Source organism: Odontesthes bonariensis, chromosome 24 (assembly GCF_027942865.1).
Source record: "Odontesthes bonariensis isolate fOdoBon6 chromosome 24, fOdoBon6.hap1, whole genome shotgun sequence".
In the NCBI taxonomy this organism is placed as follows: domain Eukaryota; kingdom Metazoa; phylum Chordata; class Actinopteri; order Atheriniformes; family Atherinopsidae; genus Odontesthes; species Odontesthes bonariensis.
Genome location: NC_134529.1, coordinates 3,653,559 through 3,761,121, shown reverse-complemented (window position 1 = coordinate 3,761,121; position 107,563 = coordinate 3,653,559). Strand labels below are relative to the sequence as shown.

General features: G+C 40.4%; 5 protein-coding genes across 6 annotated transcripts; 3 read left to right on the top strand and 2 right to left on the bottom strand.

Moving 5' to 3' along the window:
- Window positions 1-1,787: 1,787 nt before the first annotated feature.
- Window positions 1,788-28,676, bottom strand: cd109 (CD109 molecule). The gene is made up of 32 exons (XM_075459780.1): window positions 28,549-28,676; window positions 27,483-27,678; window positions 27,044-27,280; window positions 26,615-26,740; window positions 24,951-24,990; window positions 24,785-24,869; window positions 24,611-24,704; window positions 24,319-24,442; window positions 22,643-22,752; window positions 22,237-22,506; window positions 21,685-21,786; window positions 21,068-21,130; window positions 20,063-20,236; window positions 19,828-19,980; window positions 18,198-18,278; window positions 17,175-17,244; window positions 16,980-17,097; window positions 15,541-15,658; window positions 15,299-15,412; window positions 13,731-13,949; window positions 12,381-12,522; window positions 11,032-11,208; window positions 10,737-10,818; window positions 10,432-10,660; window positions 8,819-8,990; window positions 7,060-7,250; window positions 6,443-6,598; window positions 5,745-5,810; window positions 5,494-5,630; window positions 3,920-4,076; window positions 3,728-3,830; window positions 1,788-2,052 (listed from the first exon to the last, which is right to left on the bottom strand). The coding sequence occupies exons 1-32, from the start codon at window positions 28,674-28,676 to the stop codon at window positions 1,856-1,858; spliced, it is 4,431 nt and encodes a 1,476-aa protein (XP_075315895.1). The 3' UTR covers window positions 1,788-1,855.
- A 1,239-nt stretch (window positions 28,677-29,915) lies between these two features.
- On the top strand, window positions 29,916-33,249 carry naa20 (N-alpha-acetyltransferase 20, NatB catalytic subunit). The gene is made up of 6 exons (XM_075458765.1): window positions 29,916-30,036; window positions 30,445-30,469; window positions 30,792-30,882; window positions 31,070-31,205; window positions 31,294-31,439; window positions 32,948-33,249. The coding sequence occupies exons 1-6, from the start codon at window positions 29,984-29,986 to the stop codon at window positions 33,031-33,033; spliced, it is 537 nt and encodes a 178-aa protein (XP_075314880.1). The 5' UTR covers window positions 29,916-29,983; the 3' UTR covers window positions 33,034-33,249.
- Window positions 33,167-42,383, bottom strand: crnkl1 (crooked neck pre-mRNA splicing factor 1). The gene is made up of 14 exons (XM_075458764.1): window positions 42,211-42,383; window positions 40,658-40,810; window positions 40,398-40,489; window positions 40,105-40,263; window positions 39,502-39,668; window positions 38,787-38,965; window positions 38,521-38,691; window positions 37,562-37,753; window positions 37,419-37,478; window positions 37,026-37,106; window positions 36,647-36,886; window positions 35,520-35,621; window positions 35,074-35,322; window positions 33,167-33,745 (listed from the first exon to the last, which is right to left on the bottom strand). The coding sequence occupies exons 1-14, from the start codon at window positions 42,256-42,258 to the stop codon at window positions 33,338-33,340; spliced, it is 2,301 nt and encodes a 766-aa protein (XP_075314879.1). The 5' UTR covers window positions 42,259-42,383; the 3' UTR covers window positions 33,167-33,337.
- A 78-nt stretch (window positions 42,384-42,461) lies between these two features.
- Window positions 42,462-90,206, top strand: cfap61 (cilia and flagella associated protein 61). 2 transcript variants are annotated; one of them, XM_075459590.1, is made up of 25 exons: window positions 42,462-42,549; window positions 42,889-43,032; window positions 43,885-44,035; window positions 44,196-44,272; window positions 44,408-44,475; window positions 44,615-44,735; window positions 45,640-45,772; window positions 46,777-46,974; window positions 47,896-47,984; window positions 49,543-49,582; window positions 51,032-51,168; window positions 51,404-51,530; window positions 55,233-55,310; window positions 56,486-56,692; window positions 58,810-58,938; window positions 63,338-63,465; window positions 67,524-67,616; window positions 68,614-68,782; window positions 70,556-70,727; window positions 75,113-75,405; window positions 76,237-76,561; window positions 77,328-77,410; window positions 78,163-78,374; window positions 88,579-88,672; window positions 89,563-90,206. In XM_075459590.1, coding segments are annotated over exons 1-25 (3,432 nt in total). In that variant the 5' UTR covers window positions 42,462-42,547; the 3' UTR covers window positions 89,725-90,206. The 2 variants fall into 2 exon arrangements, with proteins under 2 accessions (XP_075315705.1, XP_075315704.1); XM_075459589.1 differs by having other exon boundaries at window positions 47,893-47,984.
- A 3,814-nt stretch (window positions 90,207-94,020) lies between these two features.
- insm1a (insulinoma-associated 1a) lies at window positions 94,021-97,145 on the top strand. The gene has a single exon (XM_075459511.1). The coding sequence runs from the start codon at window positions 94,616-94,618 to the stop codon at window positions 95,942-95,944; it is 1,329 nt and encodes a 442-aa protein (XP_075315626.1). The 5' UTR covers window positions 94,021-94,615; the 3' UTR covers window positions 95,945-97,145.
- The last annotated feature ends 10,418 nt before the right edge of the window (window positions 97,146-107,563 follow it).

The following is a 107,563-nucleotide window of genomic DNA, read 5'->3' as shown; positions in this document are numbered from 1 at the left end:
TTTTCTTGTTGTTTACTTGTTTTTTTTTGTTAGGATTTGCGTTTGTAGGTGTTTAGCTCCACTCACTCACCTGTGTTCAGTCTTCTTCTCAGCTGCTACCGTTCACCAATCGGCTCTCTGTTTTCTCACAGTCGTCGTCAGTTCTTTACCATTTGTCGCTTCATGTTTCTCCGGTCGGTTCCAGTTCAAATTCTTAGTCACAGTCAGGTTTTTGTTGTGTGTTGTCCATTTTATGTTGAATTTCTTGTATTTTAAATAATACTCATAAGCAAACATTTGATTCATGTTAACAACTAAACCAACATGTAAAAAGCTCATGTTCAGCAAACAAGCTTTACAAGTAGAGCCACAAAATTTGCTTCGTTACTTGGAAAATAATGATGAAGGGGGTTAGGGTTAGGGTTGACCTAAGGATTAACTACTTATCATGTGTTATTAAAAGGCTAATGATTAGTTTAGTGTTAGTTAATAGCTAGTTATATGAAATAAGTGAAGAACAAATCAGGGATGACTTAATTGTAACAGCTTTTAACTCCTTCAGTTGAGGTGTCAGAATAAAATCCTAATTAATGGGCAGGTGATGATAAAGTAACAACTGTGTGTCATTATTCTGATGATAAAAACTGTAACAAAGGAGTTACTCATTTTTGTTCACCACTCATGGTGAAAGTGGTCGCAGATAATCATTAACAAATCATTACTAGGGCTGGGCGAGTTAACTCGTTATTATCGTGTTAACTCAACTATTTAACGCCGACAAATATTTAATCGCGCATTAACGCAGGTTTTATTATTAATTTTATTTTGTAAAAGTCTGTTGCTCACAGGCTTTTATTTTGTAAAAGTCTGCTGCTGTCTGCTGTGGAACAGGAAAAGAAAGTAATCGGCGGATCCACCAAACACGGAGAAGGGTACGGAACTTTTACTCGGCCATTTTCATGTTAAAGTTCTTCCAGACGGCGGAGTCGACAGAACCAAAGTCATCTGTAAACACTGCCAAGTTGAATTGTCTTCTCAGCGTAGTAGTTCCAGTCTAAAATATCACTTAAAGGCAAAACACACAACTGATAGCAGCAAGTCATTCAAGGAAACAGACAGTGGAGCGAGGCTTCTACATAAAAACTACAGAAAGATGCTGATGTTAAAAGTGTGTTTGCACAACTAATGTTATGGCACTTTCATTCATATGGCAGCACATTTAAAATAAAGCTAAATGCTAAAAGCTATATGCTACTTTTGGATTCATTTTTGGATTCTGCGTACAAATGCGATTAATCGTGATTAATCAGGGAAATCATGTGATTAATTAGATTAAACATTTTAATCGTTGCCCAGGCCTAATCATTACCCAATGATTCTTTAGTACAGGATATTTTCATGTGTTCTCCTCAAACTCATCGATGTGGTTTTTCCATCTAACTGATCCTGAGCTAATTAACCATTAGCTGTTTCAGAAAATAATCAAACTGAATTCTGACAGCTGTCCTGACTTGCATCTTTTAGTTGACTTTACTTGGTTATTAGTACATCTACTCAGTATTAAACTTTACTAAGTTATAGTTGATTGTATTTGTTAGTACAGCATAAAGTTTCACATACAGGCTTTTTTCTAAGTAAGGCCAACAAATGTGATTTTACTCTGAAGCATTACTGGAGAAATAAAGGCAAGAAATCCTCCAACAGAGGGTGAAAAAAAAGTCCCAGAAGTCACAATTTCTCAGTTGCATTTAATGTTTGGCATCACTCGGTTACACAGAAGAGTCCAGTTGCTTCATAAATTTTTCAGGATGATTTAAACTGTTTGAAAATATCTCAGTGGAGTTCATCTGAAGCCAAAACTAGCTCTTAATTGTATTTACATGGAAAAGAAGATGGAGAGGAGGAGCAGAGCAGGTGGTAAACAGGTCACCGGGAGGAGGCAGCCGCCCCCTGACACCATGATGGAGTCGGAGTCGTGGTTTGGGCGGCACTGACTGCAGTCGTCTCCACAGAAGGAGCAGGTGGACATGTCGCTCCTCCACGTGGATTTATACATCCTGGCTGTCCTCCTCCCTGCAGGAGTCAGAACGGGTCACAAATGTCTCTTCGAAAACATTTAGTTTAATGTGCTAAGTTGGATATCCTCGTAAAAATGACATTTAATTACGATAAAAACAGGAAGACAAGGACGCCGATTTAACCAGCTGAGCCACACGTTGCTCCAGAAATGCTTCTTTATTGGTTCACCAGCTCCTGGTCCTATAGTTTATTATTGTTTTTATATTGTTCTTATGTTTTATTATGTTTTAACTCTTCAAATCTAGGCTAAAAATCTACTTATTTAGGATTGCTTTTAATACCCAGTAGTATGATGACACTTTTATCTTATTCGATTTTGTTGTATTTTATTGCTTTCGCTGTTCTTTTATTGTTTTTACTTCTTCTTCTCTTTATTTATTACCTGCTGTAAAGCACTTTGGTACACCATAAGGTTTGTCTGTAAAGGGCTGTATAGATAAAATACATTTACATTTACATTTATGTCTTATACTTCGTGTTGTTATTCATGTACAGCACTTTGTTTCAGCCACGGCTGTTTTTAAAGGGCTTTATAAATAAAGTTGAGTTGAAAATCAGTGCCTCAAGTTGAGATATTATAAAGGACGAATGTTTTAACTGTATTATCTAATCAAGATGAAATAAGGAGTAATAATCAGAAATAATACTTCAGATGGCAGCAAAATGGTTCTTGTAGTTTACTCCAAACCTAACAGAGGTAACGATTCAACCCGACTAACTTTTCCTGAGAAAACTGAGGAAAGCATTGTCAGAACCAGCTGTGTCAGCTTCAGTGTGTTTATAAGGATATTAAGGATCTGATACTCAGACTCAGACCGTCCTGCATCTTTAGGTACGAAAAGACTAGGGCTGGGTGAGTTAACTCGTTATTAAATATTTTATCACGCATTAACGCAGGTTTTTATTATTTATTTTATTATTGTAAAAGTATGTCGCTCACAGGCTTTTATTTTGTAAAAGTCTGCTGCTCACAGGCTTTTATTTTGTAAAAGTCTGTTGCTGTCTGCTGTGGAACAGGAAAAGAAAGTAATCGGCGGATCCACCAAACATGGAGAAGGGTACGGAACTTTTACTCGGCCATTTTCATTTTAAAGTTCTTCCAGACGGCGGAGTCGACAGAACCAAAGTCATCTGTAAACACTGCCAAGTTGAATTGTCTTCTCAGCGTAGTAGTTCCAGTCTAAAATATCACTTAAAGGCAAAACACACAACTAATAGCAGCAAGTCATTCAAGGAAACAGACAGTGGAGCGAGGCTTCTACATAAAAACTACAGAAAGATGCTGATGTTAAAAGTGTGTTTGCACAACAAATGTTATGGCACTTTCATTCATATGGCAGCACATTTAAAATAAAGCTAAATGCTAAAAGCTATACGCTACTTTTGGATTCATTTTTGGATTCTGCGTACAAATGCGATTAATCGTGATTAATCAGGGAAATCATGTGATTAATTAGATTAAACATTTTAATCGTTGCCCAGCCCTAGATTCAGGACAATGGGACTACAACCCCTCACAACCACTTGTGTCCACACGAGTAGATACCAAGACAGAAATATACCTTTAATCTCTTCATCAAATCAAACGGATGCAGGTTCACTAACTCTCGTGTGTCTGCAGGTGTTCTGTAAGCGATGAATTATAGCATAAAAGTGCAAACAGCCTTACTTGGTTCATAGTAATCGTAGATGAGAACGGTTGCTTCCTGGACTTTGGCCACTTTAAACTCTATGACCAGAGGAATGAGCAGACAGAACTCCTTTGTCGTCAGCTGGAAACACATCAACAGTTTCTCAGTCAGTCAAACAGTCGCGCTCAGAGCCGTGCGTCTACGTTTCATGGTGTTTCAGTGCAGCTCACAGAGTCCAGGTACAGGACGACTTTCCCCGGCTGCGTCTCCACTTTCTTCACGACGCTGTCGGACACGATGCCGTGCTGCTGCAGCCTGAAGCCGCTCAGCAGGCCCACCTCCATGATGGCCATGCCCGTCGCGTTCAGGCCCAGTTTCCACGACAGACTGAAGAAACATCACAACATAAAGAAAACTCATCTTCTTCTTAAAGGGATAGTTCGCCTCTTTAAAGGGACAGTTGGCCTCTTCTGACATGAAGCTGTGTAACATCCCATATCAGCAGCATCATTTCTGAACATCTTCTTACCCCCTGCTGCGTCCTGAGAGCAGAGTTCCAGCCTCGTTTTGGTGTTGATGAAGGTAGTCCGGCTAGTTGGCTGGGGTTTAAAAAATAAAGTGTTTTGCTTCTCAAAACAATATGCGTTCAACAGAGTAATACATTTGCATCACTAAATGGTTCTCCAGGAAAAAGTCAGACCTCACAATCTCTTGGCCCTATTTTCTCTCCCTTCGTATCACTGCCTGCTGTGCAGACCGAGCAGCAAACACCATAACAGGCTCGGCTGTCAGCAGGCATCTTTCCTTTCCTTCTCTTTCCTTTCCTTTTGTTTCCTTTCGTTTAGTTTCCTTTCCTTTCATTTCCTTTCCTTTTGTTTCCTTTCATTTAATTTCCTTTTGTTTCCTTTCCTTTCCTTTTGTTTTGTTTTGTTTTGTTTTGTTTTGTTTTGTTTTGTTTCCTTTCCTTTCCTTTCCTTTCCTTTCCTTTCCTTTCCTTTCCTTTCCTTTCCTTTCCTTTCCTTTCCTTTAGTTTCCTTTAGTTTCCTTTAGTTTCCTTTAGTTTCCTTTCCTTTAGTTTCCTTTCCTTTTCTTTTCTTTTGTTTATGTGCTGTGTAGACCGTGCAGACCGTGCAGATCGAAGTGCAGACCGAGCAGTCCCCTGCTTCCGAGCAGCAAACACTGTAACAGGCGCGGCTGTCGGCAGGCGGCAGCAGGCAGTGATACGAAGGGAGAGAAAATAGGGCCAAGAGATTGTGAGGTCTGACTTTTTCCTGGAGAACCATTTTGTGATGCAAATGTATTACTCTGTTGAACGCATATTGTTCTGAGAAGCAAGATGCTTTATTTTTTAAACCCCAGCCAACTAGCCGGACTACTTTTGTCAACACCAAAACGAGGCTGGAACTCTGCTCACAGGACGCAGCAGGGGGTAAGAAGATGTTCAGAAATGATGTTGCTGATATGGGATGTTACACAGCTTCATGTCAAAAGAGGCGAACTGTCCCTTTAAGATATTTTCAGATATTTTCTGACACCCCAGTGCCTGCTTTTAAAACTCACTCATGGTTAAGTCTGTGTTCTGCCCCTGTTTGTGTGATGTACTGTGATTTCCCTTCACTTTGTTACACTTTCTCCAACATGAGTGTGTTTTTAGGGGCTAATAATGATCAGGATGTTCGATGCACATCTTAAGATAAGATTCTGTTGTTTTTCTCACATCTTTGTTGCCGCCGTTTGCTGTGATTTGGGCCTATTTAAATAAATAAAGCCGAGTTTAACTGAACTCAACTGGGAAACTTCTCACCTGCTGCAGATGAACAGATCCCCATAGTTCATGTCGGTGTCGTGCAGCTCGATGTGCAGATCAAAAGCTTCGTGCTCGCTGACGTCTCGCGTCCTCCTCATCAGCTCCTCGTTCCTGATGTTGTAAAACACGTTCAGCTGAAAGAGAGGGTTTAGGAGAAGAGAAATCAGGGTGAGATTAACACTGACCAGCAGGTCAGTGACAAACAGCATGTGGTTTAGTATTTAACTCCAATAGTTCAGTCCCGTTACCTGAAACAGAGCAAGTCCGTGACCTTCTGCCGTCACCCAGAGCTTCAGCTCATCTTCTGGCTCAATCTGAAACACAAGAACCAAAATGGCCGTGTTCTTACAGATAATTTGTTGGTTGTTGAAACCTGACTGACCGCCATCAAACATCAGAATGTCTTAAAACGCCCAACAGCAATTAATTTAGCTGCTAACTCAGTTTTCTATGAACTCTTTATATCTAATCAGCAGAAAACGATGCAGCTCTTCACAGAATTAATCCACACTGTGATGCACATGCACGTCTATTCCTATAACCATAACATCTGTTGTTTGGGTCCGTTAACGTGGCTTTGAGGTCCACAGAACCTTAACCCGACTCCCTGGGATGGTTTGTTTCTCCAAACCGGACTACAGGAAATTCACATTTTCACTGAAGGAACATTTCCCTGAACTTTTCCTGACATTTGGATAAAAACACTGCTTACGAAATATGAAGAAAGAGAGCTCTACGAGCTATTTATTGCAATTTAGTGACAAGATCCTTCTACAAGATGCCGTGTCTGTCGCAGCTTTAAGGAAGCAACAGTTTCAATCAAAGATGTTTGTGGACTTTAAATTCAAAACGACTGCTGGTCATAGTAGGAAACAGCCGCTAAATAATCTTTGAAATGTCATTTTCAGTTAGCTGAAGCAGCTAAATCGTGGAAATGGATCCATACCTGCCGACTCTGGTGGAGCAGGTAGTTGTCCTGGTTGATGTCGAAGGAGGCGACGGCGGTTAAAGTGCTGCTGGTCACTCTGATGGTGACGTCAGAGTGGTCAGACCCCCCGAGAGCTGCGACTGTGGACAAAGCCTGCAGAGCCACGACTGTGTCCTGAGAGAAAGTGAGAGTCAGATGGTGTAAATAAACGAGGAAACAGCTGCTTTCTATGTGAAGATTAAGATTTACCAGTCAAAACGATCACTTTCTCTCTGTTTAACTCTTTAATGCTGATAAATCACAACCTAAAGCACAGAAAATGTTCCACAGGTGGAAATAAAGCAAAAAGCCCTTTAAAGAAAAAGGCTTCACATGGATTAAAGTGCAACATTTCTTTAGATTTAAAAAAAAAAAAAAGAATAATTTGAACTTCTCAACTCTGTGGCTTATTTATCTTCATCTTTCCAGCGAACCAAAAGTCAGTTAAAATGAAATGAGTGTGTTTGGCATCCATCACAAACTCATAAAAAAATACACATTATTTACACATGACGTGTGACTCTTTAATGTTTATTTATGAGAAAATATTAGTGTAGGAGTTGATTTAAATGATGGATTTATGAGTAAGATCTGACCTGAGTGCTTCCAAATCCCCCCCTGTGGTTTCTCTGCTGGCTGAGCCACTTCATGAGCCCGAGGCCCTCTGAGACCTGGTTCAGCCGGTGTAGAGACAGCAGCACGTAGGACGCCAGCTCGATGTCTGCGGAGGGAGGCTGCCACGACCCCGCCAGGCCGCCGTGCGGGGACGACCACGTCGGCACGCCGTCTGCTCACAGAAACAGGAAGGTGTTGGTGAGACTGAGTCAGAGTACGGATCAGACAGCTTAATTACAGCTTAGTCTTCTGCAAACCAGAAACCATCAGTTTTTCCTGTCAGCATGTAAAAGTAGACAAACAGAAGGTGCGATACCTACGGAGCCCCTAAAGGGATATGGAGGGATTTTTTTTTTTTTGCGAGATCTCGCAAAAGTATTACAAAATTAATCAGGAAAGCCCACAGTTGCAAATATGCAACATTGCATAAAATGATCAAAAATAGCCCAATTCCAAAAATTCCAAAAATATTGGTTTATTCCCAAAAATGCAAGAAGAGCCAAAATGATTTTTTTCAATGATTATTCATATGCTTGGGTGCTACAAGGTTAAGTTGATAAAAGGCTGATTATGTGACTGATTACTGATTATGTTCTGAAGGCGCTACTAGAACCTTTTTGTAACTCGGTTGATTTTGGAAGAGTTCCTGTGTTTCGGTTTTATGTTATTTTAACTAAAACTGGTTTTGAAGCCTCTTGGTTTGTTTGATTTTGTTTTGCCTTCATTTTGAGTTTTGTTAGGAGTTTTGAATTCCCTCCCTAACTTAAAGATGTAATTATTTGTTTTGGAGTTTTGTTTTATTTAGGGTGTCGTTTTAAGACCCCTCTTTTGACTTGTAGATTATTGTAAAATTTCAGCTTTAATTCCACGAAAAAGAAAACTAAACAATAAACACTTAACTATTTTTACCTTTAAAACATCTGGGTTTTTTTATTACTATTTTTTTTCTTTAATCAGCTTCTCCTGATCTGTTTGGGACATGAAACCCTTCATTCTGGATATGTTGATAGAAATGATAGAGATCATGTTCCAGCTACTGATATTACGAGCCAGGGTGGTGGGAAATAACCCCAACTCAGCAACAGCCCCATTAAACAGAGGCCGATAACCAGAGTGGGACTTAAAAATCAGCCAAAGTTCAGGTCTGAGCAGCTGTCTCTAACTTTTGAGGGCGTCTCCATTAAATTCTTTAAGGGAAATGCAGAAAATGATGCAGAATAAGCAGCAATGCAGGATCAGGATCAGTGTTTATTCCATCTAATCAGTCTCACTTCTGTGTCGTGCATGTGCTTGTGTGTGTTGATGGCGTCTTCATTTGGAAGCTGGATGTCACCTTATATGTGTAATCGAGCTACATTTAGCGAATCCAACACAATTTTTCATTAGCTTGGTTTCTCACTCCTCTGGCCAGTAAAATTCCCAGCATTCATTCTATAACAATTGTCCTTGTAAAGTGGGAAAAAGACAGAATAAGGTTACTGATGATGCATAGCCTCCCTTACCACAAAGACGTTTCAGTTCCATCCAGTTTATTTAGAGTCTCAAAGGGTTAAGAGTCAGAAAAACAGTAGATGTTGTTGTGGTTTTACTGGGAAAATGACTGACTGAGCCAGAGTTATTACTCTAAATGGTATTATTCACAAGGAGTGAAAGGTAGAGAGTACATCAGGAGTGGTATGAGCCTTTTACTCCCTATTTCTCCACATCAATCCTTTAAAATGCTCTCGGCTGTTGTCGTACCTCTGATGTTCGCCCGTCCCATTAGATCGCTGAGTGCCATTTGGGCGGTGGAGCTTTCTGCCAGAGCCAGAGCGTAGCTGACCAAGCCCAGGCTGTAGTTGCTGGAGACGCCCAGAGCCAGCCGGCTCTCCAGGTACATCAGTGCTGCTGAGACCTGGGTCGCATACTGAGCCTGACAGACAAAAAGCAGGGATTATGAGACCAGATCATCTGTAGTTTCATCTCTCCTCAGCTATAAACAGACTGATTATCAAACAGCAGAAACAGGGTTTTAGGTTTTAAGTTTTAGGCAACATCCCTTTCAACCAGGGCTGGGCAACGATTAAAATCTTTAATCTAATTAATCACATGATTTCCCTGATTAATCACGATTAATCGCATTTGTACGCAGAATCCAAAAATGAATCCAAAAGTAGCGTATAGCTTTTAGCATTTAGCTTTATTTTAAATGTGCTGCCATATGAATGAAAGTGCCATAACATTTGTTGTGCAAACACACTTTTAACATCAGCATCTTTCTGTAGTTTTTATGTAGAAGCCTCGCTCCACTGTCTGTTTCCTTGAATGACTTGCTGCTATCAGTTGTGTGTTTTGCCTTTAAGTGATATTTTAGACTGGAACTACTACGCTGAGAAGACAATTCAACTTGGCAGTGTTTACAGATGACTTTGGTTCTGTCGACTCCGCCGTCTGGAAGAACTTTAACATGAAAATGGCCGAGTAAAAGTTCCGTACCCTTCTCCATGTTTGGTGGATCCGCCGATTACTTTCTTTTCCTGTTCCACAGCAGACAGCAACAGACTTTTACAGAATAAAAGCCTGTGGGCAACAGACTTTTACAAAATAAAAGCCCTGTGAGCAACAGACTTTTACAAAATAAAAGCCTGTGAGCAACAGACTTTTACAAAATAAAAGCCTGTGAGCAACAGACTTTTACAAAATAAAAGCCCTGTGAGCAACAGACTTTTACAAAACAAAAGCCTGTGAGCAGTTGACTTTTACAAAATAAAATAAATAATAAAACCTGCGTTAATGCGCGATAAAATATTTTTAGGCGTTAAATAATTAACGGATTAACGCGATAATAACGAGTTAACTTGCCCAGCCCTAGTTTCAACACCTGTTGACTCAACATGCTGAACAGAAAACACAGACACTGCATTAACAACACGAGAGGCAGATGTTTGCTGATGCTCCTGCTCCAGTAAAGTGACATGTAAGGAAACCTTGACCGTTGGATGAGTTCGGTGGCGTCTCCTCGGTGTTATGAGGCCGTTAATCCAACTTATCCCATTTCTAAAACGGGGTTTGAAACTTGAAATAGGATATTTTTAACACTTTTAAGCCCCAAACACGAGCCCATGAGTCTGGTTACCCAGCAACCAAAGGCATTGATTACCCATATATTGCCTTTCAAGACCAAATAGATAATGTCAAGATTATTGGTATTTGAATACAAATAAAAGAAGACATATGACAAACACGAGTTATAGCATTTGTGCTACCTGTCAAGCCTTTTCGGAGGGCTAAATTGTGAAGATCCGAACAGATAATTAAAGGAAAACAGGAACGTTTTGACCTGAAGATTGGAATACAGTTTATCTGGTGCTCACCCTGATGTCAGAATCCTCCAGCAGAGCGATGAGGACGTAAGCTGTGAGGGAAACGGGCCCGTCCAAACCTCCCTGGAGTTCGGTATGAATGACCCTGCCGGGCTCCAGGAACCTGCCGTCGGCCCCCTGCTGAGCTGCGATCCATGCCGCCACCTGATCCAGCACGCCGGTTTCGATGGCGATGAACGGCCGCGCCTGCAGGAAACACCTCAGCACGAAGGCAGAAAGCCTGTGCAGAGGGAGCGTCTCCCATCAGCGTTTCGCAGAGATTTCCCGTCCACATTTGAAGCTGTTTTTACACGTACCAGGTGCTGCCAGACGAGTCCTGCTCTCCGAAGGCACTGAAGGAGCCGTCTGCTCTCTGGAAGGACAGCTCCTGCTCGTAACCTGATGAAAAAAACACAAATTCATGTCCCAAATCGACACATTTTACTAAGCTGAAGCAGAAGTTATATCCAAAATAAATCCACCTGTTTCAAGAGTTCCAGCAAAGCAAGTTTTACACTCTTAATACTACACAATCTCAGCATCTTAATAAGATCTTCTGATAGTTATAAGCCTTCCCGGATTGATGAGTTTGTGGATGATCTGCTGGTGTACCTCTCATCATGTAGCCCGTGGCCCTCTCAGTGGCGTCCGAGTCGGCCTGTCCTGTGGCGCTCAGATACTGCAGGACGAAGATATTTGGAGCAAAGTGGATCATGTTCTGCTCCCCACAACCGTACGGCATCTGGATCAGCGAGTCCAAACCACTGATGGACGGTCCAAGGATGTCCCCTGGATTAAGATATGGCACATTAACAACACTTATTTTCCCACTGTGTTGAACTGTATGTTACACGCACCAGGTGTCCCTGCAGAGATAAGCTAACCTCACACCTTAAAGCAGGGCTGCAGAGGTGCAACTCCAACCTTTTTCCACAGTAAAAAGGGAAATAGGTACTTAAAGGGATAGTTCGCCTCTTCTGACATGAAGCTGTATGACATCCCATATCAGCAGCATCATTTCTGAACATCTTCTTACCCCCTGCTGCGTCCTGTGAGCAGAGTTCCAGCCTCGTTTTGGTGCTGATGAAGGTAGTCCGGCTAGTTGGCTGGGGTTTAAAAAATAAAGCGTTTTGCTTCTCAGAACAATATGCGTTCAACAGAGTAATACATTTGCATCACAAAATGGTTCTCCAGGAAAAAGTCAGACCTCACAATCTCTTGGCCCCATTTTCTCTCCCTTCGTATCACTGCCTGCTGTGCAGACCGAGCAGCAAACACCGTAACAGGCGCGGCTATCGCTAGGTGGTTGAATGCAGTGATACGAAGGGAGGCAAAACTAGGGCCAAGAGATTGTGAGGTCTGACTTTTTCCTGGAGAACCATTTTGTGATGCAAATGTATTACTCTGTTGAACGCATATTGTTTTGAGAAGCAAAACGCTTTATTTTTTAAACCCCAGCCAACTAGCCGGACTACCTTCATCAACACCAAAACGAGGCTGGAACTCTGCTCACAGGACGCAGCAGGGGGTAAGAAGATGTTCAGAAATGATGTTGCTGATATGGGATGTTACACAGCTTCATGTCAGAAGAGGCGAACTGTCCCTTTAAACACGCGCCGGTTGTGTCCGTGTCGTATGAGGAAACATTTCAGCCTGACAACATGACAAGGGGCGGAGCTACCGGCCACCAAACACCTCCGTCAGATGTGTTGCTATGGAAACCAGAACAGACCCAGCTGAGGAGAAGGAGCTGAAATGGTTCCAGGAACTGAGGGCCGTGGTCCCGAGTTCCTGTATGTGCGAATGAGGGAAAAAACGGCCCCGTTCCTGAAAAGGTTCTAGGAACTGCTGAAGGTTCCTACAGTGGGAATGAGGCATGAGGCTAATGTTTCAAATGAATGAGTTCTGAAGTTCACTGTTTGCTGATTGTTATTTGGGGACATGTGGTGAAGTTCACGTACCGACGGCCGTCACTGAGACTCTCTGGCTGCCCTCGACAACATCTGGCGGGAAGGTGAAAGTCACGTTTCTGGAGAGGCTCATCTGGGATGCATGAAGCTCGAGCAGCATCGAGGAGGAGAACGACTGCTCGAGTCCTTCGGCCTGCGGGACGCACAGCCGGGAAAGAACGGACACAAACAGAGCAGGTGAGAGATGATTCTGCTAAAGAGCAGAACTTTACAGGCAGAGCAGGATGTGGAGCAGCAGGCGAGGCTCCGGTCTGATAGGCTCAGCTTTCATCGTCACCTGTAGTTATTAGGGCAACGATTAAAATGTTTAATCTAGTTAATCACATGATTTCCCTGATTAATCACGATTAATCGCATTTGTACGCAGAATCCAAAAATGAATCCAAAAGTAGCGTATAGCTTTTAGCATTTAGCTTTATTTTAAATGTGCTGCCATATGAATGAAAGTGCCATAACATTTGTTGTGCAAACACACTTTTAACATCAGCATCTTTCTGTAGTTTTTATGTAGAAGCCTCGCTCCACTGTCTGTTTCCTTGAATGACTTGCTGCTATCAGTTGTGTGTTTTGCCTTTAAGTGATATTTTAGACTGGAACTACTACGCTGAGAAGACAATTCAACTTGGCAGTGTTTACAGATGACTTTGGTTCTGTCGACTCCGCCGTCTGGAAGAACTTTAAAATGAAAATGGCCGAGTAAAAGTTCCGTACCCTTCTCCATGTTTGGTGGATCCGCCGATTACTTTCTTTTCCTGTTCCACAGCAGACAGCAGCAGACTTTTACAAAATAAAAGCCTGAGAGCAACAGACTTTTACAAAATAAAAGCCTGTGAGCAACAGACTTTTACAGAATAAAAGCCTGTGAGCAACATACTTTTACAATAATAAAATAAATAATAAAACGGGGGTGGTTTGTGGCGTAGTGGGTTGAGCAGGCGCCCCATGTACAGAGGCTACAGTCCTCGCTGCATGTACATGCATATGTTCGAGTCTCGCATCGGACGGCCCTGTGCTGTCCTATCCATTAAAGGCACAAAAGTCCCAAAAAAATAGAATAAATTGAATAATTTTTTTTTAAACTGCGTTAATGCGTGAAAAAATATCTATCGGCGTTAAATAATTAGCGAGTTAACGCGATAATAACGAGTTAACTCGCCCAGCCCTAGTAGTTATCAAATATGATGTCGCTGAAGAATAATGTGTTCCTTATAGCTTTATGTTCATAATCAGATATTTTACAGTTAATTTGTCATGCTGACGTTTGAGTTCACATCGTTGGAAAATGGCCAAATTAAAAACATGAAACCCTGTTTGTAATGCAAACATTTTTTTTCACAGCACCTTGACGAGCACCGTCCTGCGGACGAAGTCGGACGCCGCAGACGACATGGCTTTCACAGAGATGGGGATCTCTCCGAGGACCAGCGGCCTGATGGGAATGAGGACAGTGGCTCCGCTGTCACTCTCGACGTAAACCTGACGAACGCTGGGCATGGAGAGCAACTCGTTGTCTGGGAGGACGAACTCGAAGCCCTCGCTGTCTGCAACAATAACAGTGACCTGCAGACAAAGACACGGAGAGTCGCCCAGATCGAGTTTAACGCGACACAAAAAGCGTGCCGGGGGAAACAAAGAGCAGATTTGATGAGCTCTTTTTTTGTGCTGAAGGATTTGAAGAATAACAATGTTCTTGTATGGCATCATGTCTTCACAGTAAAGCTATAAAAGCACGAATGTCACATTAAATTACAGCAATCTGATGCCCAGAACAACCGCACATTCACCACAGCTGTAATCAAACACCTGCAATGTTCTCGTGTTTCTAAACGGTGATATATAAGCAGATCTATACACACTGATAAACACTTGTATCTTCTATGCTTGTAATGGTATTTCATCTCTTCTCTCCAGCGCTGATGATGCTGTGTTTGGTTTCCTCCAAACGTGCTGCTGTGCATTCTGAGCAAACATCTCCACTTTGGTCTGGTCTGTCCAAAGGACATTGTTCCAGAAGTCTTGTGGTTTGTTCAGATGCAGCTTTGCAAACCTAAGCTGTGCTGCCATGTTCTTTTTAGAGAGAAGAGGCTTTCTCCTGCAGCCCTTCCACACAAGCCATACCTGTTCAGTCTGTTTCTAACTGTGCTGTCACGGCCTTTAACCTTTAACATGCTAGCTGAGGCCTGCAGAGTCTGAGATGTAGCTCTTTGTGTTTCTGACCTTGGGGTGACCTTTAACCTTTAACATGCTAACTGAGGCCTGCAGAGTCTGAGATGTGGCTCTTTGGGTTTCTGACCTTGGGGTGACCTTTAACCTTTAACATGCTAGCTGAGGCCTGCAGAGTCTGAGATGTAGCTCTTTGGGTTTCTGACCTTGGGGTGACCTTTAACCTTTAACATGCTAACTGAGGCCTGCAGAGTCTGAGATGTGGCTCTTTGGGTTTCTGACCTTGGGGTGACCTTTAACCTTTAACATGCTAACTGAGGCCTGCAGAGTCTGAGATGTGGCTCTTTGGGTTTCTGACCTTGGGGTGACCTTTAACCTTTAACATGCTAACTGAGGCCTGCAGAGTCTGAGATGTGGCTCTTTGGGTTTCTGACCTTGGGGTGACCTTTAACCTTTAACATGCTAACTGAGGCCTGCAGAGTCTGAGACGTAGCTCTTGGGTTTTTAACCTTGGGGTGACCTTTAACCTTTAACATGCTAACTGAGGCCTGCAGAGTCTGAGATGTAGCTCTTTGGGTTTCTGACCTTGGGGTGACCTTTAACCTTATGGATGTATGTGAGCTGTCACACATTTTCAACCAAAGACACATACTGAGTCCTGATTGGTCCAGGAGCCCCAGCATTTCAACACACACATTTTTTACTACCAAAAAAAAGTGTTAAATTCCTAAACGAAGCAGACTGACCTCCTGGTCCTGCTGGAGGTAGTTGAACAGAATCACCTCCAGCACCAGCTCCTCTCCTCGGATGATGTAGGCTGGAATATTCAAGGCCAGGAAGAAGTCCTGGAACACTACCAGCTACAGAACGGGAAAACTACGTCACATATCCTCCTAACAACTGAAGGCAGATACAGGAGTTTAAATCAAAAGCAATAAATGAACAAGAAGCACTATAGAAGGGGAGGTGATGGAGGCGGTGTGAATACCTCTGCTGGTAGTTCGACTACACCCAGACCCAGTTTTTCAGACAGGACAAAGGCGGTGGCGCTCCATGTTGTGATGCTGTCTGGCACCGTCAGAGGGATCCTTTTTGTGTCTGAATCACTGTAGAAAAAACTTTTAATGTCAGTTAAATGAACCAGAAGTCCCACAGAGACAGAATCACAACTTTAAAGGGACAGTTCGCCTCTTCTGACATGAAGCTGTGTAACATCCCATATCAGCAGCATCATTTCTGAACATCTTCTTACCCCCTGCTGCGTCCTGTGAGCAGAGTTCCAGCCTCGTTTTGGTGTTGATGAAGGTAGTCCGGCTAGTTGGCTGGGGTTTAAAAAATAAAGCGTTTTGCTTCTCAGAACAATATGCGTTCAACAGAGTAATACATTTGCATCACAAAATGGTTCTCCAGGAAAAAGTCCGACCGCGTCTTTCCTTTCCTTTTGTTTCCTTTCCTTTCCTTTCCTTTCCTTTCCTTTCCTTTCCTTTCCTTTCCTTTCCTTTCCTTTCCTTTTATTTCCCTGCTGTGCAGACCGAGCAGTCCCCTGCTTCCGAGATGCAAACAGCGTAACAGGCGCGGCTGTCGGCAGGCGGCAGCAGGCAGTGATACGAAGGGAGAGAAAATAGGGCCAAGAGATTGTGAGGTCTGACTTTTTCCTGGAGAACCATTTTGTGATGCAAATGTATTACTCTGTTGAACGCATATTGTTCTGAGAAGCAAGACGCTTTATTTTTTAAACCCCAGCCAACTAGCCGGACTACCTTCATCAACACCAAAACGAGGCTGGAACTCTGCTCACAGGACGCAGCAGGGGGTAAGAAGATGTTCAGAAATGATGTTGCTGATATGGGATGTTACACAGCTTCATGTCAGAAGAGGCGAACTGTCCCTTTAACCAACACAGGAGGCGATAAATCAAACCTTTATTCAGTGTGATACGTAATTTAGACAAGATTAAGTTCAATTTGAACAAAGTTGAAGCCTCAGAGTTCACTGAGTGGTGGAAGGATCAGAATATTAAGCTTGCTGTGTCTGTCATGTGTTTGTAATTCTGTGTAAAATACGCATTATGTCCTCTGGTGTTCCATGAAACTAAGACGCTTTACCATAGAGACAGGAAAGAGACTCCTTTTATCATATTTTCCATCCAGTTTTAGGAAATATTTACCCGTTGTTTGAGAAAACTCTGATTTTATGGACGAAATGGTAAAGGATTTAGTATGACGACATCTCGGAGAGAAGAAGTATTAATTCTGTAACACCTGCAGTAAAAAGGCTCCAAATTCAGATTCAGTTTATGAACGAACCTGCTCACACTGCCATCTTCCACAAAGAGGCTTTACATCTGGTCTTAAGTTGACTTTTAACTCAAACTGAGTGAGGTTTTTTTAGTAAATCTACGCAGAAAAGGCAGCAATGATGTGTCACCCTGTGTTGATATCCATCCAGATCCAAGTCTCTGGGAAATTCTGACGCTCGTGCGGCTCCTGTTGTTGCTCCATCGATGCATCATCTGTGTGGTCAAAGGCAACGATTCCCTCCCCAACTATTAAGAGGAGCAGTGTTAGTTCCATCATTGCACATTTGAAAACAGCAGAAAGGGAGCTTCTGTTTAACACTTACAGAATTCAGCGTGGACTAAATGCTCCGTCGTGTGTAAACTCGCATCGGTCATCACCACAAGATCACAAGTCTGCACAAAAAAAAGCAGATATTTCATCCCTGAGTGAGCGACAACAGCCTCAGAAGCTGCTGAAACTGCTCGAGTAAAGAGTTGATTTACAAAGAAATGTAAATGTAAATGTACTTTATTCATACAGCCCTTCACAGACAATCATTTTGATGTACAAAAGTGCTTTACAGCAGGTAATAAATAAAGAGAAGAAGAAGTAAAAACAATAAAAGAACAGTGAAAGCAATAAAATACAACAAAATCAAATAACATAAAAGTGTCATCATACTACTGGGTATTAAAGCCATCCTAAATAAGCAGGTTTTTAGCCTGGATCTGAAGAGGCCCAGGTCAGAAATAAGACACAGCTGGGCGGGGAGCTTATTTTTTATTTATTTATTTCTTTATTTAATATTTAATATTTAATATTTAATATTTAATATTTAATATTTATTATTTTTATTTTTTTGTCACCCCCTTTTTTGTTTTTATTTTCTTTGTGATTCCATTTTCTTGTTCTTCTTTTAATGTACCGCTCTTTGCCCTTCTAATTGCCCTTCAGGGATAAATAAAGTTTTTTCCTGATTCTGATATTCCAGAGCCTGGGGGCAGCTTTGGGAAAAGGCTCGCTCACCCCAGGGTTTGTATTCTGACCTGGGTACTTCCAGCAGAAACTGATCTGTTGACCTCAGAGCTCTACCAGGACTGTTAAAAGCTCAGATAAATACGACAGGAGCTTTAAAAACCAACATTAAAAGTTTAAAATCAGTTTTATAAACGACAGGAAGCCGATGGAGGGAGTTAAGAACAGGAGTGATGTGCACACGTCTGTTGGCAGTGAAAGGGAAGGAAAAAGTTTTTAAATTGCACAGGATTCAAAGAGCTTCACAAAGAACGGAAAATGCATTCAGACGAACAAAGAGGGAAGTTAATCACAGGACAAACAGATGAGGTTTATCACTGGGGAGACGCACCTTGAAGATGGAGTGTGGATCTCCCATTCTCATGGTTTCAGAGTGGGCGTCGGCCGGGGATACTCCGAGCTCCTTCAGCACCTGTGAGAGCAGCGCCGTCAGCCTCAGAGCTGCTACTGTTACAGTCCCCAGAGACCAGCAAAACCAGCACTTATTGTTTAAAACCAGTTCCACCGAGCAGAGCCAACACAGGGCCTGCTGCTTTGGTCCATGTTGAACTGATACTGGGGTGTGGAGGCAGACTGGGTTTCACCGGCCCGCCCGAGGGCAACGATGTGCCGGGAAACGTTCAGGAATAAATGCAGAGAACATAAAGCTGGGAAACTGTTACTCTGGAGGTTTATGGTATTCATCAAAACACAGGGTGGAGTGCTGTAAAAGCAACAAAGCATGTTATGGAAGGACGTTTTGTCTCGTTAACTCAATCTAACAAGTAAATGTAGATGCATTTCTGCCTTTAAACACTGAAATTCACCCAGATTTTTAAATAGTTGAATGATATTCTGCACGGTGGACGTGGAAATAAGGATTCTTTGAGGAACATTGTTTAAGTTCAATGATGTTTTCACGCATTTGTTAACAAACTGGAGACTGTCGACCCATCTTTGCTCTTTGTAGCAAAAAAATAATCTCACTCCCTGCTGACATCAGCCGTTTGAAATGAGTCTACCTCATTATTAGCTTTGAATTCAGCCCTAACAAAGGTTTATTACAATGTGAAAAAGTGGATGTACAATAAAAAACGAGATGCAGTAGTGTACCATACAGTTAAAGAGGTAAAGAGGAACAAAATAACTCTCAGTTCTGTGCATTGGAGTGTAATAGCTATTAGGAATATACTCAGAGAGCATTTGGTAAATTCATTTCAATTAAATTTAATTTATAAAGCGCCAAATACAACAAATGTCATCTCAAGGCATTTAAACAATAAAGTCCAATTCAAGCCAATTGGAATTCAATTCATAATAATCATAATTATTTACAAAATAATCCAATTCATTCATATGGAGCCCATTCAACAACAGTTTCCTACACTGCAAAAAGTGAAATCTAAGTAAAAAGAAATATCTTAGATCAAAGGGATATATGCTTATTTTTTGTCCGATAAGATAGTTCTTCTTAGTAAGCAGTTTTTATGTTAGACTGTTTCACTTGTTTTAATTGTTTCTGTCCTTAATTATCTAAATAAGATATTACAACTTGTTACTGAGATGTTAGGACCTGTTTTGAGTAAGTACATGCTTGAAGCTGGAATATCAACAGTTTCCAAGCTGGTTTCAAGAAATATAAGGCCCAGTGCATACCACTATGTCAAGATAATGGCTCTAGCATTTACTTAATTTGAGAATATTTTTCAATATATTGAGAAAATAGGCCACGTGTATTTAATTAGAATCAAGAAAAATGTACTTGTTATTAGTTAAAATACACTAATTCTAAGGTATTTGTGGGTTAATTGAGATTAGATATTTTTACTTGTTTTGAAAAATCTTGACAAGCCACATTTTCTTGTTCCATTGGCAGATAATTTTGCTATTTTTAAGCAAAATACACCTAAGTTTTGTACTTTTTCTTCTTGTTTTTGAAAGCTGGCTTTTTGCAGTGTAGCTAAATGAGAACAGCCTCTAACCGTTTCCTTGGTGATGTCATTGTGCGATCCCGCCCAATGCGTCGCCTTGTCGACCACCAGAATCCCGACCAGTGAGCCGGGCTCCGACACAGACACCTGCAGGGTGACCTCCTCAGCTGGCCTCCTCTGGGCGTCGCTCCAGCTCAGAGACACCTGCCAATCACAGGCTGATCAGTTCATTTTGAAATGTACTCATTTGTCCATAAGATCTGCCCAGTAAAGATCAGGAAATCACCTTGTTTTGTAGAAACTGGGCGACAGGCAGCTCCAACACGTCGTTGACGATCTCTCCGCTGGGATGTACGCAGAAGGCGATGATGCAGGCCAGAGGAGCCCAGGAGGCTTCTGGGACCAGAGCCAGATCTCCTGAGCTCCTCCCAGCAGAAACAACCTGACCTCTGGACTTCACCTGAAGTAAAAGTAAATGTACTTTATTTATACAGCCCTTCACAGACGATCCTTCCGGTGTACCAAAGTGCTTTACAGCAGGTAATAAATAAAGAGAAGAAGAAGTGAAAACAAATAAAAACAATAAAAGAACAGTGAAAGCAATAAATTCAACTAAATCGATTAAGATAAAATAAGATAAAAGTGTTATCATACTACTGGGTATTAAAGCCATCCTAAATAAGCAGGTTTTTAGCCTGGATCTGAAGAGGCCCGGGTCAGAAATAAGCTTTGGGAAAAGGCTCGCTCACCCCAGGGTTTGTATTCTGACCTGGGCACTTCCAGCAGAAACTGATCTGCACTGGAAAAAATGCCCCTCCAAAAATAAGTAAAAAAAAACAACAAATAAAAGACGTTTTTGCTTGAAATAAGCAAAAAAATCTGCCAATGGAACTAGTGAAAATCGGCTTGTCAAGATTTCTTGAAATAAAATGTGATATTTAGGACTTTTGAGATAAAAGTGATCTTGAAATTAGCTTAAAAACCTCTTCAAATGAAAAAAAAAGCTTGTTTCATATGATATGTGACTCAAAACAATTTGTTTTCAAGACTTTTTCATTTAACAAGATATTCCAGATGTATTGTCTTCAAACAAGTCCCTATATCTGGCTGAAATGGTGCTTGTTAGGCAGTTGTGTCTTATATTAAGTGTAATGAGATATTTTGACTAGAAATGAGACAAATATACTTGTAAGACTTTGATTTTTTCCAGTGTGTTGACCTCAGAGCTCTACCAGGACTGTTAAAAGCTCAGCTAAGTGCCCCAATGAAGCTATTTCTATACGTCCCTTACCAAGTAGTGAACCTCAGCCATCGGAAAATTTCTCTTGATCTGCAGCCGGAGGAGTGAACCAACCTGCACGGAGGGGAAGATGGTGATTTAAGTGGTTGCATATGTGCACGGAGGTAATTATAGATCTTTATCAAGGTCTGAAAAAGCCTGCAGCTTCGCTTTAAGACACACACAAAGTCCTCTTTGCTGTCGGTGTCCTGATGCACCAGAAGCTGCAATATTAGACGCTGATATTAAATGCTCCAATATCATTTTTCACAGTTTACTTAGAAAGAAATGAAATGAAACGGTGCTCATCAGAGGACGGAGAGTTGGGATCACAACATTAAACTGAGTTTCAGTTTCATGAGCTGGTTTAAGAAGAAAAAACTCTAAGAAAAGTCTGTGGTTTAGTCTGAAATGCACAGCTTTGCAGCATTAGTCTTCGAGCTTGGATGAAGACTTACAAACACACTGTTTTACTACGTTTAATGCATGAAAACTGACCCCAGAGGACTCCGTCTGTGATGATTTTAACACCGAAGGGACAGAGTGAGAGCGGGGCGGCGTTTTTTACTGCTTTTAACCAAAAATATCTGTAAAATTCTAACATGTAGAATGTATTTTATATGCGTTACCTGTGCAGGATCGGAGGGTTTCTGAATCTGCAGGTAGGTGTGACTGGGAGAAGTGTAGCTTACGTAGAGCGGAAGCGTGCTTTGGCAGTCTTCAAAAGAAACCTGAAAAGGGAAAAAAGAAGATAAAACTGTCAAGAAGCCTTAAAACTATTCATTTTTTGGCTTGGTGTTAGTGAATCTCCCACCCTAGTTCCATTCATATTCTAAATGCCTCCAGTTTGCTTTTAAAATCTGTTAACACAACATTTTATTCCATCTATATGTAGACGACACACCACTTTACATTTCAACTGATTCTATTAAAAAAGAAGCTAAACTGAGCACGAGTTCAAAAGGATTTGTGGGTGTTATTCGCTATATGGTGCAGAATGGTCCAAGTCCAAGAAAACTTCCTGGAAAAATGTGAAACTAAAAAAATAACAGACCTTTAGAGGAAAGAAACACCAGGTTTTCACGTAAATAACCCCCCAAAAATACCGTCTTTTAATTAAATTGACATTTTAAAGTCTACTTTGTTATGTTTAAAGCATAAATTTAACATCTGTAACTTACGTCAATGGTCAGTACTTGTGTTGCATTCATGACCTCTATGTAGAGAGGTATGACTCCGTCTGCAGGGACCAGAAGCTCCATGTATTTTGGTGGAATCTCCTCCGGACTGGTCCACAAAGGACCTGAAGAGTTTGATGGATCACGCATCACTTCTTCCTGTTTCATCATCCAACCCCACTGACTTTCCTTCTGCTGCATCACAGACACTTTGACCGTCTTCTGCTGATCCTCCGGCGACAGCGGCTGACCGTTGTACGTTGATATTTTCAGCTAGAAAATCAAGAAAAAAACCCAACTGTATGAGAACGTATACTCCAAACATGTCCCAATAATTCTTAAAAACACAAGTAAAAACAGACGGATCTAAGGAAGTACTTAAAGCAGCAAATAATGCTGCTTTTCTTACCCTCGCAGTGAAGCTTAAAGAGGGCCTCAGGATTTTGGGAAAGTCCTCAAAGGACACTTTATATTCGGTTTTTGCCATAGAAACCGTCTTTGAGGTGTTATATGTGAGACCTGAAAAACGAGTCAGGAATACACAACATGGTGAAATGTCAAGGACAAACTGATTGTCATGCAAAGGTCACAGATATTAAAAACCACCACTCCATTGGTGATTAATTCAGATCACCTAATAATCCTCAGAGTTGTCCCCGCACAGGTTCTACGTCGGCATTACTGACCATCTGTGGCTGTTTCGTATAAACACTGACATGAGATGTATATTTGCTCGTCAAATTAAGTAAACAGAACTTCCTTCCAAACCCCCCCTGTGGTTACAGATGTTGGTAGAGACTGAAACAACGAGGTCGTGGATTCAAGCGGCTGAAATGAGTGTCCTTCAGAGGGGGCGGGGCCTTAGAGATGGGGGGAGGAGCTCCACCATCAGGAGGGAGCCACTGCTCTTCAGCATAGAAAGGAGTCAGCTAAGTTAGTTTGGCCATATCCAGTTCGGAGGAAGCCCCGAGGCTATACATCCCATCTGGCCTGGGAACGCCTCGGGATCCCCCAGGAGGAGCTGGAGAGTGTCGCTGAGGAGAGGGATGTCGGGGTGTCCCTCCTGGACCTGTTGCCTCCACGATCTGACCTCAGATCAACGGAAGATAATGAATGGATGGATGGATATATGAATTTTCCTCATCTCTTTTTGAGTGCTCCCTCTTTTTTGGAGGCTAATATCCGGAGCCCTTTAGGTAGGGATGGGAATTGATAAGATTTTTACGATTCCAATTCCATTTTCGATTCTGCTTAACGATTCGGTTCTTTGTCGGTTCCCTTATCGATTAACTTTGCATTAACTTTGTTTAGTTTAGCCGAGGACATGCTAACGTTGCTAACGTTGCTAACGTTGCTGGGTTCAGAGTTACCGACGTTAATCATTCATTCATAGTTATTGCATGTTGGTAGTATTTCCTCCCTTTGGTGAAATATTCACTTTGCAAGTTGCCCTGTTGTCGTCTTTTTTAGGGATGTGTAACCAAACTTTCGAGCGTTTGTACCGCTTGGGCGCCATGTTTACTGTTGGCTGCTGGCTGCGCTGGACTCGCCACGCAACGTTGCGTGGTGACGTCATTCGCGCCCACTGGAATCGATGAGGAATTGAAACACTGGGTTCTCAACAAGATCTCGATTCCCATCCCTACCTTTAGGCCACTACGCCTGAGCCGGTTGCCCCTCAGCATAACATCCATGGCTGACATTTTGTATTTCAGTTGGATGTTTGGTTTTGTGTCACCAACACTCGTTAGCAGAGAGGCAAAACTCTTCTCTTGGTAAATCAAGGAGATTTTTCATGTAGCACAAAAAAGATTTTGATCTGGTAAAGTATTAGCATCCGTTTTCCCAAACCTAACCACATTGTTTTTACGCCTAAACCTAACCGTGTAGTTTTTTACAATCTAAACCCTACGAAACAGTGACTGAAAGGAGCAGGAAACGGCATCTGAAAACAAGTTGTGTGTGTAGCTCGACCACCAAACCCTCCAGATGTTTTCCACTATCAGATGTGATAAAAGCTTCTTTTCTGGGAGTTCCACAAGAAATATGTTGTCACATTAATCTATAAAATCTAAACTGAATTACCTGTCAAGTTTTCCATCACATCAACCACAATTGTTAGAAACTCCACGTGCTCATCGTAGAGCATCATTCCGTCAGAGTGATGATAGTCGGGAATATAAAATGTGAACTCTTCAGTGCCGTCAATCTGAATAAAAACAACATTTATTTTAGGTTATTTTCACAATAATGCACTGAAAAGTGTAAAAGGGGAACATTTAGACTCTACAACCAGTAAATAATTAGGATTTTATGCAATTAATTTAGATTTTATAGTAATTGTAGAAGAATCTGTTGCTTCAGCACAGTTACAGACCTCCCTGCCTTCACTGTAAGCTTCATCTGTGCCGTAAAAATGATGAATGAACGTTATGTTCATGTGTCCCACAACAGGTTTGCCGTACATGTACCTGAGGATGCAAAACACACAGCGAATGATTATCAGGTTCATGGCGGTTAGAAAACAAAGCGGGTGAAACAAAGGTCTGACTTTGCAGTGACGAAGCCCTGCAGAGCGTCTTCGTGATGATGAATGACGTCCGGAGCTTTTATCACCACCTCAAACTTTGGCAACACTGCAACCAAAGACACCATGAATGCATTTAAGTTTGTTTTGGACGTTTTTAAATGTGTTTTATGTTGGGGGGGGGACTTACCGTAATGAGCCACAGTGAAATGCTTCATACTGGAAACGCCCTGTGCAACAGACAGAAGATTAAAATCTTTTAATAACAGGAACAATATGATTTCCTCTTTTTTTTGCCTCGCCAGCAGGGAGGAAGGCAAATTACTACATTTTTATCCATCTGGCAGTTACGTGGTATTAACTATTAACATTTAAAACTCCTTTAGCTGCTGGCATGTTAGACATGCTCCTGTGATTTCCCTCGAGTCTATCTTCCTCCCACGGCCCAAAAACATGCACGTTAGGTTAATAGGTGATTCCAAATTGACCGTCGGAGAAGAGTGAGTGTGCAGGGCTGTTTGTCTCTGTGTTGGCCCTGTGATGGAACCCGTTACTACCCAAGGTGTGCCCTGATTAATCACGATTAATCGCATTTGTACGCAGAATCCAAAAATGAATCCAAAAGTAGCGTATAGCTTTTAGCATTTAGTTTTATTTTAAATGTGCTGCCATATGAATGAAAGTGCCATAACATTTGTTGTGCAAACACACTTTTAACATCAGCATCTTTCTGTAGTTTTTATGTAGAAGCCTCGCTCCACTGTCTGTTTCCTTGAATGACTTGCTGCTATCAGTTGTGTGTTTTGCCTTTAAGTGATATTTTAGACTGGAACTACTACGCTGAGAAGACAATTCAACTTGGCAGTGTTTACAGATGACTTTGGTTCTGTCGACTCCGCCGTCTGGAAGAACTTTAAAATGAAAATGGCCGAGTAAAAGTTCCGTACCCTTCTCCATGTTTGGTGGATCCGCCGATCCACTTTCTTTTCCTGTTCCACAGCAGACAGCAGCAGACTTTTACAAAATAAAAGCCTGTGAGCAACAGACTTTTACAAAATAAAAGCCTGTGAGCAACAGACTTTTACAATAATAAAATAAATAATAAAACAGGGGGGTCCGTGGCGTAGTGGCTTGAGCAGGCGCCCCATGTACAGAGGCTATAATCCTCGCTGCAGCTGGCCCCGGTTTGAGTCCCGCATCGGACGGCCCTGTGCTGCGTGTTGTTCCCCCTCTCTCTGCCCCCTGCTTCCTGTCTCTCTGAACTTTCCTATTCCTATTTTTTTTTAAATAAATAAATAAATAAATAAAACCTGCGTTAATGCCCGATAAAATATTTATCTGCGTTAAATAAGTAACGAGTTAACTCGCCCAGCCCTAATAAAAATTTATATATATGTAGTTATTTACAGTCCTAGTTGCTTTAATATCTCTGAACTTTTAACGGCCAACAACAGAAACGAAGCTCCGTGAAATCTTTTACATCCTGAACCTCGACTCGGTTTTTTTCTTGTTTTGGCCCTGTGCTGCGTGTTGTTCCCCCTCTCTCTGCCCCCTGCTTCCTGTCTCTCTGAACTTTCCTATCCATTAAAGCCACAAAAGCCCCCCCAATTTTTCAAAATTTCAAAAATTAAATAAATAAAAAAATTAAAACCTGCGTTAATGCGCGATAAAATATCTATCGGCGTTAAATAATTAACGAGTTAACGCAATAATAATGAGTTAACTCGCACAGCCCTAATTATATATATATATATATATATATATATATATATATATATATATATATATATATAACCGAGGAGCTCATGCATTCTTTCGTAAGGGCCTCTTGTTGGTCACATGAAGCCAACTTACTTTGACTTCAGTCTCGATGGTCCATTGACCCAGAGGAGGGTTTTCAGACAGCTGGAACTCTTTGGACACAACGCCAAGGACGCCGTCTTCATCCAACCACTGCCTGAGCAGGTTCCCTCGCGGATCCTTTATCAGATGGAGAAACGAATGAAAGGGTGATCTAATTTATCACTGAAACCACGTTAAGCGGCAGTGTGGTGTCGGAGCACGTGTTTCCTGTGTTTTTCACAGAATAATTCATTAATATTGAGAATATGCGACACATCGGCCTCTTTAGGAGCTCTTCTCGTATCTCAGTGCTTCTTTCAATCGTTCATGAAAATGCTAAAATATTTCAGATTGTGCCATCAGTTATATTGTGTAAAACGCTGTAAAAATGCAGCATTTTACGGTGTGAATCATATGTGTGCAGGATGGTGTCAGACTCACTCTGATGAGGATATCCACCGGGCTGACGTACGGCCTCCCATCGGAGCGGACGCACACGGCTCTGATCTTCACGTCCTGCCCGGGCAGGTAGTTCAGTTTGTCGGTCTGAATGAGGGTGGAGATGCCTTTACGGTCGAAGTGCAGCTCTGTGGAGTTGGAGAAGAACAGGACTCCGCCTACGTGACCTCTGACCTCCAGCCTGTAAGAGCGGCGGTGGCTGTCCTCGGCCTCATTGATCTGCAGGGGGGGCAGATCAATGAGGGCGACATTACCAACAAGTAGAGAAACAAACTAGTTCTAGCAGACAGTTATGAACTGCTCATGTCGGTTGACTGAAGATAAAATGCTTCTTGTACGACAAAAGATGAGGGACGATGGGAATAAAGCTTTATTTTTTGCTTTTAATGCAACAACAGGGATGAGATGGAAGCATACTTACAGGTGGCAGAGTCAGCAGCCTGGTCGAACCTCCTTTGACCGTAGCCGAGTTTGAGGCCAGTGTCTGTTTGTCATGAAGAATGTGGGCGGAGACATCGACGGGTGAGGGGCTCAGGATGGTGACCGACACCGATGTCGGGACTCCAGCTTGGAGCGCTTTGGGAGCCAGCAGCAGGTAGGAGGGCTGAGGGTCGGGCCTGAAAAACACACAGCGTGGGCAGCCATGAGTCAAACACACCTGAGCTGAACACCTGGGGGAGGGAACAGACCAAAACTCCCAACAGGAAACACCTTCAGCACCAGCAGGTCTTACTGTATCAACATTAGGGGTGTGCAAAATAATCGTCATGACGATGCATCGCAATTTTAATTTTCGCAATCTACTGCATTGATTCTTGACGCCAATTATTGATTTATTTATTGATTTATTTTATTTTTTTTATGCCTTTAATGATAGGACACATGCAATTGATGCATTTCGCTGCAAGGGATGTTTGCAATATTTTTTTTTTTATATAGTTTTATAAAGCCTATGCACTTTTTTTTGTCTGTACTGATCATCCCTATTTTGTTATTTTAAGTTTTATAAAACTTAATCACTTTTTGTGATGAGTGTGTCCAGTAATAGTAATATTTGTGTCCAGTAATATTTGTTTTAATGGCAATACCTCCAAAAGTTGTTTCAACAAATACAGTTATGAATTGATTTGCTTTGAGTTATGTATCAATTGAAGACACTATCCAGATCACACACAGCCAGTCAGCCACTGGTAATGGCTGTATTTTTTGTTAAAAGTATGTTCAGTGAAAATATCGCAATGCATCGCGATGCATCACAATAATTCAAGTATCGTGATAGTATCGCATCGTGGCATGTGAATCGTGATTCGAATCGAATCGTGACTTCTTTGCCAATACCCACCCCTAATCAACATGCAGATTTTTCTACATTTCACCTCCTAAAACATGTTCAACTTTGATTAAAGAATGAAAACTAAACAGATGACAATGGAGCAAGATCTCAGATGGCCCCTTTAAGCTGTCCAGGTGAGTCCCCGGCTCTTTACCTGCGGGTGGAGCGCTGAGCGGCGGAGAGGACGACGAGGCCAAAGATTCCCAACAGCTGAAGACGATCCATTTGGATGAGGGAACTTCTCACTGTGCTGGAGCCGGTGATGTCGGTGGTTACCTTCATATAGCGACCGCGCCCTCCTGCTCCTCCTCCTCCTCATACTGGATCACCTGATGAGCTGAACTGGTCTCAGCTTACCTGAATCCCCAGGAGAACGGCTGCATTTCTGGGTGTTTCTACTGTGATTCAGATCAACTTTACCAAAGTAAAAACAAACAAAAAACCCAGAAAACTGTAACTAAGATATTCAAAGTTAAAGTATTCACTGAGGTAGAATGCCCCCTGTGTCAGATATATATGTATATATATATATATATATATATATATATATATATGTGTGTGTGTGTATGTGTGTACTTTTTCCTTTATGCATGAGTGTGAAAGCAGATTTGCATAATTTGATTTGTAGATGGTCATTTATTCTGTCTATAAAACTTCACCTAATGATCATTTCTATCATGAGTGATTGATTATTGGTTTGTAAACATTCAAGTAATCTCAAATGTCAACACAGACACCCTCACAATGCTTCTTTTGAATGTAAATGTGGAGATTAGTGAATATATATATATATATATGTATATGTGTGTGTGTATGTGTGTACTTTTTCCTTTATGCATGAGTGTGAAAGCAGATTTGCATAATTTGAGTTGAAGATGGTCATTTATTCTGTCTATAAAACTCCACCTAATGATCATTTCTATCATGAGTGATTGATTATTGGTTTGTAAACATTCAAGTAATCTCAAATGTCAACACAGACACCCTCACAATGCTTCTTTTGAATGTAAATGTGGAGATTAGTGAATATAAATATATATATATATCTGCACTATATACTAAAATGAATTTAGAGAATTTATGATAATCTTATTATCTTTTTGGCCATTGTATTTTTTTTGGTAAACTCTAATGAAAAGAAAAATGTAACCCTTGATATAGCTATGACTATATTCTATTCCTAGTATAAAAAAAGTTTTACACAAGGAGTTTTATCCTTATGAGATAAGATATTAAGAAATTGAACTTAATTTAAGAAACAAGAATTTTAAGTAAACCACTAGCAAAACTGGGCAGTAAAAAAGTATTAAACAGTTTTTAAAAAAGCATAAATAATTGTAATTGTATGCATGTACACATATAAATCACAACGCATTCACAAAACCTCAATTTACTGCACTCACACTCCAGCCCGGTAGGCGGCGGAAATGCGCATAAAAGTGCATTACAACCACTTTAAAAGAAGAAGAGAGAACGTAGTACGTGCCGCTACCGACAGGGGGCACTACTCGGTTTTTGTTTGCCTTTTGAAGTGACCTGCTCTTCTTTTACTGTGTTGGGTTGAGAGGATACAGCAGCAGTAAGCTAAAATGACAACTCTACGGCCGTTTACCTGCGATGATCTATTTAAATTCAACAATATGTGAGTAAAATCCTGTCGGTTTTAAACACACAACTCATGTTGTTTTAATGTTATTGCTCAGATCTCCGGAGTTTTTACGACATGTAGGTGTACGGCTCGTGGTTTCGGTGCTAGGCAACGTTAGCAGGCACATAGACTTCTTGTGATGCTAATGAAATCCTTTAATACAGGACAAAGTTTTTGTGTCATTGTATACATAAAATCAGCCGTTTTGGTCAGAAAGTTATGCCGATTTGTCCGGTGTACTTAAAAGAAAATATAGATAATGTTTTGTTGGATTTTTTTTCTTTCTCTACTTAAATATTCGTAGAAGGAACATAAAAATGTGTTATTTTGCGCTATTTGTCTCTTCATACGACGGAAACTGAAATGTATGGGTCAATTTATCAGTTTGTTTTTCTCCAACAGAAACCTGGATCCTTTGACTGAAACTGTATCCTTAAAAACAATGATATATATATATATATATATTCATTTCCTCATTGATTTGATTGAATTATATATAAATTAATGAAAATATACCACACCAAGAAGGAAATTAGAGTGATCTTACAATTCTTACTAGTTTTCTTGTTCTTTTACAGCTATTTTTTTTTCTTTTGATGCTGGGCCTTAAACTATATTTAAGCATAACATTGTGAATTTTATTTGGTTTGACTAATCAAACCATAAATCCTCCCTTAATGATAATTCTCAAGGGAAAGTAGGACATGTGTAATAGGAGTGTGTAGTTTTCTTTAACCTTTGACCTCCAGTATGGGATCCCATTTTACCTCCAGTACCTTGCTCACTGGCCCGAGTACTTCATCGTTGCTGAAGCTCCTGGTGGTGAACTGATGGGATACAGTAAGTCCTCCTGTTTTATCACAATATTTAATGTTAATTTGACTTATTTTGACTCAAATGTGGTATCTATTATTTATTTCAAAATGAATTGGTTGGAGCACTGAGCCTTAAAAGGCAAAAATATCCAGAAATTGATGGTTTCAGTCTGTGTGAAGCCACATTTGACCTTTTGACTCTTTTCTGGCAGTAATGGGGAAGGCGGAAGGATCTGTGGCGCGGGAGGAGTGGCACGGTCACGTCACAGCTCTGTCCGTTGCGCCGGAGTTCAGAAGGCTCGGCCTCGCTGCCAAACTGATGGAGATGCTGGAGGAGATCTCAGAGAGGTTTGTACCTTTGAACAGATTAAATTTGTCCGTCTGTAATGTTTCACCTCACAGTGAAGTAAATACTGTCATTTCCAATGTCTCACAGGAAGGGAGGATTCTTTGTGGATCTGTTCGTGCGGGTTTCCAACCAAGTGGCGGTGAACATGTATAAACGCCTGGGCTACAGCGTCTACAGGACGGTGATAGAGTATTACTCAGCCAGCAACGGAGAGCCGGATGAAGACGCTTACGGTACGACTCAGTAGTGCCCAAAACTGGAAGTTACACAACAGCCAACTGATTTAACGGGTGTTTTTAAAGATGTTTTACTTTAAACAAACAGATGTAAATGTTAACAAGAAGTAGAATAACAAGCATCACTGATCTTCAGCTCATGTTTCCTGCTGACATTTTGGAAGTGCGACAGATCAGCTGTGAGCATTTCCAGTTTGAGGGTTAAATTCTCCAACAGTTTTTTTTTTCATCTTTCTCTCTCTCTGTCGCCTCGGGTTTATTCTTCCAAAGAGCTTGTAAAAATCTGTTGTTTTAGGCTGAATTACAGGAATAATCGTTACTGTTTATGAGCACAGTATTCAATCTGGGACATTCGTGCCCAGTTGAATGAGCTAATGGGATCCCATCAGTAGCATGACCTCAGTTTGAACGAGCCAAGCTGTGACTGTGAGAACAAAGCAGCACATCTGACACATTGGTTCGATTCCCACAACAGTTACTATTAAAAGCAAGAATAAAAACACATCGTAAACGTTAAATAAAGCTGACACATTGATGATTTTCGATACTGTAGCTTCTCTGCTCCCCACTGACACACTCAGTGGGGTCACATGGCTCTGAAAGGATCAGATTATTGGCTAAATTACAATCAGAATGAGTAATTAAAGGGTAATTCTCCTTGGTTATGTGGCGGTGAATGAATGGGATCAGAGGCACAAAGCGTGTCATACCCCGGTATGATAGGTGGCGCTGTACCCATTCCAGCTGTTGCTAATAGAGCCACTTCCTGTTGACCTCTTCACCACCAACAACAACAACAAACTCAGGCGTTGGAGAAAGATGGAGAACGCAGAGCCAGATGAAGCTACGTCCCTCTACATTTGCTCTGTGATGAGCTGCTTGTTGCACAAACTCGATGCCCAACGGAGCATTCTCCATCGCGTTGTTTGTTTCTTTCTGACGGCGACAACAACAGGAATATCGTCTCCTTTGACTTCCGGGTCACGACCCCGGGAAAACATCTGGAGCATGCGCAGAACGCAAAGTCTGATTCACCACGTGCTTCAGCGTCTACAAGCAGGTTTAGAGTGACTTTCAGCCCAGTTATCTCGGGGTCTGAATCCCATCCGATCCAATTCTTAGTCAGATTAAGGTGTCTACATGCACTTAATAACTCAGTCTGATTGTAATTTAGCCAATAATCCGATCCTTTCAGAGCCATGTGACCCCACTGAGTGAGGGTTTTTAGCTTTGTTTTATTATTTGTATTTGTCGGGCAGCATTTCCTCCACTGTGACCCCAAACTTCTATAAGCACGATGGAAACTGTTTAGATCAAACCAGGTTGTAATTACGTGAAGTCTATCCTGATTCCATCTAATGAAATGTAACAGCTGTAACTGAGGAACAGTATTAAGCGCACGTGGCATCTTTCTGTGACAGCCTGTTGCTCAGATCTGCCAAAGGAGCGAGCGAGCGGTTCTGCAGGGCAGCTTTAAAGCCATTTCTCTCTTTGTCTTCCTGCAGATATGCGAAAAGCTCTGTCCAGAGACGCAGAGAAGAAGTCCATCATCCCGCTGCCGCACCCCGTCAGACCAGAGGACATCGAATAACCGCAGCCGGTGGCTCCTGACCATCAGAAGCGATGCGCAGTGACACTGTACAGACTTTAACCGTCACCCCGGCTGCTTCCCCTTCCTCCTCCTGCTGCTGCTTCACGCTCAGAGCCACTGAACGTACAAAGTGTTGCAAATCGTTTGAAAATTTTAATCTTCCTGTAAATTCTTAATGAACACTTTCTTTAGAAATAAATCAATCAGTGAGTCTGAGTGGATGTGTGAATAACAGAGAAAAACCATGAAGAAGACGGCTCACGGACAGGTTTTGTAAAAAAAAAAAGAAAGAAAACCGGGGAAACTAATCTTTCTCCTCCTCACTGCTCCTTTTCTCCTGCTGCTTCTCCTTCTCTCCACCATCAGCAGCAGCTTTATCATCATCGCTCTCGCTGCTGCTGCTCTCGCTGCTGCTGTCGTCGTCGTCGTCGTCGTCTCGCCCGTTGTTCTCCTGCTCCGTCTCAGTCTTTCTGCCGGACTCTTTCTCCGGCTGCTTTTCAGAAGGAGCTGCAGGCTCCTCGGACGCTGCCGACGGCCCCTTTTCCACCGTTTCCTCTTCAAACCGACTATTTTCTGGAGACATGTCGACGTCATCATCGACCACCTGCTGCTTCTTCCACATCTTGGCCATGGCGAGCAGCTTGAGATTAGGCTGGTTGGCGGCGTCCTCGGGGAAGATGTAGTCGTAGTACTCCTCCCAGCCTGCGTCCGACTGATGGGACCAGGAAGAGGCAGAAAATCAACAACACGGGCTTATAATAAGGCATCTTCATTTGTCACGGTTTTACTGATTATCAACATTTTCTGTAGAGGTGGGGGAAATTTCCGATTTTTAGATTAATCTAGATTCGGCCGTGGAAGAATTGAGAACGATTCACAAACATCCAAATTCCGATTATTCGAATATGCCAAGTAAAGCAGAACTAATACAGCAAGTGCGGTCTTCGAGATACTAAAGGGAACGGACCGAGAGCACACATCCACCGCACACGCCCCCAGAAAACAAAAACAAGCATGGCTGAGCTAACCAACCCACCTCGTCGTGAGATCCGACCTGCTCCTAAACATTTAAAAGCAGATGTGTGGAATAATTTCGGATTCTACAACGTTGATGGAGGAAAAGAATTGGACAAAAGCTACGCTGTGTGCAAGATTTGTCGCGCTAAAATAAAATACTTTACGATTCCACCCGACGGAGGAGGTGGGAAAGCCGGCTGCTGTTGCTACTAGCAGCCAGAGAACAATTGAGGACGCTCTGAGTAAGCTGCCACCCACATCGGAAAAGGCCAAGCGAATTACGAAAGGCACCGCGGAATTCATAGCCATGGGTTTGCAACCTTACTCGGTTGTAGAAAATTGGGGATTTCGGCGAATGATGGAAGCAACGGAGCCGAGGTACGTCATCTGTTCTCGATTCTTCCACGGCCGAATCTAGATTAATCTAAAAATCGGAAATTTCCCCCACCTCTATTTGTAACTAACATTTGCAACAGTAAAAGCAGCAAAAAGCACCTTGAGCTGTGCACTAAGGTTCAAATGTTCATGAATTTCCATTGGATATTTCCATAAAGGTTAATAAAATATAATGGAAATGAATTCGACTCTTTGTTTCTTATTACAAATGCACTGTTTTTTGAACTGCAATTGATGAATGCTCATTCAGTGAGACAAAAAGAAATGTGGAAAAAGTGCATCAATATACATAAATTAAAAATGCATCAATAATCGTAATCGAATCGTGAGGTGCCCCAAGATTCCCACCCCTAATTTTCTGAGATGTTTTTTTATCCAAGTCAAAGCTAAAAAGTTTGCGCATACAGCTGGAACAACAGCACAGCAGCATCTCCTCTCAGCGTGGACAAACGTTAGAGTCCTCGACAGGAACGAGCCCGACTCAGGCTCGTTATTGTGGGAGCTATAAAAGCTTTGTGGAAGAATCCGGCATGTCTGAAACGGCTCATTTGTATTCTAAGATTGAATGATCAGTCCTATCCAAACATGTTTAACTTTAAAGGGGAGAAAACGCCTCTCGGTTCTTACCCCGTCCTCTGCCGTCAGCTTCCTCCTCTTCTTCACCTTCTCGGGCAGCAGCTTCCTGACTCGCTCCATGGTGTCGTCGGAGCCGAACTCCCTCTCGAAGTCCCTCCAGGACTCCAGCAGCATCAGCCGCTCCTCCTTCTCCTCGCAGTTGCGCATGCCTTTGTTGGCCTCCTCGTAGATCTGCCGGCACTTCTGCAGCCGGTCCGGCCCGTCGATGGACAGCTCAAACTTGGCATAACTTATCCAAACCTGCAGGACGAACAGATCATTTATGGATTTTCTGGCTTGTTTACAGTGTAAACTGTGTCACCTGCATGAATTTAACATAAAGAATGTTGCCTAAATGCAGCAGAGTTGCATTGATGAATCTGATATTTTAGTATCTCACAGACTTAGTCGTGGTATGAAATGAAGGTTGATGTTTCCAGCAGAAGGGCAGCTGTTACCTTGACGTGTTGCGTGCGCTGCAGAAGCCTCTTATAAAGGTTTCTTGTGTTTTCAAATTCTTCTTGCTCGATCTCAAAGTCGATGTAGGACTTCCACAGAACCTGTGAAGATGACAGACAAACGGATGAAAGGAGGACACAGAAGCAAAGAATAAAAACTCAATTCTTTCACTTTCAAATCTTATCCCAGTTTCACAACGTGTTTCTGATTCACCCTTTTACAGATGCGTGTCCTATCCTACAGCATGATGCTGATGATTGAACAGGAGATATTATAAAGTGCTCTCAGGATCTCACCTATCTCCACCTTTGGCTTGTCCCATTACTTCGACTGAAACAATTAGTATTAGAAATACTCTAAGCCACATTTAAAGACCTGAAACTCCTGGTCAGCTGTTGCTCTCTCCTTACTTTTAAAGGATGGATTCAGTTTAAAGGATCTTCATGATCCAACCAGGGGGACGGAGGAAGGGGAAGAAGGCTCATTTGAATCTATGCTACTTTTTACTAGGGCTGGGCGCGTTAACTCGTTATTATTTAACGCTGATAAATATTTTATTGCAGGTATTATTATTTATTTTATTCTGTAAAAGTCTGTTGCTGTCTGCTGTGGAACAGGAAAAGAAAGTAATCGGCGGATCCACCAAACATGGAGAAGGGTACGGAACTTTTACTCGGCCATTTTCATTTTAAAGTTCTTCCAGACGGCGGAGTCGACAGAACCAAAGTCATCTGTAAACACTGCCAAGTTGAATTGTCTTCTCAGCGTAGTAGTTCCAGTCTAAAATATCACTTAAAGGCAAAACACACAACTGATAGCAGCAAGTCATTCAAGGAAACAGACAGTGGAGCGAGGCTTCTACATAAAAACTACAGAAAGATGCTGATGTTAAAAGTGTGTTTGCACAACAAATGTTATGGCACTTTCATTCATATGGCAGCACATTTAAAATAAAACTAAATGCTAAAAGCTATACACTACTTTTGGATTCATTTTTGGATTCTGCGTACAAATGCGATTAATCGTGATTAATCAGGGAAATCATGTGATTAATTAGATTAAACATTTTAATCGTTGCCCAGCCCTACTTTTTACCCAAAGCGCTCATCAGTGTATGGATCAATACCTCGGGCATGTCCAGCCGCGGCTGTCCGATGGCGAGTTCAAAGATGGCGCGAGCTCTCTCCACGTCTCCGAGTATGGTCTCGAGCTCGGCGAACTTGATCCAGGTGGTGCAGTTCTCTGGACTGAACTCGAGGTACTTCTCGTACAGCTTCCTGCAGCGGTCGAACTCTCGCAGCTGGAGCTCCAGCTCGATGTAGCCTTTCAGCAGTTTGTTCTTCGGGCATTTCCCGATAGCCGTGCCCTGAGAGAAGAAAGGAGGATCAGTGGAGAGCAGACGCACCGACGCAGACACGGCATAACACGTCTACACATTTATAATATCAGCAGTCAAATTACAACAAACTGCATCATTTATTCAGAATGAAACAGGGGGATCTCACCATGGTCTTTCTTGCTCCCTGCAGGTTCTTCTGTCGAATCTCAAACTGGGCGAAGAGCAGCCAAATCTTTGCAAATGTGAACTGAAACCACAGAAAGTCATTATCATCAATACCATCTTAAACTCCAAAACGAGCAATAAACATATAAAAAAACCATAAACTTAAATCATCAATAACATATTTATACCCAAATCATGTTGGAATATATTTTTGAACACACTTATTATGACGTTTTTAAGATTTAACTCATATAACCAACATAAGCTGCCCTCTAGTGGACGAAATGAGAAACAGCATTTCACAAAACCAAAAGGTGGTCTGCTACACTGTTGCTGTTAGACAGTTTTTTACACAGCAAAGAGACTGATGCTGTACGCCGTCTTTAAAACGCACCTTCTTGTGAGGTATCAGATCCAGACACGCCTGGTAAACCTGCCTCGTTCTCTCAGGATCCTGCCAAAGAGAGACACCGTTACACTTCTGTGTGGCAGATTATCTGCCGGTCGCCCTTCTGAGGCGGAATGAAGGTAACCGACCTTGACCTCCAGCTCCTCGTACAGAGAGTAGTTGATCCACAGGTAGATGTATCGCCTCCAGTGTCTCTTCTCCTGGATGGGGGGTGTGTTGGCGATGGCTCTCTCGTAAACCTCCCGGACTGTGTCCGTGTCTGTGTCGCTCTCCACCAGGCGGAGGTAATCAAACCAAGCGTCGTAGTTGTGTGGGTTCGCCTGCATGGAAACAGGAGACGAACATCACGAGGAGTCACACAGACCGCAAACCTCCAATTCACCAGCCGGATTTGGAGATTTTCACTTTATTATCACTGTACAGAACCAGTGGTTCAGGGGCGGCGAGTTCCAGACTTTTGTTTTAACGGTTACAGGAGGGCAGAAGGTTGGTAGAATATCCCTTTAAACTGTGCAGCCAGTCTGGGTCCAGCTTTCAATAGCATTTCTGTAACATGTAATACACCTGGTGTGGTCACAGCTCCTCAGCACATTGTGTGAAATGGCTAAATAGAATAGAATAAAAAAATACTTTATTCATCCCCCAATGGGGGAAATTCAAATTAGTCAAGTAGCTCAAAAAATTATTAATATTTACAATGATTGTATATTAACAACCACAATAATAATACAAATTCTAATAAAATACTACTACTAACTAATAATAATCATAATAAATGACTAAATAAATAAAAAAATTACATAAATAAAACAATAAAAAAAATAAAAATAAATAAATGTAATCACAGTAAAATGATAAGCATTGGGCCATATCATTTACTTATCATTTACTTATCATTTACTTATCATTTACGAGAGCGGTGTCCAGAAAGGCCTTTTAAAACAGGGTTTTTACCATGCTGTCACAAACTAAAGTGGAAGAATTATACGATTATTTTTCGTACTATTTTAGCAAATTTCTTTTTTGTTCCGACCCGTAATTTTCTAATTTTTCTAATATCCAGAGCCCGTTCCTCCACAGCTGTTACCTTGACTTCCTCTTCATACTGGAATCTTCTTTTGTTGACAATCACATCCTCGATCCCCCTTCGGTCTCCGAACTTCTTCTCAAACATGGTGTAGTTCTTAAAGAGCTCCTGCGCCTCATGCTTTGGGATTCTGTCCAAAGCGTATTTGTAGATGACCCGAACACGCTCAAACTGTGGGGACAAAACAAGGAAATCACTATTTCATTCCTAAAACCTTTAAATATCTTTAAAAGCTGTGTATTATTGAGTTTGTAAAAGCCACTTGCCTCCTTCTGCGTTTCCTCGAACCGGGCAAAGGCGACAAAGAGGTTTTCATTCACATACTCCTCTCCGAAAAACTCCACCGCCCTCTCGAACACCTTCCTGCTGTGAGCAATGTAGCCGTGCTTCTCCTCGAAGCGAGCGTACTTGATCCAGTTCTTCACTTCGGGGTGAACGATGACGAGTGCAGAGGAGTCAAAGAACTCTTACGTGACAAATAGATGTTATCTAAAGGCTGAAAAATCCAGCTGCTCAGACGTGAAGAACACAACTCAGCAGAGAACCGGACATGGAACAGAGCGGTCTGCAGGATGTGTTGAACTAGACCCTGAAGTTGACATATTACCTTTCATTAACACTGTATTACCGTACGGTGTAAGAGTAAAACCATCATTTTAACTCTTGTGGCAGTTAGTTACGGGTGAAAATGTTTGATTTCCTCTCTAATCTTTTGAAAAATTAACTGAACTACTCTGCCATAAAAGTGATAAATCTTGTGATCCGAATTAAAACATTCCTCTGGGCTCTGATCCAAACAAGCGAGAACATAATTCACAAATCAATCAACAGCAGAGGTACTCGTTTCCTCTCGAAATAACCAAATTATCAAATGTTCTTTGCTAAAAGAGCATCATGTGTCATCATCAGACAAGCTTCTGCCACGGAGTAACATCTGTACTGTTTTCTGTGGGGGCAAACCAAACTCCAACAGAAGGATATATCGCTCATAAGTGCTGCGGGCTTTGTCCACTTCCTTGTAGCGCAGCTCAAAGTTGATGTACGAGTGCCAGGCCTGTTCTTCAGGCTCCCACTCCATCCAACGCTCGAAGGCCAGCCTGCAGCCGGCGACGTTCCCCAACATCTCCTCCATGTAGGTGTACTTGTACCTGTGGAGACGACCAACGTACAAACATTAAAAATCTGAACTACTCTTTGGTGGACACAGAAAAATCAAGTTCTAAACAATTTAATCCAATAATAATAAAACTGCCAATACTTCCAATTTCTTTCTCCAACATTTTCTGTCTGTAAGCACAGAAAGTTGGCAACAAATACAGATATGATTCAATCAAAGTAACCTTGTAGAGGTGTAGTTATTAGTTGTCCAATAAAAAAAAGAGATCAGCAATAATTCTGAAAATAAATAAACTGTTTTCTCAACTCATGTCGACTTTTTCAGGACAGAACGAACCATCAAAATCAAACAGAAGTAAAAGGATCGGAATTGTTAAATGAGACACTTTTAATAAACATTTCCCAGCATGCATTTGAGCACCAGTACAACAGAACATCCATCCAGATGCGACTATGAGGCGGTCGTACCAGAACTGGTTGACTCGTGGGAGGATGGTGATGGCTCTGTCCCAGATGTTGCGGGCATGGTTCACCTGCCGGCTCTTCATCTCCATCTCGGCATACTTCAGCCACAGAGTTATGTTGCGGTGATCGACGTCCAGCGCTCGCTCGTAAATGGACCGAGCCCTAAAACGAGACATGACAGATGTGTCTGGGTTAAATTTAGCTGAAATGTCAAATGGGAAGATTTATTCTCATTAATTCAACAATCAAAACATCGCTGCAAAAGTAAATAAAAAGTATTTGACAAAGCAAAATACCTCTGTATCTCCTTCAAGCTCTCTTCCCATTGTGCGTATTTAATCCAGTTACTGATCACGGTGCGATTCTTCCTGATGTTGTCCTCAAATGCCTTCAAACGCAGTTCAGAAACCAAAAGCTCAATGTTTGCTATCAGAAAATCTTCTTTTGTCTTATTAAACTGGACATGAGAATGAATTTCTGATCAACTCAAACAAACAAATTCTCAAAACTTCATTTGGAAAACACTGTTACGACAGAACACGAGGGTTAGACGCACCTTTCTTTTCCTCAGTTTGTAATCATTCAGCTCCTCCTGATCGGTGATCTTCTGTTTTGGTGGTGGTGGCAGAAGTTCGAGCTCCCTCTCTTTGGCTTCTCTGAGCAGCTGCTCGGCAGTGATTTGCACCTCTGCGGGAGCTTTATTCTTCACCTAAAACACGACACAAAATCATTTAGAATGTGGCACCAGTCGTTTTGTAATCTTCTTTGATCAACAGTTTATAACTGTTGTACTTCACCAGGTGTAAAACTAGTCAATAAAACACTTCCTTAATCATTCTTTATATGAGCATAATCACTTGGTTCCTGAGGATGAATAGAGAATATACAAAAACAGGTATATCACTTAATTTGACTGCGCGTGATATATACACATCTGAAAGTGTTTTTCAACGAGAGTATATTATAAACATATGATACCGCTTTGTTTATAATGAATCATATGAATCTGGAAATAATCCAAAAGTTTTGGAATGTAAAACACTTCAAAACTATCCAAGTCCTAAACACAAACACAACGACAGTATGCTGTAAAGCCTCGTATGATGGGAAACTTCAGTCAGGACTTTATTTGGCGATTAAATTTGGTTGCAATATCATTATCCATTAGCCTATAAACTGTTTTAACGGTTGCAGTAAAATGGCAAAGCATTTGTTGTTGTACAGTACAAGAAAAATGGAAAAATAAATTCCAACCTCGTGTTTTAGTACTCACAAAAAAAAAAAAATCTCAAGACAAATACCTGTGGATCACAATGCAGAATGTGTGGGCAGTGAATAGGAAGCTGTCTGCTTTCTGTTTGTGATCATAGTACATATATTTCAGCCAGCTTGGGTTAGATTTACATTCACAATTATCATCAAACAATAATTTAGCTTGTTCTTAGCTTTTTAATATCTATCTGCAATCTGCATTCAAAAATGAAGGTTTTGAACCAAATGTCTGCAATAAAGATAACTGCTGGCTATTTCAATCAAACAGCTGCAATAAGTAAATAGACTAAAAACTAATGTGCAACTTCTGTGAACATCCAACTATCAATTACTTGCTGGTTCTAATCCTCACATTTCAAGATTTGATGCTTTTCTTTGTCAAACTGTTTTCGAGTTTATGTAAATATACTTGAGACTTTTTAATAGAGTGAGACTTCCAGCATGTTTATAGTTACATTATAGAGTTAAAAAACAACAACAACGAATGTTTAACGAGAATTTTAACTCCAAAAAAAACTTTCTGAACTCTGTTAACTATAACAAACGGAAACCTAAAAAGTAAAACATCATGAAAACAACAGCTTCCAATTAGCATTGACACGAGATGTTAACTTGCTTGTGAGGTTTGCGTCAAACTAGCCACTTAAAGTATTATTCATAAACATATCTTATCATACTTAAAAGTTATAAATTTAATATCTGGACTTGTATATGTATATGTATATGTATAGGAGAACTATTAAGCGACTCTCCACAACTTTAAAGTTTTGCGCTCCTGTTAGCATTAGCTTGAAAGCATTTAGCGTGCAGCTTTGATATTGCATTTGTTTTACGTACCTTCGCCACCTTCGGTATCCGCTGTTTTCCCGCAGCCGTGGAGGCCATGATTCCGATAAAGTTTGACCAAAATTTCTTTAGAAAATTAACCTTAAAGAGTTCCAATAGCAACTACAGCTAAAAGGCGACAAAACGTTTCGCTCCCATCCAGTGCAAACCACCATGACAGTACCCACAATACCTTGCGGTTTCCCATCAACCCCTGCGGTCTCGCAGTTTTGTTGCTATAGTAACAGAGTTTTTCAGTTGGTATAGACTCCGACGGAAAGCTGCCGTATTGGGGAGTTAAAATAGAATATTATTTATTGTTTTCACCCGCAAACAACAAGGAACAAGCATGTAAGATTAGTTTAATGGTTTTCTTGATAAATTATTATCATATGAGTAATTATTTTACTAGCTAACGTAGGAAATCCAGTGCGTTAGGGTTAGGTCTAATACGATATCTTTTAACTGTTGCTTGTTTTTAAATTCATTTAAATGATTTTATTTGTTTCTCTTTATATTCTTTTTTGTATTTTAATGCTTCTTCCACTCCCTGCTGCAATGCTTTTATTTTATGTAAAGCACTTTGAACTGTTTGTACATGAAATGTGCTATATAAATACATTTGATTTGATTTGATTTGATTTGAGTTAATATCATTAATGTTTTGCGTTTACAATCAAATCTGAAAAGGATCAGGACGTTAACGTCAGCCGACGGCCACGAAGAAACTGTGACCATCAGAAGAAGTGAATCGGCTGATGCTCCAGGGATAGATGGCCTCATAAGCTCCTCAACACCGCTGGTTTTTGGAAAGATCGATGTCATCCGTAGTCTGTGAGAGAAATATCACCTTTTTCATGTTTTGATATTAGACCTCAGGCCTAAGACCACCTTAAGGTGTATTGTAAAAATGGAAGATGGACCTGAAGCGGATTCTCATGGTGGATTTTAAAATAAAAACACACCAAGAAGTCTGTTTCTACTGAAACCTCTGTTGTAACCTCACACTGGAAAAAAATCTAAATATTACCAAGTATATTTTTCTCATTGAGTATCTCATTACACTTAATATAAGACACAATTGCCTAACAAGTACCATTTCAGCCAGATATAGGGACTTGTTTTAATACAATACATCTTGTTAAGTGAAAAAGTCTTGAAAACATCTTGTTTTGAGTCATGTTTCACATGAAATAAGCTTTTTTTTTCATTTGAAGAGATTTTTAAGCTAATTTCAAGATCACTTTTAACTCAAAAGTCCCAAATATCACATCTTATTTCAAGAAATCTTGACAAGCCGATTTTCACTAGTTCCATTGGCAGTTTTATTTTGCTTATTTCAAGCAAAAACGTCTTGTATTTGTTGTTTTTTTACTTATTTTTGGAGGGGCATTTTTTTCCAGTGCATCCACGTCTTCTCAGTCTGTTCAGTTTTCTAAATGCTTGCTCAGGCAGAAATAAAGAAGAGTTGATGTTGCAGCTTTGGACATAACTCCATTACCATGTATACTGGGACAAGGACCAGTCCAGTGGTCCAGTTTAATGGCTGTTGTGAGCTTTAACTGTAGCTCTACTCAGCTGTGCATCATCAATGATAATGATACAATACCTATTTTTTTACATAAATCATGCAAGTTTTAATACCATGTAGATATAATTCTTATTTCCGTCTCCTCCACTTTTCAGAGAGAAAGTAAACCTGGCCCTGACTGTGGCCGATGAAAGGGACGACATCCTGGCTCATGCCTCCTTCTCTGATTATCCCATTGGAGACTTGGTGGATCAGGCTCAATGGGAACCCTTCCTGCACAAACACTTCAACACTGAAACATGCACAGTGTGTATTAACAATCAATTCATTTTTCAAGATACAATATCACACAAATCTTTGATCCCAACTGAACAAACATGATATTATACCAAGACTTTGTTTTTGCGGTTGTATACTGATGTAAATCTTTGATCAGTGAACTAATGGCTACGTCTTCTCTGTGCAGCCCCTGAACACACTTTTCCTCCACCTTTTTGTGGCACAGGCGGGCTTTGCCTCAGCTTGTGCAAAGGAGATAATGAGGTCTGAAAACACTTAACGTTTTAACAGTAACATTCCACACAGTTTGCAACTACAGAATTTTTATAGAATTCTCTACAGTATCTGAAAACTAATCATTTATTCCCAGCGATGCTTTCTTTTCTTTTTTTTTTACAGAACCGTCTTTAATTATTTTGCTGAACTTGAACACGTCTGCCTGATCAGCCCAAACGTTGGTGATTTAGGTGACGAACGACTTCAGCATCCAAATGAAATTCATCATTCCATTCAATCATTATGTTTGAACAGACTCAGTTTCTTGACCTGTGTGTGTGTGTGTGTGTGTGTGTGTGTGTGTGTGTGTGTGTGTGTGTGTGTGTGAAGATCCAGCACTGGATGCGATGTTTGAGCCATTGATATGTCAGACTGACCCTGGGCCTCAGTGCTTGGCATTGATCTGCCACAGAGACGAGCACTGTCCACAACTTTATATCCGTCTCGCCAGGTGAGTTGAGCAGAGTCACGCAGTGTTTGGCCAGGTAAAACATCGGTGACAGGAGTAGGAAATCGTAAATGGATATCTATATAGAATGTATTTTATTGTGTAATACTGAGGCCACAATCCATTAGAAATAGAATAGCACAGGATACCCTTAAAAACACACTCCTTTACCCTGCATTTATTAACTTTATGTCCACTAGGGGGCAGAATAGTCTCACATTCCTCACATCTTTTTAGCTTCCCAGACAGACATTATCATCACCTTAAATATTTGTTTATTGTATGAATCTGCACTTTATTTATTCTCCCTTTTAGCTCACATTTGGTCTCCACCAGCTCCTGAGAAAATATCTTTCTTCATCCAGATATAATTGTTTTACTAACCTGTTGCTAGTTTTGACTGTTAGGTTTCATTTAATTCCATTAATCTTCTTAAGATAGATACATTTTTAACTGAAGCTTACAGCCACTTCATTTAGAGGAAGGGTGAGGTGTGAGTGTGCACTGGAAAAAATCAAAGTCTTACCAAGTATATTTGTCTCATTTCTAGTCAAAATATCTCATTACACTTAATATAAGACACAACTGCGTAACAAGCACTATTTCAGCCAGATATAGGGACTTGTTTGAAGACAATCTGGAATATCTTGTTAAATGAAAAAGTCTTGAAAACAAATTGTTTTGAGTCACATATCATATGAAACAAGCTTTTTTTGACATCTTATTTCAAGAAATCTTGACAAGCCGATTTTCACTAGTTCCATTGGCAGATTTATTTTGCTTATTTCAAGCAAAAACGTCTTTTATTTGCTGTTTTTTTTACTTATTTTTGGAGGGGCATTTTTTCCAGTGTGGTATTTAGTTTATTGTATTAACACGAAGCTACTCCTGTTTTTCTGCGTTGCAGGGTAGAGGATCACGATGACATTTTGCCTATAATTGAGGAGCAGTCCAATCTGTTGTCTCTCACAGACCGGCCGTACCATATAGTAGACGTCATCGAGTCCCAGAATGAGCGCTTTCTCGTTGCTGTTTGTGAGGTGCGTTCCAACTTCTTTCTCACTGATCTGGTGACCATCAGCAGATGTTACAGTGAGAAAGCATTCATTTAATCTCCTTCAGGTGTGTGTTCTCATGTGAGCCGTTTGCCTTGTGTGTCACCGTTCCTGTCTAAAAATGGTGTCATAGCAGCTTGCTGATGATTCTTTGACTGAATTCAGACCCCCCGCTGGGGTTCGCTTCCTCGGGACCTGGGAGACAACAGACCTCCCCTCTCCCGTCAGGCACACTGACATGTGTTCGTGGCGGCATATGGCAGATACGAGCTGATACTTGGCCAAGACATGCTCTCACTGAACATCCTGTGTTTAGACATCTGAAGCATTTTGGGCTTTTTGTCTGATTATTTTGAGCACCCCAGTGAACAATCCATTATTGTTCCGGAGGGTTTGGTTGTTTGATTGCCACAAACTATCATGGAGCAAATCAAATGATTGAATTAAATCCTCAAATTAAAACTCCATGAAGCCCTTTTAGAGGGCTTTGGTTTTATAAAGCGTCTCTAGAATTTTTTTTATCAGCTGTTCTTTGTAAAGCAGACTTCAAAATGTGCCAAATTTAGTGTAAACTCGTGATTTCTGCAGTTCACTTTGCAGAGATCATCTACAAAATGCAGCTTAGACACTTTATTCTCCAGACTGACTGCTGAGACAGGTTAAGTCTCTGTAGATAATGAGCACTAAGCTTTCTCTGTGGTTTTGTTTTTGTTTTATCTGCTTCAAATCTAGGCTAAAAACCTACTTATTTAGGATTGCTTTTAATACCCAGTAGTATGATGACACTTTTATCTTATTCGATTTTGTTGTATTTTATTGCTTTCACTGTTCTTTTATTGTTTTTATTTGTTTTTACATCTTCTTCTCTTTATTTATTACCTGCTGTAAAGCACTTTGGTACACCGGAAGGATTGTCTGTAAAGGGCTGTAGAAATAAAGCACATTTACTTTTACATCCGCTGATTAAGCCAGTTTTTTTCTCTCCACAGGATGACGGAGTTATCGTTGGCTTCATCACTGCTACTGCTCGGGTGGATTTGAAGAAGCTTTGTAGTAACTATGATGTCAGTGACTTTGAGGGTTTGAACGTCGAGCAGCAACAGAAGCACGAAGAACCTGCAGCTCAGCTTGAGCAAAGCAGAGATGAAGATGAGCAGAGACAAACTCAAAGGTCCAGGGCACCAGAGGTAACTGAAGTTACACCTCGTTTCAGATTACTTTTTAATTCACTTTATCACAGAGGAGGCACTTCACTTCCCCTCTAAAGTGGCTCAGGCTGTGTTCCGTGGATGGGTGCTTGTGCATTTCACGAATTATTAGAATAAAGTCAAATCAAAGAACTGCTAAAATAAATCAAATCAAATCAAAATCAAATCAAATTTATTTGTAGCACATTTCATGTACAAACAGTTCAAAGTGCTTTCCATAAAATAAAAGCATTGCAGCAGGGAGTGGAAGAAGCATTAAAAATACATAAAAGAATATAAAGAGAAACAAATAAAATCATTTAAATGAATTTAAAAACAGGCAACAGTCTAGATAAGTTAAAAGATATTTCATGCATAGACACATGAGAACAGAAATGTCTTTAACCTGGATTTAAAAATGTCTCCATCTGGTGAAAGTTTAATCTCCACTGGCAGTTTGTTCCACTTGTTTGCAGCATAACAGCTAAATGCTGCTTCTCCATGTTTAGTCTGGACTCTGGACTGGACCAGCTGACCTGAGTCCTTGGATCTCAGAGCTCTGCTGGCTTTATATTCTCTGAAAATAGTGCGATTTACTACTGTGAGAACTTCAAAGACACGTTCTCTCGACAATGACACAAACAAGCCTGCACAGGGTCCCGAATCCCCCATAATGCAGTGCAACCACAGTCTGCATGCATGCTGTAAAAATGTCAAACAGGGCACAGTTTTTTGTGGAGATAACCAGAGGAGAAAAGGCTGGGAACCACTGGGCTTGTACAGTATGTAATGTTGTCTCCAGCAGTTATGGAGATATTCCCCCAGCAGGATCCTTACAGGTGAGACATGTTTTGTACAAATAAATGCTTTTTGTTGATTATCTGGCTCTGTTTGTTGTCTCTGTCACTCTCATGTCAGCAGGAGAAGACACAGCTAACTGGAGCATTATCACAGAAAACCAACGCTTTCTGTATTAATTATCTATTCATGGACAAGAAGTATGAAACAAGGTGAGATATCTAAAATTAAGGCAAAAACAGTGATTTTTCATGCAGGGGTCAATTTTTAGATTTTGGGTCAGTCTAATCCTTCAATATGTGTTCTGCTATAAAGAAAATGTTGAAAACATAAATTAAAATGTTTATTTCATCACATTTTGTTTACTCGCAGCAGTATGTTTTGTCCAAATTTACCAAAAATGAATTCCCCCTATTTAAATCTTTAAATGTCTTTTTCTCAAAATCATTTTTTTGTATTTTCCCAGTATCAATATCTCAGACTATGGAGCACCTACTAACACCAAACTTTCCAGTTATACACTTAGCAGTATTCTGAAGATATTTACAGAAGGATTTCTTGATAAATCATTCCTGGACTGATTTATGTGACATTATAATAAAAAAATATGGCAAAAATTGATGTTTTTTAGGCTATGGGCAGTATATTTTGATTTCCTAGGAAATTAAAGCAGATATCCTGAAATCCCTCTGTAATTTTCTTTTCATTTTGTGTGTAAACAAAATGAAAAAAGAATTTTGCACCTGGCTTTATCCTATGTTCAGATCTATCTTCCGGAAATAAATGCAAATTTGCGCAAATTTAATGAGATAATGCCTAATTTGCATAATTAAACATACACATTTCTAAAACTTGTAACACATTTTTTATTCATACTTGTATAAGTAATCAACTCAGGAAGTTTCATGGTGATATCTATTATTTTAAAATATTACCCTATTCACCTGTAGTGTTATGACGCTGGTTCACATTATATCCATTTAAAGGTTAATCCTGTTATTTTCAGGTCTACTAAAATCCTAAATGTCTGACTTCTTTTCTCTGATTTAGAGAATTTAGTTTCCTCTGTCACTAAGGGAATAGTGGGATTGGCCCCGGGTATCACCTGCCCAGCACTTAAAAAGCTGTCCTGACTCTCCTTGTCAGGTGGTTTTCTAACTATTCGCACTTGACCAAAGCATCTGACACGCTGGCTAAGCTAAAAAATAGCTTACAGGTCACAACTACCCACACAACGGGTGGGACAGAGGATCCGATCCCAAGTGGATCGAGCTTTTTCCTGGAAGATACACTGAGGATGCACCACATTTAGAAACATCTAAAGGTGCAACACTGTTAAAGGCGTGGTAATCCTTATTTTTCCGTGTGGTAATTTTCGGATATGGACATTTGAAGTGCTCCGTATTTTCAATTAAAATATTTCTCTCACTTTGGTGAATCTGTGGGCACCGGCTTGGCAGGGCCTGTGGCAGCCATCCAGAGCTGCATCAGTCATATGCTGCGTTAAAGCAGAGAGTGACTGTTAGTTGGCTCCCGCTGAGTTCCTCTCACCAGCGACTCACCTCCCAGCTGTTACCGAATATGGAGTGGAGTCGCCCCCTGCAGAGTGTGAGCATGTTATTAATGAGAGCCGTGCTTAAAGTGACAGAAAGTTGAAGGCGACAAGTTGAGCTGAAAACAGCGGGCAGATTGGCTGGCCCGTTGTTCCTCTACAGTTTGTCACAGAGATGATTTTTCACTAGTTGTTTTACTTGTTTTGTTCTCTTACAGATCAGTGGAATTCATCCCATATATGTTCCAGTATTTCTCTGTGAGTATCGAGTTGGCGTGTTGTGTTTTTAATGTTGGCTGACTGTAAATAAAGAAGTTTTTTATTGTTTGTATTTAAGAAGAAAAAAAAGGATTTCTTCATCACATCAGGAGGGAAATCCAGTTTATTTCTCTGTTTTCTTAACATGTACATGTACACTAACCTGACTTAATTCAAAGTACTGTGCAAAGACTTTAGGGAATTCAGAGGATCTCTTTTATTTTGTATTTTTTGGCTCATAGCTAAAACCAAAAGTTTTCATGAGGCCGTTTTTAGTCATGATGCTCCAAACTTCCCTGAACCAGCCTTCCAGATGACGTATGAAGAACATTAACTAAAAACACATTTACTTTTCTTTAGTATTTTGATTATAGCGTTTTTTATTCTTTCTACTTGTATTAATATTGCTTAGATTAGAATGAGTTATTTTCAGAATATTTAACTCTTTTTTATTTGATTAACTTATTTTTTTATCTTCTTCTGCTTGCTTTAATCTAAATTGATGGTAAATTATCTTGAATTCACATTTGTTTTGTTGGAGGAGGAGATGTAAAACACAATATTTGTTCAGTCAAACAAACAAAACCCAAAGATCCAGACAGCGTAAGAAAGAATATCTTTAGCTAGAAAAGAAGACGGAGGCCTACGATAGATTGTCTGGCTTCCTCAAAGGTCTGATCTTTGCGTTATAGAGTCAGTTTGGGGCTTCTCGAAGATACTCAAGATATCGTTACAAATCCACAGAAAAACTCAGTACAAATAATACATTTTATGTATTTTTAATGCTTCTTCCACTCCCTGCGACAATGCTTTTATTTTATGTAAAGCACTTTGAATTGTTTTGTACATGAAATGTGCTACAAATAAATTTGATTTGATTTACACTGGAAAAAATCTAAGTCTTACCAAGTAATTTCTAGTCAAAATATCTCATTACACTTAATATAAGACACAACTGCCAAACAAGTGCTATTTCAGCCAGATATAGGGACTTGTTTGAAGATAATACATCTGGAATATCTTGTTAAATGAAAAAGTCTTGAAAACAAATTGTTTTGAGTCGCATATCACATGAAACAAGCTTTTTTTTTTTTACATTTGAAGAGGTTTTTAAGTTGATTTCAAGATCACTTTTAACTCAAAAGTCCTAAATATCACATTTTATTTCAAGAAATCTTGACAAGCCGATTTTCACTAGTTCCATTGGCAGATTTTTTTTTGCTTATTTCAAGCAAAAACGTCTTGTATTTGTTGGTTTTTTAACTTATTTTTGGAGGGGCTTTTTTTCCAGTGCACAATATAAATGTAGAAGGATTAATCCCCTTTTTTGTAGGTTTGTTTTTGTTTGCCGGTTGCTGTTAAAGCCAATAGATAAAACTTGAAACTTGTAACTTTTTTAGGATGAGTATCCAGTTTTGTGCTGTCATGCGTCGTCTTTGTGTCTCTCAGGACCGCAAGTACTGCATCATCACTCTTCCCACCGCGCAGCCGGAGTTTCCCCTGTTGCAGAACTTTGCCCACGTTCGGTCGGGCCCCACCAGCTCACTGCTCCATGAGGTGTACATCTTTGACATGACGGGACTCAGGTGGGGGCAACCTGATCAAAAACAACGTCAAATAAGCCACCTCTCATACAGTTATTTAAAAAAGTGCAGAAACAGAGTCTCATATTAGCTTAAAGTACAGATAATAAACTGCAGGGTCATGTATTTACAGCGATTATGCTGATGACTCAGTCAAGACACGTAGATACAGCATTTACATTTATCCTGACACACACAGGTAGCATCTTTGTGGATCAGTGCTCTTTCTCCCTTGCAGGAATTTGGAGGTGAGGCCAGCTGGGGCTGCGGACCGGCCTGCTGTCTGTGAGCTGCTGAAGGATCTGAACCTGAACGAGTCCCTCCTGCAGGACCTGGACTCCTTCTGCAACATACGCAGTGATCCGGTCAGTAATACTGACTCAGTATGCACTAATGTTAACACAGATAGACTTGACGGTGGGTTAAATCTCAGTAGTTGTCAATTAAATCCGAATGCATTTGGTTTACCAAGTAATGAGCTCTTAACTGTTTTAAATACAACAGAATTCTTGCAAATTATGCTCACTTACAAAGTCCTTGTAGGACTCAGCTGGACTTGGTTTGCATGTTTTAATGCTTCAATATACATTTCCATCGCATTCAGTTACCCTTTGGGGCAAATAAGCTATTTTCCTTTCTTTTAATTTCATTTCTAACCCTTGGTAGAGCAGCAGACAACAATTTTCTTCGACGTATGCACATTAGTCCCTTTGAGTCCCTTTGAGTACATCATGTTCAGTACAGATTGAGCCGACCTCCAAGTTATTCCCCATCAACCACTTTCTTTGCTTTAAACGGCTGCTGCAAAGAGAGATAAGACCAGAGCTCCTCTTTCTCCGGCTTTCCAAAGATAATAAGCTCTTTGGAGGTGTGTTTCACCACTATCGGACCTTTATGTTCAATGCAGCTGCTTATTCTTTGTGATGTGCCGGACCAGGTGCTCGTCAGGCTTTGTGCAAATATGTTTCATGGTGATGTCATTAACTCGAGTGGAAAAAGGCAGCAGGACAAACAAGGCCTGTCGTGCAATTTAAGAGCGGTGGGAGAGAAAAACTGACATCGGTATGGACTTTGCAGACACAAGATAACATATTAAAGGGACAGTTCGCCTCTTTGGACATGAAGCTGTGTAACATCCCATATCAGCAGCATCATTTCTGAACATCTTCTTACCCCCTGCTGCGTCCTGTGAGCAGAGTTCCAGCCTCGTTTTGGTGTTGATGAAGGTAGTCCGGCTAGTTGGCTGGGGTTTAAAAAATAAAGCGTTTTGCTTCTCAGAACAATATGCGTTCAACAGAGTAATACATTTGCATCACAAAATGGTTCTCCAGGAAAAAGTCAGACCTCACAATCGCTTGGCCCTATTTTCTCTCCCTTCGTATCACTGCCTGCTGCCGCCTGCCGACAGCCGCACCTGTTACGCTGTTTGCTGCTCAGAAGCAGGGGACTGCTCGCTCTGCACAGCAGGTAAACAAAAGAAAAGGAAACCAAAGGAAAGGAAATGAAAGGAAAGGAAAGGAAAGGAAAGTAAAGGAAAGGAAAGGAAAGGAAACAAAAGGAAAGGAAAGTAAAGGAAAGGAAAGGAAAGGACAGGAAACCAAAGGAAAGGAAATGAAAGGAAAGGAAAGGAAAGGAAAGGAAACAAAAGGAAAGGAAATGAAAGGAAAGGAAAGGAAAGGAAAGGAAAGGAAACAAAAGGAAAGGAAATGAAAGGAAAGGAAAGGAAAGGAAACCAAAGGAAAGGAAATGAAAGGAAAGGAAAGGAAAGGAAAGGAAAGGAAAGGAAAGGAAACAAAAGGAAAGGAAAGGAAAGGAAAGGAAACCAAAGGAAAGGAAATGAAAGGAAAGGAAAGGAAAGGAAACAAAAGGAAAGGAAATGAAAGGAAAGGAAAGAGAAGGAAAGGAAACAAAAGGAAAGGAAATGAAATGAAAGGAAAGGAAAGAAAAGGAAAGGAAAGAAAAGGAAAGGAAATGAAAGTAAAGGAAAGGAAAGGAAACTAAAGGAAAGGAAAGAGAAGGAAAGGAAACAAAAGGAAAGGAAATTAAACGAAACGAAAGGAAAGGAAAGGAAAGAGAAGGAAACAAAAGGAAAGGAAATTAAACTAAACGAAAGGAAAGGAAACAAAAGAAAAGGAAAGGAAAGCAAAGGAAAATGAAGAAAGAGAAGGAAAGGAAAGAAAATTAAACAAAAGGAAACAAAAGGAAAGGAAAGGAAAGGAAAGGAAAGGAAAGAGAAGGAAAGGAAACAAAAGGAAAGGAAATGAAAGGAAAGGAAAGGAAAGAGAAGGAAACAAAAGGAAAGGAAATGAAACTAAATGAAAGGAAAGGAAACAAAAGGAAAGGAAAGGAAAGCAAAGGAAAATGAAGAAAGAGAAGGAAAGGAAAGGAAATGAAACAAAGGGAAACAAAAGGAAAGGAAATGAAACAAAAGGAAAGGAAAGGAAAGAGAAGGAAAGGAAACAAAAGGAAAGGAAATGAAAGGAAAGGAAAGGAAATGAAACAAAAGGAAACAAAAGGAAAGGAAATGAAACGAAAGGAAAGGAAAGGAAAGAGAAGGAAAGGAAACAAAAGGAAAGGAAATGAAAGGAAAGGAAAGGAAAGGAAACTAAAGGAAAGGAAAGAGAAGGAAAGGAAACAAAAGGAAAGGAAATGAAACGAAAGGAAAGGAAAGGAAAGAGAAGGAAACAAAAGGAAAGGAAATGAAACTAAATGAAAGGAAAGGAAACAAAAGAAAAGGAAAGGAAAGCAAAGGAAAATGAAGAAAGAGAAGGAAAGGAAAGGAAATGAAACAAAGGGAAACAAAAGGAAAGGAAATGAAACAAAAGGAAAGGAAAGAGAAGGAAAGGAAACAAAAGGAAAGGAAATGAAAGGAAAGGAAAGGAAACTAAAGGAAAGGAAGGAGAAGGAAAGGAAACAAAAGGAAAGGAAATGAAACGAAAGAAAAGGAAAGAGAAGGAAACAAAAGGAAAGGAAATGAAACTAAATGAAAGGAAAGGAAAGCAAAGGAAAATGAAGAAAGAGAAGGAAACAAAAGGAAAGGCCGCGCTTGTTACAGTGTTTGCTGCTCGGTCTGCACAGTGATAGTGATACGAAGGTAGAGAAAATAGGGCCAAGCGATTGTGAGGTCTGACTTTTTCCTGGAGAACCATTTTGTGATGCAAATGTATTACTCTGTTGAACGCATATTGTTCTGAGAAGCAAAACGCTTTATTTTTTAAACCCCAGCCAACTAGCCGGACTACCTTCATCAACACCAAAACGAGGCTGGAACTCTGCTCACAGGACGCAGCAGGGGGTAAGAAGATGTTCAGAAATGATGCTGCTGATATGGGATGTCATACAGCTTCATGTCAGAAGAGGGAAACTATCCCTTTAAAGAAAAAGAGAGGCACAAAAATGGTGATATGTTTTCTCTAAGACCTGAAACCATATAACTGAAACAGTGTAAACAGTGCTTACTTTTTGATGTGTGATCCATATTCTCCTAAAAACATGTTACAAGGACATAAATAAAGATGCTAACAGTGCATTATTATGAAGTAAGAAATGTGTCCAGTATTGATTAGAAATGTCTAATGATATTATTTCTTATATTGTTACTATTTCTCGTCTAAATTAAAATTCTATGTCTTCTCGTTGTTCTCTTTTTGCTGATTTAGCTGCAGCTGCTAAAATAAGTGTAGAGTCAAAATATGACGTTGAATATAAGTAGTAATATTCAACAAAAAAATGTTGTGTTTGCAACACCTTTAGCTCTGTTTGACTTTAAATACAAGATTCAGATTGTTTCGGGGCATTCGGTCTAAGTGGATCAGCCTGAGGATTGTCTTGGCGTAATGAGGAACGGTGCGTGTGCCAGGGAACAGATTGGTGAGAATTCAGTTGAACGGATTTACCTCTCTGACTGACACCCCAGCTGTCACCGCCGCAGCTCCAAAACCGATAATTACTTCTCAAATGAGGATGCAGCCACTTCATGTGTATTCATGGGCTCTGCATTCAGCGGGAGCAGGAAAAGCGCACGTTTAGTTTGGTGCACACGTGTAAAATCTGTGTGTTTTCCTCAGAATGGCGTGCCGCTGCAGGCCTTCGTCGCTCAGGTGGACGGTCGAGTAGTGGGCGCAGTTATCATCCGAGAGGAGCAGGTAAATGTGGGGAATCGATAAAACATCACATCACAATCTGTCACATTGTGATGGACTTCTTTAACATTTACACTTAAATCCCAGTTTACCAGCCACTGCACTGGAAAAAAATCAAGAAATTAAAGTATATTTGTCTCATTTCTAGTCAAAATATCTCATTACACTTAATATAAGACACAACTGCCTAACAAGTACCATTTCAGCCAGATATAGGGACTTGTTTGAAGACAATACATCTGGAATATTAAATGAAAAAGTCTTGAAAACAAATTGTTTTGAGTCGGATTTCATACGAAACAAGCTTTTTTTGACATTTGAAGAGGTTTTTAAGCTAATTTCAAGATCACTTTTAACTCAAAAGTCCTAAATATCACATCTTATTTCAAGAAATCTTGACAAGCCGATTTTCACTAGTTCCGTTGGCAGATTTTTTTGCTTATTTCAAGCAAAAACGTCTTTATTTGTTGTTTTTTTACTTATTTTTGGAGGGGCATTTTTTTCCAGTGTGGTGACAGTCCCATGAAGAGCTGGTCAGAGATGCCACTCAGTTGCATTAAAGGGAATAACACATCTTTGGTCTCTACTGCAACAGTTTTACAGCTCTGAATTAAAGGAGTTATTTAAAGATATGATATGAACACGTTGTAAATTGACAGGAAGACATTTTCACCAAATCTGATAACACAGATGGAAAAAGAAACACAAACTCAGATAATAATCACATGCAGAATACTGTTAAAAATAGCTATGATGTGTATGAAAAGCCTGCCTCTATGTTTTTGTATGTTTTGTGTCAGTATTTCCTTTTCTGCTTGTGTTTTCACAGTTTTCTCCCACACAATGACATATAAAACATAATTTAGTTTTATTGTATTTCACTAAACATGGGTCAAAATGCCCTTTTGTGTTTTTTTTCTTTCCAACTGAGTGAAATTACCCAAAAATACCTGAGAAACAAAAGGGGACGGTCGTACATTATAAACTGAATGTTTTCACTCACAGTCTCATGTGCCTTGTCTGCTAGAAAAAGGAAAATACAATTAGAATTATGTATTTTTTTATGAAATTACACAACCTGATTACACAGAATTCATGAGAAAATAGAAAAATCCAACCCTTTGTTTTTGGGAATTTTCCTCTGTCACGTGGAACTGATGTGAATCTGTCGTTGTCAGGACATCGAGTATCTTCGTGCCCACTACAACATCGAGAACTTCATCTATTTCAGCCACCATCGCTACGAGGAGCACGCTCACATACGCCACTTCGTCCTCAGACCCTCCTTCCAGTGCTTCACCAGGCACGTGTTTAAGGAGGTCCTGCGGCTCGCCCACAAGTCCTGCCTGTACTACAAGCTCTACCCCCCCCATCACAGGCGAGAGGTGAGCGCACAGGGACCCTCGGCTGCTCAGATACGCCTCGTTGTTGTTACAATGAGTGAGCGGAACGGATTTCTGTTTCTGTTATGTGTGCAAAGCAAAGTCCAGTCTAACCTAAAGAGAGACAGTTTTGTTCCAACGTGTTGCAGCTCGTTTTTTGTGCCTCTGTGTGAGTGTTTTTCCTCTTTTTGTGGTCATTTTGTGCTTCTGTGTGAGTGTTTTTCCTCTTTTTGTGGTTATTTTGTGCTTCTGTGTGAGTGTTTTTCCTCTTTTTGTGGTCATTTTGTGCTTCTGTGTGAGTGTTTTTCCTCTTTTTGTGGTCATTTTGTGCTTCTGTGTGAGTGTTTTTCCTCTTTTTGTGGTCATTTTGTGCCTCTGTGTGAGTGTTTTTCCTCTTTTTGTGGTCATTTTGTGCTTCTGTGTGAGTGTTTTTCCTCTTTTTGTGGTCATTTTGTGCTTCTGTGTGAGTGTTTTTCCTCTTTTTGTGCTTCTGTGTGAGTGTTTTTTCCTCTTTTTGTAGTTATTTTGTGCTTCTGTGTGAGTGTTTTTCCTCTTTTTGTGGTCATTTTGTGCTTCTGTGCGAGTGTTTTTCCTCTTTTTGTGGTTATTTTGTGCTTCTGTGTGAGTGTTTTTCCTCTTTTTGTGGTTATTTTGTGCTTCTGTGTGAGTGTTTTTCCTCTTTTTGTGGTCATTTTGTGCTTCTGTGCGAGTGTTTTTCCTCTTTTTGTGGTCATTTTGTGCTTCTGTGTGAGTGTTTTTCCTCTTTTTGTGGTTATTTTGTGCTTCTGTGTGAGTGTTTTTCCTCTTTTTGTGCTTCTGTGTGAGTGTTTTTCCTCTTTTTGTAGTTATTTTGTGCTTCTGTGTGAGTGTTTTTCCTCTTTTTGTGGTCATTTTGTGCTTCTGTGTGAGTGTTTTTCCTCTTTTTGTGGTCATTTTGTGCCTCTGTGCGAGTGTTTTTCCTCTTTTTGTGGTCATTTTGTGCTTCTGTGTGAGTGTTTTTCCTCTTTTTGTGGTTATTTTGTGCTTCTGTGTGAGTGTTTTTCCTCTTTTTGTGGTCATTTTGTGCTTCTGTGCGAGTGTTTTTCCTCTTTTTGTGGTCATTTTGTGCTTCTGTGTGAGTGTTTTTCCTCTTTTTGTGGTTATTTTGTGTTTCTGTGTGAGTGTTTTTCCTCTTTTTGTGGTCATTTTGTGCTTCTGTGTGAGTGTTTTTCCTCTTTTTGTGGTTATTTTGTGCTTCTGTGTGAGTGTTTTTCCTTTTTGTGGTCATTTTGTGCTTCTGTGTGAGTGTTTTTCCTCTTTTTGTGGTTATTTTCTGCTTCTGTGTGAGTGTTTTTCCTCTTTTTGTGGTTATTTTGTGCCTCTGTGCGAGTGTTTTTCCTCTTTTTGTGGTTATTTTCTGCTTCTGTGTGAGTGTTTTTCCTCTTTTTGTGGTTATTTTCTGCTTCTGTGTGAGTGTTTTTCCTCTTTTTGTGGTTATTTTGTGCTTCTGTGTGAGTGTTTTTCCTCTTTTTGTGGTTATTTTGTGCCTCTGTGTGAGTGTTTTTCCTCTTTTTGTGGTTATTTTGTGCTTCTGTGTGAGTGTTTTTCCTCTTTTTGTGGTTATTTTGTGCCTCTGTGTGAGTGTTTTTCCTCTTTTTGTGGTTATTTTGTGCTTCTGTGTGAGTGTTTTGTTTTTCTGTTTCTGTTATTTTGTGCAAAGCAAACCGGTGTCCGGTCTAACCTAAAGAGAGACAGTTTTGTTCCAACGTGTTGCAGCTTTCAGCAGTTTTCTACAGAGCTCAACACTCGGCAGGCGGCGGTCCTGAGGGTCGGGGCAGCAGGTGTCGGCGGTGCTGCCAGCTCTCCACAGCATAAGACAACATTTCCTCAACGTGTAGAGGCCTCCACTTCCTCTGTTAATTACCTTCCACAAACAAGCACCAGATTGGGAGATGATGATGTGCAAATAGAATAATGGCAGAATATATCCAGAGAATTACCTCGGTGTTGTTTTCTACCTCCTAACAGGGCCCCATAATCACTGCATTACCCCTGACCCTCCAAACAAAAGCTGTTTAATCTCAGAGAGGACTCCCTGCCTCTGAGCTCACTAACACTGTGCCCTCTTCTTCTGCACTCAGAGTTCCTGCGTGCACTCTCTGAATTTCGTCCTGAAGTGCGCGGTCCCCGTCCGCCCTCGACGGCAGATCATCTACCCGCTGGAGGAGCTTGGCATCAACGCTCCATCCAGGCGTCTCACAGAGGACCAGGTGGGCACAGCAGCAGCTGGATGAAGCTGCCTGCCAGGGAATGCAGATTAGCTGAGGGCATAGCGGGAGGAACACAGCAGGGTGTGTGTGTGGCCAGTAGAAGGCGCTGTTTCAAAAGGAAAAGGACACAAAGGTGTGGAAAAAAAGCCTCAGATATTTACAGGTGATAAAAGACAACGTATCATGGAATGAACATGAAAACAAAACAGCATTTTAACGTGTTTCTCTCTGCTTCTCAAGGCTTGATTTCACATGGTTTTGTTAAAAAATAGAAGATTTTATTGCGAAAAAAAGAGAAGAATAGCATCAAACCAGTAATTTATATACAATCAAGCCTGTAAAACAGCACACAGTTCCCTTTGAAACACTCGGCTGGTACTGTAGGTTATTCCTTTACCTAATCCAGACTGGCTCCGTAATGTTGAGAGTGGGCAGACAGTCTGATATTCAAGTGGATAAAATAGTTCTTTATGTCTCTGGGATCTTTAAATGTCTTTGATTCATCAAGTGCCTTTGTGACTGTTGTTTGTGGGCAGTATGTAAGAAAAGGTTTTCATTTAAAGACAGATCCAGATATCAGGGAATTCAAAAAATTAAATGCTATCTGTGAAGAGTTAAGCTTAAAATTAATCTTAAGCAGTGGATTTGTTAAAGGTGGGCTTTCACTCCGTCTTTAAGGATGTTTAAAGGTGATTAAGTGTTTGGAACAGCTGGTAATTGTTCAATTAGCTTTTCTAGCTTTTCTGATCTTAATGTGACTCAGATTTATTTCGATGTGCTGTACTTTGAACCGAGGCGTCCCTGTGTACACTCACATGTTCATTTCACTCCATCAGAGCCAGAACACGTCACCCCCTCAACTCGGTTACGTGGCAGTCATGATTTCTAAGCTGCTGTGCAGATAAGAGCTTCTCCTCCAAGCTTTGTCTCAGCCTCCTCCTCCTCCTCCTCCTCCTCCCCATGATGTTGGTCTCAGGATGATTAATCAAATTTAAAGCACCTGTTCCCTCTCTGTCAATACAGGATCATATTACCCAGTGCCAGTGTCATTGTGTGCAGGAAAGGTGAGGAATCTCCAGTGTGATAAGAGCTACTGCACCTGCTCCACCTCGCATGCAGATGAGAGGGGAGCTTTGTTCCTCTGATTACCACATCTGCCTAATTCCTGCAGTATTCAGATTGATGCATCCAGGCATTTAGTTTGCCAGCATGCAAAAACAAATAAAGAGGTTTAGAATATGCAGCAATATCCCAATCTTAAAAAAAAATCACTGTTTGCCTAGCTTTGTGACAACAGCCTCTTGATGGAATGAGGAATCGCTGCTTCCAAGCATTGATCCAATCTAGGTTTACGCTCACAACAGAAAACATTTAACTGTTGTTTTTAAAAGTGAAATATGCTGCTGAATCTATCCTAAATGACCAAGAAGTCCTCCAATCAAACGGCCTTATAGGTCGCTTGTTCACACCCTTCAATTCGAGGCATTCGGTTCAGTTTTATATACCGTATAAAGCAGTCCTGTAAAGTTAGAGATTACGCGTGAATGTTCGACATCAAAGCAGATCTCATTCTTTAACAAGCTGCAAAAGCCTCATGACTGCAGCACTTTCAATAATTTGCATGAAACCCATGTCAGAGACCAACATATTAAGTTTCTTAGATAGCTGACTTTTCTAATGTTTACCGCAGGTTTGAGCCACAATCTTTTTCCCTAAAAAGACCACCTTCATGAAATTCTGTGCCTAGGTTTGCTGAGAGTTTTACTTCCAGAACTCCTGAAGCAGCTTCAGCTCTGTGATGTAATGTAATGTTGACGTCATGTTTCACAGAAGTCATCGTATCTGTGTGGATCCTGAGGTACAACACAGTTTCATGGAAGCCAAACTATCATGAAACATTGTCTAGTTTGTGTCCATGAACACGACTTCGTTCAGTCAGTGTTAAAACTTGTCATCCAGCAGCAGTGACGACTTGTTTTAATTAGGGCTGGGCGAGTTAGCTCGTTATTATCGCGTTAACTTGTTAATTATTTAACGCGGATAAATGTTTTCTAAATAAAAAGCATTAACGCAGGTTTCTTTTTTTATTTAAATGAAAAATATATTTTTTGGGGGGCTTTTGTGCCTTTAATGGATAGGGAAGTTCAGAGAGACTGGAAGCAGGGGGCAGAGAGGGGGGGAACAACATGCAGCACTGTGCTGTCTGATGCAGGACTCAAACCGGGGCCAGCTGCAGCGAGGACTATAGCCTCTGTACGTGGGGCGCCTGCTCAGCCCACTACACCACAAACCACCCCTGTTTTATTATTAATTTTATTATTGTAAAAGTCTGTTGCTCACAGGCTTTTATTTTTTAAAAGTCTGTTGCTCACAGGCTTTTATTTTGTAAAAGTCTGCTGCTCACAGGCTTTTATTTTGTAAAAGTCTGCTGCTGTCTGCTGTGGAACAGGAAAAGAAAGTAATCGGCGGATCCACCAAACATGGAGAAGGGTACGGAACTTTTACTCGGCCATTTTCATTTTAAAGTTCTTCCAGACGGCGGAGTCGACAGAACCAAAGTCATCTGTAAACTCTGCCAAGTTGAATTGTCTTCTCAGCGTAGTAGTTCCAGTCTAAAATATCACTTAAAGGCAAAACACACAACTGATAGCAGCAAGTCATTCAAGGAAACAGACAGTGGAGCGAGGCTTCTACATAAAAACTACAGAAAGATGCTGATGTTAAAAGTGTGTTTGCACAACAAATGTTATGGCACTTTCATTCATATGGCAGCACATTTAAAATAAAGCTAAATGCTAAACGCTATACACTACTTTTGGATTCATTTTTGGATTCTGCGTACAAATGCGATTAATCGTGATTAATCAGGGAAATCATGAGATTAATTAGATTAAGCATTTTAATCGTTGCCCAGCCCTAGTTTTAATAGGAGGAAAACTCTTTGAAATGGAGCAGGTGTCAGAATTTTAGACATAACTGTTTGAGTTTCCCTTTCACTGATTGGTTAGGTTCAGGCATTACACAGAAAACACTTTGGTTTAGGGGTGAAAAACTACTTGGTTAGAGTTTGGAAAACACAGTCCCTGACACAGTCTCTGAAACATATGAGTAGGTTGAACAGAGAAGTTTTACTAGTTGAGTACAGTTATCCCACAGAAATACATAAATAGAATAGTTCAAACTTTTTTTTAAATATTATCATCACGATATGTTGTATTTTGCTCTATATCATTGAGAATAGTCAGTGGCTCTTTTATTTTCCTGCCATTGTCAAACCCTGCGCCAGAACATTTCTGTATGTGCCAGATGTCGAGTTCACAGGTCCTGGTGGAATGATTTGAATATCACACAAAGGTTAATTCTACCCTTGGGTTCTTCCCCCCTCCACCTTGTTTTTTTAGATGCTGTTTTCATCCAACAAGGTGCATTGTAGGCCAATCTGCCTAATTATAGTAAACGCAGGAGACATTAGCTGCCTCAGATCACAGGGAGAGGACCACAGATGAGTGGCGAAATTAGACGTCTGTGTTCAACTAACCCATGTTAGGTCACACATTTGATCCCTGCGTTTCCACCTTGTCTAAATCTGAAGCTGTAGTTGCTGCTGTGATTGATAAACCACAAGAGAGAGAAACCTTGTGACACAACCAAGCCAAACAGCCATGATAAAAGTTACCGTTCGTGTGTTTATGTCAGAGCTTGTTGTTTCCATAATTCAGAGGAAGGCTCACACCACAAAGTGAGAGTGAAAGTTTAAATAAAAGAGCTTTTTAAGCTGTCATGGAATTACTGTTAATCATTTTAAACAAATTAAACACACATACTAAATGCACCTGCGACAAATAAACAAGCAAACCAATACATTTCATACAAAATGGAAGTAAATGGATCATTGTCAACGTGTTCTAAAGTTAGTCCACTTATAAAATGGGAAATTAGGCTTAGATATAATAACACCAGTTTGAAGAAAGAAAAAGTCTTTCTTTCAAGCTTTCTATCTATCCGTGCGAGTGGTGTACTAGTCCTTTAAAGAAGATTTGATTCTACCTGAAGCTTTCCAAAGAACAGCTGATGGTATTTTAGTTTCATTCTCCACAGATGTTCCAGATGTAGGATCTAAAACAAATTGTTTAAATGTTACACATTTTAAAGGATCTTTTTTTTTAAAAATAAAATTTTTAAATTTTTAAATTTTATTTATTTATTTCTATTTTATTATTATTATTATTTTTTTAAATGATCTTGATTGAAAGTCTGCAGATAAAGTGTCTGAAATGGAAAGTACAGACATTTTCTGGATTATCTCATGTTCAGAAGATTAAATCTGTTATTTTTACAGTGTTACAGTGACAAACTGATGCCTGTGAATCTGACCGCTGCCTCTTTCGGGTTCCCTCAGGCGCCGTTTGCTCTCAGCCTCATCAGCAGAAAGTTGACCATGGAGCCAAAGTTCACCATTAACACCAGGATTGTGGTGGTGGGGGCATCAGACACAGGTTTAGCTTTCCTGGAAGAGCTTTGTTTGTGGTGAGTGAATTTAATGTCCCCGTTTTTTAATCGAGCCAGCTAAAACAAAGACAGCTTGACTGTGTTGAACTCGCTTTGCTGTATAACCCTGAAAGAAAACTCCAGTAAATCTGCTTTAAAGTCTTCAGCTAAATAAGAAACAGTCAAACATTTAAAAAAGATCAATCTGTAAACTAATGATGATCTTGTTGGCTTCCTTTAATGATAATGATTTCTACTGGAGGAACTATTGGGTTGGGGTATTTTCCTGGTATTAATCTGTAAGAAAAATAGAATTATCTATGGCTGTGTTCGAAACCGCATACTTCTCCTACTACTCCCACTACTCATACTAACTTTCTGAGTTAGTATGCGAGTTTGAGTAAGTGAGAAGTTCCCGGATGCATACTAGATTCTCTGAAATGTTGGGTATGCATCATGAGGTTACTACTCATACTCAAACTACCCAAGATGCAACGTAATGTGACGTCGCCGATCGTCATTTCCTGTCAAAACAGCAGTTTCAAGCTAGCTACAACGAGGGTAGGTTCACTTCCTGTTTTCAAAACAAAAGCACCAATTGTATTGTAATGGCTTTCCCTGTGATAAAAGGCAACGGGTATTTTATTTTGTGAAAATAACCGGAAGTGCGTTGCTCACTGCGGCTAGCTTTAGTAGCGCCGAATTCGTGGGAACAAAATTGTAAACAGCCGGTATTTTGTCAGGTTTTCAACACGTTGGGGATCTAAACGACTACTTTCTCACCTGAAAATGTTTCAAATGTTGCTAAAGTTTACAGAGTTTTAGAGCTTAAGAGAAATCAGCTTCAGGCCGGTTGATTTCGGCTCGGGCAGGAGCGAAATGCATTGTGGGTAAACGCTCTGCATACTGTCTGATCGATGAGTATGTAGTATGCAGTTTGAAAGTATGTAGTATATAGTATGCAGTTTCGAACACAGCCTTTGTCTTTTATTTAGCGGTAGGAACCATTTGAGGACTAAGACTGATGATAAATGTCTTGAAACTAGCTTTTGACAAAGAGCCCTCTACAACAGAGACCTATGCATTCGCTGATGCTCTATTTAAGTCTAAGCAATTTATCAAGTTTTCATCTGAGTAAATAAAAATAAAATTAGTGTTCTACACCAAAAAGAAGCATCACAGCATCAGAGTTACAGTAAAGATATTGTGCGGCGCAATCTGACTGCCTCTGGATGCATGTATGCAGGAGCTGTGATAGACTTCTGACAGCTGTTATCATGAGAAGCTGTCATGTGATCATCTTTATCGTGGGTCTGAAAAGCCCGAAGGAGAGGTTCCCAACTCATTTTTTAATCACCTTTATTCAAACCTGGGCAAAATGTCACCTGACTCCTGGCCAGACTTTGTGAGATTAGCTGCTATCGCAGGACTATAGATCCAGAGCAGGGTGATAACTGCCAGGCAACCAGGGCTGTTGTTTTGTGTGAGTGAGATCTCCCGGAGTTGGTGAGGCTGGCACGGCGGCGGCGCTGCACGCAGCTGTGTGAGGTCTGGCATTCAGCTGGGCCAGTACCGGCCCCCTTTAATTAGCCACTCCACCGTTTCCCCCCGTCAGGGATCTGCTGCAGCGATCTGTGTTTGCTGTCACTAATGAGTTGACTAATGAGGCAGTTAACGTCCGCCGGAGTAATGGTGAGGCGGCAACACATTCAGAGAGTGAAAGATGGGTGAGTTACGGCCTGCTGGGGCCCCCTTATCAGCCCTGTCCAAATGTCCAACCGCCCCCCTCTCCCCCCTTCCTTGTGCTGCCTGAATCCAGCCCAGTAGCACTCGCACCCCCTCTGACTCCATCGCTGGCTGGTCAGGGTCAGACAGATAAAGAGCTCTGCGGTGGCTCAGGCCTCCGCTTGCTGTGGTCAGGCTGCAGGGTCACCACGGCCGTCTGTCACCAGCTGATAACAAAGCAAATCCAGAGCTGCTGATTCAGCCACGTCCAGACATTAATAATGAGCCTTCATGCCTCAGTGCTCCGGCATAAATCCATCCTACGGCTCAGATTAACAGCAAACTTCGACTGCACTTATTGCCTGACTGTTTGATGTTTACAGGATGCTGGGATTGTTATTTGCATGTTGGCATCACAAATCAAGGATCACACAAACAATGCCACTAAGTTTGGTCACACTTCCTCCTTCCTCTGAAAAGGAAAAGTTTTGACTCCAACAATATATACTATCCATAATTTGTCCATATTGTGACATCAGTCTTTTTTTAAATGAGTGAACTAATAAACTAATAAACTAATATCTGCAAAACTCTAGGCACATCATCACATTAATGGAAAAATCCTGTATATCCATAAGATATATATATATATATATATATATATCCATAAGATATATATATATATATATGTATATATAGATATATATACATATATATCTATATATATATATATCTATATATATATAGATATATATATATATACACATATATATGTATATGTATATACAGCCATAAGGCTTTTTAACAGTGACTGCTGAGTTCTTCTCAAATTGATTGATTGATTCTTTTAAATATATTTAGTCATTTATCATTATTATTATTATTATTATTATTAGTTAGTAGTAGTATTTATTTTATTAGAATTGGTATTATTAGAGTAGAGTAGAGTACCATTTATTAATCCCGAAGGAAAGTAAGGTATCCAGTAGCAAACATATACACAAGGCACTATACACAACATTGCACATATAACAGCCATATAACTTATATATATATAACATATAATTATTGTTGTTAATATACAATCATTGTAAATATTAATAATTTTTTGAGCTACTTGACTAATTTGAATTTCCCCCATTGGGGGATGAATAAAGTATTTTTCTATTCTGTTCTTCTATTCTTCTATCCACAACTCCTATAAGGTAGCCTTTCCACTACGACCGTCAGCTGTATGGTCTGGTAAGGGTAACATAAAACAACAGTCCTCCTGCATGTTCAATCCATTTAGCAGCATTTTGCTGTGTAGTGCTGCAGAAGTGTGCTGCTGGGCATTAATTTCGCAGGAAGCCGAGATAAGAGCGGAACAGGAGGTGATCAGGGTGTCGGTGTGATAAGGCTGGATGCTGCGAGTTATGCGCTCTGTTGTTCAGAAAGCGTAGGAGCTGAAGCCGCTGTTATCAGCTATGTAATGTCCTGCAGGCCACAACAAAAGAGGTCATTTGCATCACAAGAGACGGTTTATACTGTCGACAATAAACGCATGTGAGGTGGGAGGGCTGAGGATGATTTTTCATGGGCGGGAATCAGCAGTGAGATGGAAAAGTTCCACCTGAGAAGATTTCAAATAGATGTCTGTAAATGTTTCTATGACAAGCAGAGCAACGGACCACGAGTCACGCTTTTTTAAATAAAAACACGAGCTTTAATGACTCCCTTTGTGTAACCTTGGGTGAGTTAAACACTTAAACAAATTGAGTACAAAAAGCTTTTGTTTTTGTTTTGTTTAGGCTAATCAGTCTGCTGCTCAGGTAGAGGATGGTAAAGCAACTTTAACTGTTAGGATAAAGAGTCATTTATCCCACTCAAACACATTTAACTATCACCTGAAGGTCACACCATCAGCCTGAGTATGAGAACGCACCTGTGTGGGTACACCACAGGTACGCAGGGCAGTCAAACATTTGACTTGTGGTGGGTTTTCCCCTCATAAAATATGATATATGATATGATATATGTGCCCAAATCAGCAGAATACTTCATGTTTTTAATCATTTATCTTACCAGACATGCCGGAGTCTTTACACAAGGTTATATTCCTTCATTAGCAGCAGAAGCTAAGCTAATTTCCAAAGAGGGGACGTTTAACATGTGTTCTCTTAATTACAAATCTAAGTAGTGCATTATAAAACAAAAAAGTTTAAATAGATATTATCATTTTCCTCTTGACCTTGTCGTCATCAGTCTGATTGCTTTTACATCTCAGGATTAGAAAAGACCTTTCCTGCAGGACCCACGCCGTGTGCGGTAGATGTTCACCGCATTATGTGGAAAAACACTCATGTTATTCAATGTTGTTTGTTCTCTTATAGCCCTCACCTGAGGTTCAACAACCTGGTGCTCATTTCAACACACGGTTACCCTGGCAACTACGACCACGAGGACGTCGGATTTTTGTCTACAAGGTTACTGAATGAAACGACAGCAAATGTGATATTGTTGCATCCAGCATGCCAATAGATACTCAGGTTAAAATCAGTTTCATTAATATAATGTCACAGCAGAGGTCACCTCTGGGAACTTCACACTTATCTAATTTGTGGTAATTTTAGGGGAAATGGAACATCATTCAAATCTCCACAATATGAGTTGGTTAAAAAAGAAATCAAATTTAGTGTGACATAAATAATTAAGGCCCTGTGATGGACTGGGGACCCTGCCTCTCGCCCAATGGCAGCTGTGATAGGCTTCAGCCCCCCCACCACCCTGAATTGGATAAAGTGGGTATAGAAAAAGGATGGATGGATAACTACCAACATCATGAAAGCTAATTTTGGTATGACTTGTTTAGGCCATATTATCTGAATGTGATGACAGATTTTTATTTTCAAACATGTATAAAAAAAGAAAATGTATGTAACTATTTGTACATACAAAAGAAAGAAAAAGAGAAATTTAAAAAAATAAAGAAATCAATCACACAAAGTGCTTATACATAACAAAACACCGCACATTGTTCGATAAAGGAATGGGAAGAACTACAATACTTTTTTAGTTTCCCACCCCTTTTTAACTACTCTTCAGTTTGTAAATATCCTAACTACAATACACCTATATAACTATATGCCATATATACACTTCCTAAATATCTAAATATATATAATCACAAAAATAAACATATACTACACACATATCCTTGTAGATATAAATGTAAATATGAATATATATTATATTTATATGGCGTATGAGTTTAGTCCATTAGGAAAGGAATACTTTTACACTGTTTAAACCTGATTTTTGAGTGACTCGTCGAACATTTAATGGTAAATATCAGCCTAATGGCTCACTGACCAACTTTAGAAGATTTAAAACTTTGCAAAGTAAAACTCCATGGTCAGCGGGAAAGTAAACTTTAAAAAAAAAGTAGCTTAATCTATGTTTCTCTATCTCTGCTTCCTGCAGTTATGCATATAGCAGCGGAGATTTGGCCAGGATCCCCGTCCTTTCTTCTGCCAGTGTACTGACGGGGAAGATGGTCCGCATCAACAGGAACTCAAAGTGCGTTCTGATGTCTGGTGGTCAGAAGGTGCCATACGACCACCTGGTTCTCTGCACAGGCCTGCAGTACCAGGTCAGACATTGAGACGCGTGTCATCCTCTGATCTGTGTTACAGACTGGGCTCTCGAACCCGCACTGCCCAATAGTTCCTTCCCTAATGTGTGTTTTCAGTCGGGTAAAGGAACAAATCCTTTATATCCAAAGATGCTGCAGATATTTAGAATTTAGGAATACTAATATCCACTTTTGGGGTAGAATTTTCTGACAGTAAAAATATATAAGCCTTGTAGAGGTACAATCTATAGTGATGTATTGAATTGCACTTGATTGCACAGATGTCCCTAAGTATTCATATCCAAAGACGTCACACTTCTTGTCCCACTTCCACATTATTTCAGTCGCTGAAATGAACTTCTGTTGACTTTAGCTGTAACTTGAGACTCAAGACTGGGCCGACTGACGCTTCCCACAGCACAATGTTTGCTGTTTTCTTTTTTTTTTTTAAACATATCTTTATTGCTTTTTCAAATTATACACGAAAAGCTTTGTACAGAAGCATGAAAGCGCCTTATATTACTCAGAACATGGTGAACAAGCAAACAAACAACCATACAACAGCAAAAACCCAAACAGTGAAAGAAAAGAACAAAAAAAAAAAACAAAACAGAAAACCTGAAAAAAATCTATTCAAAACAGAGTAATATTAAGTACAGACAAGGAGCAAAACAAAAAGAAACCATACAACGACATTAAAAGCTCAAATTTGTTAATCAATTAAAGGGATAAGCAGATATCCAGGTATTGAGGTGTTACTATGATGTTTAGTTGGTTTCATAACTCAAGTGTGGCTCCCAATGTTTGCTGTTTAACTATCTGATTTATCTGTTCTTTCACAAGTTCGCTTACCTTCATTAAAACAATGAACAGTTGAGAATGTTTGGATAATATTCTATTAAATCTATAATATGAATCAAATGTGATTAGGGATGGGAATTGAGAACCGGTTCTTGTTGAGAACCGGTTCCCAGTGTTTCAATTCCTTGGAATCGTTTGGCGATTTTACAAACGATTCCCTTATCGATTCCAGTGGGCGCGAATGACGTCACAGCGCAACGTTGCGTGGCGAATCCTGCGCAGCCAGAAGCCAACAGTAAACATGGCGCCCAAGCGGTACAGACGCTCGAAAGTTTGGTTACACATCCCTAAAAAAGACGCCAACAGGGCAACTTGCAAAGTGAATATTTCACCAAAGGGAGGAAATACTACCAACATGCAATAACTATGAATGAATGATTAACGTCGGTGAATCTGAACCCAGCGACGTTAGCAACGTTAGCATGTCCTCGGCTAACACTGCAGGTAACTAACTAACAAACACTGCCTATCATGTTAGCAGCATTTGCCTGATTGCAAATGCTGCTGTTAGTAACGGTTAAGGTTAAATGAATGCCTTCTCAGGCATTACATTTAGATGAAATCATGAGAGACAGAGCCTGACTGGCTCAGAGCCAGAGGCTGGTGGTACTACCCCCAGTTCACCTCTACCTCCAGCTTCTCCTTTCACCAGAGCAGGAAGAGTTAAATTACCCAGGCCAGGATAGACCAATGTGGACCTCACCGTTGTTGGGTTTGTGAGGTCATGACTCGTGTTACTTCTAAACTAAACAAAGTTGATGCTAATCGACCGGTTTGTTGTCCTTTTTCTCCAAATGAGAATCGATAAGGGAACCGATAAAGAACCGAACCGTTAAGCAGAATCGAAAATGGAATTGGAATCGTAAAAATCTTATCAATTCCCATCCCTAAATGTGATGCAACTGGTCTGTGTGTCATGTGATGCTGTAGGCGCCCAGTCCCAGTGGTGTGGATGTGAGCCAGCCCATCACAAACAGCCAGCTGCCGCCTCAGTCTACTCGCTGCAGATACCCCGTACCCTCCAACCTCTTCACCATCAACGACCCCCACGACTGCATGGCTGCTCGCCGCTGGCTGTGTGCCAACTTTGTGGAGCTGGAGGGTAAGTGAAAAAACACACACACACACAGAGCACCAAAAATTAATCTGCAGTAGCATGTCATTACTCAGCTAGTCATTGCTGAAGTGCCCCAGTATAATTAGCAGCTAATTAGCTGCAGGAAAATCTTTTATCTCCGTGAATCAGGTTGGCCTCTTCCATCCATTTTCCATTATCATATCACGTTCTGAGAGCCAGGCTTTTCAGGACAGGGAAATGCACAATATCATTAAAAAAAATTATCCGCTCTCTGAAGGAATTGTCCATCAATCTAGAGTGAGGCTTTTATACATACTAACTAGCTGATCTCAGTCATAAAGGAAAACCACTAATAAATGCAAATTGCAACAGCAAACACTCACAGATACCATGTTTATTTCCATATTTCAATGACAACACATCATGCATGTAAATTTTAGCGTTAATAAGAACTTATTTTCTGGGTTTTCCCTGTTTTGAATCGTGAGTCTGTGTACAGATTATGTTGTGCGCTGCACAGATTGAACAGCCTCTTAATGTAAAGTCGTGACGTCATACTATTCATAAATCGAACTGAGCGGATGCTTTCAGTGCAATCTGTTGGTTTCTTTAGCTAGGAAATTGTTTTTGAATGGGCTCTATATGAATTAATTGGATTATTTTATAAATAATTATGATTACAATGAATTGAATTCCAATTGGCTTGAATTGGACTTTATCTTTTAAGTGCCTTGAGATGACATTTGTTGTATTTGGCGCTATATAAATAAAAATGAATTGAATTGAATTCACTGATTCAGCACCATGGACAGAGAACTGCAGCTCCTTTACACTAAAAAAAGAAGAAGCAACAATTCACTATGAAAGTTGATTCCTGAGCTTTGTTTTAAATATCTGAGATGAAAATGACAATTCTTAGACTTTAATTATACTTTTAATCAAAATAGACATCAAACATCTGACTTAGATGACAGAGAGACAGATGTCAGATGCCTGTAAAATTTAAGATAAAGTACACAAGTTTACTTATGAAGCATGAAGTCTGGAAAACTTGTTACAGTTTAACTACTGATTTTATATTGTTCTTATTTCTTTCTTTTTGTTTAAAATTTAAATCATGCTTTTTATTTCTACTGTTTTAATGTCTCTGTAAAACACTTTGAATCGCCTTGTAGTAGAATTGTGCCGTACAGATAAACTTGCCTTGCCTTGCCTTGCCTTAATTATACACACAGGCCCAAAATTTAGACACAACACAGTTGATATTTGAACATCTCATAGCAAACAACACTTTTGCCTTTAACCCACTCAGAACCACGAGGAGAGGCATCTTCAACCAATATGACGAGGCGACTGGATGAAACATCTGTCCTTGTACAGTATTAAGCTGAATGTAGTTTGTCAGAGCACCTAAGTTGTCGGGGGGATCTTTGTTTAAAAAAGACGAACAACCTTCGGTTTTTAGGAGACTGTTACTGAACGATCGTTGTAACGTTTCTACGATGTAAAACTCGAAGTTCCCAATTCACAGCAGAAATGTGGCTCCTGAGTTGGTCCTAATCTTTCTGTTTCCTCGGAGCTCTGGTGACAGTTTGGGTCTTCTTGATAAAGTAGCTACTCCTCCCAGTGATAATTACCTTGAATTGTTTGAATTGATGATATGTAGAATCTGCAGCTGTTAAAGAAAGTGGCTCAACGAGGCGATGACTGCTCCACGGTGGTTAGCACTGTTAGCACTGTTAGCACGCGACACAGGTTCCTGGTTCGAGTCTCAGCTGGAGCCTTTCTGTGTGGACTTGTTAGGTTCTGACCTGTATGCACGGCTTCTCTGTCGTGTGTTGGCGGGTTGGCAGGACACGGACTCAAAAGATGTAAAAAGCAAAACTTGGTTTATTTACAAACTTAAAGGGATAGTTCGCCTCTTTTGACATGAAGCTGTGTAACATCCCATATCAGCAACATCATTTCTGAACATCTTCTTACCCCCTGCTGCGTCCTGTGAGCAGAGTTCCAGCCTCGTTTTGGTGTTGATGAAGGTAGTCCGGCTAGTTGGCTGGGGCTAGAAAACCAGACCTCACAATCGCTTGGCCCTATTTTTGCCTCCCTTCATATCAATGCGTCCAGCCACCTAGCGATAGCCGCGCCTGTTACAGTGTTTGCTGCTCGGAAGCAGGGGACTGCTCGGTCTGCTCTTCGGTCTGCACAGTTCACATTTACATTGATATCAGGGAAATGTGATTAATTAAATTAAAAAATTTTAATCGTTGCCCAGCCCTATATAAAATATATAATAACATTACAGCTAATATCAACGCTAACAATAAGCTACATAGAAGGAAACCACAAGTCAGACTCTGGCAGGGTGACAGTGTAGAGATAGAGTGCAGGCATAGAAGGAAGCACAGGGTAAGTGTTATGTAAAGATGTATGATATACAATCAGTTTAAAGAAGTCATTACCAATTCAATCCAAGCCCAGTGTTTCCATAAAACTGTCCATGTTCATGAGGATTGGATGTAAACCTTTTACTCGACCCATTGTAAGTCTCAGTTTATGCTGCCTTTGTCTTATTAATATTTGAAATAACAGCCCTGTTTGTTCAGGTCTTCCACTTTAAGACCGAATACAATCAGGGAAAGATGAGACGGCCACTTGTTGTACTTTCTGTAAAACATGGAGGCTTCTCTGAAGTGCAGAGAATAAATCAAAGGATTGGTTCTTCCATGGAAAACTCACTCAGATGGTCATTGTTTGATTTTTCATTTATCTTCAAGCATCTGTGGTTCGGGAAACTGAAACCCTCTTGTGGAAAAAAAGGTTTGATCTGTGACTTTGACTGAAAATCAATTTTTGATTCTCTGACAGTCTCAAATATTTTAGGGGTGACATTTTAATGATAATTGTGATCACTGCAGCAAAAGGATGGTTCTCACTGTGCTTGTGTCAGTTTGTTGGCCACACACTTTTATCCAGATTGGTTGGATTTGGATGAAGGTGTTCATGGTCCTCGGTGGATGTTTCCCACGGACTTTTCATTTCGTGCCACCAGCAAATCGATCCTTTTTCTTGTGATGTAGCAGAGCAAAATCCCACTTTTATACTTAAAATCATAACTAGGGCTGGGCGAGTTAACTCGTTATTATCGCGTTAATTAACTCGTTAATTATTTAACTCCGATGAATATTTTATCGCGCATTAACGCATGTTTTATTATTTATTTTATTATTGTAAAGGTCTGCTGCTCACAGGCTTTTATTTTGTAAAGGTCTGCTGCTCACAGGCTTTTATTTTGTAAAGGTCTGCTGCTCACAGGCTTTTATTTTGTAAAAGTCTGCTGCTCACAGGCTTTTATTTTGTAAAAGTCTGCTGCTCACAGGCTTTTATTTTGTAAAAGTCTGTTGCTCACAGGCTTTTATTTTGTAAAAGTCTGTTGCTCACAGGCTTTTATTCTGTAAAAGTCTGCTGCTGTCTGCTGTGGAACAGGAAAAGAAAGTAATCGGCGGATCCACCAAACATGGAGAAGGGTACGGAACTTTTACTCGGCCATTTTCATGTTAAAGTTCTTCCAGACGGCGGAGTCGACAGAACCAAAGTCATCTGTAAACACTGCCAAGTTGAATTGTCTTCTCAGCGTAGTAGTTCCAGTCTAAAATATCACTTAAAGGCAAAACACACAACTGATAGCAGCAAGTCATTCAAGGAAACAGACAGTGGAGCGAGGCTTCTACATAAAAACTACAGAAAGATGCTGATGTTAAAAGTGTGTTTGCACAACAAATGTTATGGCACTTTCATTCATATGGCAGCACATTTAAAATAAAGCTAAATGCTAAAAGCTATACACTACTTTTGGATTCATTTTGGATTCTGCGTACAAATGCGATTAATCGCGATTAATCAGGGAAATCATGTGATTAATTAGATTAAAAATTGTTATCGTTGCCCAGCCCTCATCATTCCACAGACCATATTCAGGTTGGTGAGTGTTAAGAGGTTTTAATTGCTTTACAAGATGAACAAAGGATCTGCTCGTTTCCTTGTTGTTACCTCCTCCCAGAGAAAAGTCAGCTTTAAAGTTAAACTTTTAAATAAATGAGTCATGAATTTAACGTTTGAGCTCAGCTGCTTAGTCACATCAAAATATTTCCATAATTTATTCTGCTTGCTCATCAGACACATGCTTTCCCATCTCAGTTCCCCTTTATGAGGTGTTTTTAATTTCAGTGAGGATGAGTGTTCATGCGTGAGTTTGTTGTGTTCTCTCCTCTAAATCCTTTAAAAACAGCAGAGCCTGTTTGTTTCTGGCAAATCTGGCGGTTTGTAATAATGTCTCTCGATGCCTTTTGCTGTATAAATGCCCCAGACACTATCAGAGACGCTTTAATTTTCCCCTGATTGCATCTTTCCAGATAATGCCATTGTCTATGGAAACAGCATTGATGTCTACACCACCGCAGAGACTCTGCTCCGTCTCGGTATCCATGGGTCCCGTATCCATCTCGTGCTCCCCCCTCCTGGGCCTGGCATCGCCTGCTTCACAGACTCAGCCGTAGACAAAGCTGTGGCAGCAGCCGTGAAGAGCGCCAACGTCCACGTCCACCGCGACTGCGTGCTGGCTCGGATGAACAACGGCGAACAACCCGATCCTCTAACATCGGTGTCGTTCACCACCGACTCGGAGCCCCTTCATCTGCAGTGTGGAGTAGGTCAAACTGATGACAACTTACTTTCTTATTCATTCAGTTATTGTTTGTCACAAAAGAAAATCATTTCCAAACAATGTTGTGTCCATGGCCAATGAGCCTGTCTGAAGTGGAAAAGCTGAATTCACCAGCTTGTGGTTGGTTGGATGTTAATTTTCCTCCTGGAAGCAAACTGTGTTTGTCCAGCACAAAAATGATTCTGGTGTTTTTCCCATTTCCACCATTTCCAGTTTCATTCCTTTTGTGCCAGACGAGATATTTTCGTTATCCGTTTTTACCTTCTGTTTTTGGTTTTTACATATTACTTAAAAACAGTGACAGTCCACATTTACTTTGCCAGAACTTTAATAATCAGTTTCATTTTACTCAAAGAGCGTTTAATCCATTTCCATTCATCTCTGCTTTATCACACTATCACCATCACTGCGGGTTCTTTAACTGGACTTTTACAATCTAAGTTTAAATGTGTCCAACAAGATGTTATATTCCTGTTTTTTTCACAGTTTAGTATATTATATTAATCTCTTAATCCCTCATGTTTTCTGCCTGAACGCCTGGTTTCTCCAGGTCTTATCCTTGTACCGTTTGTGGTTTCATTTTAGTTTACTCTGGATTTTACCACCTGTCAGTTTTGGCTTCATCCCAGTTTATCCCAGTGTAACATCTGTACTTGTCTTGGCTTAAGCCTTGTTTTTCTGAACAAATTCAAGCCAATCATGCTTTATCTTCTCTTGTTACTAAGCATAGAAGAATATGAAGGAAATTAATGTAAAATGTAGCTCAGAAAAGCCACGAGAAAACACACAAATGTTTTTATTGTCTCATTTCAGGTGTTCATCAACCTCTCTGATAAAGGAGTTGATGAAGACACCATTAAGAGCATCAGCAAATCCTTCCTGGTCTTTGATGGCAGACTTATAATAGACGCCTCTTTCCAAACCAGGGACCCTGCCATTTGCGCCGCTGGACCTCTCACCAAATTCGCCCCACGCTACTACACAGACGAATGGTCACATGCAAACTTCAACTCCAAGGAAGTTGGCCAGGAGCTGGCAGCCATGTTTCTGTCCCGTTTCTGTCCGACACAGGAAGCAAGCGACGAGCCTGTTGGAATGGATCGCCTCGTACCGCTGTACAAACAGCCCAAGGTTCAAGGTCTGAATGCAAACTATGGTTTGGTTCCGATTCCGTGGTGGTAGAAATGTCCTAAACAACAAATTCCCTCACTTTCATACGAGCAGGAATGCAAACATCGCCAGGACTGCACCCTCCGTGTCCCTTTTCCCCGTCCATCCTTGCTTTTCCTCTGATAATTTGAATTGCTCAGATATTTTTTTTCCATTGTGTTTTTATGAAACATTCCGCCATCTCTCACTCACCCGCCCACACCCGATGTTATTATTGCACACACTCAAACCGTAGCAGAGTGCAACAATGCCAAATCGTGCTTGGGAGCAACCAAGGCCACTCCGCGGGTTACGTAAACACAATAGCCACTCTGCTTCGGCCTTCTCACAGAAATGAAACGCACGTGAACTTTTCAGAGGGATTTTGGTGCTCAGATGCCACATCGCTGCCTGTTGTCTGAGTTCATTGCCTCAGCTCTGTTAGCATGTGTGGGTGGATGCTGACAGTGAAATGCGTGTTACGTTGTTTCTGCTGTCGGCTGTATGATGCCAGCACTTGTTTCAGGATATCTTGTTTGAATATCCTCCACTCACAGAAGCGTCATCCCTTCACGATTGATTGTTTGTCCGGGTGTTTTATTTTGGATGAAAAACAGTGAAAAAAAACCCAAACTATTTAGTTTAAAATGGTAAAAAGCAGAATAAAGTAGCAAACTCAAACACGCATTTGCTTTTATTTTATGCCAACATGACTGAGTTATATTAAGCATGTAACACTGTAACTGTGTCCTCAGGAGGGAAGCTTCCTGGAGGATATAACTACCTGCATGTAACCAAGCCAGCTCCTACCAAACTGGAGGGTCGCTCTGTTCAACCTGTAAGTTTTCACATATTACCTGTTTGAAAGGGCTCTTGTGGCTCCTACCGTCATGTGATTGGCACATTTTGTTTGTGAGTTAATGTGTTCATTGACAAGATACAAGTTTCGGTGCAATCTGTTGGTTTCCTTAGCTAGGAAATTGTTTTTGAATTGGCTCTATATGAATGAATTGGATTATTTTGAAAATAATTATGATTACAATGAATTGAATTCCAATTGGCTTGAATTGGACTTTATTATTTAAGTGCCTTGAGATGACGTTTGTTGTATTTGGCGCTATATAATTATTAAAAATAATATTGATTGATTGATTTTTATTTATTTGTTTATTTTGCCATTTAGTCATTTATTATTATTTAGTTAGTAGTAGTATTATTATTGTTGTTTTATTGTTGTTAATCATTGTAAATATTTAAAAAAAATGTTGAACAAATTTGAATTTCCCCCATTGGGGGATAAATAAAGTATTTTTCTATTCTATTCTATAAATAAAACGGAAATTGAATAAACTAGGAAGCCTAATTTCATGAAACTTATTAGAGAGTTGAGATACTTTGCCTCTGGCTCTTTGGGTGCTCTTGTTTTATAGCTCATTTCCAATATCAGTTCTACTTTGACACAAAGTCTGAATCAGAATACTCTGCTGACTGTCGATGTTCTGCTAAATCAAATGTCCCAAATTAAGATGAGCTTTAAGTGGTGTGTTCATAACACTGTTACACATACACCTGCTGCATGTTTGTGTGAAGCTACAGGATGGAGGGATCGTGACAGGACGCATAGAGACAGGAAACTACTTCTGTTTGCATCTGGACCGCAACGAGCTGGTGGAGACTCTCACCTGCTTGTCCCTGAAGCCCATCCCGGTCTCCAATTACCTGTGTCTGCATGGGAAACACCAGCAGCTGCTCGGCCAGCTGTTGAACCGCTACCACCAGGGCCTGATCCGGGACCTGTACAGGTGAGGCCTTTCACACGTATCTCTACATGTTTGGGTACATTCCACTTACCCCGCCTGTTGCTGTTATGATCCGTGGTAGAGGAGATTATGGTGGACAATAATACAGACAGGGCAGGGGTGAGTCTTTATTGAAGAACAGGAAATCTAAAAACTAACAAAAATGCAGCATAACAGGGAAACCATGGAGTAGAGACGACAAATAAACTGGCATTTACACTCAGGCTACCTTTACACGGAAACGATCTGAAACCAAAACGCAAAAGTGGCGTTTCGTTTTCACTTTTAAATCTGCATTTAGACGAGCGTTTTAGGGTGAAAATCTGCGTGCATACGGAAACGCAAAAGTGTGTGACGTTTCATATTTATCGATGCAGTAAACACGTGTTTAGTTTCAGTTCCAATCAGGGCCGGGGTGGGCCATTTTCTCTGTCTGGGAATTTAATTCAAATTCAGGCCACTCTGATATGGAGGAGGAATTTGAGTCCATGAAAAAAGATAAAACAAACAAAAAACATTCGTGTTCAGTCCGAAATGGATAGAAATCAACAAGAAAACAGATTCTTCCTTTCACATCAAAGCGTCGTGCCCGCGCGGTGTCTGGATAAGTGCTCATTGCAACTTGAAAATAGAACAGTCTATTCCCTGCACGGGCGTGAGCAGGCTCAGCTCACATTATAATAAATGGGAGGGGAAGGCTTGAACATGAAACATGATGCTGATTCCCGCGGATAGAACGTGCGTGCAGACTCTCCAGTAATTAAAAAAGGCAACTAAACACCCCAACGTGCTCGCGCTGCCCCTGCCCTGCCATACTGCCCCTGTCCCTGCGCACGCGAACCATGTACAATATTTGCATACAGCCCTTCTAAATAATTATATTTATTTTAATTGCATGTTTGAGATGCATTTAATAACAAATATCAAACAACAAATGTGATCGCCCCTATTTAATATTGCGTTAGTAACCACATGTGCGCCTGTGGGAATGCAGGCTACAGTTGATGAGGAGATAAAGCGTGATAAAGCGTTAAGCAATTGTTCATCAGAACTGGAATGTAAAGAAAGTGTTCGGTTCTTCTTTGAATATAGGAATACACTTCTAAATCATATAAATTGTGAGATTTTACATATTTAACAACAAAAGCTGTCAGATGACAGTTGAGTTGACATTGCAAACGTTCGCCACGTTATAGCCTATTTGATCAAATTCACAACCAGGCCTATTATCCATATCTCTCAGTAACCTACCAGCTTGTCTTGAGAAGATATCTGTCAATTTGGCACATTTGGCTGCCACATCCTGTCTTTTTTTGAGCTTATTCCTCTCTGTTCCACCTGGCCTCTTTCTACCCTCCATCACTGACGCGCTCTGTTTTGCGCCATTGTTATTTAAAAGACGAGCCATGGGCCAAACCATCTGAAACATTTGGGAGGAGAGAATTCCCTTACATGGTAGAACCTATTTAATCTGCTGTGATGCAGCAGGCGGCTGTGCTGCAATGGTGAATTTATGCAGACTACAGTTGAATTGATATTAATACAAGAATAAGATAAGTGACAAAAATTAGTTACAACTATTTTCCCCATGGGCCAAGCAGCCTAGGTCGATGGTTTGGGCCGGGATAGGTCCCGGATAATACCATTGCCAAACCGGCATTGGTTCCAATCAACTGAGACACAGAGGATCACATCAGTTCTGTTAGAATTTGGTTATTCAGTTCCAAACAACAAACCAAATGATTTTTACATCAAGATTTGCTTCCGAAACAGAGACTGGCAGCTTGATATTTTCAGTATTCATATTTCTCAATTAAATTCATTCATCTGTAGACAAATGGCACATTCATTATATTAATAAGTACAAATCTTTCAATATGGCACGGCAACATATTCACTGCTGTTTAAGGCTACCTTCCCACGGTTTTCTGGCGCTTTATTATGCTTGTCACGTCATTTCTATGTGACGAGAAGCGCAGTTTTGCGTTTTTCATCCTTTACACGGTGGCGCGACAGTGGAGCGTTTTCAAGAATTACACTCTGGAGGGCGGTTTCACTTTTTTGCGTTTTCATGCCCCCAAAACGCCATTACCATCTAAACGATATAGTGCATCCGCAAAAAGGTTTTGCGTTTTTAACCCGTTTTCGTTTCCGTGTAAAGTGCCCCTCAGAGAATCAGAGAGCTGGATATACTGGAAGGGTTGATGAGTGATTAACGGTGAACAGGTGCACATGGAGACCAAGATAACCGAGAACATCGAGGAAACTAAACTAAACCAAAGACTGAAAACAGCCAGAAACTAAACAGAACACACAAGGGATACAAACTCGAGTGAAACAAGAACACAAACAGAATTAAACACATGAGGAGACTAAACCAAACAGAATACTTTTAACAGAATCTAACAAAAAGGAGAACAATGCTCAATCAAAATACCAGAACCCAAACAGGACCTGAACCAAGACTAAACAAACACCAGGAATAACTAAACCCGACTTTAATAACGGGGGTCTTAAAATGGACCAAGGGAAAATCTTACTTAGGATTTCTCCTTCTTATGTTGACTAAATGAGCGCCGTGGTAACATGATGTCAACCCAGCATCTACCACCGTATTTTAAAATCACAGTTTCTATTATCTGCAAGTGTTCTCAGGGTCTGCGTCAGAGGTGTGACCAGAATGGCATGTGTGGGGGGGCAGTTAGCTCATCTGGGGGGGCAGAAAACAACCTGAAAAAAGGTGGAAAACCACGACTACAACTTCCAGCATAATAATAATAATAATAATAATAGTAATAATAGTAATAATAATAATAATAGTAATAATTCAATTCGGTAATGAAAATATGGTCACACTAGCATAAATCGCGACCGTCAATTTAAATTTTTAATTTTAATTAACATGCTCCACATTCTCCATTGAGGGTTTAAATTCAAGTAGATACTTGGGGCAAGACATCCAGCCAACTCCAGCTTTTTATTACCTTCATTAAGTCTACACCTCGTCCTTCTGGTTGTTCTGCGTTTGGGTCTCAGTGAAGCTTAAACCTTCACATCTGCATGTTGGATTCTCCCATAAAGGCTTTTGAAATGTGCGCATATAAGTACAAATAACGGCCCCATGAGAAAAAGAAACCCTTCTTCCTAACATAACAGTGTAGGAAGAGACACTTTTATAATAATTACTTCATTAGGATCATCGATGCAGTTCAGTTCAGAGTATTATTGTCCCTCCAGGGGAAATTTAATTTGCAGAGGACAGCACAACCAAACTTGATTTGAACGATCCTAAACGAAGTAAGAGTATAAATATCAGAGAGTATAATAAGGTTTTATTTTATTTATCTTTGATTTAGACATTTATTATTATTATTATTATTATTATTATTATTTAGTAGTAGTATTTTTATTAGAATTGGTATTATTATTGTTGTTGTTAATATACAATCATTGTAAATATTAATAATTTTTTGAGCTACTTGACTAATTTGAATTTCCCCCATTGGGGGATGAATAAAGTATTTTTGTATTCTATTCTATTCTGTTCTATTCTGCTCTATTCTATTCTATTCTATTCTATTCTATTCTATTCTATTCTATTCTATTCTGTTCTGTTCTATTCTGTTCTATTCTATTCTGTTCTATTATATTCTATTCTGTTCTGTTCTATTCTATTATGTTCTATTCTGTTCTGTTCTATTCTATTCTATTCTATTCCGTTCTATTCTGTTCTGTTGTATTCTATTCTATTCTCTTATCTTATCTTCTATTCTGTTCTATTCTGTTCTATTCTATTCTATTCTATTCTATGCTATTCTATTCTGTTCTATTCTGTTCTGTTCTGTTCTGTTCTGTTCTGTTCTGTTCTATTCTATTCTGTTCTATTCTATTCTATTCTGTTCTGTTCTATTCTATTCTGTTCTATTCTGTTCTGTTCTATTCTATTCTATTCGGTTCTGTTCTATTCTGTTCTATTCTATTCTGTTCTGTTCATTCTATTCTGTTCTGTTCTATTCTATTCTATTCTGTTCTGTTCTGTTCTATTCTATTCTATTCGGTTCTGTTCTATTCTGTTCTATTCTATTCTGTTCTGTTCTGTTCTGTTCTATTCTATTCTATTCTATTCTGTTCTGTTCTGTTCTATTCTATTCTATTCTATTCTGTTCTGTTCTATTCTATTCTCTTATCTTCTATTCTGTTCTGTTCTATTCTGCTCTATTCTATTCTGATCTATTCTATTTTATTCTATTCTATTCTATTATGTTCTGTTCTGTTTTATTCTATTCTCTTGTATTCTATTCTATTCTATTCTATTCTCTTATATTCTATTCTGTTCTGTTCTATTCTATTCTATTCTATTCTATTCCGTTCTATTCTGTTCTGTTGTATTCTATTCTATTCTCTTATCTTATCTTCTATTCTGTTCTATTCTGTTCTATTCTATTCTATTCTATTCCGTTCTATTCTGTTCTGTTGTATTCTATTCTATTCTATTCTATTCTCTTATCTTATCTTCTATTCTGTTCTATTCTATTCTATGCTATTCTATTCTGTTCTATTCTGTTCTGTTCTATTCTATTCTGTTCTGTTCTATTCTATTCTGTTCTGTTCTATTCTGTTCTATTCTATTCGGTTCTGTTCTATTCTGTTCTGTTCTATTCTATTCTATTCTGTTCTGTTCTGTTCTGTTCTATTCTATTCTATTCTATTCTGTTCTGTTCTATTCTATTCTATTATGTTCTGTTCTGTTCTATTCTATTCTATTTTATTCTATTATACTCTGTTCTATTCTATTCTGTTCTATTCTGTTCTATTCTGTTCTGTTCTGTTCTGTTCTATTCTATTCTGTTCTGTTCTATTCTGTTCTGTTCTATTCTGCTCTATTCTATTCTGTTCTATTCTATTTTATTCTATTCTATTCTATTATGTTCTGTTTTATTCTATTCTATTCTATTCTATTCTATTCTATTCTATTCTCTTATCTTCTATTCTATTCTCTTATCTTCTATTCTGTTCTGTTCTATTCTGTTCTATTCAGTTCTGTTCTATTCTATTCTATTCTATTCTATTCTGTTCTATTCTGTTCTGTTCTAGGGTTAGGGTTAGGGTTAGGGTTAGTTCTGTTCTATTCTATTCTGTTCTGTTCTATTCTGTTCTATTCTATTCTATTATGTTCTGTTCTGTTCTGTTCTATTCTCTTATCTTCTATTCTGTTCTGTTCTATTCTGCTCTATTCTATTCTATTCTATTTTATTCTATTCTATTCTATTATGTTCTGTTCTGTTTGATTCTATTCTCTTGTATTCTATTCTATTCTATTCTCTTATATTCTATTCTGTTCTGTTCTATTCTCTTATCTTATCTTCTATTCTGTTCTATTCTGTTCTATTCTATTCTATTCCGTTCTATTCTGTTCTGTTCTATTCTATTATGTTCTATTCTTTTCTATTCTATTCTGTTCTATTCTATTCTGTTCTGTTCTGTTCTATTCTGTTCTATTCTGTTCTGTTCTGTTCTGTTCTATTCTGTTCTGTTCTGTTCTGTTCTGTTCTGTCTATTCTGTCTATTCTATTCTATTCTATTCTGTTCTGTTCTTTTCTGTTCTATTCGGTTCTGTTCTATTCTGTTCTATTCTATTCTGTTCTATTCTATTATATTCTGTTCTATTCTATTCTATTCTGTTCTGTTCTGTTCTGTTCTATTCTATTCTGTTCTATTCTATTATATTCTGTTCTATTCTATTCTATTCTATTCTGTTCTGTTCTGTTCTGTTCTATTCTCTTGTATTCTATTCTATTCTATTCTATTCTCTTATATTCTATTCTGTTCTGTTCTATTCTATTCTATTCTATTCTATTCCGTTCTATTCTGTTCTGTTGTATTCTATTCTATTCTCTTATCTTATCTTCTATTCTGTTCTATTCTGTTCTATTCTATTCTATTCTATTCCGTTCTATTCTGTTCTGTTGTATTCTATTCTATTCTATTCTATTCTCTTATCTTATCTTCTATTCTGTTCTATTCTATTCTATGCTATTCTATTCTGTTCTATTCTGTTCTGTTCTATTCTATTCTGTTCTGTTCTATTCTATTCTGTTCTGTTCTATTCTGTTCTATTCTATTCGGTTCTGTTCTATTCTGTTCTGTTCTATTCTATTCTATTCTGTTCTGTTCTGTTCTGTTCTGTTCTATTCTATTCTCTTCTATTCTGTTCTGTTCTATTCTATTCTATTATGTTCTGTTCTGTTCTATTCTATTCTATTCTATTTTATTCTATTATACTCTGTTCTATTCTATTCTGTTCTATTCTGTTCTATTCTGTTCTGTTCTGTTCTATTCTATTCTGTTCTGTTCTATTCTGTTCTGTTCTGTTCTATTCTGCTCTATTCTATTCTGTTCTATTCTATTTTATTCTATTCTATTCTATTATGTTCTGTTTTATTCTATTCTATTCTATTCTATTCTATTCTATTCTCTTATCTTCTATTCTCTTATCTTCTATTCTGTTCTGTTCTATTCTGTTCTATTCAGTTCTGTTCTATTCTATTCTATTCTATTCTATTCTGTTCTATTCTGTTCTGTTCTAGGGTTAGGGTTAGGGTTAGGGTTAGTTCTGTTCTATTCTATTCTGTTCTGTTCTATTCTGTTCTATTCTATTCTATTATGTTCTGTTCTGTTCTGTTCTATTCTCTTATCTTCTATTCTGTTCTGTTCTATTCTGCTCTATTCTATTCTATTCTGTTCTATTCTATTTTATTCTATTCTATTCTATTATGTTCTGTTCTGTTTGATTCTATTCTCTTGTATTCTATTCTATTCTATTCTCTTATATTCTATTCTGTTCTGTTCTATTCTCTTATCTTATCTTCTATTCTGTTCTATTCTGTTCTATTCTGTTCTATTCTGTTCTGTTCTATTCTATTATGTTCTATTCTTTTCTATTCTATTCTGTTCTATTCTATTCTGTTCTATTCTGTTCTGTTCTGTTCTATTCTGTTCTGTTCTGTTCTGTTCTGTTCTGTTCTGTTCTGTCTATTCTGTCTATTCTATTCTATTCTATTCTGTTCTGTTCTTTTCTGTTCTATTCGGTTCTGTTCTATTCTGTTCTATTCTATTCTGTTCTATTCTATTATATTCTGTTCTATTCTATTCTGTTCTGTTCTGTTCTGTTCTATTCTATTCTGTTCTATTCTATTATATTCTGTTCTATTCTATTCTATTCTGTTCTGTTCTGTTCTGTTCTGTTCTATTCGGTTCTGTTCTATTCTGTTCTATTCTATTCTGTTCTATTCTATTATATTCTGTTCTATTCTATTCTATTCTATTCTCTTATCTTCTATTCTGTTCTATTCTATTTTATTCTATTCTATTCTATTCTATTCTCTTATATTCTATTCTGTTCTATTCTATTTTATTCTATTCTATTCTATTATGTTCTGTTTTATTCTATTCTGTTCTATTCTATTCTATTCTATTCTCTTATCTTCTATTCTGTTCTGTTCTATTCTATTCTATTTTATTCTATTCTATTCTGTTCTGTTCTGTTCTGTTCTGTTCTGTTCTGTTCTGTTCTATTCTATTCTATTCTTTGGGATAAGACACTATTTACCCTGACTGCCTATTAACTCATTGGCTGCCAGCCATTTTCAGTAATTTTGCCAGTATATTCTCTGTTTAGTGTTTACAAGCCTAAGATTTAGTGACGAACTCCGCTAGATTGTCCCCCAGCCCGCTCCGTTAAAAAACGCAATTGACGTCTATAGACGTCTTTGGCGGTGAACGTTTTTTTTTAAATTGATGTCTATAGACGTCAATGGCACCGAAAGAGTTAAAAAGTCTGTGAGATATTTCACCTTTCCAAGATGAAGACTAAAAAAGGACGCTAATTTATGGTGTAAAATGAGGGGCTGAATTGTATTGTAGGGCTGGGCGAGTTAACTCGTTATTATCGCGTTAACTCATTAATCATTTAACGCCGATAAATATTTTATCGCGCATTAACGCATGTTTTATTATCGATTTTATTTTGTAAAAGTCTGTTGCTCACAGGCTTTTATTTTGTAAAAGTCTGTTGCTCACAGGCTTTTATTTTGTAAAAGTCTGCTGCTGTCTGCTGTGGAACAGGAAAAGAAAGTAATCGGCAGATCCACCAAACATGGAGAAGGGTACGGAACTTTTACTCGGCCATTTTCATGTTAAAGTTCTTCCAGACGGCGGAGTCGACAGAACCAAAGTCATCTGTAAACACTGCCAAGTTGAATTGTCTTCTCAGCGTAGTAGTTCCAGTCTAAAATATCACTTAAAGGCAAAACACACAACTGATAGCAGCAAGTCATTCAAGGAAACAGACAGTGGAGCGAGGCTTCTACATAAAAACTACAGAAAGATGCTGATGTTAAAAGTGTGTTTGCACAACAAATGTTATGGCACTTTCATTCATATGGCAGCACATTTAAAATAAAGCTAAATGCTAAAAGCTATACGCTACTTTTGGATTCATTTTTGGATTCTGCGTACAAATGTGATTAATCGTGATTAATCAGGGAAATCATGTGATTAATTAGATTAATTCATTAATTAATCAGTTTTAATCGTTGCCCAGCTCTAATTAAAAGCTGAGGAAAAGTCTGTAAATAAAAGTCTAACATGGATTTTCTTACCCTCAAGATGCTTGTAAAGAAATTTAAATGGAGTGGTGGTAGCATCCTCCACTCCTCCAGTTGGCCGATAAGCAAACCAAAAAAAAGTACTTTCAGAAATGAAATGGTGTAGTGTAGAAGTAAGACAGACTACAGAGCAAAGTTTTTCTATCCAAGTTTGGCCGTAAAAGGAGATTCTAACCCGAACCCATTTCAGATATGAGAGGTGAAGGATCTCAGAGGGGAATCGTGTGTCTGCTCACTGACGACTTCACATTTCAAAATAATCCAGGAGCAGGAGGGAGTTTACGGGTGTAACTTTTATAGCGTTTGTGTTTGTTAAGCAGCTGGTGACCCGTTTCAAATGTGTGACCCCCCCAGACATGGACAGCTATTGTTTCCGCCTCCTAATCTGTTTACGTCCTTCAGGCCAGAGCAGCACGAGACAAAGCTGAAGGAGGCTGACGGAGCATCGGGAGCCGTTACAGTCACTGATTGACTATCTGACGTCTGAGGGTCATTCAGCCAAAACCTTTAGCTCTGCCTCCACGTGTGTGTGTGTGTGTGTGTGTGTGTGTGCGCTACTGTTTGCATCCTTTAAAGGTTCACTTACACCCATCTCTGTAAAGAGTCAGTTCACACAAATTAGGGACCGAGCAGTGAAACTGCAGGTCGCTCATTGGCTCTGTAGCGCCCCCTACGATGCTTAAAAATGGTCCCCGCATAGGGTTAGTTTCACGTGGGATGATGAAATCCGGTACACTCCTTCATCATGCCCAGACGCACAAAAAAGTCTCATGCCGCCAAAGTCCCACGTCCACAGGACGGCGGCCATTTTGGATGGAAAGTGCGTTTTTTCGTGCCATTTTTGACCCATTCCACACCTTGCATATGATCGAACTCATCCTACAGATTTAATGCTACAGACTTCAAACTTGGCCAGGTTACTCTTAAGACATGGGGGGAAAAATTCATGGCCAACTTTTTCAAAACTTAAAGGGCGTAGCCGTGGCGACTTCTCAAAGTTCGATGACTCGCCATCACTCACCACAAAAAATGAAGTCGCTTATAACTCCCACATACATTATCCAATCTGTCCCAAACTTAGTACGGTGAATGCTGGACCCAGCCTGAACGCGCACATATAACATAGTGACATCCACCTATAGCGCCACCTGCTGGTGGTTGGAAACGTCTTTTTTTTCCCCCACGCCTTGCATATGATCGAACTCGTCCTACAGATTTAATGCTACAACCTTCAAACTTGGCCAGGTTACTCTTAAGACATGGGGAAAAAAAACTCATGGAGAAACGTTTCCAAACGCTGAATGGTGTGGGCGTGGCCAGGCGGTGAAAATCATGTGATGGCGTTTGTGGTTTGAAAGCCTTATCATCAACGCAACGTCATGAAAGTTGGCACACACGTCCACCCTGACGACCTCGTACGTATGTAAAGGGTATCGTGTGTGGGCGGAGCAAAATGGCTCAGTGGCGCCCCCTAGAAATTTTCAAAAAACCCTCCAAGTGTCTGATCAGTGTGGCATCCTTATGAATGTGTCTCTCTGCAGTTTCTTCAGACAGAGCTGGTGTTCGGCCATTTTCCTCGACAGGTTCTCCGACCTCGAACAGGAGCTTCGTCAGATCTCCTCCATCAAGCTGAAGGTTTGTGCTTCCTGTTATTTTTACTCTTTATCGACCAAAAGTTTTCTGTTTTCATCAGGTTATCTGTTTCATTGTTCACTTACTTTTCTCCATCTGTGCCGACCTGAGCTCGGCTTTCTTTCTCTGTCACTAAAGTGCGTTTCTAAGGTTTTACATATCAGCTCATGGCTCGTATCTATCACCAGGTAATTATTTATGGAACAAAAACTGAAGCAAAACACAGAAGCAGTGTGTGAGAAACTAAGTGAACCCCTGATCCAGCAGCTGGTAGCAGCAGTGAGTGAGAAACTAAGTGAACCCCTGATCCAGCAGCTGGTAGCGGCAGTGAGTGAGAAACTAAGTGAACCCCTGATCCAGCAGCTGGTAGCGGCAGTGAGTGAGAAACTAAGTGAACCCCTGATCCAGCAGTTGGTAGCGGCAGTGAGTGAGAAACTAAGTGAACCCCTGATCCAGCAGCTGGTAGCGGCAGTGAGTGAGAAACTAAGTGAACCCCTGATCCAGCAGCTGGTAGCAGCAGTGAGAGAGAAACTAAGTGAACCCCTGATCCAGCAGCTGGTAGCAGCAGTGAGTGAGAAACTAAGTGAACCCCTGATCCAGCAGTTGGTAGCGGCAGTGAGTGAGAAACTAAGTGAACCCCTGATCCAGCAGTTGGTAGCGGCAGTGAGTGAGAAACTAAGTGAACCCCTGATCCAGCAGCTGGTAGCAGCAGTGAGTGAGAAACTAAGTGAACCCCTGATCCAGCAGCTGGTAGCAGCAGTGAGTGAGAAACTAAGTGAACCCCTGATCCAGCAGCTGGTAGCGGCAGTGAGTGAGAAACTAAGTGAACCCCTGATCCAGCAGTTGGTAGCAGCAGTGAGAGAGAAACTAAGTGAACCCCTGTGTGTCTGCAGGGTTCGGGGCAGCAGATGACAGAGGAGGAGGATCCAAACATCCCGCTTCCAGATGGTTCCAATGATGCAGAGATCAGAGCGGCTCTGAGGAACAGCTCTGTGAAATATCTGAGCTACAACCGAAACCTGCTGCCCATGTTTGCCCGCCCAGGACAGCTGTAACATCCCAACGGTACATGAGATGTAATGTTGGATAAATGTTTGCTTTAGTTACTGATGTTCTGTAATTTTTGTTCTTCTAAAAAAACAAACCTATACGTGACTCACGCAGCTCCATGAACCTCTGTGAGAATGTGAGTTTATCATCATGAGTTCTCAGCGGACAGATGAAGTAACACAGTCTGACTGCGTTTTAACCAAATGAAACCAGAACTTTTCATCCAATGGGACTTTTCCAGCTAAAATCCGGATGTTGCTCACACTGGCAGTAAGGTCCTCAATCATAAACAGCTGATAAAACAGCTGGACAAACTCATAGGTAGCTCAACTCTCTGAGCGGGCATCCATGTTTGGAGGCAGAGAGTTTGGCTGTGTTCGAAACCGCATACTTCTCCTACTACTCCTACTAACTTTCTGAGTTAGTATGCGAGTTTGAGTAAGCGAGAAGTTCCCGGATGCATACTAGATTCTCTGAAATGTTGGGTATGCATCATGAGGTTACTGCTCATACTCAAACTACCCAAGATGCAACGTAACGTGATGTCGCTGATCCTCATTTCCTGTCAAAACGGCAGTTTCAAGCTAGCTACAACGAGGGTAGGTTCACTTCCTGTTTTCAAAACAAAAGCACCAATTGTATGGTAATGGCTTTCCCTATGATAAAAGGCAACGGGTATTTTATTTTGTGAAAATAACAGGAAGTGCGTTGCTCACTGCAGTATGTAGTATGCAGTATGTAGTATGTAGTATGTAGTATGTAGTATGTAGTATGCAGTATGCAGTATGTAGTATGCAGTATGTAGTATGCAGTATACAGTATGTAGTATGCAGTATGTAGTATGCAGTATGTAGTATGCAGTATGTAGTATGTAGTATGCAGTATGCAGTATGTAGTATGCAGTATGTAGTATGCAGTATACAGTATGTAGTATGCAGTATGTAGTATGCAGTATGCGTATGTAGTATGTAGTATGCAGTATGCAGTATGTAGTATGAAGTATGCAGTATGTAGTATGTAGTATGCAGTATGTAGTATGCAGTATACAGTATGTAGTATGCAGTATGTAGTATGCAGTATGCAGTATGCAGTATGTAGTATGAAGTATGCAGTATGTAGTATGTAGTATGCAGTATGTAGTATGCAGTATACAGTATGTAGTATGCAGTATGTAGTATGCAGTATGTAGTATGTAGTATGTAGTATGTAGTATGTAGTATGCAGTATGCAGTATGTAGTATGCAGTATGTAGTATGTAGTATGCAGTATGCAGTATGTAGTATGAAGTATGCAGTATGTAGTATGTAGTATGCAGTATGTAGTATGCAGTATACAGTATGTAGTATGTAGTATGCAGTATGCAGTATGTAGTATGCAGTATGTAGTATGCAGTATACAGTATGTAGTATGCAGTATGTAGTATGCAGTATGCAGTATGTAGTATGCAGTATGCAGTATGTAGTATGCAGTATATAGTATGTAGTATGCAGTATGCAGTATGTAGTATGTAGTATGTAGTATGCAGTATGCAGTATGTAGTATGCAGTATGTAGTATGCAGTATGCAGTATGCAGTATGCAGTATGTAGTATGCGGTTTCGAACACATGTGGACCGGTTCAGCTCCTCTTTGCCTGCATCCACAGAACTTTGTTGGTTTAAATCCTTATATTCTTTACTTATTTAAAACACAGACTTTTTACAACACGAAACCCAAAGTTTGGCTTGCATAGAAGTTTCGAACTAAATGCTTACGCTGGCTTTATGTACCAGCTGGCCTGACTGCTGTTTGTCAGGCGGTCACATGAATTCTAACCTGGCATTTCAAATGAAAAAGAGAAGAAGAAAATCATCTGTTATTGATCCAGGAGCCATCAGAAAATGATCCAGCTCCTGAATGAAAAGCATCGGGCTGCTTTTACTGATCATTAACTCTTACAAACCCGGATGAACAGGCGGTATAACATAAGCAATATGGGCTTTTATTACTCCAGGGTGAAAATAAAAATCTGTGTTTTCAACAAGTTTGAAGATTTTGGTTGTACGGTAACCCAGAAGGGACACACTTCTGTGTCTTTGCAGCTGCTGCCTGACATCCCGTTGGCTTTCATAGGTTCACAGTGTCATACGCACCGGATCTTTAAGTTAATTTATGGAACATTGAAGTACTTCATATGTGATCTTTCTTCCTCTACACGCAACCCACGCACGACAATGTGCCCCATAAACGACAAAGAAGTGACTTCATTCTTAAGTTTGCTGTAAATTTTCTGAAGAATTTCAAACATCCAATGAAAGCAAATAAGCATCCAAATAAGGTTTGCTTTAAAATATCAAATAATTTGGCTGACGTATAAATTTAAAAACGTGTTTGTTGCATTTACAGGAACTTCCAAAATGTTTAAATCATCTTAGTTAATCTGAAAAGTCCCGCAGGTGTGACACAACCCCCCGAATTTATTTAACTGACATTTAAATGCACCGACCCAGAACTCTGCAAGCAACTGTTTCCCTGCCTGGTGGAGTGTGTATCTTATTACAAACATCAAAACAAAGCAGTGAAATGCCTCCTTCAGTCCAAATAAATGCCAAAAAAAGTAGAGCTCTGTTTTTATTTGCACCGCAGCATCATCTCCGGCACAATGAAGCAAATGGAAGTGAGTCTGGGCTCTGCTCCGGGTGACTCTGCGGCAGTGTGACCAATCACAGCCCCAACAGGGCCGCAGATTAAAGTTGATGTGTGGCTTTTCAGAGGCGGGGAGGGGGGAGAAACGGGAGGCGGAGGGTGTCACTCTACAGCTGTATGCTAATGAAGCTGAGCTGAAGCCTGTCGAAAACACGCACACACACACACACACAGAAGGCAGCATATGTCCACACTCATCCAACAGCTCGGAGGCTGAAAAAACAGGTGCGCTGCTGGTGTCTAGATATGAAATCACATTATTGAGCACAGAATCACATTTTCTTGTTTCAGGGAAATCCAGAATGCTGGAAAACTGAGCGTTTAAGTGCAAACTTTATGAAACTGCGCGCAGCTGCCATGTTGTTGCGCAATAAATACCCGGTTTGTGGTAATTACTGATAGTTTTACAGTGTTGAATGCAGGGTGGCTTTCTTTTGTGTGTTTCAGTGACACACATGTTGTATCGCAGCCCAGTTGGAGTTGAGCCATTATTCTCTGGTTGCTTTTCGACGTAATTATCTTGAATCGAATACTATAATCTCTACAAGTTGTTGTTTTTTTATTTCAAAAAGCTTCTCCATTGGACAAACAAATCTCAGACAACTGATGAATTCTGAGGCATAAAAGTTGCTTTTCTCACAAAATCATGCTTTTAATACAAAGCAACTTGTGGTTCTTTTAGACTGATTTCATTTTTAAAAGGATTTTCTTAATATTTTCCACGTTATTTGACATATATTTGACAGTTACAGATGCCTCTTAACATCAGTTTGGACACACCTGCCCCTTGTGATGTCCTCAGCTCAGTTATTCTGCTCTGAATAATTGAAACGTGTTGCTTTGCAAACCTCTTTCACGCCCCCCAGTACTGATTTATCTGGGCTCGAGCCGCTGATGGACGTGACACCCCATCATCACCCATCGCTCACTGTAGGGACGGACTCATATCTGACTGACCGGGTCAGATCCGACCTGTAAGAAATGGGTTTGATGTGTTTTAACTGCCAGATAATCTCGGTTTGCCCCATTTGGAGATAAAGAAAGGGCGCACTGATTACGCACAGCACGCGCCGACGGTATCTCGGAGCCAGATTGCGTTTTTTGGGGACCCCCACCTCAATCATTTTTTATTTTTTTTCTCAACTGTGCAATTTCCTTTTCAATCACGACGGGTCTGCTTGCACAAGCGCCGCCATTGTGATGCAAAGCAGGAAAACCTTCCTCTCGTTATTAATTATGCATGCCTAAAATGACGGAGTCATATGTCCAAAGTTAACTGTCACGCCCGCGCACATGCTGCAGGGCCACGGCGCCTTTTTGCTTTTACGTTTAGTTATTTTTTACGCGATATAGGCGCATTCTTTCTCGTTTAGTTCACAGTGAAACTCTTCTGGGGACTTAAATTTTATTAACTATTTTAATGTCTTCATTTTATGATTTAGAATTTTCCAAAATCAAAGTTTAATTTCATCAGATTTAAGCATTATTTGGTTTAATTTAGAATTGATATTGAATTTCCTTTGACCTAAAAATTTTAAATCCGAATGAACTCCAGCTTCATTTTCCTGCTTCTTACTTTTTCATTTGTGCCTTTTCCAATATTCTTTGTTGCTATTTTATGCCGTTATGTGGACGGATGTCTCCTTTTCGGACAAACCAAAGCCCCCCACCACTCAAAGGAGACACATAAAGCCGAGGCACGTGTAGATTTCTATACAAACTCATCAGACCGTAAAAGCAGGAGGCTCCTGGCGTGTGCCCGGGTCGAGACTGCGAGGAGGGGGAGGAGGGAGAGTGTGCGTGTGTGTGGAGAGAGTGTGTGTGCCGTGGGGGAGTGAAATACAATAAAACCCTCAGGTACATCTGCTTTGCAATCTGCAAATCCTCCCTACATCATCCCCTCCTCCCCTCCGTCAGCCTCTCCATCCTCCCACACCCACTCCCCAAATCCACAGGGGACCTCGGCTTTTTCTGATTGGTCGGGCATGAGGCAACAAGGGGGACGGGAACAATGTCATCATGTCGCCTTAAAAAGAGTGCAGCTATGTTGTGGTGAAAGCACCTCGGGAGGAGAACACTGGATCAATAACAGGAGGAAACAAACACAAAAAGACGCGTCAGATGTTTGTGTCCGCGAGCGCCTGAAAGTGGATTTCTTCCTCCCCCAGCAGCGTCCAAAGTGCCTTCAGCCCTCTTTCTTTCCACTGCGAACATGCCCAGAGGATTCCTGGTGAAAAGGAACAAGAAAACCAACCTGGTGTCCTACCGGGTCCGTTCCGATGACGAGGAAGCGGAGCAGGCGGCAGCCGACGCGCCGCCGCCGCCGCCGTTCCCCGCGCGCCTCCTCTCCATCCCGGCGCGCTCTCAGTCGCCGACGCCCACCTGCGGGGCGGCAGCCACGGCTCCGGAGCACGACGCTAAACCCGTGCAATTCGGGAATCCAGAGACGGTGTACCATGCGCTGTACAGCCCCACGCGCCCCGTCAGCCAGGACCACGACCGGTCCTACTTGGAGAGACGCTTCAGTCTCGGATCGCCTGTTTCGGCGGAGTCCTTCCCCATCCCGGCGGCGCTCACAGCGCTGGACCACCTCTTCGCGCCAGTGGACCTGAAAATGGGCTCCAGTAAAAGCAACCGCTCCGACACCGGCGCTCCGTCCACCGGGATGCATCCCGCAGCCGGGACCAAACGGCTGTCCGGCGACGCGGAGCGCAAAGGCAAACCACCGTCCAAGAAAACCAAAGCTATCCGGAAACTGCACTTTGAGGATGATGTCACCACATCTCCGGTTCTTGGGCTCAAGATCAAAGAGGCGCCGGTGGACCAGAAGCCCTCCAGACCGCAGTCCGCCGGCGGTGAGCACCACCCGCTGGGGGAGTTTGTGTGCCAGCTCTGCCGGGAAGCTTACGCAGACCCGTTTGCTCTCGCGCAGCACAAGTGCTCCAGAATAGTGCGGGTCGAGTACAGATGTCCCGAGTGCGACAAGGTGTTCAGCTGCCCGGCCAATCTGGCCTCACACCGGCGGTGGCACAAACCAAAGCCGCAGAGCGGAGCGCAAAACGCGGAGAGCGAAAAGGTGGCCGCGTCCGGGAAGCCGGAGGAAGCGAAGGAGTCCAGTGACAGGGACACACCCAGCCCCCAGCCGTCCGAATCCGGCTCAGAGGACGGACTGTATGACTGTAATCAATGTGGGAAAAGGTTTAAGCGCCAAGCGTACCTGAGGAAGCACCTAGTGTCCCAGCACGGCTCCCCGAAGCCGGCGCAGGAGGAGAGCGCGCCGGCCTGTGAGCAGAGCGCGGCGCCGCTCAACCTGAGCGCCTCCACCTGCCACCTGTGCCCCGTCTGCGGGGAGAACTTCACCAGCAGAGGCAGCCAGGAGCGGCACATCCGCCTGCTGCACTCCTCACAGATGTATCCGTGCAAATACTGCCCCGCCGTCTTCTACAGTTCCCCGGGACTCACCAGACACATCAACAAATGCCACCCGTCCGAGAACCGGCAGGTGATCCTGCTGCAGATGCCGCTGCGCCCCGCCTGCTGATCCGGAACTCTGGGCTGCCTCCACCATCCCAGACCACAAGAGACACATACCGGCCTTTCTTTTTCTGTGTTACACTGCAAAAATATCTGTATTACGAGACAGTTTCCTGTTCACAACAAGCGGAGACTTATAACTGTGGTTTGATTAAGAAACCAGTTTTAATATTTTCTCACAATTCCAACGATCTGAGTGCACTGAATTTTAAAACTTAGCTCGTTTTTGTCAGCTTGTTTTGATCAGAGATTTTAGAACGATAAAATAATTGACAAAAAGACTTATATTTTTGCAGTGTGACTCTTAAACGTGTCATCTCGGTGTCTCAGAGCCCTCGCGCGGGATTTAGTGCCTTTCTCAAGGACACTTCAATCATGTCGGGGGTGCATGTTTGAACCCTCCCTCGTTTATAACCCCACATAAAGGATCTTTGACGTTTCAAACACTTAAAAAGCGTTAGACTGTTACTGAATTTTTCTAGCATTTCTACACAAGTGCTATTAGCTCCTAGACCTAAGAGAGGGGACGACCTGTAGCCCGTACAAATCAGAATTCACAGGCCCAAACAGACCTTATCCCATCGCTCTGATTAGCTTTAACATAGCTTGTGGATCTGTGGATCAGTAGCTGTCGCCTAAAAACAACCAGAGTAAAACTAGTGTAGCCAGTAATGCCTTTTGGATTAGAAACTCCTGCTGTAAAACTGCCTTAAACTCAACTGATCTGATTGTTTTTTATCACTTATTTATCACTGTCTGAGTATATTATTATTATTATTATTATTATTTTCCACGAAGCCTTCTGAATTGCCAGTATACAGTTTATGTAATCTGTTTTTTTCTCTCTATTTATTTATGTATTTATTAAATTATTGGTGTGTATTATTGCTCTGTGTGGTCAAACCTGTGATCTGTCTGTGTTTTCCATGATGTAGCCAAATCCTTTTTTATTTCCTTTAACTTATATGAAGGTTTGTGAGGAAAGGTGTTGATGTGACTTCATAGCAATCAGTGACATCATCAGACGCTCTTAAATAAGAACTGAATGCAATCATCTTGTCGTTTGATTTGTTTTAAAGTTTATTTATCATGTTTTTTTTGTTGATGTCATTTTTGGTTTCTTTGTTAGCTCTTAAACTGCTTTGGATGTTTCTGCAGCTTTTTGCTAAATGTCCAAAAAACAATAAAAAACCAAACTGAGAAACAGATTTTATGTCTCGTGGATGTTTTTGACAATCTGGGCGTCCTTTAACAAACTACGGTATATTGTAGTATTTATATTTTGTGCTTCTTAGTTCTTTTGAGGAAATGATTCCACTTTTTTATTCACTACCTAACGGTTATAGCAAGGAAATCAATACAAAACACCGACTCCGATTATGATTCATGGATGCGGACTTCAGAGGAGTTAAAGCAAACTTGGTTTATTTACAAAGAACAAAAAAATAAAGTCAAAACAAGGATGACGAAACTAGACTGTGGAACAAAACCTGAAGATGCCTGTGACAAGAAAATAAATTACTTGACATGACATGAAAAAAACACTTTGCTTTGGATTGACGTGGTGTGGCGTGAATGGTGAAAGGACTGTGAGAAACCAGAGAGACAAAGTACTGAGGGAACCGATGAATGACTGGATGGATAAAAGTAGTGCTGGGCAACGTTTAACATGTTTAATCTAATTAATCACATGATTTCCCTGATTAATCACGATTAATCGCATTTGTACGCAGAATCCAAAAATGAATCCAAAAGTAGTGTATAGCTTTTATCATTTAGCTTTATTTTAAATGTGCTGCCATATGAATGAAAGTGCCATAACATTTGTTGTGCAAACACACTTTTAACATCAGCATCTTTCTGTAGTTTTTATGTAGAAGCCTCGCTCCACTGTCTGTTTCCTTGAATGACTTGCTGCTATCAGTTGTGTGTTTTGCCTTTAAGTGATATTTTAGACTGGAACTACTACGCTGAGAAGACAATTCAACTTGGCAGAGTTTACAGATGACTTTGGTTCTGTCGACTCCGCCGTCTGGAAGAACTTTAAAATGAAAACGGCCGAGTAAAAGTTCCGTACCCTTCTCCATGTTTGGTGGATCCGCCGATTACTTTCTTTTCCTGTTCCACAGCAGACAGCAGCAGACTTTTACAAAATAAAAGCCTGTGAGCAACAGACTTTTACAAAATAAAAGCCTGTGAGCAACAGACTTTTACAAAATAAAAGCCTGTGAGCAGCAGACTTTTACAGAATAAAAGCCTGTGAGCAACAGACTTTTACAAAATAAAAGCCTGTGAGCAACAGAATTTTGCAAAATAAAAGCCTGTGAGCAACAGACTTTTACAAAATAAAAGCCTGTGAGCAACAGACTTTTACAAAATAAAATAAATAATAAAACAGGGGTGGTCCGTGGCGTAGTGGGTTGAGCAGGCGCCCCATATACAGAGGCTATAGGCCTCGCTGCAGCTGGCCCCGGTTCAAGTCCCACATCGGACGGACCTGTGCTGCGTGTTGTTCCCCCTCTCTCTGCCCCCTGCTTCCTGTCTCTCTGAACTTTCCAATCCATTAAACGCACAAAAGCCCTAAAAATAAGAAGAAAAATGCGTTAATGCGCAAAATATTTATCAGTGTTAAATAACTAACGAGTTAACTCACCATAAACTAACACATGATGAAACTCAAAAGAACTAAAGACATGGGGAAAACCCCAATATACATGACAGAAAGTTTCTGTTCATATTAATGAACCAGTAAAAAAGTCGACCAAAGAGCACCTTAAAGAGGCAGAGTCTCTCAGAAGCAAAGATGGGCAGAGGTTCAGCAACCTGCGAAAAAAACTGAGTCTACACATTGTGGAGCAATTTCAGATGTTAATGTTCGTCAACATGAAATTGTGAAGACTTTGAATATTCAATCATCTATTGTTGATAACATCAAAAGATTCAGAGAATCTGGAGACATCTCCGTGCTCAAATGAAATGGCTGAAAATCTGCATTATATTCCACATGATTAAAAAGATTAAAAAAGAGGCCTGATTCTGTCCTTAAAACAGCGATAATGAGCTTATAAGCAATAAAAAATAGACTAAAAACAGCGATAATGAGCTTATAAGCAATAAAAAGTGGACTTAAAAAAGCAATAATGAGCTTATAAGCAATAAAAAATAGACTAAAAACAACAATAATTAGCTTATTAACAATAAAAAAAGACTTAAAACAGCGATAATGAGCTTATAAGCAATAAAAATAGACTTAAAACAGCGAGAATGAGCTTATAAGCAATAAAAAAAAGACTTAAAACAGCGATAATGAGCTTATAAGCAATAAAAATAGACTAAAAATAGCGATAATGAGCTTATAAGCAATAAAAAAAGACTTAAAACAGCGATAATGAGCTTATAAGCAATAAAAAAAGACTTAAAACAGCGATAATGAGCTTATAAGCAAGAAAAAAAGACTTAAAACAGCGATAATGAGCTTATAAGCAATAAAAATAGACTTAAAACAGCGATAATGAGCTTATAAGCAATAAAAAAAGACTTAAAACAGCGATAATGAGCTTATAAGCAATAAAAATAGACTTAAAACAGCGATAATGAGCTTATAAGCAATAAAAAATAGACTTAAAACAGCGATAATGAGCTTATAAGCAATAAAAATAGACTAAAAACAGCGATAATGAGCTTATAAGCGATAAAAAAAGATTTAAAACAGCGATAATGAGCTTATAAGCAATAAAAAAAGACTTAAAACAGCGATAATGAGCTTATAAGCAATAAAAATAGACTAAAAACAGCGATAATGAGCTTATAAGCGATAAAAATAGACTTAAAACAGCGATAATGAGCTTATAAGCAATAAAAATAGACTAAAAACAGCGATAATGAGCTTATAAGCAATAAAAAAAGACTTAAAATAGCGATAATGAGCTTATAAGCAATAAAAAAAGACTTAAAATAGCGATAATGAGCTTATAAGCAATAAAAAAAGACTTAAAACAGCGATAATGAGCTTATAAGCAATAAAAAATAGTCAATAATTATTTATCTCTAAGTGTAACGGAGCTACAGTTATCCGCAGACTAACCAACAAACTGAGTAATGTTTCCTTTTGTCAATATTTGTGGAAAGCTGTGGAGGATTTTCCCCACATCTGGATGGAAAGCTTTGGTTTCACCTCACCTTAACCCCTCCATCACACACACACTGAGGCAGGGCATCTCCTTGTGTGGCTCTGACAGGTGTAAGCCAGCTGGGAAGCAGGCTGCAGATAAGCGCCCGAGATAACACACACACACGCTCTATAATGGAGCACCGCGGCAGCGTTTCCAGAGAAATAAATAAAGAGATCTGAAGTGAAAGCAGCAGCTGCCAGAGCTGCAGGACTCAAAATAAAACCGAGCGTGAATGAGCGCTGCTATCGGTGATATGATCTTAGCTTCTGTCGGGCGGCTGGAGCGAAACATTAAGAGTTTATTTACCTTCGCCCCCGTCATGTGACAACATCTGGAGACTTCTGGAGGTGGAGAGCACATGTTTAAAGGGACAGTTCGCCTCTTTAAAGGGACAGTTCGCCTTTTTTGACATGAAGCTGTGTAACATCCCATATCAGCAACATCATTTCTGAACATCTTCTTACCCCCTGCTGCGTCCTGTGAGCAGAGTTCCAGCCTCGTTTTGGTGTTGATGAAGGTAGTCCGGCTAGTTGGCTGGGGTTTAAAAAATAAAGCGTTTTGCTTCTCAAAACAATATGCGTTCAACAGAGTAATACATTTGCATCACAAAATGGTTCTCCAGGAAAAAGTCAGACCTCACAATTGCTTGGCCCTATTTTCTCTCCCTTCGTATCACTGCCAAAAGTCTCAAATCTTAGCTTTCAAGTCCCAAGTAATTTTTTCTTGGGCAAGTCAAGTCACCTTATTATTGCAGTTTTACCTGCAGAATCTGATCTTAATAAAGTGAAAACACAAAGATATAATTAACTGTCAGTAAACATCATTGGCCAATGTGTCCAACCTGTCCACCCCGCATCATATCAAGCTAACGTTAGCTAACTACCGGCTGGGCTAACAGGATAATATTAGCTAATTTGACGAGCACTTACTGGTCAGAATGGATCTTCAAATGACGAACAAAGTTCCAAGTTATGCTAGATGCTTAACACTCAAGTCATTCAAGTCATCGTGTCTCAAGTCAAGTCAAGTGCCGAGTCTTTAACTTCCAAGTCCGAGTCGAGTCTCAAGTCTTTTAATTTTTGTCAAGTCAAGTCTCAAGTCATCAAAACAGTGACTCGAGTCCCCATCTCTGGCATTGGCTTTCAGTCGGAAGAGGCTGCACTTGCCTGGTTTCAGACGCCAGATGTTGAAGCTGCGGCACGGATTGGCTCATATTCAGACGCCAGATGTTGGGGGATAAGGTCTGGGGTGAAGCTGGGGATCCAGGTGGAGCCAAAAGGCTCCTGCAGGTGCACAGAGAAGATGTGTTAGCATCAGTTCTGACGTATGAGAGGTTAGGACAGGAATGACAGATGTGCAGTCTGCTAGGGATGTGAATCGAAAACCGGTTCTTGTTGAGAACCGGTTCCCAGTGTTTCAATTCCTTGGAATCGTTTTGGCGATTTTGCAAACGATTCCCTTTTATCGATCCCAGTGGGCGCGAATGACGTCACAGCGCAATGTTGCGTGGCGAGTCCAGCGCAGCCAGCAGCCAACAGTAAACATGGCGCCCAAGCGGTACAAACGCTCGAAAGTTTGGTTACACTTCCCTAAAATAGACGACAACAGGGCAACTTGCAAAGTGAATATTTCACCAAAGGGAGGAAATACTACCAACATGCAATAACTATGAATGAATGATTAACGTCGGTGAATCTGAACCCAGCAACGTTAGCAACGTTAGCAACGTTAGTGACGTTAGCAACGTTAGCGACGTTAGCAACGTTAGCATGTCCTCGGCTAACACTGCAGGTCACTAACTAACTAACTAACTAACACTGCCTATCATGTTAGCACCATTTGCCTGATTGTAAAAGCTGCTGTTAGTAACGGTTAAGGTTAAATGAATGCCTTCTCAGGCATTACATTTAGATGAAATCATGAGAGACAGAGCCTGACTGGCTCAGAGCCAGAGGCTGGTGGTACTACCAGTGTTGCCAAAAAAAAATCCCAAGAAGTCGCTATTGGCTCTCTGAAAAGTCGCTAGAAGTCGCTAGATTGCGTCATGACGTCATAAGTGACGTAACCACGCCCATATTATATATTTTCGCTCCTACCCGAGCCGAAATCAGCCGGCCTGAAGCTGATTTCAGCTCTAAACTCTGTAAACTTGAGCAACATTTGAAACTTTTCAGGCCAGAAAGTAGTCGTTTAGATCCCCAACGTGTTAAAAACCTGCCAAAATACCGGCTATTTACAATTTTGTTCCGACGAATTCAGCGCTACTAAAGCTAGCCGCAGTGAGCAACGCACTTCCAGTTATTTTCACAAAATAAAATACCCGTTGTCTTTTATCATAGGGAAAGCCATTACGATAAAAAGGTGCTTTTGTTTTGAAAACAGGAAGTGAACCTACCCTCGTTTTAGCTAGCTTGAAACTGCCGTTTTGACAGGAAATGACGGTATGCCGGGTTGCCGCTGTCCTGCAGTGCTTCTGTCTCGGCCTGTATGGTGTCGCGGGGCAACTGATTTGTCACTCACAAAACAAGTTAAATTGTCGCTAGATTCAGCCAGATTGAGCCCGAAAGTCGCTAAGTCGCTAGATTATTTTTTTTGTCGCCAGAGATGGCCAAAAGTCGCTAAATCTAGCGACAAAGTCGCTAAATTGGCAACACTGGGTACTACCCCCAGTTCACCTCTACCTCCAGCTTCTCCTTTCACCAGAGCAGTAAGAGTTAAATTACCCAGGCCATGATAGACCAATGTGGACCTCACCGTTGTTGGGTTTGTAAGGTCATGACTCGTGTTACTTCTAAACTAAACAAAGTTGATGCTAATCGACCGGTTTGTTGTCCTTTTTCTCCAAATGAGAATCGATAAGGGAACCGATAAAGAACCGAATCGTTAAGCAGAATCGAAAATGGAATTGGAATCGTAAAAATCTTTTCAATTCCCATCCCTTTAGTCTGCAGACTCTTTTCAGGGGTGGGTTTCAGTGGCAACACATGCAGCAGATGTCAGGAGATGAAAAATAATGACTCTGTGACAGATTATTCACACAGAAACCAGATGAATTATTCTTTTGCTTCTCCAGCCTTTCTGTTATCAGATCTGCTGTTGGAGGCTTTAATTCTTTCTGCTGCCGTCGTGCGTTTTCTTCACGTCACACGACTCGGCATCAGACATGAAAGTGACACGATGTGATTCGATTTGTCTGGTTTAATCAGACGTCCACTGCTTTCTAATGCTGTTAGGCCGGGACAGGGAGTAACGCTATATCCTGTGTGTTTGTGTGTGGATGCACGGGTGGGTTTGTGTTGTTTCAGAGCTTTTCTTTGTGTATTCCATGATTACTCTGATGGAAATCTGCAGTTAGAAAATGAAATGAATAAAAAGTGAAGGATTATATCTATCTCACACCTTGATCATTGTTGGAATAACGCACTTATTTGTTTCCTAAATTGTCTTTGTTTCCTAAATTGTCTTCCCATTTGTCAAGGTACCCAACTTACCGCACTTACTCTAGCACTAGTTCTGCTCTTAGCTGTTTGGTTTTGGAAGGAAATGCACTTATGAGTTCTTGTGACCTGAAGTTCTTTTGCCTACCGATGTGGAACACACTTATTGTGAGCCGCTTTGGATAAAAGCGTCTGCAGAATGACTGTGATGTAATTGTAGGAGCTATTTGTGAAGTTAGTTTTTGTTTTTTGGTTCTAGTTGTACATTTAATTAGCTAATTATGAGTAACTTTATTTGATTAATTTCAGTGCTTTATTTAGATTAGATTTTTTGCTAATATTCTTTGTTAGTTATTTGTTTAGAATATTTTGCTAATTGGGTCACACTGGGCACCTGGAGTCCCAGCATGCACCTGGGTGGGCCGATGTTTTTTTTACCAGGGAAAAAAAGGAGAGAGCTGCAGGTTTTCTTTGTTCTTTTGTTTGTTTTATTGTTTGGAAATAAATCATCAGAAAACGCAACAATTCATTTTTGGACATTCATCTTCTTCTGCCTGCGTTAAACCACATCCCCCATGGTGCATCAGTGGCCTTCTGATTATGTTTGGTTTAAGTTTAATTTGTTTTTTATGGACAAACGGCCACTACAGTAATGAATTCACAGTAACCAAGTTTTCAGACGATACGTTTCCCATCCGGACACAATATTTTGTGATCCATCTTCATCCATCCAACATCTATCAGAGTGAAAACCATTCATCCATTGTGTTCCTGTCCATCTTTTCTGTGAATATCCCTTTAATTCCTCCTCAGGCGGATTATTCACACAGAGCAGCTCCATAACGACACATTCAAATCGAATCTTAACTAATGAGTAAATACGCTGTTGCTGGGCTTAAACGGTTCCTCTCTGAATGTCGTTTTCTTTGTTTCTGGAGGTGTCGCCTTACATCGCACCAGCTGCCTCCTGTCGTAAAGTCCTGGGTCTCACACCGCGTTGCATCTTCCCACCTCCTCCTCCGCTCCGCTCTGCCCTCCATCATAGCTGCCCTCTCTCAGCTGCCGCTGCCCGCGAACGCCTCCTCTTATCTGCATCACTCTCACACAAAGAGGAGGAATAAATAGAAAGGAAAGGAAAGGCAGGAGCAGACAGAGCAAACACGGCCTCTCTGCCTCCCTGCGTAGGCCGAGGGAAGTCAAACAAACCTCTGGGGCATTTTCCAGGCCGGCAGGTGTTAGAGTCAGAGGTAGGTGAGCAGAAAGTCAACAAGCAGAGAAGAACAGGCAGGAGGAGGAGGACACAAACAGGGAACATTGTGTTTTGAGTGCAGATTAAGCTTGTGGAGGCTTTGCTGCTTGAACAGACGTTTGTTATGGAGACACCTGCACACCGACGTCCTGCATCCTGGTGTTTGTCTCCGTTCTCTGATCATCACCGCTGCCGTGCTCCTGCACTGAATGTGGGACGCTTAAATACTCGTACATTAATGTTCGTGCATCATTTATTCTGTGCCAAATGAATTCCACACATCAAGGCTTATGAGTTTATTTGTACGGCAGAATTCAACAACAAAGTGCTTTACAGATACATTAAAACAGCAGAAATAAAAAGCATGATTAAAATTTTAAATAGAGCTGGGCGAGTTAACTCGTTGTTATCGCGTTAACTCGCTAATTATTTAACGCCGATAAATATTTTTTCGCGTATTAACGCAGTTTTTTTTAAAAATTATTATTTTTTGGGGCTTTTGTGCCATTAATGGAAAGTTCAGAGAGACAGGAAGCAGGGGGCAGAGAGAGGGGGAACAACACGCAGCAAAGGGCCGTCCAATGTGGGACTCGCCAACTGCAGCGAGGACTATGGACATGGACCACGGACCACCCCTGTTTTATTATTTATTTTATTATTGTAAAAGTCTGTTGCTCACAGGCTTTTATTTTGTAAAAGTCTGTTGCTGTCTGCTGCGGAACAGGAAAAGAAAGTAATCGGCGGATCCACCAAACATGGAGAAGGGTACGGAACTTTTACTCGGCCATTTTCATTTTAAAGTTCTTCCAGATGGCGGAGTCGACAGAACCAAAGTCATCTGTAAACACTGCCAAGTTGAATTGTCTTCTCAGCGTAGTAGTTCCAGTCTAAAATATCACTTAAAGGCAAAACACACAACTGATAGCAGCAAGTCATTCAAGGAAACAGACAGTGGAGCGAGGCTTCTACATAAAAACTACAGAAAGATGCTGATGTTAAAAGTGTGTTTGCACAGCAAATGTTATGGCACTTTCATTCATATGGCAGCACATTTAAAATAAAGCTAAATACTAAAAGCTATACGCTACTTTTGGATTCATTTTTGGATTCTGCGTACAAATGCGATTAATCGTGATTAATCAGGGAAATCATGTGATTAATTAGATTAAAGATTTTAATCGTTACCGAGCCCTAATTTTAAACAAAAAAGAAAGAAATAAGAACAATAGATAAAATCAGGAGTTAAATTGTGATTAAGTTTTGAGACTCCAGCTTCAGATTTGGAGCTTTATTCAAACGCAGCTGAAAATAGGTGTGTCTTCAGCCTGGACTTAAACACACTGAGTGTTTCAGCTGATCTGAGGCTTTCTGGGAGTTTGTTCCAGTCATGTGGAGCATAGAAGCTGAATGCAACTCCTCCATGTCTGGTTCTGACTCTGGGAACTGATAGAAGACCGGATCCAGATGAGCTGAGGGGTCTGGAAGGTTCATACTGGGTCAGGAGGTCACTCCTTCAGAAACAGTGCTGGGTCTGCTGGCTCCATCCAGGGACCAAACTTTCTGTTTCTCAAAGCTTGCTGAGAGTTGCATCACACCTCAGAGATTCTTTTATTTAAACAACGCTCGTCCCACTGGGCGAGGTTACGTCAGAGTAGTGATTGGACGCATCATCCTTACTGAACTTAGATAAAAGCTTAATTGGATTAAAGGCGTCGGTTGTTGGAGTCAACAGCAGCAGCTTTCAGAATATCTTTTAGAGCATTTGGCATTTTAAGACTTCTTGTTCTCTGTACGAGACTATAAATCCTTTTAGGTTAATAATTTAGCGGCTGAGTGACGACGTAATAACACTCAGTATAAGACCACAAATAACAATATTATCATCACACTGGAAAAAATGCCCCTCCCAAAATAAGTAAGAAAAACAACAAATAAAAGACGTTTTTGCTTGAAATAAGCAAAAAAAATCTGCCAATGGAACTAGTGAAAATCGACTTGTCCAGATTTCTTGAAATAAAATGTGATATTTAGGACTTTTGAGATAAAAGTGATCTTGAAATTAGCTTAAAAACCTCTTCAAATGAAACAAAAAGCTTGTTTCATATGATATGTGACTCAAAACTATTTGTTTTCAAGACTTTTTCATTTAACAAGATATTCCAGATGTGTTGTATTCAAACAAGTCCCTATATCTGGCTGAAATGGTACTTGTTAGGCAGTTGTGTCTTATATTAAGTGTAATGAGACATTTTGACTAGAAATGAGACAAATATACTTGGTAAGACTTTGATTTTTTTGCAGTGCATCTATGACTGCAACAAGTTATGTTCTATTCCTTTAACATCAATTATCACAGTTATGCAGACGATACACAACTTTATGTGTCTCTGTCACCATGGCGACTGCAGCCCAGCAGACGTACTGTGTCAGTGTCTGGAGGAAGTAAACACCTGGATGAGAGAGAATTTTCTACAATTAAATGAAGACCAAACTGAGATCATTCTGTTTGGTAGCAAAGAGAAGAGGGTCAGCGTTGGTACATATCTTGAGACTCGGGACCTTACAATCACTGACCGAGTCGGTAACCTCGGAGTGTTGATAGACTCAGATCTGACTTTCAGCAGCCACATCAAAGCTGTCACCATGGCAGCTTTTTACCACCTCAGAAACATCAACAGAATTAAAGGTTTCCAGGAGAAACTCATCCATGCATTCATCTCCAGCAGACTCCATCACTGTAACGCTCTTTTAACTGGACTTCCCACAAA

Bases quoted from the DNA above. Each gene is read 5' to 3' on its own strand.
- naa20 (XM_075458765.1), top strand. From the start codon at position 29,984: ATGACAACTCTACGGCCGTTTACCTGCGATGATCTATTTAAATTCAAC. The intron at 30,037-30,444 runs GTGAGTAAAATC...TTTCTCCAACAG, and splicing joins CTATTTAAATTCAACAATAT to AAACCTGGATCCTTTGACTG. The intron at 30,470-30,791 runs GTATCCTTAAAA...TTTGACCTCCAG, and splicing joins TGGATCCTTTGACTGAAACT to TATGGGATCCCATTTTACCT.
- crnkl1 (XM_075458764.1), bottom strand. From the start codon at position 42,258: ATGGCCTCCACGGCTGCGGGAAAACAGCGGATACCGAAGGTGGCGAAG. The intron at 37,479-37,561 runs GTCGGTTACCTT...TCTCTTTGGCAG, and splicing joins ACGAGGAGCTGGAGGTCAAG to GATCCTGAGAGAACGAGGCA. The intron at 35,323-35,519 runs GTAACAGCTGCC...TTCGTCCTGCAG, and splicing joins AGCGCACGCAACACGTCAAG to GTTTGGATAAGTTATGCCAA.
- cd109 (XM_075459780.1), bottom strand. From the start codon at position 28,676: ATGAAGGTAACCACCGACATCACCGGCTCCAGCACAGTGAGAAGTTCC. The intron at 18,279-19,827 runs GTTAGAGGCTGT...CTGCTCTCACAG, and splicing joins ATGACATCACCAAGGAAACG to GTGCTGAAGGAGCTCGGAGT. The intron at 10,819-11,031 runs GTACACCAGCAG...TTTTTTCATCAG, and splicing joins CACGGGCTACATGATGAGAG to GTTACGAGCAGGAGCTGTCC.
- cfap61 (XM_075459589.1), top strand. The intron at 51,531-55,232 runs GTCAGTAATACT...TGTTTTCCTCAG, and splicing joins GCAACATACGCAGTGATCCG to AATGGCGTGCCGCTGCAGGC. The intron at 75,406-76,236 runs GTAGGTCAAACT...GTCTCATTTCAG, and splicing joins CCCTTCATCTGCAGTGTGGA to GTGTTCATCAACCTCTCTGA.
- insm1a (XM_075459511.1), top strand. From the start codon at position 94,616: ATGCCCAGAGGATTCCTGGTGAAAAGGAACAAGAAAACCAACCTGGTG.